The following is a 129,733-nucleotide window of genomic DNA, read 5'->3' on the forward strand; positions in this document are numbered from 1 at the left end:
CATTTCACACTATATTTATAATTATCGTTATATCTTTAAAATGAATGCTCTCCTTCAATTACTTTACAAAATTCTTCTTTTTTTTATCTTTCTTGTTTTATATTTTGTTTGTTAGGGCTGTTTTGTCCATAACTCTTTCATTTATACAGATTGGATGATTTCTTTTCGTAGTTGTGTTAAATATATATTACAAACTATTTTTATGCAGAAATTAAACGAATACACATTTCAAATCAATTGGGGCTTTCAAAAACGTTTGCAAATTGGAAGGTCAGATGTGTAGGTGAGTTGGTGTGGGAGTGAGCAGATGGGTCCTTGAACCTTGACCACCGCTGTTTTACTTTACAGGCTAATCATTTTTAACTGTCAGCTTTGTGTGTGTGGTATGTGGTGTGGTGTGTGGCATGTCTGTCTGTTGTTCTTCCTCGTGTACTTTTACATAAAATTTTATATCAAATGTCGTTCTCGTAATTTTGGAATTTCGTTTTCTTTTTTTTTTTTTGTTTCTTTTGCATACATATAAGTTTCTTATAGTTGTTTGTTTTATAATTTTTTTTTTTGTTTTGTTTTAGGGTTTTTGTTGTTTTTATTTTTTTTGTTATTATTGTTAATACCATCAACCCTCCCGCTTTATTGAACTGGGTGTCTCTGCCAGGCCTTTCACTTTGAGGCGATCGGCGGTCTTTAGAAATGCTGGCAATTGTTCTTGGGACACGTTCACCTCCCCGGCGTACATAAACTCTAGAATAGCTTGTAGGTGAATGTAGGAGACATCTTTCAGGATGATGATTGGATGTTTTGATGGGTTCTCCTACAAAAAGGATATTACTTGATTAGTTCAAAATTCAATATTAAATAACAAGACTCACCTCTAACAGCGCTTTGAAGTACGGACTGCAAGCGGAGAGCACCATTTTGTGTGCTTTGCAGGTTTGGCCTTCGCAGGCGAGTGTTACCTAGAAAGAATAATGAGAAAATTATTGAAAACTCGCTCAAATCCGTTACCGATTTTCCCCCAAAACAAATACCAGGCCTGGCCCTAGAACATTACGTAGAAATGAACACAAAGAGACGACCAGCCAGACAAAGAAGCAGGTAAAAGAAAAGCAGACAGAATTAAGAGAATGCGGTATGAGGGCCAGGTAGGTAGACAGAACCCAGTGAGTTGAGCTGGTGAGTGACCCTCGGCCGGGGCCGTTCCAAAGCCAATCGGGCCAAGTGAAGAGAGTAGCCTAAGCCCATCTCAGAATAGGTAATTAGAGGCAAACTTCCATGAATGAAATGGCAGGAAAAAGTGGAAATTTGTTTGGAACTTCCTTCCGCGAAGCCAGACTAAGATTTTTGGATGGGGGGATACTTACATCTGTGAAGCTCTTCTCATCACGCAAGTGACGGAACGAGGTCACCATATTCGTTTGAAAATCGTTCCATTTCAGAAAGAACTGTTGATCCGACGACATCATGAAGAAGCTTTTGTTGGTGGGGCGTTGCGGGACGCTCGCTCGTTTGATCCACAAATGTAGGAAAGGAGTTTTTAATTTGGACGAGTGGCCGAAAGGTTCACCGTTAGATGACTCTAATCCAGTCCACTACAACACTCTTTTGGGGCTGGGCTTCGTAGTCTGTGGGTTTTTTTTTTGGGTTCGGCTCAGTATCTTTCCCGCACTCTGAAAGAGAAATAAACAAAATTAATGCAATGACTGGCAAGCAAGCAAACAAGCAACAATCTTGGCCAGAGTTTCTACTCTAGACCAAAGTAAAGTAGGAACTAAATATACCCTTCTGAGTAAGGGTACAGGGTATAAGCACTCGGCGCATGTGCAGCCCCAATGTAATGGTAATGGAAATGGGAATTTGGAATGTGCAGAGTATTATGGGTGTGTGTGTGTGTTTGTTTGAAAATGTCAAATGTGCTGCGCCAGCACCAACAACAACAACAACAACAGCAACAAACAGCTGCCGCAAAGGTTAAGCAAAAATATCAAAGACGACGAGACTCGCTTGCGCTCTCCGCTCCGCTCAGTTGAAATGCCTTTCACTTTTCAAGGCAATTTCTGCATTTTCAGTAATTTGCTGGTTGCTGTTTCTTTTGCTTATTTGAATTTGAGTCTCATACAGTGGAGTATGAGCTCATTCATCAGAACCGAGATTTGTCTATTCCACTTGCAGCTGCTGCAATCTATTTATATCTCATCCACATCTGTAAATTACATTCATTCTGAATATCTTCAAGATGGCGGCGGATGCATTCAGGAAACTCATTCGCACTTCCATTAGGAGTAGAGGTTTTTGTTTCTCCATTTCCCGAACAGTCCCACTGTGCCTACAACATGTGTTTTCCTTTTGCGGGCCCAGGCGCTTGTTGACGCGACACACATATGCGCTACAATTGCGGACGCTTTAACCGGCTGATTGTGTGGTGTAGGCGGTAGCGGCAACAAAAAGGGTGCTGAGAGTAGAGCATTCGGAGTTCATCAGAGCTTAAAGCGTGTAGACTCTCACACTCTTTCACACAAACACACACACATCAAGCAAATACTTGGCTAAGCGCTCTCAACTTTCAACTGCCGTTATGATTTCGCAATTACATTACAACAAAGACGGCGCAGAGCAGACATCGCTGGAAATTTCAACTGCACATGTATTGGTAGCAACTATCTCGCTTCCACTTGCGCCCGGGGTTATCTTCTTTTGGCCTGGCCCGTTTAGTGCATTTTGTGGCGCGGCAGGCGGCTCGGCGGCAATAAGAGATGTTGAAAGTTGTCTAATTTCCGAACTATTGATTTTTTTTCTTCCCCCCCATCCATTAGGAAATTGCTCCCACAACAACTGCATCTCAACAGTCTTTTTTTTTTGTTTTTTTTTGCTTCTTAATAAATACCAGTTTTTGGTAAGGCAGGCGGTGAGTAAGTGAGTGAGCGACAACAACCCGAAACGAGTTCGAACGAAAGTTGCAACACTCCTCCACTATGGGCGAAAGGTCGTTTTTTTCTGGCAATAAACATTTACAAATTTACTTTCAACTTCTTGTTGTTTGTTGTTTTTTTTTTTTTATGATTGTTTTGAAAAGAAAGGGAAAGGGATCTTTGAAATACAAAAATCCAAATTCTATTCTAGCTTATCAAAAAAAGGAAAAAATACTCGTCTGTAGCTTCGAAGTAATCTTTAAAACTAAGAGTTTATGCCGGAAAATGTACATTTAGCCCATAGTGCACTGTTAAAATTTGAGCCGCCGTCGCCGCTGTGGCCGAAGCCTCTTCTGCTGTTTTTGTTATTGTATTACTCAACCCGTGTGTCGGAAAGAACTACAACAACACGGGGGAAATGGAAATGTGCGAGCCGAATGAGCCTCCTTGCCTAGACAATGGCGGCGGTGGCGGCAGCGACAACAACAAATTATAGTGCAACAAAATGCTCGGGGGTGCTTGGCGTCTTTGCTCAGCACATTTGTCGTCCGTCTTAGTTGCAGCATTTGTTTATGCAAATATTATTGTAATATTTTGTTAAAATTAGGTCGAGCTTCGCGTTACTTTTTACTTTTTTTTTTTTTTATACACGCAGCAGCAGCAGCACGCATACAGTCACGTCACTCACACATACAGCCGCCGTTCACATACACTTGTGCCTTTTTTTTTCCACACACTTTCCTAATCATTTTATTTTGTGCTGCTTGCTGCTTTTTACTCGGCGTGTACTCTGTACTTTTGCCAGTGCGTAAATCTCACTGTCTCTGTGACAGGAGTTCGCTTTATGCGCCGTGGACACGTTTCTTCTAGATCTTTTTGTTTCAATTTTAATACATACACGCTTTTTTGTCCCGCACTCGACTCACCTCTGCTTTCGCTAACGCTGCTTTCTTTTTTCTCTTTTCGATGAGTTTCTTTTGCCTTTGTGAGAGCCCCTTTTCAGCACTGCTGCCCTTCGTTATACAACACTGCAACGTTGTGCCATCTCTATTTGTAGATTCTTGGTGATGACACTTTTATATGAATGAGGGTTCTTCAAAATTAGTGTTGAAAAAGTGCCGAATGTTTGTTTTGGTGCCCAGCCGAACTATAAAATGTTGAAGGCGATTTGTTTACGTAAATTTATCAATAAAAAAGTATTAACGAAATGTCACAGATTGTATGGAGCAGCAGCTGAAGTGTCTGGTAGCTCGCGTCAAAGAGGGTGGCTTCTCGCCAGGGAACGCTACCGGAAACATGAGCACGTTTATTACAGCTCTGTTTTGGAAAGCAGGTGATTACTAGGTTCTAACTCAATTGGATAAAAATAAACATTTGATTTCCATTTTAATTAGATGGAAACCGCCGCCGTCAATTTCGGCCCCATCTGAAAGTCTTCCCGAAGACTGGATGGACGAATATGAGTTCTATCAAGGAGCCAAGGAAGGCTCCAATAAACAGGGCACGCCGGATCCGTCGATTCCTGCTTCTAAAGTTCCCTGCAATGGTTGTGGCGCACACTTGCATTGCTCCAGAGCTTCCCTCCCTGGCTACATACCCAGCGAAATTTTTCGAGGACGAACGAGGGCCGAGCTCCATACCATTACATGCCAGCGATGCCATTTTCTTCACAATTACAACATTGCCTTGGACGTGGAGGTGACTCCGGCCTCGTATGTGGAAACGATTTCCCAGATACAGGACAAATATGCCCTAGCTATTGTCATTGTGGATCTACTCGACTTTCCCAGTTCTATTTGGCCGGGCATGCAGAACGTTTTAGGAACCAAACGCCCAATTTTTCTTGTGGGAAACAAGGTGGATCTCCTCCCTCGAGACTCCAATATTTACCTGCAGCACGTTAAAGAATGCCTTCGGAATGAGTTTGTACGATACGGCGGTGGAAACGAGCTAAACATAAAAAATGTTAGTCTTATTTCCGCCAAAACTGGATACGGCATCGAAGAGTTAATCACACAGCTACAAAAGACATGGGCTTATAAGGGCGACGTCTATCTCCTGGGCTGCACAAATGTGGGAAAAAGCTCTCTCTTCAATATCTTGCTGAACTCTGACTACTGTCGCCCAGAAGCCAGTGATCTTGTTCGGCAGGCAACTACGTGTCCATGGCCAGGAACCACACTGAAACTCCTTCGATTTCCTATCCTGAGGCCATCTAACGATAGAATTTATCTGCGCTTCAAGAGACTGATGGCAGAGAGAAGTGAAAAGGCAGCAATTGAGAAACATCGGAGGGAAAAGGCTATTGATACAGGAAATCCTCTCGCCGCCCAGCCGTCAGGTGCCGTTGGACGTACCTTTGATGGTAGAAACGATGTCCACGATGCGTTTTCCATGTCCAGTGGCACGCGACCAATTACCACATTGAACGAGCATGCAGCGGAGTACAAGGAGGCAAGATGGGTGTACGACACACCTGGCGTGATGCATCCAGACCAACTCACTCCACTCCTGACAGCTGAGGAGCTGGTTCAACTACAGCCTACCAAGATGATTCGCCCCAGGGCGTTTCGTTTGCGGCCACAGATGTCCATTTTTCTTGGTGGATTGGCTCGAATGGATCTTTTGGAGTTAAGAAGCTATAAAAACCAGTTTGACTGGATTAAGGTGTTTGTATTTGCATCCGAACATCTTCCCGTGTTGATATCGGATACCCAAGAAGCGGATAATATTTATAAACGATACTTGGGCACGCCCTACCTTGGTGTCCCCACAGCTGGAGGGGATTTAGAAGCGCGTTTACATCGCTGGCCCGGATTGCAGGCTAAAGAGGATGAAATCGTCGTGGAAAGCAAGGGAAGAAGTGAAGGAAGGCTAAATTGTGATATAACGCTTAGCTCGGCAGGATGGATGGGACTGCTACTGCCCGGCCATTCGGAATGTCGTCTGCGGGTGTGGACACCTAACTCGACTGGAATTTACAAGCGTGATCCAGCTTTAATACCTTTAGCGGATCGTCTAGTCGGAAAACATATTCGAAATTCTCTAGCCTACAACACTTCTAAACCTTTTGTATTTAAAAAATAAAAGAAATCATTGTTATTGTTTGAAAACTAAACTTTTAAATTTCTATATGGCGCCAAGAAATCTATTGTTCGGTTTTCAACACTGCTGGGCAGCCAATAAAAAGTTGCCGGACCGCAAAATGGGTTTAGACAAGTCCGGCAACGCTGTCCGCGAAGTATCCACTTTTTCACGACAAAGAATTTGTGTGGCACAGAATTTATTAAATTAGTAACAATTGCAGCAACCTAAAATGCCGCTGGTCTAAGGCAGAGATTACAAGTGTTCCCAGGGTATTAGTGAAATAGCGTTGATCGCTCCCCACTCGCCTAGAAGCGAGCTGTGAAAACCACAAACTTCGGTTGCGACGCACCATTTTTTGTATGCTGTGAGGCAGGGGTCGGGCAACGGGAACAGGGAATCGGGAGAATGGAGCAGAACTCCAATAGCGCCCCTGCGGAAATCTTCGCGGAGGACTCCGGTTGCAGCAGCGGCACCGCCCGGTTTGTGGGCACGGCCCCGGATGCTGACTTCGGTATCGAAAACTGCTCGGGATCCGCCTCGGGCAGCGATACCGTCAGCGCAAACCATGAGTTCCAGACGATGAAGCCGGGACCGGGGGTAATACACAAGCTGCCGGCGGTGGCTACCAACGGACGCAGTCGCTCCGAATTGCCGCACAGCGAGTTGGTCAAGATGCTGTACTATCTGGAAGGAGAGCTGCAGGCTCGCGATGTGTGCATCGCTGCTCTGCGCAACGAACGGGTTAAACAACTTATCACCCAGCTGCGCACTAAGCGCCTCCAGCCAAATGATCCATATGCGGCCATATTCCGGGACAAGATTGCCCTGAACGGGAATCTTATCTCCAGGGAGTCATCCACACAGGCTGCCCAGGCCGAGATGGAGGTGCGTCAGATTATAGAGCAGCAAATGGAGCAGCAGTACCAGATGGTTAGCAAGCAAAGGGCTACGCACGTTCGCATGGTAAACATACTCACTGAATCGCTGGAGAACAACCAGCGAATGCTGCAAGAACTGGAGGAGGAGAAGCGAAAGCACGAGCACGATACGGCGCAGGGCGACGACATCACATATGGTCTCGAAATGGAGCGCTCCAAGTTGAAGCAGGACCTCGAGGAGGAGCGCGCCCAAGTAGCTAAGATGGAGAAGGACCTCAAAAAGCTACAAGAGACGCTGGAGTACGAGAGGAATCGACAGAAACAGATTGTGCTGCTACTGATTGCAGAGCGCAAGAAGATCTTGATGAAGTACATTGAGGAGGGTTAGTAGAAGTCCTCTAGATCCTCTAGACTCTTATATAATTTGTCCTATTTGTAGGTAAACGCTCGGAGGACTTGGCCCAGATACTTGCTGAGGAGAAACAGCGCTCGGATACCATTGCCGAGGGCTTGGAGGAGGAGAGCAAGAAGTCGCTGCGCATGGAGGAAGAGCTGGAGAAACAGACCCAAGCCATGGAGCTGGAGCGTAAGACTCTCTTGGCCAAGTTGGCCAAAGAGGAGCTAAGGTAAGTTAAGATACTTCCCAGTCTGTTTAACCACTAAACTGTATAATATTTATAGAGTTAAAGAGTTGGAACAGGAGCTCAATAATCTGCGCGGCGAGCATGAGGCTCTCAAGAAGCAACACCAGCTGGGGGCCAGCAGTTCCTCCGTGGCCGCTGCCAAGGCGCGACAGTTTAGCGGTGAGTGAGCAACAAAAAACGTGTTCCAACCGGAAACTGGCTGTTGTAATTATGGTTGCCCTCTTTATAATTTTCTATATACAAACTTTAACTCTATACTTATATTACTTTTTTTTCGAACTCCTCTTGAAGCCGAAATCTTTTGTTAGAAAAAATGTTACGCAATTGCAAGGTGATTTGTTTTTTGTTTTGTGACGTTATTCTTGTGCACACCACTGATGCACCACCCAAACGATCACGCATTCGCACGCCCACGCACCCACCAATGTATGTACATACATCTAAACCATTGGTGCACTCTGGTGCCAATGCCAGAAAGTAGAAACTTGCTACCAGTGCTGTCTCTAGCGATTCACGACCATGTCGATGCATTTACACACAACACTGGTCCCAGCAGAAGCTTAATATCCCTATTAATTGGCCAATAAACCCAAATATATTTTATTACAAAATAAAAACTGTATGATACTGTTTAAAATTATATTTTTTGTTAAAGATTATGGAGAAATCCACAAATAAATATGAAAGTTTCTTACGTTTCTGAATTATCTTCTTAGCTTCTGCAAGGGCTTTCTCACCTCGGATATCCGAAGATGGAATGCTGTAATGCCACTTATTCCACTGAATGTTAATCCCAATCATCTACGTTTTGCAGACGATGCCTGTGCCACGCCCCCTATGGTAAATATCGCCAAGATCGTGCAGCCAACCGCCACGGTAAGCAGTATGCCGGTATCAGGTCCCCAGACTGGCATTGCTCGGTCTATAGCACCAGGTCAGAACATCCGGAGTGCCGGGATAGCAACGGCGCCCACAGGCACAGCCACAGCCGTGATGGCACCACCACCACCGGCGGCTGCAATAAACCATAATAACACACCGACAAATCCAACTTCAAACAATACTACCAACGCCACCAGTGCAGCTGGAAGCTCCTCTGTGGACTCATCAGGTGTTCCCGTCACCGTTCCCACACCGGCACCACCATCACCATCACCGGCGAAGATGCAGCCCACAGCCACTATTCAGCGGGCGCCTGGCGGAAAATATGCTGCTCTAGCTGCGGCAGCAGCACTTGACCAGACGGCTGTGCCACCACATCCCCATCCTGTGCCCATAGCCGTGCCACCCGTTACAGTACCGCCGGCCGGAGCTCGCGGCGCTCCGCCTCCAATACCGACCAAGCCAATTGTTCCGCCAAAACGAGAGCCATCGCTTTCACGGCTTGGCTCCATCACGGGCAGCAGTGCCATAGTGGCAGCCACCACCACAGCGTCGACGGCCGCGGCAGGTATAGCCACAGCGGCGGCTGTGGCCACGGCGAAGCATAATTAGACACCTCTCACAATCACAACCACATAATTAACCAATATTGGCTTAGTTTAAGCGAAATACTCAAAGCGTAGTCCCTTGATGAGCGCTAGGCAACAGGATCTTCCATCTCGAACTGCCATTTAAAGTCGAACTCCATTCCTCCCAACTGCTGCCTAATTTTTGAATTGGTGGTCATTATTAATGACTCCTTAAGTAGCTATTAATTTTAGAGTCATAATTACGACGTTCTGTTATCAAGCAATAGAGGATTCATGTTTTAGGAGCTATCTGATTCAAAATTTCAAAAAACCATTATTTTAATGTCCAATTTTTAAGATATAGATGACCATTTGTGTTTTTTTTTGTACCATATAAGGTAGAATTGTTTTTATATAGTCGGTAACTTTATTTTTATTAAATTCTCTGTTGTCAGTTCGGGATTGGAAACTTTATAATCAAAAATAATTTATTGATTTCTATTATTTCTGTTGCCTAGTGTGTTTGTCGCAAAAACAAAAAATTATAAGTGAAATGAGTAGAAGAAAATATAAGTTTTGTTAAGATTTAGAATGATGGACATGCAGTGTGACCCACCCCGACGGCTCCTCATCTTAGGAAACTAGTTTTTGTTTTTTTCCCCCCAAAAACCTGTCGAATGGAACATTTTTTATAATTGCCGTTGGCGGTCCAAGGGCCAAGCCAAGAGACATGCAAGTTTAATTGTAATTCCGTACGTAGTAACCGAACATTTGTACAAGGCCGTGCGATTCTCATAATGATAAAAAAAAAAGGAAACAGAAAAAAAAACAGAATATATAGTATATATATAGACATACCCGCAGATATATATATATTCCCAATATTTGCATATATATACATAAATATGTGTTTTACCCTTGTGCTCTGTGCGTTGTTTAATAGTTCTTAGGTGCGAAGTCGTATACGTGTATAAACTTCCTTTATGTGCAGCTGAAAAGTACTTTTAGTGATTGGTTTTAACATTATTTTAAGTTTGGCTTAAGCATTCTTGATTTGCCGCCTAGCCGATTCCGGAGAATGATATCCTATAGAATTATCCACACCGTTTACACTAGTTTAGTTAGCTGGGACACCATTTGTTTGGGGGCCCAGCAGGATGGAGCTGATTTTAAACGTTGTGTTTAGCCCCCCCCTCCTTAATTACAAATGCATACTGTGAACGTCCTCCCTCCAGCTCTCCCCAGCAGCATGGATTTCCTTTTAGTCAAAGGGCAACAGCCAGTCAAGTAGCGTTGTTGGTACAATAAATAGCAAAGAGGCACAAGATATAAACAAAATGCGTATGAATAACAAGTTAGCAGTGCATTAAAATCTATAACAAATTACGATGTATTGGAAAAGCGAAAAATACAAAATAAATTACACTAAAAATGCATTCAAAATCACTCCAACGCCATTGTGTTCTCAATGATCATCGCCCTGGCCAAGTTGCGGGCACAGGCTAATCGCATGAGGTTCAGTATTTCGTCAATATTCTCCACCCGATAGTCCTTGAAAACGGTCTCTGTGTGGTGCTGTGAATAAGTAATTAAAAATTTATTTAATATTATAATATTTGCAACCTTAAGCATCCAACGTACCTCGCCAAACTTGTCTGTGTTGCGTTCAATGATGGGAACAAGTTCGGTTTCAATGTGGTGCAAAATAGCCACCGTTTCCTTCGAGAATATTTTCGGATCCTTCGACTCGAGCAGAGGCATGGAATCGATGAGTAAGGAGGGCCAGAAGCTAATTGCAATTGGTTGAAGTTAAAAGATCTTTGGACTGAAAACTCAATACTCACTATTCGGGGGTTATTTTCGACTCTAAAAGATTAACGAGCAACTCAGATGCCGACAGAAAGTCACGATTTCGGTAGAATTCGTAAAACTCAAAGTACTTTGAGAGGAAGACCAAACGCGGCGAGATGAACATGCGGCCTCCAATATTTGCAATCGTATCTGGACATAGCATGTTTCCCGTCCTGGAATAAGTCTGCAAAAATATGAATCAATAAATGGAACAAAAATTATGTTTTTATTTACAAAAATACCTTCAGTATAAAGTCAGCGATTCCCGTGACTAGCAAAACATCCTTAGATCGAATGGCCCATTCCAGAGCGTTGCCATAACGCTCCCCATCATAGGCCCTCTTTGAGAGGACTTTGCAGATATCTTGTTCCACAGTCAGGAGTCCTCGCTGCTTGGCCAGATTGATTAGTTTGTTGGCCTGTCGCTCGCTGCGAATGGAAATCCTTGGCAAGAGCAACTCGATAGCCGCCCTGCCTTCCTGCTTGCAATAATCCAAATAGTCTATTCCCAGATGCCAAAGATTCCGTGCGGACATCAAAAAGGTGCCGTACTCATAGATTATAGAGTGCCGTAATGCTGGAAGATCACTATAAAAATAATGATTATAGTTCTGATAACTTATTTTTATGAAAATTATGGCTTACACGTTGTTTTGATCGAAGTAGGCCTTGAGGATTCCAGAATTGTGGATCAAATCTAGCAAGTGCGCCGAGAACCAGTTAGTGTCGCTTATTTTTTGGGCCTCATAGATGAATAACCTAACATCGTGCTCCATCAGCTGCAGGATCATGCGACTCATGCTGTTCAATATCCGTTCGGGCCGCAGCATAGACCAGCGGTTGAGCCAATTGGTGGACGCTATCCTCAGCTCGAATGGCTTGCAGGTGGGCTTTGTGTAGAGCAGATATCCCGGTAGGTATTGGTACCAGTCTTGGCTTGCCTTGATCCCAGCATCCCATTCATCGTTGTTGCCCACCACGAGCTGAACTAGTTGCTCCAGTTCTGGCTCCGTAGCGAATACATTCGACAGGATCTTGCGTTCTGTGTCCATGTGCCAGTACTCCCACTGAGAGTTAAACTTTTGCAACGAATATCCCTCCTGGTAGATGGGCATCGACTTTAGCGCCAACTCTGCTGTTTTGAAAGCCGGTTGACTGGCCCTGCGGTTCTGGGACAGAATGGCACGGGTGATGTCTATCTCACCAAGCATGATGAGAGACCTGAGCACATTCCAGTAGTCGTCAGACTCACTGGCTTCCTCGCCCATCAGCAGCAGATCGGTGGCCCTTTCCTCCGTTTGCGGGAAATGGAAGCGCGCCCATTCCAATAGCTGGGGCACCACTAGTTGGTTTTGCTGGATGTAGAGGATTTCAAACAAATGCCACAGGCACTCTGCCGCATAAAAGACAACCATGGCCTCTGAGAAGCGCTGCAGCCGCAGATCATCCGTCTGCACCTCTGGCGACTTTTTCTCGTGCTCCAATTTCTCCAGGCAGGCTCGCACAATGCTACGGTATGCCCGTGAAATGTTGACGTACTCCACACGCGCTGCCTTCTGTCCCAGCTGCTGCAGTGTAGCGAAGGTGGCGTTCGATTCGGCAAGAAGGCTCCTCAGAACTGGCTCATCAAAGAGTGTGGTTTCGTGGGCCATGTAGATGAGCACGGGATCCTGGTTGGCGGTATCGGTTGGAACGTCTCTTGAGTTGTACTTGACATGTCGGAAAGCACTAAGGGCGATTTTAGATCCTGGGACAAATACTCCGGTCAAAGTGTTTCCACAACGCATGGCCAGGGTATCCCCGAGTTCCTAAAACAAAGAATTATTGAGTGAAGGAAGGAATAAATTTATTATTATGATACTCACAAAGGCGGGAACGTTGCTGTCAGTCATTATGGCTTCTAAATTAAACAATATAATAAAAATACACAAAAAAGAAGCGCGTTTCGCAGCCGGCTGCAACAAGTGTTGGTAACGCGCGCAAACGAAGATGCCTTTCAGTGTTGCGAAATATTTATAAAAATAATCATTTAGCTTTTTCTAACTAGTTTTAGGAGCTCATTATTTTACAAAACTTATTTTAATATACATATATATTAAAATAAGGATTTATTTGTAATCTGGTAATTATATTTTTGCAAAGTTTCTGCCATAGCTGACAATAAATAAGATATGAAAAAGTGTCCTGACAATAAAGCTAAACTTAAATATTGAATAAAAAATTTAAGTTTTTAATGTATTAAGGTTTAATTTGATAAACTTTATTACATTGTTGATTACATTAAATAATATAAGAAAGACGGGGGTAGAATATATTTAAGGCCGTTCAAGTATAATTTTAAATTTGGTGGCATAGAGGAACAGTGGAATGTGGAACATCGGTTAGTGAAAAAAGTAACTGATTAAAAGCTTTGGTTTTAAATCCTGGTAAGGATCATGGTAAAGATAAAAGTAAGAAGGCTTCATTATCACGCTAGAAGACTCTGGCTTAGATTTCTAATGACTATGCAAGATCGAGAGCTATGGAACAGCTTATAACAACTATCATAAAATTCAGGGTTAAACACTTTTAGATAATTACAATTCATTTGTTGAATTATTATTTTATTTTTTATCCTATATGACTTGTAGAATGGGAAAGATAAGAGAAAAAACTATTTCTTTCTGATATAACAATGGTAATGACTAAATCCAGTGTCTAAATGAATCATCAAAAGAGCCGTGATCAGCCAAAGCGGAAGGCTTCTAATACAGGTCAAGGAACTTAACTAAAAAGAATTTTTAAAAAAGAAACGGACTAAAAATATTTATGGAAAAAGATCGGTAACAATACCTTTTAAACTGAAAATTAAAAATGTGAAAAAACGGATTCCCAGACAAATAAAAAGAAGGATATATATTTTGACTAGGATAATTAATATTTATGTATAGCTGTTAGGTGATGATTCCTTATTTTTTCATTATGAAAAAACCTTTTTTTTGTGTTTCCCAATTTTGTACATATCCAAAAAGCTATTTTATTAAACAGACAAATGCTTTGTCATTAACATTCGGCTTTTATCTTATTTATTTCATCGGTACTTGAAATTATCAAATGGTTTATTAACGCATAGTGAAGTTACTTCTGTAGAAGCATGAAAAATGTCAGATAAGATATGACATTGAGCTTAATGGAGTATTATTTACCATTAAACTTATTTATTTATTTGCATATATGTCAATTAAAAAGCATTTACATATATTTCCAGTGGGATATATTTTATATGGGGTAACTAATTATTTAGTTTTTGTTTATTACTACTTCAAATGCATAATTGTGAAAAAGGTCAGTATATAATGGCACGAGGTAAATCTATTCTTTTGCCATCATGCATTAAAATTGTATACTGTTAAGACATTTGCGCACTTTTTGGATCAACATGTTGAAGTTTGTGGCCTTACCCTTAGCCACAATAAGTGCAGCACAAAATTATAAAGCAAAACTCACCTGCTGACACAGGAGTGTGGGGTTTCGGGAAACCCAGTCCGTCCTCGTCCGTGTACTGTTTATTATCTCACTTTTTGCCCGCTGGCCAACAATCTACACCCTAACCCTCACACCCACACCCACACAAAAGGTAAGGGAGCACGCATACTCACCAGTATGGGATACGGATACTGTTGCTTCGTCACCGCGAGCTCTTCTAGATATAAAAGCAAAGGTAACCAAAGGATGTACGCTTATTCTGTTTGGTTGAGTTCTGTGATAACGTTCGCGGCCTTTTTATACGCGGAATAAATAATCGAGTGACAGTTGGTTACATCCTTGTGAATTATACTTAAAATGTATGTACAAGAATAATATATAAAAAAAATTCTCTTATATTCGAGTCTCCTTTAAAAATTATTCCTACTTTGAGGTTTTTGTAAAATTAAAGTTCTAGGATAACTTCAGAATAAAATATTTAAAAAAATTGAGTCACAGCTTTTTCAAAATATTAACGAGTTTGAAAAAGTTTCGTTATGAAATAGGAGTTTAAAAAACAATTGGAAAAATGATATCCAAGTTGAAAAATGAAGCAATTTTTAGAAATAATATATTAAACTTTACTATACATTAGAGGTTCAATTTAATGTATTGAAGATTCTAAAAAACTTGAAAACATTTTAGAAATCTATATTTTTAAAAGGAAAAATATTTGTTAAATTTAAGATTGTGAAAAAGTTTTTGAAGCTTATAATGTTAAACAAAACTTAGTCGATAATACATTTGCCAATCTAAATTATTTATTAAGATTGTAGCTCCTTAAAATGAAATTAACTTGCAAAACAGTAAGAAAATAACTTAAACATTAAATGTTGAAAGTTGTCCAAGTCCGAAAATGTCTTAATAATTAACGTCATATTAAATCAGTGTGCATATTGAACTTTTTGCTCAAAATTGCTATATATAGCCACTTACATAAAAGCTTGAACAACCTGTTGACTGATAAGTCAATAAGTCTGCAAATTATGCTGGTGCAAAGGACTAATAAAACGCGAAAACTTTATTTATCGAAGGCTTGGGGTCGAAACGCATGTCCATTCAATCAATATTCATGAGTTGAGTGGCATCCGCCTTCCGCCGCCAGCGTAAAGTTTTTCTGGCTGAGTGTATATTATAGGACAAAGCCAACTTTCACTTGTTTTCCAAAGCCATTAAGGATACACTTTTGTTTCAATAATTTGCCAGGAGTCTGGAAAAGTTAACATTACTCTGTAATTGGAGTTATTGTCCCAACTTGTGCAATTTATAGCCTCAACTACTACTTTTAAAATTTTAAAGCTTCGAAACAACTGGACTCACTGCGATGCCTATATCTTTGCCAATAATAATTCGATTCTTGAGCGGAACACCTTAATCGATTTGTGGATCGATTCCCCACCAATCTGCATCAAAACATAGAAACCAAATATTTTTTACAATTTTCTTCAATTTTTCTGGAGGGTCCCCTTCGAAATTTAAAAAAATTCAAGTGGGGTCAATAGGACACACTGCGATGGCCATATCTTTACCAATAACCATCCGATTCTTGAGAGGAATACCTTAATCGATTTGTGGATCAATTCTCCGTCAATCTGCATCAAAATCTATAAACGAAATATTTTTAAGATTTTTCTTCATTTTTTCTGGGGGATTCGCTTCGAAATTGTTAAAAATGCATGTGGAGGTTAATAGGACCCACTGCGATGTCCACATTTTTGCCAAAAATCATCTGATTCTTGAGCGGAATACCTTGATCGATTTGTGGATCAATTCTCCGCCAATCTGCATCAAAATCTACATACAAAATATTTTTTAGATTTTTCTTCATTTTTTCTGGAGGGTCCCCTTCGAATTTGTTAAAAATGCATGTGGAGGTCAATAGGACCCACTGCGATGGCCATATCTTTGCCAATAATTATCCGATTCTTGAGCGGAATACCTTGATCGATTTTTGGATTGATTCTCCATCAATCTGCATCAAAACATAGAAACCAAATATTTTTTACAATTTTCTTCAATTTTTCTGGAGGGTCCCCTTCGAAATTTAAAAAAATTCAAGTGGGGTCAATAGGACACACTGCGATGGCCATATCTTTACCAATAACCATCCGATTCTTGAGAGGAATACCTTAATCGATTTGTGGATCAATTCTCCGTCAATCTGCATCAAAATCTATAAACGAAATATTTTTAAGATTTTTCTTCATTTTTTCTGGGGGATTCGCTTCGAAATTGTTAAAAATGCATGTGGAGGTCAATAGGACCCACTGCGATGGCCATATCTTTGCCAATAATCATCCGATTCTTCAGCGGAAAACCCCAAAAGTTTTGTAGGTAGATTCTTTGCCAATCTAATTATACGAAGTAGAATGTACTGGCTTCCTGGTTTGAAAAAGATGTTGTAACAGAGGCAGGCAGAGATGGTCGAGGTGGCAACGCCGAAAAATATCGATAGGGGTAAAGTTACAGGAGTTGGCAGCCCAGCGACAGGGGGGATCATGTACGATCGAACCGGTGTGAGGTAGGTCCGAATGGCGGCGTGAAGCTTGCGTTCTTTTCCACGTGAACCGGCGACACCGAAGGTATTCGAGGCGATATTGAGGAAAACAAAAAGACAGCAACGGTGCGAAGCGGACTCGAAGGAACACGGACCCGAGAATACAGACTCCGAATCTGGAGCACGGCGATCCGCAGCGAAGAGCGTCGGTTGGGCACAAAGCGAGACAGTTTTAGTGGCAGAGCTCGGGAATAACCCGCTTAGGTGAGTGTAGCTTGGTTAGTGAGGTTAGGTGGAAATTTTGATGGTGTTTTGCTTAGGAACTCGGCGAATATCAAGGCTGAGTGGGCGTATTGGTGTGCTCCACGGGCAGTGAAACTTGGAGTAGCTGTCTCCGTGGGCCCCAGCGAAAGCGAGGAGAAGGAGGGCGGCACGTGCCCGGCACAAGCGCGGCGGGAGCTGCGCCGCATTAGGAAGCGCGCAGGAGCAACCGAAGGAGCGAAAAGAAGGAACCAAAGAGGCGATCCCAGCGACGCAGGCGGTTTTGACCTAACCCTCGGAGAGGACTTCGGGCAACCGCGTGCTCTGAAAGAGGAGTTTCTAGAAAGAGCCGGCGCAAGTGCGCCCGAATACGGAGCATAGGAGCTGGCAGAGCTATAGAGGAGAAAGCAGACTTCGTGGTGAAATTGCCGTAGACTGTTGTTGCTGCCCGCAATCCACTCGCGTTCGGCGATTGCTCCGAAGTAGAAGGCAGATCCAGGAGCAGGCGATGACGTAGAGACTCTTTCCTTGTTAGTCTTAAGAATATCGGGAAGCATCTGGCGACCCTTAAATTTTGTACCACTCCCCTACAGGTGGCATGAGGAAAGCGCTTTCATCATCGCAACAACAGGACGAAGTGGTGAGTGAGAAAACATAGTTAAATTTCCCCGAGGTAGAATCATTCGTTGCCGTCTGCATCCTTTGGAGAATCCCAAGCTCGGGCATGATCCACGCGTTGAGTCTACAGCGGTAGTCTGAATCAGTATAAGCAAATAAGTCATCTCGTCGCTCCCAAGCTCAGGGGCCGGAACCCCGATTCCATCCCACGTCCCTCACGCGAATTTTCTCACGCGGGCGTGCAGGTTAGCGGGTGTGAAGACATCCAACCTTCTCTTTACGGGTTTTATTGCCAAATTGTTGCAATTAAGATTCTCTAATGTTTGAATATTGAAGTTTCGCTGTAATTTAGTTCCTATGCCTCAGATTTAAGAGATTTTGATTGAAGTTTTGTTGTAATTTAGTACCTATACCCTAGTTTTAAGAGATATCGAATGAAGTTTAGCAGTTAGGTTAAGATTGTAAGGTTAGGAGTTAAGGGTGGATTAGAATGTGGATTAGAAGTAATAAAATGTTTATAATGTGCTAAGAAAGTACAGCCGAGTCTGATTTGCAGCCGCCATGCCGTCACCTGATCGATCCAGGGGGCTACCTTGGACCGCTTGCGGGCCGAAAGTTTTTGAGAGAGTGGATTGGTAAGCCTGCGCTGTTCGACAGGCGAGGCACGCGTTCGATCAAATTCGAGATTCTATGATGGACAGCAGGGATCCTGTAGGGAGAGAGAGGAGTTTTAGAGGGACCCACCCACTAGCCGACGAGGTCTAGGCCGGCGACAGCGTGCACCTCCCGTCTCACCCGAATTTGTCAGTACAGGATTCTCGCGCCATGACTGTTCGTTACAGTTATAATTATTTTTAATAATTCCTCATAGATTTTCTGGCGCCCAACTTAGTGGCCATGTGGTTTAGGAGATGGCTAACAGCAACCATGTAGTGCAAAGATATTGAGTATATACTTTTTTCGGCTGGTTACAATGGCATGGCATTAACCACGACCAAAACATTCAGGATCTAAGAGTAACATCGCTTGGAATGCTACTTCGAAAGAAAGCAGAGTAGACCACGATGCTTCAGCAGCCTCACAGGCTAGGGGTAGTTTGGTGAATCCGGATTTGCGCTTTGGAATATAGGCGAGCAGAGGAATCGTCTAGCCACGCGAAACGGACACAGACGTCTTCTAGTAACGCATAGACGGGAAAGCGGGCTGAACAGGTGTTCGGAAATGCAGACTCGTTGAGTTCTGACCACGCCTTAAGAAAGCAGCGGACCCCGTCATTCCCCAAAGGAGGAGTCGGACGCTTGGAATTTATCGGCAAAAGTAGCAGGTAACCACGTCCGAAGCATTGACCTCGCAGGGCCTGGGAGTCAGCAGGACTGGCGAGGGAAGAGTAGAGGGGTTTTCTTTTTGTCGGTTCTCTTGAACGAAGTGGTTGGAACCTAGGATCAGGAAGAAGAAAAAACAGTGAGGTGGCGCATTGGCGGTGCACAGATCAGACAGAGGCATAGTTTGATTATAGTCTACAGGAATACAATTTTCGTTAGCGAAATAAGTGTTAGTTTTTCAGAATTATCGGAAATAGAGATATCATAATGAACCCAGCAGAGTCAGAGAAGGGGGCAGCGACACCCCAAAAGGTGCCAATATGCATGTTATGCAACAAAGAGATGGCAACAGGCAGGGCCAGAACCAAATGTGGGCATGAGTTCCATAAGTCATGCATAACTACTCACGCGAAAACCAAAGCTTCTTGTCCAACTTGCAAGGTTGTTTGTTTTGAGAAGCCTCAAACGGCGAGCGAAATGTCTTCGGCAGGCACAAGCCAGCAATTGCGTAGGGCGGATTCACCGGGTGCCGCAAGCCAAGGAGGTTCTCAAGCAGAGTCCCTAGGTAGTACGGCAGAAATGAGCTCAATGGTGTCTCAGTCGGTGCAAGCCATGCAGTCAACTTTGTTAGAACAACTATCAACTCAGATGGAGAGATTGTTTCAGCAAAGAGCCGAAAGGGAAGCTGAAGAAAGAGATTACCGGATGGCAGGGCGAAATGAATATCCTAGCGAACTCTCGGATAATGAGAGAAGGATTCGAGACCAAGGGGATATTCTTAGGGGCGACACGAGACAGCAAGGAGCAGCAAGCTCGACATATCGGCCCGACAAGGTAGGACATATTCTAAATAGCTGGAAGATCAGGTTTAGCGGAAGTCCAGATGGCATGACTGTAGACAACTTTATCTATCGAGTGGAGGCTCTAACCCACCAAACACTAGATAGCGACTTCTCGGCACTCTGCGGAAGTGCAAGTCTCCTATTCGATGGCAAGGCCGGGGAGTTTTATTGGCGCTTCCACAAAGCGAATAGAGGCATGAGATGGGGCGAATTGTGCGACGCTCTCAGGAACCATTTCCGCGATAGTCGGTCGGATGTGGACATACGCGAGTCTATTAGGGATAGAAAGCAACGCGAGAAGGAAGACTTCGACACGTTCTACGACGCAATAGAGCAATTAATGGACGGGCTGGGAACGCCCCTTAGCGAGACCACGATAGTGGAAGTTGTGAGGAGAAACCTGAGGCCCGAAATACGACATGAATTGCTGAATGTCACGATTCGATCGATCAGTCAATTAAGAGAAGTCTGTAAGCGTCGCGAAAGGTTCTTGCAGGAAATACGGCGCGAAAGCAGCTTTTGCAAGCCCAGCTATCCGAAGAAGTCGAACGGTGAGGGGTTTAGACGAGAGGATAGAGGTCAACATAGGAGCTATCCGGCTGCAAAAGTGGTAGCGGAAGTAAATGAGGGAATGGAATTGGAGGACGCGAGTGAGTTTTCGACCGATGAGGACTTGGACATCGAGGCGGTGGCTCTCATTTGTTGGAATTGTAGAAAGGAGGGGCACAGATATCAGGACTGTGCTGGAAAACGCAAGGTGTTTTGTTTCGGGTGCGGAGCACCTAATGTTTATAAACCGTCTTGTGCGAATTGTATAAAAAACGGGAGAGTGAACGCGCAAGACCGTCCAGCTCAGCGTGTTCAATTAGGACAGGGCAAGGACAAGTAGATCTAATAAAGGTAGCGATAAGAAAAACAGATTTAGATAGAGAAGAAAATGAAGTAATAGGAAGTAAGAAGCTGGAAGTTAATCAGAAAAGAAAATCTAGAAATACGAATAGGTTAAAATGTTATTGGCGTTCGTTGAGGAAGATCGAGACGATCAGGTATAAGGGTTCGGATAAGCGTCCGTTTGCGGAAGTCTATCTCCTAGGAGAGAAAGTCCTAGGGTTGCTGGACACAGGAGCTGCAGTCAGCTGTTTGGGAGGTAGATTGGCAGAGAGATTTATCAAGAGCGGAGCGGAGTTCGATCGCAAAGGAACATTTGTAAATACAGCCGATGGACAACAACAGCAAGTGATAGGGCAGGTGACAACCGAGATCAGATTCAAGGACCAATGTAGAAGTCAAAATCTGTACTTGGTTCCTACACTTAGGCAGGATTTGTATTTGGGCATCGACTTTTGGAACAGCTTTGAGCTTCTGCCGACAGAGTTCCAAGTTAGCGAGGTGTCAGTTTGTCACGAGTTGACGATAGCACAGCAAGCTAGGCTAAGGGAAGTAGTAGAGCAATTCCCGTCTTTTGCCAAGTTAGGTCTAGGTAAGACGCATCTAATCAGCCACAGCATCGAGGTGGGGAAGGCTAAAGCAGTAAAGCAGAGACATTTTCCCGTCTCCCCAGCGGTGGAGAGACTGTTATATGGGGAGGTTGAAAGGATGTTGAAGTTAGGAGTAATCGAGGAATCCGAGAGCGCTTGGTCGTCGCCAGTGGTGTTAGTCCAAAAGCCAGGGAAGGTTCGACTGTGTTTGGATTGCAGAAAGGTGAACAGCTTCACGCAGGGAGATGCATATCCTTTACCACAGATCGACGCGATTCTAAGCCGGCTTCCAAAGGCAGTTTACATCTCTAGTTTGGATCTAAAGGACGCCTATTGGCAGATTCCTTTGGACACCGCTTCGCGGGACAAGACAGCTTTCACAGTACCAGGCAAGCCGTTGTATCAGTTCACTGTGATGCCGTTCGGATTGTCCAACGCATCACAGACGATGACGCGGCTCATGGATAAAGTCATTCCGGCCTCTCTGCGAAACGAAGTTTTCGTCTATTTGGATGACTTATTAGTCGTTTCAGATTCCTTTGAGGCGCATATGTCAGTCCTAACGACGGTGGCTGAGCACATCCGACAGGCAGGGCTTACATTAAACGTCGAGAAAAGTCATTTCTGCGTACGATCGGTTAGGTATCTGGGTCACGTGATTGGTGAAGGAGTCATCAGAACAGACCCGGAAAAGATATCAGCCATGGTGGAATACCCAATCCCACGTACTCTGAAGGCATTGCGGAGTTTTCTGGGGATGACTGGGTGGTATAGTAAATTTATAAGCAACTATGCGGACATAGCGGCTCCACTGACAGATCTAGTGAGACCTAAGTGCAGGTTTACGATGACGCAGGCGGGGATCGAGGCGTTCACAAAGTTGAAGGAAGCAATGTGCCAAGCCCCAGTGCTACACAGTCCTGATTTTGAGAAGCCATTTTTCATCCATTGCGATGCGAGTAGTCATGGTATAGGGGGGGTGCTCGTCCAGAAAACAGAGGGAGATAAAGGAGACGAGTATCCTATAGCCTTCGTCTCAAGGAAGTTGAGCAAGGCTCAAAAAAACTACTCCGTCACGGAACAAGAGTGTCTGGCGGCGATTGTCTGCATCAACCGTTTTAGACCGTATGTCGAAGGGCATAGATTCACCGTGGTTACGGATCATGCGTCGCTGCAGTGGCTCATGTCACAGCCCGATTTAAGATCACGTCTGGGACGGTGGGCAGCCAAGTTGCAAGCTTATAAGTTCAAGTTTGAACATAGGAAAGGGAAGCTGCACGCGGTTCCGGATGCGCTATCTAGGGTTTTCGAAGGCGACGGCGAAGAGATCGAAGTGTCAGGCTTAGATGTAGACTATGAGTCTCCGTGTTTCGAGAGCAGAGATTATAGGACGTTGGCGGAGACGGTGGAAGCCAATAAGGACGTGACTCCGGATTTGAAAGTCATGGACGGAAAGGTTTTTCGGAGGGCAAAGCTGGTTCAGGAAGAGGGCTTGGTTGACCAATTCGCGTGGAAGCTATGGCTACCCAAGGAAGTGATTCCGGAAGTCTTGAAGGAGGCGCATGACAGTCCAATGGCCGCACACGGGGGTTTCAATAAAACGCTGGAGAGGATTCGGCGTATGTATTATTGGCCGAATTTGGTGGATGATGTAAGAGACTATGTCCGCAGGTGTGAGGTGTGTAAGGAAACGAAAGCACCCAACCGCGTTACGAGACCCACGATGGGCAGAGTAGGCGATTCTCAGAGATTTTTCCAGAGGATTTATGTTGATTTTCTGGGACCATACCCGAGGTCACGGTCAGGAAATGTGGGCATATTCATTGTGTTAGATCACCACACCAAGTTCGTTTTTCTGAAGGCGGTGAAGAAGTTGTCGGCTGATATAGTGGTCAAGTATATGAAGCAGGAGCTGTTCCATATGTTTGGCGTGCCGGAGACGGTAGTGTCGGACAATGGGACGCAATTCAAAGGGGAGGCGTTTAGAGGTTTGATGCGGGAGAACCGAGTAATGCAGGTCTTCACAGCGGTACATTCGCCGCAGGCGAACGCGTCAGAGCGGGTGAACAGATCCGTGATAGCAGCGATTCGGTCCTACGTGAAAACAGATCAGAAGAACTGGGATGAGCAGCTTAGCGAAATTTGTTGCGCCCTGAGGACAGCTGTTCATTCGGGAACAGGAGCTTCTCCGTACTACCTAGTTTTTGGACAGCAGTTTATGGGTTCCGGAGGCTCGTACAAGCTGTTGAGGGCATTAGGTCTGCTGGAGGATAGGAGTGTTTTGCTCTCGAGGGAGGATTCCATGGACATAGCTCGTAAGCAAGCTCAGAAGGCTTTGGAGATGCAGGGCGAAAGGAACGAGAGGCGGTACAATACACGTGCGAGGGACATTGAGTTTCAGAATGGGCAAGAGGTCTTCCGTAGGAATTTTAAGCAGAGTAACTTTGCAACTGGGTATAGTTCCAAACTCGGTCCTAAGTATGTCAAAGCTAGGATAAGAAAGAGGACCGGCAAGGCGACCTATGAGGTAGAGGATAGGCAAGGACGATTGGTTGGAGTGTACCATGCGAAGGACTTACGGCAGTGAATCCTGCCTCTGTGTTTGAGCTGTGTAGGATCCATGGCGATCCTAAGCCAGCTCTTGAGAGGGGGCTATTCTGTAACAGAGGCAGGCAGAGATGGTCGAGGTGGCAACGCCGAAAAATATCGATAGGGGTAAAGTTACAGGAGTTGGCAGCCCAGCGACAGGGGGGATCATGTACGATCGAACCGGTGTGAGGTAGGTCCGAATGGCGGCGTGAAGCTTGCGTTCTTTTCCACGTGAACCGGCGACACCGAAGGTATTCGAGGCGATATTGAGGAAAACAAAAAGACAGCAACGGTGCGAAGCGGACTCGAAGGAACACGGACCCGAGAATACAGACTCCGAATCTGGAGCACGGCGATCCGCAGCGAAGAGCGTCGGTTGGGCACAAAGCGAGACAGTTTTAGTGGCAGAGCTCGGGAATAACCCGCTTAGGTGAGTGTAGCTTGGTTAGTGAGGTTAGGTGGAAATTTTGATGGTGTTTTGCTTAGGAACTCGGCGAATATCAAGGCTGAGTGGGCGTATTGGTGTGCTCCACGGGCAGTGAAACTTGGAGTAGCTGTCTCCGTGGGCCCCAGCGAAAGCGAGGAGAAGGAGGGCGGCACGTGCCCGGCACAAGCGCGGCGGGAGCTGCGCCGCATTAGGAAGCGCGCAGGAGCAACCGAAGGAGCGAAAAGAAGGAACCAAAGAGGCGATCCCAGCGACGCAGGCGGTTTTGACCTAACCCTCGGAGAGGACTTCGGGCAACCGCGTGCTCTGAAAGAGGAGTTTCTAGAAAGAGCCGGCGCAAGTGCGCCCGAATACGGAGCATAGGAGCTGGCAGAGCTATAGAGGAGAAAGCAGACTTCGTGGTGAAATTGCCGTAGACTGTTGTTGCTGCCCGCAATCCACTCGCGTTCGGCGATTGCTCCGAAGTAGAAGGCAGATCCAGGAGCAGGCGATGACGTAGAGACTCTTTCCTTGTTAGTCTTAAGAATATCGGGAAGCATCTGGCGACCCTTAAATTTTGTACCACTCCCCTACAGGTGGCATGAGGAAAGCGCTTTCATCATCGCAACAACAGGACGAAGTGGTGAGTGAGAAAACATAGTTAAATTTCCCCGAGGTAGAATCATTCGTTGCCGTCTGCATCCTTTGGAGAATCCCAAGCTCGGGCATGATCCACGCGTTGAGTCTACAGCGGTAGTCTGAATCAGTATAAGCAAATAAGTCATCTCGTCGCTCCCAAGCTCAGGGGCCGGAACCCCGATTCCATCCCACGTCCCTCACGCGAATTTTCTCACGCGGGCGTGCAGGTTAGCGGGTGTGAAGACATCCAACCTTCTCTTTACGGGTTTTATTGCCAAATTGTTGCAATTAAGATTCTCTAATGTTTGAATATTGAAGTTTCGCTGTAATTTAGTTCCTATGCCTCAGATTTAAGAGATTTTGATTGAAGTTTTGTTGTAATTTAGTACCTATACCCTAGTTTTAAGAGATATCGAATGAAGTTTAGCAGTTAGGTTAAGATTGTAAGGTTAGGAGTTAAGGGTGGATTAGAATGTGGATTAGAAGTAATAAAATGTTTATAATGTGCTAAGAAAGTACAGCCGAGTCTGATTTGCAGCCGCCATGCCGTCACCTGATCGATCCAGGGGGCTACCTTGGACCGCTTGCGGGCCGAAAGTTTTTGAGAGAGTGGATTGGTAAGCCTGCGCTGTTCGACAGGCGAGGCACGCGTTCGATCAAATTCGAGATTCTATGATGGACAGCAGGGATCCTGTAGGGAGAGAGAGGAGTTTTAGAGGGACCCACCCACTAGCCGACGAGGTCTAGGCCGGCGACAGCGTGCACCTCCCGTCTCACCCGAATTTGTCAGTACAGGATTCTCGCGCCATGACTGTTCGTTACAATGTTCACCCAAACAGCACGTCAGTTTTACAAGTAAATCGATCACCATTATTATCAGAGTCTAGAGTCTAGACTAACTGGCTTGTCCAAAATTTAATTTGATAAAACGAAAGCTGCCCTTCATTTCCTGTTATTAAAGGTGATTATTTTTAATAAACTGAGCCAACGAAAGTTTTTTTTTGCAAAAAATTGCATCACAAACTAGTTTTACTTCGCCCACCGCCTAGTATAAATACTAATGCCTTGACTAAGAAAGCTGAACAGAAGTTACTTTTCGTCGGTAAAATGCATTTCTTTTCGGCAAGCGACTCAGCCAATATTCTTCTGCCAGTTCTATTGATAGTCCTGGCAGTTGGAGCTTGGGGTGACTCGGATTCTAAGACTCTTCCCAAGAGAAGTCTCATTCCCGATGAATCCTTTCCCTGGGCCGGAGCTAAGAGCCCGCAGTTTTTCAACGGCGGTCGTTGGAACCCAGGTTTTAACGACTGGAATGGTGGGCATAAGCCTCTAGGATATGGTCCCAGTCCTGGGGAAGTGGCCAATGCCATATCCAGTGCTAAACAGGCTGCCGTTAACGTCCTTATTGCCCAACGGCATTTGAATGTGGCTAAGGAGAATGTGTTGAATCAGCAACGTATTGCCACGGAAAAGCAAACTCAAGCCGTGATCCTTAAGCAAAAGTCTCAAGCTGCAGCCACTATCCAGCGTTCGGAGGCCATCCAGCAAAGACTGGCAGCATCCAAGGCGGCTGTGGCCCATGCTGCCGCCCACGCTGCTGCTGCAGAGATTCAACAAAATGAACGTGACGCGGTTCGACTTGGACACTTCACCCGACACTCGAATCCAGGCGCTGGACAAGCTCTCCTATCTGCTGAGCTCGTAAACCATAACCCATCTGGAGCACATTTCGGGTCGATTGGCTTCGGGCAATGGCTGGCTGGGAATGGAAAACCAATTGTGGGCTGGTACTAAACTTTTGATGACTTCTTTGCTTAACAAATCTTACTTGAATGGCCAATAAAAATCAATATCTCGATTATCAATATCACAATCTATCTAAAGTTGATAAATACTAATTGGCATACACAAAGGTCAACAGCAAATGTGGGATGATTGGAAAAGTCCAATAAAATGTTGATCACTTTGTTTGCTGACGTATTGAAAAGTCAACTGTAGGAGTATCCGGTGTACCAAGTATCATTGTTTTATTTTTCTGCTGGTGTAAAAAGGCGACGACATCCTTTGGAACCACTAATGAACTGTGGCCTCTGCGATAACTTGATAAATTATAAATGCGGCCAATTATTGGCAGACTAAAGGATTGTATGATGGACAGGGCTACAGGACTCAAATGGAATTGCGTGGGCAATTGACAAGCAAGTGATGTTTTTACAGAATTTACAGAAACTGTTTCAGTTTCATCACATTGACAATAAGTTGTTCACTGAAGGACACATTGTTCGATCCAGAAACATCCATCTTAAGAGTTAGTCTTTGTCCAATTGGTTAGTCTTTATTAAATTAAATTTCAACACGTGCTAGCCTTTTAAGATCCAAGGCATTTATCGCTAAGGATTCAAAGGATTAAAAACTAAGAAAGCCCATACCAGCATCTTAAATTCGAAATACTTTGGGAAAATGGTTTAAATTAAAAAAACATCTTCCATCTTGAGGGAGTGGTGGGCATGAAAATATTCTTGAAGGTCCATTGCTGATGGTGAACATTTCTAGCTAAAGGAAGACGAAAATTGGTTGACGTCAATAACAGTGGACAGGTTTTAATGAAAGATGGGGGTGGCGAGAAAGGAGCCGCCAAATTTGTATAGAATTTTTAAAATAATAATTACTTAATCATAAGCAGGAGAGCTTGTCTGTCAGTGATAGTAAGCCTACACTAGACTTTAAACTTGAATCAAGTAAGTTTAGTTGTTTTTGAAGGGACTTAAAAACAAGAGGAATTTAAAAAAATATAAAGTTCATTAGGCCTTAGATTATAATCAACAATATATTTAAATTAAGACTAGTTTTTATTACATAATTCGACAGCATTTAGTAAAGAATTGATGATGAGGGATATCTCTAAGGAAAGGTTTAGCTTTAAGAAATTGAAAAAAAGAAAGGAAAATTTATATTTCGGACGTGTGTAGGTCGGTTAAAGCATTTTGATAATACAACGCACACCTGTCCTGTTAAACGATTACGTTTATATTAAATTAAGACATACCTTTTGTTGGATTTCATGCGATATGGTTGTGATGGTGAGCGATAAACGAATCAAAGGCGCACGACTACAAACCATAAATTTTAATTGAAAACCAATCCCAACGCAGCACCAATTTATTACGGTTGGTAATTTAAAGGGAAACTGAATTTATGTTTGAAGACAGCTATTTATATAATTTGTGCCGGACCCATACACTATATATTTACGTTGATTGTAATTTATAAATTATTTCGTCATAACAAATCTGTAGGCTGTTATTACGTGGCAATTCTGCTTTGTAACTTTTCAGTCATGACCCGCCCAGCCAAAACCAAGGAATTAAGGCTTTTATTGTTTTGGTTGTGAACAATAGCCGCCATTTACTTCTTATTGGCCAAATTCTTCCACTAGTTACTAATGGCTTTCCGAAATTAACCGATGTTGCCTAATTGCAATTTAGGGGAAATCAATGCGGATTTGGTTGCCAAACGACGTTTATTAAAACGAGTTTTTCTTGTCTTTGTCAGCAGATAAAGTAATGGAAATGAAACAATTATTCAATTGTCTTTACTTTGCTAGAGAAAACCTACTATAACCCACAACCCACTCGCATAAAAAAAATACTTTCAGCCGAGTTCTGGCCAACACGACCCTGTGTGTGTAGTCATATGAATTTTTTCTCCAAAATTTTACATAAAATAATATAAACATAAAAAGAGAAGCTATCTGTAGCCAAAGGTGAAACGCCAATACCCTTAAAGGTTTTAAAACAAAAGTCCTCTAAAATGTTAAAGTTAAATATACATATTTATATAGTATAGAAAAAATATAAAATTCCCCAGCACCGACATATTTAAATAAACAATGTATGACACACAACCATACGACGCTAAGGGTCCACCACGCCTTTGGGACATCTGGTACCTATCTCAGAAACATGATGACATACTACCAAACCACCGGTGGACCCAAAGGGGTTGCTAATGGGTCGAGACTTCTGCACAAGTATAAATATTACCACACCCTTAAATATATATTATAGAGGAACACTTTGCTTTTTAAAATATATTTTTAGCACTAGTAGGAAAAATGTCCTATATACATTGTGTCGACGAAAGTTTCATAAATTTCAAAAGATACTAAACAAGACCTTCAAAAACTATTTATTGGAATCCTTCTGTTTAGGATCAGGTCGTTCTCCTTCTGAAATTAGCATAGTGGTGAAGATATACAACCCACCAACAGAGGAACTGGACTTAATTTCCCATCGCAGGTGCGTATGAAATAAATAAGGGCAGTCGGAGAGGGAATAGCCTGTCATGAAGGGGATATCCAATACGTGAAACTCGTGGGATAGGTCACGCATCCTTTTTCTTATGTAGACTGCTTATAATCATCGTTTAAAACATTTTCAGATTTTTGTTCCAATAGATCATCAGAATGTGGAAATCTAAGCATCTTCCGGCCAAGCCGCATCCACTTTACACTGGTTTAATATTGATCACCTTTACCTCTGTGCTCTTACATAACGTCATTGCAAAGCCAACAAATCAATCCTATGATTCTATGGAAAACTATTCAGGTCGGTTTAAAAAAAGGGTTACAAAGCAATAGAGACCTTAACAAGTGTGGTTCCTGTCACGGTCGCCATGTTTTGTTAATTGGGTGATATGTTTATTAAATATGGACTTCGAAACAATGTAGTAATTTTCTAAACTCAAATATTGTTAAAATAACCTTTTTTCGTTTAGGCGTAAAACATTTACAAAAAAGAACAGCATTTTTTGTTGGAAGTCGCTATGGACGCTCTAGTGGCAACTCTGAGTCCGGAAGTTCAGCCAATATGGGAAGCTCCAAAACAAGACGGCTCATAATCGTTCCTCGGAATGATAGATTCTTTTTAGGATCTAGATATGGAAAAAGAAATGGACCACTGTTATCCGCATACGAGCAGAGTAGCCTGATGCAAGCCCTAAGCAAAAGTTTGAAAACGGATAAGGAGACTTCCAATAATACAATCCAAACCAAATCTTTACCAATGTCTTGCATATACACTGGCATAAAATCCTACTACCTTTGCAATCGGTAAGTCACTTACTTACGATCCTATCTAGGTAAAATATAAGCTTTATTTTCCATTTATTGAAACCTAGTAATGACCAGAAGTCGGACGATAATCCTCAATCACTGAATATGATCGGAATCCACTAAAGTTATCGACATAAGGTTCCCGGCTTGTTATGGCTACTGCTCTCTGGCACTGAATAATAAAACCGAATGATATTAAAACTTTTAATGGGGCTGGAAAAAGTTTTAATATTATATAAGGTGTATACACAAAAAAAATTAAATAAATAAAAGCAGTATATATTCAGGAGAAGTTACAGAAAGCCGAAAAAAAACTCCAAAGTTAAGAAATTACCTAAGACGTCAATGGGACTATTTCCTCGTATGCATATGTATGCTCTACATAAATGTAAATAAACAAAACTGTAAAAAATAAATAAAAATATTTATCAATAAATTCTAAAGAAATTAAAATTAGTTATTTTACTTATTTTTATTTAAAGATTAGTCCAAAAAAAATAGGATTTAGCACGGTCATGAGTCATGTAAGGTATTTTGGAATCTGGCACATGGTTTTTGGGGGAAAGGACTAGGAGAGTCTTTACTAATTACTAAAATCCAAGGTGACATTGTGTTAACTTTCTCGAGGGGGTGATGGACTAGTCAGATAGTCACTTTTAATAAAGCTTATTGGATCAAGCTAATCATACCCTTCCTCTAGTCGCATTGGAGGCTATACATATATGATTCTCTGGAAGATTCTGGAAAGGGATTGAACCCTTTTGGTTAAGTATTTGTTGGTAAAAGAAGTTTGAGTAGAGTTAAGACATTTATTTATTTTGTATATTTAAAGTATCTGAAAGAGTATATGTCTTTCGTATTCTTCGAAACCTATCCTTCCTCATATACCTTGTGAGCTGACTTTAAAAGGTTCTTAGTCTCGCGACAACGGCAGACCACAAGAAGGTTAAAAGAAATTGAATAATACCCAGCCCCTATTATGGCTACGGGTAATAGGCAAAAAACAAAGCACTTCGTCTTAAAGTGCCTCCGTAAACAATTAATATACAAAAAAAACCTTCATTACCAACTTCCTGTACTTATACGCTGCATACGCTTTCCTCTCAGCTCAATTTGTTTTTAATTAATGTTGTCACAATACAGATATAGGGGATCCACCCTCATCTGAGCTGGGCCTTATTTTCAAATAAAACGGCGTGTATTGAGTGCTTTTATAATTTAATTATTTCTTTAAATATAACAAAAGTTTATGCCCTTTTTAGGGAAGTTTCTCAGCAATAAGAACATGACACCGTGAGGATACTTTGTCGTCAAATATTGACTCGTACCGCGCTGAAACTGGGATGCTTTGCTTGACTGCCTCCCCCTCCAGAAAGCACAAGCGATCGAGCAGGACTAGGTTCTCACAAAGATTCTAGAAAAAGGTAAGAAGTAGGATTATTAGATAGGAACAAAATAAGCGGGCTTACCTGCAAAGATGCCTGCAAGCAAGTTAATGCCTCTGCTAAGCGAGGTCCTTGGTTATCAGGAAACTTTTCACTTAATTGAAGGAATGCATCTTGGTGCGAGTCTATCCAATCCACGTTTAAACCACTTTCGCTAGACTCCAGTTGATATAACCTCTTTATTTCGGAGAAGGTAATTGGGTTTGACGACGAGGAAGCAGCCGTTCTAATAGGCTTTACTGTTTCCTTTGGTTGTCTAAGGACCTCCGCCAATGCTCGCATGTACATCTTGTAACCGTGATCCACGTGTTTCTTCTCGGTGTACTCCGGTCCCCAGTGAGCTTTAGTCCTTTGGCAGGCCAACCGAAGAAATGGCCTGTTCAGAATAGGTTTTTGGGACCTTGTTTCCACCGACCTCTGGAGGGCAGAACTCAAGGGAAAGTTAACAAACAAATGAGAATCGCTGGCTTCATGGCAGGAAGATTGCAGCTCTAGCTTGTGGTAGCAGCAGGGCATGATATGTAGACAGTGTACCTTCGGCAGTTCCAGAAATAATTTCATTGCAGTGACACTCAGGTCGGCACATGCATGTAATCCAATTATTGACATTTTTTCCAAGTCTTGGCAACTGTTTTTTCTCGCAAGCTCAGAAGCTTGTGATTCGATATAACCACCTGAGTCTCTGTCGATAAAATGCTGATGGTAGGCAATGGAGCTGGAAGCGGCCGGTGGCAAGTGTTGGATACACCGCTGCCTGGCCTTTTCCACCCGATCCTCCGCTGCTTCCAGGCCCACAATTAAGAAATCCGGATTCAGCTCGTGGAGGGATTGACTGAGATAGCCCAAGCCTGCTCCCAAATCAACCAATAACTGGGAGTTCCTACAATGGTCGAAGATATGCGCGGCAAGTAGATTGACTTCGTGCATTTTCTTATGGGATACCCCTTTGTTGTTTTTAGTTTTCGTGGCAACAGGTTGTCGCAACTGGCTTGAAGTTTTGGGAGTCAGTTGACTAAGCTTTTGCCGGAAGTTCATGACTAATGGCGGACAACCCTCTACATTTTGATGAACAAATGGAAATGCATTTAGATTGTCATTTGATATTTGGAGGAAATAGTTTTTAAACTCCAAAGGCATTGCTTCGATGGATGGTATGCAACTAGTGTTGGCTTCTCGATAAATCCAGGAATGTGAGTTCAGGAACTCCAATACTTCCTGAAAATAACTCTCAGCATTTGAAAACGAACTGGGTAGAGACATTTCTGAAATAAGACAAAGAGATATAGTTAGAAAATACTTAAAACTATATATTTTAAAATCCTAAAGTCCTGAAATCATAACCCACGCCCACAGTTTCGTCCTTTATATTTTGCCTAATGTTAAACAAATGATTTGAATACTTTTATTCGCTTTTTGTTGCCCAAAATAAGTAAACGACAACTTTATGGGACATGATGTAATTCTTGGAAGAGATTTTATGACCGCATGTGAAAGGACATCCGTCGGAAAGGAGGTATAATAAATCGATTATGGGAATGTACATTTTACGTGATACTTTTAGGGGGTATTTAAAAGGACCCCACGGGTCAGAGGAGGTCTTATGTTTTCGTCACGCATTAAAAATCGACTTAAATGTCACCTGTTTTAAGAGTTGAATGTTCATATTTTCTTAAGGGCAAACTCAAACTTTTAAAATGGTGACTAGTGTCTGTTGGTGACTTACGAACCGAAGAACTTTGATGCTTTTTTTAATCACCCTACTGATGTAGGCGCGCAAGTCCGACAGGGGGTGGTCACCGCCTGGAGGAGGCGGTTAAAAGGTAAGAAAGTGGGTCACATAAAAAGTCTGCGCTTCCCCTTTCTTATCTCAAAGTATCATGAAGATTCAAACGATGTTCTGACACATGCGTACGTTCGACGAAGAAACAATTTAAATACAACCTATATACACAGGTACAGAAGTTAGTCAGCATCAACAAGTAAGATGATACAGTTGGTAATAAGTTGGATTGAGCAGTTTGTCTTACTTTCTTCAGCTTTATTTTAAAAGTTATTTTGTTCTGCATGGTTATTCCTCAAACATGGCTTCAAGCATATTCCCCCGAGAGTCATAAAAACACATAGGCATTATATTATTTTTTTTGGTTTTAATATAAATAAAATAACAATTTTTAAATCTGTTTAGGGATTTTACATTAAAAGGTAAATTAGAATTTACTACAATCTAAGAGGAAATCTTCCATTTGTGACCAGTTTGCGTATCCAAATCTTCAATGGCCGGGCCCAAAATGCACTTTCCATAATGCTTCGGAGGATTTTTAAAGTATGTCTCAATCGCACACTTCAACTCGTCAACAGTAATGTTTAACAATCGAGTGCGATAATTGACGAACATTTCAGGGGAGACCTTATACAAAAAGTTATCAATGCCAATATTTCCGGGCGCTATCGGCGAGTCCAGCTGCTGCAACACTCCCAATTTGGCTTCAAACACAGCTTGCTGATTAATCTTATCCGCGTTTGAGCCCAACCACTCGTAAGTTTGCTCAAAAGCATCGAGAGTCTTGGTTGAATGGGGGTCCCGATAGCTATAAAAGCAGAAAATGCCGTCCGAATTGATCTTGGCCCCTGCTCCGTAAGCTCCATTTTGTTCGCGAACAACCGGCAATAGATATTTGGCTGAAATGAACTTGGCCAAGACACGCAATGTGGGATGGTCCTGGTGCAGATATGGGACAGCTAGGAAGGCCTTACCACAGTAGTTAACGGGTATGTTCATAAGATATTGTTGGCAGCTTGGATCGAAGAACTGAATCTTGCGTTGGACGTCTTTCTTTTCCAGGGCTGGTATTGTCTCTAAGAACTTGTTATAATGATTTAAAGCACTTGGTAGGTACGGTTCAGAGCAGTTGATGGCCACACGCATATTGCTTTTGTTGAAGATTTTTTGTCCAATCTTTTTCAGAGTCTCCTGCAGGTTCGCCATATTCAATTCTTGGGCAAATGTTTTCATGAATTCTATATGATCAACACCGGCCAGAACCGATCTCAGTTTTCCGGCGTCACTGACGAGGGAAGTTGCACCAACCATGGCATAAAGGTGTCCCGAACTAGCCACTCCAACAGATATATTGGAAATGTAGTTTTCGATGAGCATTTGCAACCGATCCGAATCGGCAAATGTGAAATTCTGTAATAACTCTTGGCACAATCCAAACATATCCGGAACATTTTTGTCGAGGGCATATGTGGTCATCATAACGGAGAGCTGATAACTCTGAGCGTCTTGAACATTTTCTACCACATTGAACTTAAAGTCGATCCCCCCGGTTTTCGAGAGTATCATTTTATCGAATTCCCGAAAATTATACTTGCTAGTGCCCATTTCGTTAATCACACTACAAAATAATGGTACAAGTGTTGTTTCTGCTTGGCTAAGGCCTGTTATATTGAATAAGCATTTAACGTATGTAATCTCATTGGTTGGAACCGTACATATTTGCGTTGACACATTTTGAACGGTCTCCACATTCAATTTTGGCCATTTGGGGGGATCGCTAACGTCTTTCAATGTTAGACACGGCAATGCATCAGTATTCTCTGCAGCTTTTTGAGACTCTTCCAGTTTTAGTCCATCGTTGTATATTTGTTTCATCGTTTCTTTGTTGAGTGCTTTAACTTTTTGTTTAAGCATCTCGGACTCGGCCACCTTAAACTTTTCTTCGTAGGATTCGTCAGGCGACATTGTCAACGTTAGCCTATGTGTATTATTTGCCAAATACTTCTTAATTTTGTCTTGGAAATACGTCTTATCGTTACGAAGATTCTTTCGCAGACTAGCTATCATTTCTGAAACGCGAAGACTGCTCACCACATCTCCATCGTGGTTCCATAGGGCAGTGGTGTTGAACAATAAAGAGTTGCCGAAATGAGGACTCTGGTGTTTCAGCGACAACTCAAGATTGTTTAGGATGCTCTCGACATGCTGGTGCTGAAAGCCTTCCTCGATCGCCTTGTGTATCGTTTGATCAAAGAGTTCTCCGAACTTTTTGAAGTCTTCGACCCTGAGGTCTTGTAATCCCACTATAAAAGAAGTATCTTTGGTGTCCGCAGAGTACCCGGTACTCTGGTTGTAGCCACCGGAGAAATTTGGTTCTATGAGACTTTTGTAAAACGCAGAGTTGGGTCCTCGAATGAGTAGCTCAGACAAGACATTGAGCTCAAAGCTCTCCTGAATATTGGTTATGTCAGACATCAACAATGCAATTGCAATTTGGTTCTGGCGGTCGTAGGCAGCTCCCATATTATCAAGCCTGCTCGAAATATGCACATTGCGAGGTTGCGTCCAGCGCGGTTGTGGCGGGATCTGGCTGTATGAGTTGTCGATGCAGGGCGTACCAGATAGATACTCTTTATCCACGAGTTCGAGCGTTTTAGAGAGATCGAAAGATCCGTAGGAAAAGATTCGGGCGTTGCTTGGATGATAGTATTTTTTATGAAACTCAACTAAATCAGTGTGTGTCAGTTTGGGTATCTCTAGTGGATTTCCGCCTGAGATGTGGCCATAGGTATGGTCGGGAAGGACGTTGTTTAACAGATTTTGGCCGAATACTTGCGAATTTTCCGAGAAGGCTCCCTTCATTTCGTTATAAACCACTCCCTTAATCACAAGCTCAGACTTGCGATCTTTGAGGTCCTTGTTTTCTAGCCTCCATCCTTCTTGCAGGAAATCCAAATACTTAAGATTAGGCCTATAAACAGAACATTAGAGATTTGTATCGCAAGAGTATTTGTTGCCCACCTGAATACGGCATCCAGATAAATTCTTTGCAGATTCCTAAAATCCACCTCGTTCATGGTGGAGAACGGATAAAGAGTATAATCTGGACCAGTCATTGCATTCATGAAAGTAGCAACCGATCGATTCAACATTTTAAAGAACGGATCGCGAACTGGATAATTTTTGGATCCGCACAGTGCTAGATGCTCCAAGATGTGGGGCAGACCAGTCGAATCAAAGGGTGTCGTTCGGAAATTAATGGAGAACACGTTGTTTGGATCGTTGCGGTGTATGTGCCACAACTCGGTTCCAGTGCCCTCATGTCGCAACGTATAGGACGTTAGCTCGAAATCGGAAACGTACTCGATGCGTTCGCACTTGAATCCGTGATATACTTTTCCTTCAGCATACTTGGAGTCCCGTTGGGGTATAACTTGTGGTGCGCTAACTTGGATATTTGACGATTTTTCAGCCTCACTTGGCGTAGCTCCGGTTGCATCCCGAAACGAGCTTGCCGACTTATTCGGTATCGCCAGACGAGGATACAAGATCCTTCTTCCACGCACCGCCAAATTGAGCCATTTGGATTTCGATATCATTTTTGTGTCTACAAATTATAAACACACGAAAAGAATTAACGAAAAAGTCTAGGTAAACATTAGGAATGCATCAGTTATCAGTTTATCACAATTGCTGCACGCGACTTGTTGGGATTACATCAGCCGGCATTTATTATAATACTTTTGTACACCAGTAATTTTTCATGTAATTCGACTGACAATGTTCCCAAGCATGCTTTATTTTATGTATATTTTAAATATAAATAATAATTCTGCTTAACCATACAACTTAATATTAAAAAATACGTACGCGAAAATATATTAAATGTGTGACAGTCCGTCAAATTAACGTCGCTTATATGCCTTTGAAACAATGGAACTGGAACATGGTTATTAGTTTTTTGATTATTCCTCTTTAAAATAATGAATGACAAATTGTTGTAAACTCTTTTACTAAAAAGAGCGATTGTTTTTTTTTAAAGCTTTTAAGAAATTAAGTGACTTATTTTCAAAACGATTTATGTTGGAACTTTTTGTAATCGGTAATCGAAATTAAGTGTTGTAAAACGTTTGCCAACGATTTTGAAATTGGCGCCCGTATTATCTACTAACATTTAATTTGATCGTGTTGACATAAAACAAGCATTTATTTAAAATTTGTATTGCATTTATTTAAAAAAGATCAAAAAGTGTACCAATATTATAAAAAAAATAATAATTTACTTGCCATTTATTATTTACTTACTTGGCAACTCTGCCATCTAATGGCATCCTTCCATTTCCGCAGCACCGAAGCTGCCATATTTTGTATTTCCCGGGAAGCTCTTCAAACTTTCATCTTAGGAATTACAAAAACAGTATATTCAAAAACAAACATGGAATTGGATGACATTTTGGCTATAAAGTCGCTGTGCGACCAGAATATCAACAAGTTGCAGAATAATCTACTCTCCTACCAACGCGAGGTGGAACAAGTGCGGAAATTTTTAACGGAGCGTTGGGAAAAGGTGGAGCGAGTGGACGGAAGACTTATCACTTTGCACGACCGCCTGCTGACCAGCCTCAGCGACGTTAATGCTTACGCCGTAAAACTGAGTCTGCAAATCAAGCTCAATCGTCCTGGTATGCTGAAGGATGACGAAAAGCACCAGGTGTTGTCAACGAGAGAGGAGGCGGCGAAGCATTCCCAGAGAAGTGCCATTGAAGACGCTGCTTCCATCGAGAAACCATACGAACAGACCTTGGACTGTGCTGTGGACTTGTCGAAAAAACATGACTTGGATGAAAGAGATCTGACCTCAAGCCCCCAAAATCACTCTGACAGCCTGGTCGTCTCCATGCATTCCAGCTGGGTGATAGGGCCGCCTGAGAACCTGCAGCCAAAGATGCCGCCAATCAAAGCCGACCCAAGACCGGCTTCTTCTGCAAAACTTCCCAAGATACCCATTAAGCCACGTGAACGAAGCCTTCTACCTCCTAGTGGCGGTAGGCAAAGGACAAGCAATGAAATTTACGAGGAAATCAGAAAGAATATGACTGATTTCCCACAAAAGAAAGTTGTAACGGCCACTGTGATGAATCGGAACATCGCAGACAATTGCTTCTTTGTGGCTAAATGGGGTCCCGATTCCAAGCCGATTCAGCAACTGCTGGAGGGCAAGGTTCCTCTTGAGGAGGTTGAACAACTGCCCGATTACGGTGACATTTTCGCTGTCTATGATTGCTCCAGTAGTTGCATTCCGCGTGTGGTCATCAACGCCGCATCCGAGGACGGCACCTACGAGGCTTATTTAATTGATTATGGCGAGCACATCCGACTCATGGGTAATGAGACTATCTTCCAGCTTCCGGAGCACATAAAGCAACTGCCGGCTGAAGCCGTCAAGTGTCATTTGACGAACGGCGACGTAAACTCGTTGTCGAAGTTTGTATACCAGGATATCGAACTAAAAATACTGGATAACAACGGTATAGATTTGGTGGTGGAACTGTTGGACAAAAATTTAAAACAAGTCGATCTCCAAAAGTCTACTAATGAACTACGTTTTCAAATCGATTCCACCAAAGATTCCACAAACGATTCAAATAATAATTTGACTTCAAAAGATGACATTAATGATTATTCTGAACATTCCTCAGAAGAATCTACAAAAGATTATACAAAAGCTTCTTCAGAACATTCCTCAAAAGATTCTATAAAAGGTTCCTCAAACAGGGACTGCTCGCAGGATTCTAGCAAAATTTTTGATAAGGAATCAAGAGTTGAGTCATTACCACAAGATCGACATTCCTCTTTTAAAGCAACCGAGGAGGAAATGGCTATTCTAAATGAAATTGAAGAGGGCACCAGTGATCCTTTGAAAGCTCTTCTAGGCTACCATCCCACTGATGAGCAGCGTATTTGCAAATTCTACGATCCAGAGCTCAACGGTTGCTTCAAAGGTGGGTCAAAATAATCAAGCAGGATAATTTTTTAAATTTAATATCTTTCTAGGCAACAGCTGTCGTTTGGTTCATGAACCGTTTGCACCACACGGTGCCACCAAGGATGTACAGGTGGCTGGAGCCCTGCCAGAAACAGAGTTTGATGCACCAGTGGCACAACAGGTTGGCAGCAAGGTGCGAATGCAGGTTACTTACATCAATAGCCCCACAGAGGTGTACGCCCAATTTATAGACGGAAACACACCTTTGGTGTGGGACAAGAATGACATTCCCGAAACCAAATGCAGCCTTAAAGATAAGCCGCACACTTTAGACATTGTGCTGGCTTTGTACTGTGATGGCTGCTACTATCGCGCCCAGATTGTTGACGAATTGGATGCCGAGTACAAAATATTCTATGTTGATTATGGCAACACAGAGTTTGTTCCGCTTCACCACTTGGCTCCCTGTCCAGATTCCGAAAGACTAAAGCCCTATCGTGCCATTAGCTGTCACATTGAGGGCGTTTATCGCTCAATGAATCATCGGATGTCCTCTGAGGGAGTTGAGTTCATGAAGAGCAAGTTGTTGAATATGGAGATGGATGTTAAGTTGGTTGCCCGACTTCCCGATGGATTCCTCGTTCGTTTTTTAAATGAATATTCTGATGTGACGCAACTCCTGATAAAGAGGGGATATGCCCATCCAGCAGAAGGACCAACCCGTCGATACGTCGAGCAGGAGATCTTGGACAACGACTATTAACCCATGCGTCGGAATATGTTTTTGTAGCGTAATTCAGTAGATTTAAGAGAAAAGTATATTATTAGATAAAATGTTAGGATTAAGACTTGTAAGAAGTTGTGTTGATCACAAAGCCATATTGACAATTTTGTTTAAAAGCTGCAAGGAGGTTATCCACTATTTTGTTTCTTACTTTTTTTTTAGAAAAGCTAGGAGGTATGTCCCCACTTTTAAGTTCAATTCGTAATTAGAAAACCTAATAAATCAACTGCATTCGGGCAGTAAGTTATTCCACATGTCACATTAAATGATAAATGATGTTCTTTGGGGCTGGTCCAATTACCTATGCGGAACAGCAAACGGCAAATGACAAACACAAAACTGTCTCGGAACTAAAACAATAATAATAATTGCCTTTAATGTGCAAAAGCAAAAAATCAAAGGACACCGTTGTGGATCCGGGCCGATGGATCCGCCAGCGGGGTGCTAATAGATTATGCCGCAACGATTAGAGAGGCAATAAATAACACCTGCCGAGGATCCCATGCGTGTTTGCTTTGTAAGCTCACATGCGGCCAATGCCGGCGACGACGACGACAGGTCCTCCATAGTTCCTGCTTTTGTCCTGGTGTTGACAATTTAAACGGTCCGGCCAAAAGGGTAATGGGCCAGGCCAGGGGTCATTCAGGGCACAGTTTGGCGGGGGATGAACCCAGGCCTCAAATGGATCATAACCGGGGATCGTTGTAATATTAGAATCACTTTTTGGAAGGTACAACACCTGGCGCATTCCTTCAGCGGGCGCCCAACCCCCGAGTATAATTAGCCTGGTTAAGTGTCAAAAGGATGGCAGACCCCCGGGACATGTGCTCGAAACATAATGATAGCTGTAATGACCATCAGGAATACATATCCACCCTGAGATTGGATTTGCTGGAATTTTACTAGACATTTACAATTTAGATGGAGTGTGTCCCAGTGTTCTTATGGATGAGTGGACGTGTGCTGGCCAAGGCAAACAAAACCCATTAAACGAAATAGTTAACTCAACTCAAATAACAAAAGACTACACCAATTTTCGATGTTGGGTCAGCGCTGGGTGCAGTGCCCACTAGATAGGGACCCCTCCAGGCTCGGGCAGTTGACCTTTTGCAGTTCGGCGATGCGTTGCCAGGTCATGTTGAAGTGGCGCACGGATCGGGCATTGGCCAGTTTGGCAATGGGTCCCAAGGTGCGATAACCATTGCTGATGAAACGTATGAATCCTTTGGCCGTGAGGTCTAGCAGGGCGGTCTTCACCTGGGCCTCCAGATCCCCGCAAGCAAATGGCCTAAAATGGGTAAGATACAAAAAGAATGAAAGAAGGAACTGGGCTACTTACTCCTTCTCCAACATTTCCAGGATATGCTCCTCTTGGATGCCATTGCAGTATTTTGGATGGTCCTGAAAAACGCGCACCATATCCATGATGTAGAGGGGCAGATGGATGTGGTAGCTGTTGAAGGGCAGCCGCATGGTGGTCGGCTCACAGTCCCGGATCGTGCTTTCGTCACACATTTTTATATATTTTTTTATGAGGAGCTTCCTATAAAGCTATATATATTACGAATTGTGGAAGTTTCAATTCTCGGATTTCCAATGACAGTCTAGGTCTTTGCTTTTTAACCCACAAGGCTTACTAGGTTGAGGGTCATTTTGGGAACTTCGGTGCTAATGTCATCCAATTAGAGGTGTCATTACCGGTTTGTCCTTTAGCGGTCTCCGATGTTTGCTCTTTAATTATTGTCCAAACATTGGAACAATTACATGTTCGGCCGACTATATTACCTGGTAATTTGTCTAATACATAAATAGCCTCTGTCCAAAGTGGACCTCCCAGTGCATTAGTCCGTTTCATGGGGTGGGAAGCTACTGCTGGATTTTCGACTGTCTATCAATGTAACTAATTCGAATCGAATCCGAAATTTTACTTTTGTTTCAGGACTTTCTTCCATAACCCTTTGATGGGTATAGTGATGGTATAGTGCCTTCTTTTTGGGTTTCAGACATGTCACTCCGACACGCAATCCCTATAGTACATATAGTCATGGATGGCATGCCCGTCAAAGGGTTAACTATGGCCCAACTTTTGCCAACAGATAATAAATTAGCGCATACATTATGAAATGTTATAAGGATGCGACTTCCGGTTGGCGGGGACAGGAAGGAAAAGGGCCAGCCTCGTGGCGCAAACTGGCAATTTGCCTCGGCGAACAGGTGACACTTTCTCAAACCCAAAATCCAAAAGGGTATGGGATGGTGATGACCCCCGGACGGGTATACCATTACTACTATATAAAGGATGGATGTGGGGGGCCTGGAGTTGTCAGAGGAATTTCAGGCGACATGCAAATTATTCGATTTGTGGAGAGTCATGCTTGATCAAATTGAAGTTAGGCCAACTTTTTGATGTCTTGATATTCTGGATTGGCCAAATCGGAAGCCACTGACAGTGCAGTTTTTATTAAGGTTACTAACGAAGAATAACTAAATAATAATCAATGAAAACAGAGTAAAAAAAAGCTATAAATTATAAATATTTAATAAGGAAACATTGAGTTTATTTTAACTCTAAAAAATGTGTTTTCCGAGGAACATTACATGGACTTATGACATAAATATAAAAATTCTATCTCTATTCGTATTTCTATTATCCTTTCCCGTAGTGTCATTAGATATCGACTGTCCACCACGCCTCTTCTGGACTATTATGGCCTCTTACCGCTAAACTTTCGACTACAAAATGTCGGTCGATAGCCATGCCTCCACCTCCACCTCCAGCTTATCCTGTCTGGGCATTCTCATTGGCCAGAGCCAGCAAAGGATATTTTTCCGCCCCGTCTCATAATAGTTGGCCAACTCAATGGGCCAAAAAAGTGTCCGGCCAGTGGATACACCCCCACCAAAAATCAAAGCGTTCCAGTAGAGCGGTGCGGACTCCGGAGCAGGTGTTTGGCGTGGGAGAGGGGGTTGTAATCTGGCTAACCAGTTATATGAAGTCCTTGTAACCGGGCAGCACAAATAAATGCCATACGGCCCCCGCCAAGTGTCATGTATTTGACGAATAATTACCGTCAACATTGCGTGATTGGTTGAATCAGCCCGCGGAGGAGGGTTGTGGCTGGCTTAGAACTAGCTCCAACTGGGGGAAGGTGGTTTATTTGTGGGGGGTTGTGTGACAAGAACCTATAATTACCCAGCCAGGCAGGTGGTCGCCAGACTTGGGACACGGGCCATAACTCAGCGCAGGATTCAGAGACAACGCGGCCTTTGGCGCGAACGGAAGTCAGGATGCATTCACCTCCGGCTCAATCGCCCATCCTGGATGTCACCGAGACATTGTCGCTGCACTCCGACCTGGACGCGGACTTCGAATCGAATAAGAAGCCAACGTTCTCTTTTCCTGCTCCGCAGAGTCTCCGGCTGCCAGGAATCGGATTCCCTGGACTGGTCAACAACAAGGGATCCGTTGTATCCTCTGCCTCTACACTTCCTGCCTTTGAATATATTGCACCACCTGGACATGCCATCCAGGCTCTGGAATTTCCGCTCATGGAGCTCAATCGGGTGGGCATGATTGGAGGTGGAATGTTTCCGGGCTTCATGCACCGCAGAGTACGTGGCGAGAAGAGACCCATTCCAGATGCCCAGAAGGATGCCAAGTACTATGAGCGTCGCAAGAGGAACAATGAAGCGGCGAAGAAGTCGAGGGATGCCCGCAAGGTTCGCGAGGATCGGATTGCTTTCCGGGCTGCCATTCTCGAGCAGGAAAACTCAATACTAAGAGCTCAAGTGATAGCCCTGCGCGATGAACTGCAGACTGTCCGACAGCTCTTGGGAGCCACGACTGCCGGCGGAATGTTGACAATGGCCAGGCAAGTTTAGAAAGCTTATGTTCACCTGGAAACTTGTATATAATAGAAGTGTGGGGGTTTTTGGTTACTAAATATCTGTAAATAAAATATTTAAAATTAAAACTGTAATGAGTAATAGTTTTTGTAAATTTGTTAGTGGTTTTTTAGGTTTTTTAAGATTCTAAGTGAGAATAACGTGATTTTAATTGAACATCTAAAATATTTAATGGATAAAAAGTGTCCTTTTCAATGAAGGAAGCACGTAAAAAATAAATATTATTCCCCAAACATAATAACAGTTTTGATGTAGAATAATAGAATGATGTAGAGAATGGATCCACAAATCGATCAAGGTATTCCGCTTAGGAATCGGATGATTTTTGGCAAAGATATGGCCACCGCAGTGGGTCCTTCTGACCTCTTCCACATTTTGAAGGGGATCCCCTGGAAAAATTAAAAAAAATCTAAAAAATATTTTGTTTCCATGTCTTGATGCAGATTGATGGGGAATCGATCCACAAATCGATCAAGTTATTCCGCTCTAAGATCAGATGGTTATTGACAAAGATATGGTCATCGCAGTGGGTCCTATTGACCTCCACATGCATTTTTAACAATTTCGAAGGGGACCCCCCAGAAAAAATGAAGAATAATCTAAAAAATATTTTGTTTATAGGTTTTGATGCAGATTGATTCAGAATCGATCCACAAATCGATCAAGGTATTCCGCTCAAGAATCGGATGGTTTTTGGCAAAGATATGGCCATCGCAGTGGGTCCTATAGACCTCCACAAGCATTTCCCAACATTTCGAAGGGGACCCCCCAGAAAAAATGAAGAAAAATCTCAAAAATATTTTGTTTATAGATTTTGCTGCAGGTTTTCTGTTTCTAGGACTGATGCAGAATCGATCCACGAATCTATCAATGTAATTCGCTCAAGAATCGTGTGATAATTGGCAAAGATATAGTCATCGCTGGAGATAATAATACTTCCATTTCGATTGACTTTATTTTTATTTGAAAAAAAGATTTTAACAAACGTTGAATGGTAATCGTAAAACAATTAACAAACTAGTGGTCCAGTGGCTGCATTTGCACCTGTCCAGTGGAGTCTAGGATGAGCAGATGCTGATCGCTTCCAGCACCACGTGCGGCGGCAATGTCAGTCACCTTGGTGCGATTATCCGTCGGCATCCCGGTGGTCACTTCTCTATCCCGATGAAAATCGTAGCTGCGTAAAGTTCCGTTGGTCAGCGCAGAGAGTTGCCAGCCGTCACTGGAGAGGATTAGGGCCTGGACCAGGTGCTGCCGCAATCCATTGCCACTTAATAGAAGCTGCTGGTCGAAGACGCGTCTTTCATAAGATCGCCGTGGTCGTTCTAGTAGCTCCAGAGCCGTATCGGGTCTGACGTCGTAGGAACATCTATCCATTGGACTCATTTGTTGGTCAAAGGAGCGCCGTTCGTTAAGTATGATGTTCTGGATGGCACAAGATTTTCCTGTCTCGGGATCGGGTTCAGCTGTGGGCGGCGGCAGACCAGCCATGGGTCTCTGGTGATTCTTTTGCAAAGGCCTTTGACGCTGATTGCAGTTGAGTATCACCACTGACCCGTTGGACAGACCCACCGCCACAAAACTCTCGTTGGAGAGGACACATAGTGAGGTAGGGAACAGGAAACGGCTCTCATTGACGGCGATCCTAGAGAAGCGCTCCGTTTTGAGGCTCCTCGTACAGCACAGCACAAAGTTCCGGTTGGTGCACACGTAGATGAGTTCGCTGCCGGTGTCGATGCTGGTGAAGCGCAGTCCCTGTAATCCCTGGCCCTGCAAAGCGTTGGACAGGGTCTGGGTCTCGTTCAGTTCCCGCAGTAGATCGTCGCTGTAGATGTTGCCCTGGAACAGCGATTTGGTCTTTTCGTAGGCACTCTGATTGCTTTTCAGTAGCCGCCTTTGTATATAGTTTCTCAAATCACAAATCCCGCTCTGGAGAAGCTTTACCCGAGCCCATGGCGAACTGAACTCATTGGTATTATTGGACGCGGATCCCTCCACCAAAGTCCACATGGTAAGCAGCCCAGAGTCATTTAACGAGGCGTACTGAAAAGGGAGTTATAGAAAAGAAAATATTAAAAATTTAGAATTACCCACCTGGACCTCCTTGTAGGCAGCCTGTAGTCCCGCAGTTGTGGCTAGTCCTCCAGTTTTATGCTGAGATCGAAAGCTTCGCACATCCACCACAGCACCCAGATCCATCGTTGTCGCTTCTGACTGTTTCTGCTGCTCCAGCATAGGTACAACCGAATGTGTGGCCGCAAAATGGGTCAGGTGACCATCCAACTTGGAGCAATAGCTGTGTGTCTCGCGTAGATCCCACATAGCGATGCTCCCATCTCGAAGTCCAGCCACCACAATGTCCGGGGCTTCGGTGGAGAAAGTTACCCGACATACTTCCGCCCAAGTGGACAGCAGGCGTAAAGGCTGGCTGGGATTCCCTAGAGACCACACCATTAACAAGCTGGCAAAGTCCTCCTTGTAAACATTGCTCTCCTTAGGGCATTCATGTACGGTGACCACCAAATGGCCAGTTTCAGAGCTGCCGAAGATCCTTCGCACGGGCAGAGCATTCAGGAGTCCAGTTTGAAGTGGAACCTGGCGAGGAGTAATTGGTGAGTTTTTACTCTTACCATTCAAGACGCGGCTCATCAATCGAGTGGCCTTGTGTAGAAAGGCATTCAGACGCTCCACATCCGTGGTTTTAGCCAATCTTTGCTGTTGTTGCTGCTGGGTTCGAGCCTGTTCCTCGCGATGAAGTTTCTCCAGTCGCGAGAGACTCATATCGTAGGTATCAGATGGGTGATTCCTTAATGTCTCATCTTCTTCCCCATCGCCACTACAACTGAGGACCAGTTGACCTCCGTAATGTGGAGGGTGTTGCGTCCAACTACTTCTACTATGGACCTCTAGCGTTTGGCATTCACCATCCATAAGGGGGGACATCGTTTGGGTAGCCGTTTGACTTGCATTCAGTTTTCCGTAGTTTTGCATAAATCCCTCGTAGCTGAGTGGCTTCATCTCGAACAGGTGGTAGTTGAGTTGGTCGAAACGCAACTTGGCCATCAGCTCGTCACCCCGACGACTGTGTACCGGATGTGACACAAACCCGGAGTAACCACCATAGTAGACGTTGGCTTCACCACTCTGCGGTTTCTCCAGTCCTACACTAGTACTGATGCCGGAATCCAGTTGCTCAGAGTTGGCCATTGAACTGGTATCGAAACTATCGAATTGGTGGCTGCTCACTGGCTTGCGGCGCATATCGTAGTGTCCGGAGTCCAGCTTTCGCTCCCGCTCCTTGTCGCGTTGGATTACCGTGATGGGATTATGGGTGGGTTCCGATTCTTCTTCTTCAGGTTCTTCTTCTTCCACGTCATCTTCAGAGGAAGATTGCTCATCCTGATCCTCTTCCTTTTCCTCTTGGCCTTCGTGATCGCTTGGATCATCTTCTTCATCCTCTTCGGGAGTGCTGGCATCTGTCTCAAAATCTGATTCATAGGATTCAAAGTCATCCGAGTAATGATCGGATTCAGAGTCCGGTTTTTTGGCCTCCTCGAACTTGACCTCAAAGGCCACAGGTTGTTTCACAGGCTGAGATTTCAGGGATTCAACTTCGTTTCTTTGTTTGGCCGATTCCCTCTTGAGTACTACCACTTCATCTGGATCTAAGGTGCGGGTAAATGTGCGGTTTCTGGGGGGAGCAGGGGGGACATTATCTATTATAGGCGGTTGTTGTGATTCCTGCTCCTGTTTAGATTGAACTCTGCGCTTTTGCGGTGGCGAGGCAACCGTTACGCTGTGGTAAGTATCCAAAACTGCATTGGGTTTGGTTTTGGATGCTTTCTTTGCCACCGAGGGTTGCGGCTTGCTGACACGCGAAGCTCCTGGGGATGGAGTTGTCCTTTTAGCAACTACAAGTTCCCGCTCCCTCTCCTTGTTTTTCCCCGTGGTTGGTGACAGCGCAGGCTTTTTGCTTGAAGTCGCTGCAATAGTGGTTTGTTTTGCTATTTTGTCTCCTTCCGTGCTACCTGGTTGCCTGACCAGCGACTTTCTGGGCTTCGGTGTGGGTGCCTTTGGCTCACTTGTTGCCGGCGATCTAGTGGCTTTCCTGGGCAATTCATTTCTAGCCTGAAATTTAAATTGGATTTTTAAAAAAGTAACGAATTTTCAAGGATTTGACAGCACTGGCTCTTGGCCTTTCGAAACACTGTCCAAATCCAAACAAAGACGGTTGTTGTTTGGCGATCGGTTCGTTTATTAATTTTAATTGAGCGTTGACACATTTAATACATTGTTAACATGTTGGTGTGCGCTTTTATTTGCGGCAAAGCTTTTGTTTGTATTATCTCAAAGACCAGAAAAGCTGGAAAAATTTAATGCAAGGTGTAAGTGCAAAGATGTACATATACATATGTGCTCTCTGTTTTTCGGCAGTGTCAGGTGCAAAATAAGTTGCAAAAGTGAAATCGGTGGCGGCATACTAATCAATTCCATAGGTAATCGTTACGATTTGGTGAATAGCTTGTTTTTGAGTGCCTTGCATGGCTTACTTTCGGTTTGCTGGTAGTTTGAGTGCCATTTCTCGACATTTTTGTTGTAAGTACAGACTGAAAAGGACTCGAATAGCTAGATTAATAAACTTAATGCGAATTTCCACGTAAAGTTAATCAATCCTGATGAGTTGTGACAATTTTTTCCTGTTTCCTCGGCAACGGTCATTCTTCTACATAGCAACAACAAACAGCAACAGCTGATTGTGTTTTGTGTTTTCCAACACCAAAACTATCGAATACAAAAAATTATCGATAAATATATTAAGGCATAACCGCTTTTCAAATTAAAGCCCTGTGATAAGGTGATACAGCTCTTTTCCAAACTATTTTTATTCTTAACTTAAATTTAGCATAATATCACAATAAATAAGATTAGATTTGAGATTGGACTAGGCAAACTGTCGCCACATTGTGCACAGAAGGCAGAACAGTAGAAGCAGCGAGCAGCTTATACTAGAATAATGGGCTCCACTTTCCTCAAAGTTCTTGTAGTACTGAGTATTGGTATAGCGATCATAGATGTGCTCCATTACCCGCTTGGCGTTATCCCGGTGCAGCTCCTGGAGGCCCAGCAGTCCATCCGTGGTGTCTCGGAAAAGGACATTGTTTCTTTTGTCGAAGATGCCAAACAGGGTGAACGGGCGAGTTTCGCTTTTGTATTTTCTGCCAAAAAGTTGATCCATGTCCCGGAGGGAATTGTAGATCTCATTGTGCCGGGTCAGAGAGCTATTATGGGTCATAAGATGGCCTCGGGTGGTCCAGTGCAGGTAACAGAACTCAAAATTCGACCTCCTTTCGATGCCTCCGTAGGGACACAGAAGCCGGAAGTCCTTGTGCTTGCCGCGTGCCACCCAATCAGAGGTAAGGTTGCCGCTCATGTATTTTTTGTACACATCCGAGCTGATGAAGGCCACTTCTGCTCCTTCCGCCAGACAGCGTAAAGCTCCTTCATCACCCTGGTAGTGCAAAGGACACTGCCTACCCTTTTTCGGATCCCAAAGGCAGGAGTTTCGGTGGAAGTACGAGTGGAGAGAGTGCACTTTTCCTGTCGCATTCACAATGGTCTCCTGAACTGATAAATGAGCAGCTCCCTCGAAGGAGGGCAAACAGGCTCTGGCACCATTGAGATCCTTGAAGCTTTGGAATTTGGCATCCTTGTGGACCAATGCAATGGTCACATATCGATCGTGCATATCCGTGGAGAATTCGTAGAGCAGTGGCACTAGATTATAATCCCTCTGTGCCTTCACGCGCATCTCTTGATCCACAAGCATCACATCAGTGCTCTTCAGTTTTGTATCGTCCAGGCACTGTTCCACATCCATGGTTCGCACACACTGAATATTGGGTTGAACGCCATACACCTGAGAGGCCTCCTGCAGCCACGAGCATTTAATGTGCTGGATGATGGAGGTGGTGCAGAAGACAATGGAGCGCGGGGGATTGCATTCGGGGAAGCTGTAGGCTGACTGAAAGGCGGTAGCCTGATCCAAGTAGTCATCGATGGCAATCACATTGTCCAAGGGTACGGTGAACACATGATATGTCTCCAACAGGCTGAGAAGTGCATGCTGCCAGCTGTCCTGCTCATCGTGACTCAGTCCGGTGACCAGTCGCTGGATCTGAGCGGCATGGGTGCGACGGGCAGCCACCACGGGCCATGGCTTGGCCACCCAGACACAGGGCTGGGTTACATTGATGGGTTGCAAGTGGCCATCTGGGCAGAGGTAGCTGTAGTCCGAGGGATTCGCCTGAGCCGATATGCCGGAGAACTGTTGAAGATCATAACCTTATTATTTATGGATCATAACATAAAAATAACTGAACCTACCCCAAAGTGACTGCGCACGTCGTCGAGTCGAGCCCAGGCCACGTTTCCTCCGCCACTGGTCAGACAATAGAGAGCACCACGTCGCCCCCAGTGCTTGTCGTTCTGATCACAGTTAAGGGGATCATAGCAAATTTGGCACAGTGAGGGGTAGCGCGCTTTAAGGATGCGATCCTGCTTGGGATCGGGAACCCAAGGACCTGCTTTGCAGCTAGGACCAAAGTATCTGGCTGAGGAAGCAATCCTGTCCTCTGTCACAGTGAGTTCTGGATTGCAGGTTTTCGTGACCAAAGTGGACTCAAAGTACTACAGGAAATTGAATCAATTAAGTAAGGGAATTCTCTTATAATGAAAAATAATAAACTTACATTGGCTAGAACCTCGGTCCAGTGGTTGCCCAGTCCATAGCCTGGATGGCACAATTGTGCTCCTCTCAGATCGTGCACGGAATGGATATCAGCATTATTGTCTACCACGGCCACTATTTCATACTCGAAATTGGACTCGTGCGAACGAAGCTCACTGGCCACCAGGATCTCCACGCTGGCCCATCTGGCCGCCACCAGGTCCTCCGAGGTTAGCACTCCGAAGTGGGCAGTACCCTTGTGGATGCGACGCACGCAATCCAGCCGGTCCACGCCGATGACGCATTCGATGTTGCTCTTGGCCTCCAGCAGGGGACAGAACTTTGGGGTTTTCCGATAACTGCCACGCGATTCCACCACACAAACCCGTACTGTAGAAGGAGGAGCAAATCAAATTAATTAATTTTTTATAAAATAATCTTCTAAAACCAGTTTTAAGTTGCGACATTCATAATGATTATTTGTGAAGTTTTTGTTTTTTCTTTGGGGCACTTTACGCGTTTGCAATTTTCGGAAAAGATTTTTATCTCTGGGAATATTTCTAAAATTAAAAATTCCCCTCAGGTGCGTCCGTTTGGGGGAAACCTGTACGTCCGTGGAGTGCATTCGCAGAATTGTCAGACAACTGTGAAGTGGAGCCAAGGCCGTTATTTTTGTTTTTGGTTTTTTGGGCAGTGGAGCACAATCTTCAAGGCCGGGACAGGTTTTCGAGCGGCTTTTTCAGGTGTGATACTATCTCCCTAGCGGGTTTTTGATTACACCTGATTGAGATGCCCAAGGTCGACTTCTCTCCTGCAGTGCATTTTGGTATTAAAATGAATAATGGCTATAAATTCAATCAATTTTATTGTTTTATCATAAAAATTGAATGGCATTAATCAAATAAAAATTGAAAAAAATATTGGTAGAGTATTTTAGTTATAGATTTTGTAGCAGAAAACCATAAGATATTCTTTCAAAAACTAACAAGCGCCAATGGGATGTATTTTTAACTTGTCTTGAGCTATACAATATACTGTTATATCACTAATTTGTATCTTATATCACTAATTAGGGATTAATTACCCTGATTTACTAGAAGTCTTCAACAGCTTATGGTAATTAATAGATAAGCTCAGCTCCACTTTCATATGCCCACTTGAAACTGAATTTATAATTGTTTTTAAATTATAATTAATACAAATTTGTCGTTTGTTGTTTTTCTTAATTTCCAGATAACATCGATCCGCCCCTTTGAAGATAATCCACTTACATTTGCCATCATCCGGCGGCTCCAGAGCCACACACTGAGTTATTGATAGGATCGAGGCGAACAGCCCCACCAAAATTAATGTAAGCCAGTGCATTCTCTGATTGCGTCAACCCGCTGCTTAATTGTCACTTGAGCTCGGCTCGAAATCCGTATGTCCGGATCGGAATAGGTTTTATTAAGAGTTTTGAGCTTGAACCTCTCGCGGCGGAAGATCGACGGCGACTAAAGCCAAGTCTCTCCGATACCAGCGAGTAAAACTCGATCCGATCCAGCGGCTGAACGAGATGGCAAGTAATCAGCGGAATAATAATCAACTACGCACAGTTGATGACTCAGGCGGGGATTTTGGATACCAATTCTCCAGATTGATTAGCACCTGTCTTAGAGGAAGGGGGCGCGCCCCTACTCTCTGGGAAACACACACCTGGAAAAGAATAACTTCTAGAATCTTTGCCGGCCTCTCCTCCTAATCTGCAGTTTATCAATCCAGCTATATATACTAACTATATGATTGACTGATTCCTTATCGGCAAACTCGGCAAACCGAACTTATCAGTTTCCATACAAACTGCAGCCGCTTGGGCAATGTCTTCAGTCGCTTCGTATAGCTCTCGGCGTTCAAATACTATATACTTTTGATCTCAGACACTCCTGGTGGGTGGATCGCGTGAATTTCACTGTTCGACAGATAATAATTAAGAATAGATTTCAATATATTTATTCGAGATTGAGAGTGCAATTTTATTGTATTTAAATGTCTCAACAGTCTAGACAAGTTAATCCGAACAAATCAAACACTTTTGCGGCTTCCTTGACTCTGAATAAGTATTCAGAGCCATTGTTCTTTTTTAGTTTCGGAACACAGCTTTATTTCTCAGCAACACCCACCTTGGCTATGTTTTTTTCGGGGATTTCTAAAATATTAATTAGTATATGATTAATGATCGGTATTGGAAAGTTTTTGCCAAAAGTAATTGCCGGTATTAAAGGTTGTCAATATTTTGTGTGTCAAGTGTGTGTTTGGCCGGTTACTGCAAACCGGTTTACAACTTCATAATATAGAGGTTTTATAGTTTATTTATACGATCGCCAATGTTATCAACTTACAACACACGCAATAATATTATGAGGGCATCTTCAATACGGCCCGAAGGCATATTTATTATGGCAGGCCCTAAAAGCCCTTATCGAAAATTAAGCAGACTTAATTTGGACAAATATTATCGCAGCTTTGGATCCGTCAGATAACTTTTGGCTTTGTGGTTCTGTGTGGCACTTATGCTTTCCTTATCTTGCCTTGAACTTTTATGCTTCCGATTACAGATTTCTATATAGTCTGGTTCGCCTTATCGGTTGTCGGGAGAGACACTTGGTTAGATTAGATATCTTTCAGCAGTTTCTGATTTACATCCACATCGCCGGCTATTTACAGACTCATTCCACCGGGCAACCACGACGACGAACGACAAAGTGCAAAAATTATGATCTTGTCTGGATAGTAGGAGCACCCACACGACACCTCAGGAGTAGTTCATGGCGATATCTAAACTGTGATACATTGTGTCATTTTCGAGCACAAGGATTAAACTGAAATAATTTACAGACTGGACCATGGTGCGACTCAATCGACGCCTGCTGCCTATCAAGGCTCACTTTTTCTTCTTTATGGCTGGTAAGTAATGGACTATAAGCTCTATTATCTAATTGAATTATAATTTCCACACTTGATAATGGATTTGGTCATAACGTGTCATAATCAATATGACACTTATCATGGGCATTATCAAACCTAATTTTGACACAAAATCTGATGAAATGTTCTGAGATTTCTGAGAAAACTTTAATTTAGACTTTCTTTAAATTATCTTTTTAATAATCTTTCAGCCATGGGTCCAATTCTACCCCAATTGGCGGTAATTGGCAAACAAATTGGTGTGCCTCCGGATGTAATGGGCTATATTATGGCCGTCCTGCCCATCCTTTATGTCCTAGCCAAGCCCCTTGTGGGTTTTCTGGCTGATTACTTTACGGTGAGAATTCAGTTACAATTTATTATAAATAGATTAATATTTGAACTCTTTTAGAGCCTTCGAAAATTCATATTTATCACACTTATCCTCATAATGACTCTGGCCTTTGCTGGCTTCTACTTCCTGCCCGGGAATGAGCATTCGATCCAGCTAGGGGACAGTAAGGACACGTGGAATGTTACATTGAAGGAGAGCCCCAAGGACTGCAGTCCCACGATAGAGTCCTCCTCATCCTTTTGCCAAGTAGCTTATTCGGCGGATTGCAATCTGGGAGAAACGTTAAGTTTCTCTGCCCTAATAGTTGCCCACGAGGACAGTCTCAATCTCAGCCAGAATCTCTTGCACGGCAATGAGAGCTACCACTTATGCCTCACCGAACCGCTAACCTGGGATTGGAGTAACTCCATCTCCGCATCTTGCCAGCTCCAGCATGTGAGTTCCTGCATCTATGGGGACAGCAAGTTCTGGCTTTTCGTGTGCTTACTTTTCATCGGAACTATTGGCTTCAATGTAACCAATTCCATATCCGATGCCTGCTGCTTTGACCTCCTGGGAGAGAAACAGGACAAGTACGGAGCTCAGCGGGTGTGGGGAACCATTGGATTTGGGGCCACTGCTATGCTGGGGGGCATCGTGGTCAATTGGTGGACCTCGGATGCGGTCAAGAACTTGACTCCAGCCTTGGTCATCATGTGCGTGTTCAGTCTGCTTGATCTGTTCAGTGTGTCCAAGCTGAAGCTGCCCAAACTGGGCGGCTCCGAGTCCATTTGGAAGGACGTGTGGCAATTGGTACGGCAGCCACCAATTGTGGTGTTCCTGTTCTTCGCGACGATGGCGGGAATCATCGATTCGTTCATCATCTACTTTATGTTCTGGCACCTGGAGCAGGTGGCCGAAGCCACTGGCTACATGCACCAAATCAAGCTGATCGAGGGACTGGTGGTGGCCGCCGAGTGTCTGGCCGGTGAAGTGCCATTCTTCTTCTACAGCGGCAAGATCATCAAGAAACTGGGATATGTCCATTGCATGAGCATGTGCTTCTTTTTCTATGCGGTGAGACTGTCGTTGATAGCTTGGATTCCCAATCCCTGGTACCTGGTGGGCGTGGAGCTCTTCTTCCAGGGCATCACCTATGCCCTTTGCTACACTTGCATTGTGGCCTACGCCTCGGCAGTGGCTCCTCCTGGCACTTCGGCTACTGTTCAAGGACTGATGGCTGGGATGGACGATGGTCTGGGATTCTCCATTGGATCCTTGGTCGGCGGATACATGTTCAATAGAATTGGTGGACGCGAGAGCTTCAAGTACTTTGCCATCGCCGCGATATGCACCTGTGTGGCTCACATCGTGGTGCGTCCTACCTCCAGGAAGCGTCAGTTCCTGCCGAATCAGGGATACCAGCAGCCTGCTGAGCAGGACATTAAGCTTCCGCCGCCTCAGGAATTGCAGGACATCCAATTGGAAAATAAGACTGTAGATTAAGTATACTCTCACTGTCGTAGTTGTTGCATATTTGTACGCTATTTTATAATAAAAAAAATTAAAAAACGAGTTGTCCAAAAGTTGAACGACACGGTTTTCACGGTGGGTTTGTTGATTATTCCATTGTTGGAGCACACACGATCTCAAGTGCTCCAGCCTCTCCAGCTGTCAATATGGTTATATAATACCCGTCCACAAAAGAATCCATTGAAAGTGAAACGGGGGCCAGGCAGATGGTACGGCTAAATTTAAATGGCGAGCCATTCCCACTCCATATATTAACGAAACTGGCCCGATCGGCTCAAGAATCGAAAGTCTGTTATGAATTCAACACTCGTCGTCCAAGTAATGGTGTCAGATTATTTGAATAAAATTTTTTTCATTGTTAATTGTTTTAATTTCAATAAAATATAATAAGCTTTGTTTCTCCTTTTATGTTATAAAAGACAAAGAGTAAACTCAGATGCTTGACCAACTTAAAGATGGATTTCTCCGAAATCATTACACAGTTTTAGATCTCCGAATTTGCAGAACTTTGTAGTCTAGTCTCTATAATTTATGCTCAAGTGTAGGCCACACTTCAGAGCTGTCCAAGTGAGTGCTTGTAAAGAATTAGATTGGCCCGGTCCAAATATTGGATGGCTATAAAAGCCACAATTCCCAATTAGAGCATCGTTTAGTTTCCAAAGATGTGGCCGGTTGGGCTGTTGCTTCTACTCCTGCCCTTGACCAGTGGCCGCCAGGTGGGAAAATGCAGTCTAATGAGGCAGCTTTATCGATACGGAGTTCCCTACAATGAGCTGCCCGACTGGATGTGCCTAGTGGAGGGCGAAAGTTCCTTCAATTCGAAGGCCATCAATCCCTCAAACGTCGACGGTTCTGTGGATTGGGGACTATTCCAGATAAACGATCGTTATTGGTGTAAGCCGGCAGATGGACGGCCCTCTACGGATCTCTGCCGCCTGCCCTGCAGACTGCTCATAAGCGACGATATCCGGTACTCAATAGCCTGTGCGAAATACATTAGAAAACAGCAAGGATTCTCAGCATGGGTGGCCTGGAACAACCGCTGCCAGGGCGTCAAGCCAAGAGTCAATCACTGCTTCAAGAGGAGATACAGAAATTCTGGCTAAACTCATTTCTGTAGTGATAGGAAGTCAAAAAAAATAAAGAAAAATTATGAATATCATAAGAAACTTACATATTGTATTCAAAAGATCGCGCCACATCTATTGATGGGTCGTCGAGTGGTTCCGTTTTGGAACTGATTCACCGATAGGTAGTTTGATATCGTTTATCGATAGGTCGGGAGTGGCACAGCTGTCTCGCTTTGTTTACAAAGACAATTTGTTTTACTCAAAGTTTATTGCTTGTTAAAAAGCCAAAGTCAAGGTAAAAAGATAAATAAAATGGCCTCAGCTTCCAGTTCAAGTGCCCGTCACCTCTTTGATGACTCGAAGAAGCGCCTATGTGCTCGAGTGGGTGTAAATGTAAACAATTTGGGTGCGTATGCCAAACATGGAAAATTGATTATTTTTCTAAGACTTCTGAGGACATATTTTAGGTTCTGTAGCCAGACAGGTTGTAAGGGGCTCCAAAACCAATGAAGTAAGTTATATGAACTGTGTTCTGCATAATTCCCACTTATAAAAATAATTTATCCGCAGATAATGCACCAAACTCTGAAAAACTTCACCCAAGTGGATGTGGTATCGGATTATAGTCATCAGAACTTGCAAAAGATGAATTTAATCCTTCAGCACGTGAATTACCAATACGAAGTGATGCACGATAGTGTCAATCACTTGGACTACCTCAAGGAGCAGGTCACAGCCATGGAAAGATGATTGGAAGAGCAAAAGCCCAGACAATAGCATCACCTCCGTTCTCTTCCTCCGTTTTAGTTACTCCAAAGCCATCTATATATATCTATAAATCCTAAAGATAGCCTCGGACAAGGTCAAGAATAGACCAAATAGTGCGAGGGTCAGCTTAAGGCCACTAGAAGAGTTGTGCCTCCCGATAAGATAAGCCCTTTTGGAGATTTCTGCATAAAAAGGCGGCCTCAGTAGATCCCTCCTCAGTCAATCACTACATTCAACATGCTGAGCTTGGAATTCGGACTGGGTGTCATCCTATTTGTGGTGTGCACGACTGGAGGTCAGAACATAACGGACGGAGGAAAGGATGGTCGCATTGTCGGCGGCTGGGAAACGCACATTAGCTACTTTCCGCACCAAGTTTCGCTTCAGTTGGGCACCCGCCATGCCTGCGGCGGTACTATCCTGTCACCCACCATTATCCTGACGGCTGCCCACTGTGTGCTTGAATATACAAAACCGCAGTATTATTTTATCAGAGCCGGTACCAGTGAGTGGGCCAGCGGTGGAAGTTATCTAAGAGTTCGCCGCATCATTCCGCATCCCAAATTCCACGAGCCCACCCGAATGAACAACGACATTGCTATGATCCAATTGCAACAACCTCTCGTCTATAGTCGGGATATTCAGCCCATATCGTTGGTCACCAAAGAAGATAAAATACAGCCAGCTGCACAACTCTTTGTCAGTGGCTGGGGATCTCTGGGAGTTTCGCAGATGCAGCCGGAGAAGCGTTTGCGTTACACAGTTGTGCAGCGCAGGGATCAGGATCAGTGCGCTCGGAACTACTTTGGAGCTGGAACCGTGACAAGCACAATGTTCTGTGCGGGAACTCAGAATGGTGGCAGAGACAGTTGTCAAGGAGATTCCGGGGGCCCACTAGTAACATCAATCGACGGCCGCATGAAAATCTTCGGTATCGTATCCTGGGGATTCGGCTGCGCCAACGCCATGTTTCCTGGAGTTTATACAAAAGTCTCCGAATATGGTGACTGGATAGCTGAGACTATGGATAAACTAGCTTAATTTTCAAATTAATAGTCCAAAGCTTTAGTTATACTTAAGTTAATACCTAGTTCCTGTGCAAGTAATAAGTCTTATGTTTAAGCTTTTTTCTCCTCTGTAAATGAACTTTCCAATAATCAATTTGCTAATTCTCAAGACCAGATGACTAACAGTATAACATAAAATGCTAATTATTGAAAAACAGTTTGTTAATTCGGATTTAATGCCAAATTACCTTGTTTATGAATGCAAAAATGTAAAAACAAGTTTGGGGATCGTCGCTGGCACAGCCGAAGCTAGTCGCTTATAAAATGCGCATCTCGGCAACCCAAAGACCAGTTTTTGGCTCTCACGAACTGCGAATACGACAAGCTGTTGGCCAAGTCTCTGTCAGTTACCACTCGCAGCTAGACTCGAAAGGCAATATAACTTAACCATGAAGCAGTTGATAGTTTTGGTAAGCTGTCTGTTGCCTCATTGCTGTAGTGGAGATTACTCAACTACGTATATATCTTCCTGATCGCGCTTCAAGGTCGTGTGCTTGGTGGCTGCTACCAGGGCGGATGTCTCCCATCTGGTCACCCCTGAGCCTAAAGTTCCAGCCAGTCCTTATGTGTTCAGCTACCAGGCAGGTCGGGCTCCTGGCCATGTGGATCGCCAGCACACCGAAGTGTCTGATGGATCGGGTGTGATCCGTGGTGCCTTCTCCTATGTGGATCCCAAGAACCAGGTTCGCACCGTTCAGTATGTGGCCGATGAGCACGGCTTCCACCCTCAGCTCAGCCACAAACTGGAGGACAGTGCCGCCGTCCAAGCAGCCAAGAAGAGGCATTTTGAAACCTACAATCGCATTGCCCAAGAGCACGCGAATCACACACCTGGCCAGGTGGTATGTATTGCTTATTTTGGCATTTAAGGTATAGCATGTATTGCATTGTTTTCCGTCCATCTATAGGCGCTTGCTAATGCTCCACACACCAGTGCTGCAGTGGCTCATGCTACCCAGAAGCACCTGAATGCTTTCGAGCGGATCGCTGCGGAGCACGCGGCCATTGGACGCCAGCAGGAGGCTCAGCGTCTGGCCCTGGCTGCCCAGTCGGAGCACAGCGACATAGACGATGGACAGTATCACCCAGAAGTGTAACACAAAACGTTCAAATGGAAATAAATCGAAATTGCTAGAAACATCTATTGGTTTTCAGTTGGCATTGGTGGCTGAGGATATATGGCTGAAATCGCTTTTTTCTAGCCCACTTATTAATAATATTAAGTGCCTAATTTGTCATCACGTTAAGCTCTAAATCAGATTGTGTTTCAAATCTATAATTAGCATAGGTTATTGTTTTTGATTGCATGTTTGCATATTTGATGGTTTTTTTTAATCAATTGAATAATTTATATTCTGTTGAGCTATAAGTATGAGATTTTTTCATAAAATAACTCATTTTTAGAATGTTAGTAATGCTTTACAGTTCGTTAGTTTGTCTCATTTATGGGATTATCCTTGTGAGTTTGATTTTAAAAGTTATACAATTACATTTATTAAAAACTGTTATTAGGTTAATTCGTTTTATGAGGATCCCTGTGAGAATCATAAAGGATTCACGGAAAAAGATGCCAACGAAGTTATGGAAAATTGGCCAGCAAACTTACTGGTGTCTAGAGTTAATCGAACCCACAAATGCCGCGTGGCCTGCATCCTTTCTTATTACATGCTGTTGGGTTACGAAGGACAAATTACCCTGGATAAATACCTGGATGCGGGTATAATCGACGAGTATGAAATAGCATCAACTCTACTCAGATGTAAATATGAGTATAAGGATGAGAAAGATATTTGCGAGTTTGGTTTTGGAATATTCCACTGCTTTAGAATGGAATTGTTATTAAAATCAGAATCCAGTCTGAAGAAATAATAATGTCTTGTTTAATTATATGTTTAGATGACTTTTAAACAAATAATGGATATTAAATATTAATATTTAAAGACACAACGATGACGAAAGCCACCAAGCGGGAAGAAAGGTGACGAGAGGCACAAGGAGGCTACTATATAGAGTACAGAGTATAATATAATTAAGCTCTGGCTCTCCGGTTTACTTTCAATATATTTTGATAAGCAATCTGAGCTCTTGCTTCACAAAAACCCGCTTTGCTCCGTTGTCTTGGATTCAGTTTTGTTCGAGCGACCGATTCTGCAACACGTTCTCTTCCGCTTTGTGATGGCTCCACTTCCGCTGTGCCTTCTGGTCTTGGCGGTGGCGATTTGTGGCGGTCACGCCTACGAGGCACCTGAGGCACGGGTGCGCGTGTTCTATCCCAAGGGATTCGAGGTCTCCATACCGGATGAGCCTGGCATTTCGCTGTTTGCCTTCCACGGCAAGGTGAACGAGGAGTTTGACGGTCTGGAGGCTGGTCGATGGGCCCGCGACATCCCCAAAGCCAAGCATGGGCGCTGGATATTCCGGGATCGGGAAACGAAGCTAAACTTGGGTGATACTTTGTACTTCTGGACGTATGTGGTGTACAATGGACTTGGTTATCGGCAGGACGATGGTGCTCATGTGGTAAATGGCTATGATCAGAATACATAGGCCTCTGCCAAAAATATTATTTATAATCAGAATGAAAAAAATAAATTAATAAGTAAACAAAAATTAATCTTTGTTTACATTTTTAAATACACGCGTAGGAAGCTTCTTTATCAACATAATGTGTCATTCCCTCCATAATCATTTTAATCAATTATACACAATCTAATTAAGACTTTCTTGTATTAATTAGGTATTATTATGAACTCAAGACCTCAATTTTTCATAAACTGGTAAACAATAATAAAAAAGAGAGACAAAAAATATGTCGGAGAAGTTAAGCCTTCTCCTCGCGGGGTCTCGGGATTTCTTTGTTCGTTCCCCTGGTGGTGTTCCATACCATGTTCTGGCTGATGCAGCGAGTCCTCGTTGCCTTTGTTGCTCATCTTTTGTCAAATTATGTTAGCAGTGAAATCCACACGTCTAGCTCGATACCAAGCAGAGATGAAAAAGGAATAGCAGGACCAGATCTAGCAACACAACGAAGCCACACCCGGCCTTAGTTCGCAAACTAAGTCCTCATCATACCAGGACTGATATATTCCTACTCGACCAATGGTCACACCTTAAAGTCTAATGTCTAACGAGAGACTGAATTACCTCCTCTCCGACAAATATATAATTTTCATATTAAAATCGAGTCAATTGATATTTAAATCAAAGGAAAGAAAATACTTTAATGCAAATTCATATTTTATGCACTCTAGGACATCGTCCTCCACCGGATTCCATTGCGGCCGTGACGTATTTAATTATTTTCGTTAGTAAAACACTTTTATCCAATGCAAATTTATGCACTTTTAAACGCTGTAATTAATCATAAATAAAACGCGAGGCATTAATGGCCAAATGGAGCGCAGGTCCTGCAATGTGATGGTCTGAAAATTGCGTAAAATGAAGCTCGCTCTCTCAAACAAACCGATATAATTTGCTTTATGCACTGGGCGTGATGCACGTACCTACATACTATGTATGTACATAAAGGATGTGCATACGTACGCACTTACCAGCGGTGGGTGGCGCCCACATACCGCACACACACCCAGACATCGGGGGCAAAAAGTTGCCAAGGATTCACAAGGCAAATTGATGAAGTTTTAGTTGCGGCAACTTTGCTACGTGATGTGTGCGTTACCAGACAGAGACGCACTGCCCATGACCACGCCCATTTTGTTGTAACCACCCCCCCACATCACCCCTTACACTAATTTTTGTCGTATTGACGTACCGAGAAAAATTCAATTTATTTTTTATTTAATTTTACATTTAAATAAATCTAAAATAGCTTAAAGATAATAGAAATATTAATTTTTAATTTTAATATTTTTTAAAATGTATTACAATCTTTGACATAATTTTTTCAAGTGTATAATGTGTCGTCCATTGTCGTGGAGCTTTCTACTCTCCTGGCCATAATAGAAATATTAATTTTTAATTTTAATATTTTTTAAAATGTATTACAATCTTTGACATAATTTTTTCAAGTGTATAATGTGTCGTCCATTGTCGTGGAGCTTTCTACTCTCCTGGCCACCAGCTCTTTGTGCCTGTTCGTTAACTTTTTCTCGCTCCTGCACTTTCTCTCTCTCTTCACCCGCACCTTCCGGCTCTGCTAACGGAGCGCTACTCTCTTCTATTTTTTTTTTTTTCATTTTTGTAAGTAACAACAAAGCAAAAGCAAATGCAATTACAACGCAACGAGCACACATTTTTTGCACTCACTGTGCGCCGAGCTGAGAGTTTTGGGAGCCACGCTAAATTGGTCTGGCAAATGCTTTTTGAGCAGCTGCAGCCACTTTCCGGCACCGGCAACCGTTCCTTCGTGGTTCGTCTGCCTGGCCCCCAGTGACCCCACGGTTCTGTCTCCCTGAGCATTGCGTAGACACCGTTAAACGCTCCATTGGCGCCTTTTCGAATTCCTCCCGGCTTTAATTTAGATTCTTTCTTTTGGGAATAGAATTTAAAAAGAAATATATTAGTCTGTAAAGAGTTATCCTTCAGTATATCCTTTTAGAACTAATTATAATTATTGAAACAAACTACTTGTTTTGTTATCTGTGATTGGCAGCCATCAATTATATCCTTCTTAGGTCATTCTTTTGCCATCAAAAGTTTTGCAAATGTGTCGCCATCTGGTGGCCATGGCTGCTCCATTATTATGCACCTAGGTCCTAGGTCCTAGGTACAGGAGATCCTCGTCCCTAAGGAAGCCTGTTACACACGTTCCGGCGCTTAATGCTCGACACGTTTCAAGCTTTGGGGCGTGCCGGGCTGTCTGTCCGCTTCGTTGGCTGCCAATACTTATGCATGTACTTCTTTTTTTTTACAGTGTTTGCTGGGGCATGGCAGTGTCATAAATATTCCTCGCCGCTGGTTTATTTCTTGCACCAACAGCGAAAACGATGACGACTACGAGAAAGCAGTTTATCAATAATGAAAAATATTCCAGAGGGGGGGGTGGGTTTACCTCCCAAGAAGGTCCATTTATTTCATTCACAGAAAAAAACGAGTCACAATAGATTTTATTTGAATACTTTATACTGCAGATGGGATGGCGCTAAAAGTGTTTTTTTATTTTCATCACTCATACGCACTGTTGTCCTTAAGATATCTTATAAAAATGGTTACTTATTTTTAAAGTAAATATATAATTTTAAAAGATTATTTCTCTAAATAATATTCATATTTATGAATATAAAATGAAAATTTATCAAAGCCCGACAAGTTTTTGGTATACGGGTCGTATACGTAATTTTTTTTCCAAGCTTTCCAAAACTCAGATTTTTAAGATCAGATACCTACAAATCCTAAAAAACGCTTTGAAATAAAACTAGTCTATGACTTTGTAAATATTTTCTGCTCAGTGTAGTTGTTGGCACTGGCGTTGCCCTGCCAAGCGGCATAAGCTGCTTGGGCTACATCTCCAAAGCACCTCGGCCTTCGATGCCATTCCGATGCAGAGTAGTCCCCAATGACAGCGGCAAGGAGCTGCTTGGAAAGTGGAAGTGGGAGTGGGAGGAGGAGGAGCGGAAAAGGATGAAGCAAGGAGCTTCAAGGAGCAGAAGCTGTTGAGCCAGCCGCTGCATTCTATGTGCATGTTTGTCGATTTGACTACGATTGCGGAAACGTATACAGTTCGTTGATCATTATCCGGTTCGTGATGCCCTCGTTTGCCGGCAACGTGATGCAGCAGCATCCCGTTGTAGAGGAGTTGAGCGGTAGCTATTGAACTTATTACTGGGTGAGGGTATCTGTATCTGGCGAATATGCATCGACAACTAAAACACATTTCACCGGGACTAGCCCCGTTGCCTAGCCCCAGGCGGACTGGTTTATGTTTTGCATTAGCGCAATAGCCTCGGCCTGGGAACGGGCACTTTGTCAATTGGGGCAGTCGGGCATTAATTTCACTAGCTACTTATGGCGCATTAAATGTCGGCTTCAAATCTATGGGCTACTAATGGCCCGCCTGGTAATTGAATTTTTCATTTTCCCATTAATGCTATTAAAGGGGAGATGGTAAATTGCATTGAAATGGCATCCATATATTTTGTTCATGGAATAACGTATTTATTTCTTTTTAGCGACACTTTAAGGATGAACGAATAGTTTCTTTATAAAATGATTTGTAAAAATGATTATTTTATTATTAAATTTATATGGGTTGTCGAAAAATCGAATTCTCAATCAATATTTGCGATACTTAAGCGAGCTTTTCAAATTCGCGATGACAGATGACAGCCTGGCAGTGGCAATCGCACAAGAAGCTGCCGCTCAAAATCAAATTAGAGCAAATGCGAAGTACTTGAAGGAAATTCGCTGCAAGCACAGGAAACCGGAAGAACGAAGAACAACCGGACGAGTGGAGGGATGGAGCGAAGAGGAGCGGAGGTGACCTACAAGCGGAGGTAAAGGTAAAATCAAATAACAAAATCTGATTGAATTGAAACTGAGGTAAGCTGCCGAGCGAACTGATTTATTGATTTTCAAGCAGCATTTTCAGCTTCGTTTTGCAAATTGAATAAAGAGAAATTTTAGGCGCCTGTGTTTCTCGTTTTCAATGATATATTTTTTGAATAGTTTTCAATGAATAATATAGGTTGTATAACATTGAATAAAGGACTCAAAAGTGAACGGAAATGGTAATTCTACATTTTTAAATTAAACTCTTAAAGGCCAAAATAAATACTCTTTAGAAAATATTAATTTTTGAATCATTTTTCTTTCAAGATTTTTAAGAAAATGTCACCCAATATGCCACAAAAGTTTTATTTTTGGATGCATTTTCCAAGCTTGGCTTGAATTTCAATGGCACTTGTCACAAAATAAGAATTTAGGTGCTTTAGGCGCATTAAACATTTTATTTACAACACATTTACGCATTTCGGGTTTTTGAGCGTGGAACTTTTTTATGTATTTCGTATTTTTGTCGTTTGTTGTTTGCGTTTGGCGTTGAGTAGCGGAAATAGTAAAAGTTTTCTAATGAGAAAAGTTTCCACACAGACAAAGAGCGAGGAAGCGCCGGCGACAGAGACAGCGGCAAAATGAGTTAGAGCGACTGGGACAGAAGAATTGAAGCAGGGGCTCAACAGTGTCCATGTTGCCGGCGAATTTAATCATTCGCCTTGACACCCTCTCGCTTTTGCTTGCCGCGTGCACCCTTTATAGCTACACCTCCTTGTCGTCCCAGTGTCCTGTGCCAGTGTGTGCACATCAAAAACTAAACACGTCAAAGTAAGCAACGGAAATGAGAAAAAAGTGCGCTTATTTATTTTTGTACTTTTCTTTTATGTCCTGAGCTCCAAGACACCTCCACCTCCTTTTCAACAGTTTTCCGTTGTCGCCTGCACTTCTATTTGACTTGAGAACGATCCTTTTGGTTCGCCCCCATTCCGCTTTCTTTCCCGTTATATTCCTTTCTCCAGAACTCTCTTCTAGTCTTCGCTTTTCACTCGCGGCGACATCAAAGCGCGTTATAATTCAAAATTATGCAGGACTTAGCAAACGTGGAAGCATTGTGGCGTTTACAAGCGGAAATAATGAAAATAAAAAATGAAAATAAATAAAGTAAAATAAAATAACCGTGACAACGGAGAATCATTTGTCTTTTGTAGGGTTTGCCATCGGGGGTGATGGTAGGGACTGACAGATGCAGACTAGGTGACAAAAAAGTCCTGTAACGGAACACGGAGATTGCAGATTTAATACGAATTTGTTGTGGCTAATGAATCCTTTCTTTCTTTGACACCTTTGTCAAGACATTCCATCATCCATTGAGATCAAATAAGTGCACTGGGAGAAATTTTTGAATAAAATGTAATATGAAATTTCCTATGTCAAGGACTTCCTATAACTATTAAACTTATTTCTCTAATTTTATGATGATACTCCTTATTGAATAACTTAAAACAAATAAATTGTAGTGCTAATTTTTCAAATCTATTTCCGATCTTGTTAAAATCACCGGATCATGTCACAATTTCTCACTACCTTCAGTTCCAGCTCTATCTCTATGGAAGATCTGAAAAAATGATTATTTAACGAGGAATTAACATGTTTTTGTTTATCATTTGTCGTGTATCTGGCCCGAATTTACAAGATTCTGTAAAACGCCCCCAACAAGCCAATTAAATCCAATCCCCCCCAAAGCAATATCAATGGGTATATAAGGAAGTCTCTAGCCGATGCCAAGCTAAAACAGCAAACATCAGACGAATTGTCCGGGGCATTTTCACCATTTTAGTGAGCCTGAGGAACGTGACAGCTCGGAAATGAAGCTATTTTGCCTTGTTTTGGTTATTTACGTTGTGGCTCTGACCCTCTTCGGGGTTGATGGACGTGGCGGGGGCACCACAAACGGATTGGAGGTGAGTTCCGGCGGTTAGTTGTGATTTATCCATGGGGTTTTAAAGGATGTCTCTTCTCTTCCTCCCAACTAGGAGCCCAAGTTCGTTGGCCTGTTCCAGCGGGTAAGTTCCTAGTGGGTTTAGTGTTGGCCAATGAATCCTAAGACTTTTAGGCCCTTAAATCCTAAATATCGAAAAGGCGCCGGAACAAATGCTTCAACTAGATTCTGAGGAGGCAGAGCATTGGCGGCGTGTTTACAGTTTAGCCTTGTTAATTCAACGTTTTGTTCGATGCCTACTTCTAGGCGCGGCGCCATGTCCCCGGAATAACCCGTCTCCAAGGAGGTCTGATGGCCAACGAACCACCGCCACCACCCAAGATTCGAGTAAGATTGGCTTTAAAAAAATAGTTTTTAATAATTTTAGATTGGAAATTCCTTATCCTTCAAATAACTTTCAAAATAATTGTTTTTATTTCACTTAAATTTATTTTCTTCATAAAGTCCCGTCGTGATGCTTTGGAGGAACTCCTGGTTGCTAATGAGCATCCACCGCCACCACCGCAATTCAGGGTAAAATAATACATAAATCACAGTGATCTCTGATGTATCATAAACCTGATTTTCACCTTCAGCAACGTCGCCAGGCTCCACCCGGTATGCCCCCACCACCGGACGGTATGCCGCCTCCACCCGATGGCATGCCACCACCACCTCAGTTCCTCCTATAAAGAAAATCTAAATATATAGCATGAAGTTGGGCGTTTGTGCATCTAAATGGGAACCACATCGAAGCTAAAATATAATCGTGTAATAAAACTCGTTTCAAGCATTCCAAAAATTTCAAAAACCAATCTGTTCAGTCATAAACCGATTAAGAGTTCTGGGAAGAGTGATTTTCCAAATCACCTGCAGCTGCCACTGCAACCGTTTGGGGGATTATAGGCCCTAATTATAGGGCAGGTAGAAACCTGTCCCTTGTCTACCTGGACATCCTATTTAAGGAGACCTAACCCGACTCCAAGGCATCAGTTTGTTATCATCAGTCGAAGACACAACAAATACCAGGATGAAAGTAGTGGCCATTCTTTTGCTCAGCACTCTCTCCGTTGCCTTGGTGGTGGCGTTTCCTGGTAACCACCTTGCAGATGCTGCTGTGCCAGCTGGTGGCTTGTATGCTGTTGCAGTGGCCCCTGCAGCAGATGCGGGATCCGCCGAATCGCCGACGTCGGAGGCAGACCAAAATACTAACAGCATTCGCAAGCCTCGTAATATTCTAAGCAAGCTCTTCCATCATGAGCCGAAGACTGTGGTGGTGCAGCCCATCATTATTGAGCGTCCAGCATACCAACCAAACTACGGATACCAGAATCCCAATATCTACTACAACCAGGGCAGGCGTATTTATTAGAGAGCCTGATGTCTTTAAGATTTAATGTATAGAAAACTTAATAAAATAAAAATTCTTGGCCTTTAAGTCGTAGATAAATGTTGTTGTTTTTCATTTTATGCAAAGTCGAATTTCTTAGCGCAAATCCCTTAAGTTGAAAACAGTTGCCGGCTTGCTGGCTACTCGGCAGCCTGGAGCATGGAGCCGAGAGCCGGGAGCCTGGAGCATGGAGCCAGTGGATTGACCTGCCACTCCCTGTGGCAACTCCCTAATGCCTAATTAGGCATGCCGGGCACGTAGGACCGATTCCCGAAAAACTTAGTGAAGGTCGCGCCTCGGTGACGATGACAACAACTGCCACAAAAGACAACGACAACGACGTTGCGGGATTTTTAAATAATTCTATACAAACGATTGTCGGATGTGCTCGAGGATGTCACAAAGTTGACTATTAAATGTCAAATAGTGATGCTTTTTAATAAAATGAGGGAATTAGGGACTAAGAAGGTAAAGTCTGAAAAAAGTTATATCTGTTAAAAGTATATTTATCATTAAGATCACAAATTCATAAACAACATATGTCCAATTATTTTTCCAATTCGTCAAAAGGATCACCAAAGGATGGTTAATTAAATAGGGCTTTTCAATGTATATCCTGTCTATATCATCCTAGAAGTGAGCCCATAGGGTCCCATGGGGGCAGCGTTGTGTGTTTGGGGAATCGACTGGAATTTAAAATACCGACCGGAACAAAACTTTCGTGTACAACAATCTCGAAGCCGTATTCCCGTAACCAGTCCGCATCGACGGTGGCTGCCTTAGTCTTTTTGGCTTTCTTCTTCACCGCATCCCCTTCCTTATCCTTTTTGTCCTTTTCCTCCTTCACGTCATCGTCACCATCCTCGTGAAGGCTTATAGTGGATTCAGTCTTGCCCGCCACTGAGGCACTAATGGTGCGGAATTCCACCGGATCATTGATAGAATTCACTCCAACAGCGGTTAGCAGGAGCGCTGCGTCTGGACGTGACTCCTTATAGACCATTCTGTCGGCCTTACTAAAAGAATTACCCACGTCCAGGCCAAAAAGAACGCTGAAGTTATGGGTTTTCTGTATTAGGCTTAGGGTCTCGCGCCTTGCAGAAAATTTCGGACAAAGGTCACAGGTCAGCCAAACAGCCTTGTCTCCGGCCAAGGAGTCTGTCAAGATCTGCAACAGCACCTCCATAGGTTGGTTGTTGAATCGGTGGGTCAGACCATCAACCATGTTGGAGCTGTGGGCCACTTCGAAGTTTTTGTGATAACCGGAGGACACACGGGGGTCGTGACCCAGGCAAACGAATTCAGTGAGATTGGTATATTTGGCCACCATCATCTCGTAAAAGTGCAGAGCAGTGAGGTGTTGCAGGCTTTGGAAACGCTTCTTCTGATCGTAGTAAGTCCAGTGGAACTCCTCGGGCGGCTCACCAAGGCAAATGGTCACCACTTTATACAGCCTGGCCATCATCCTTCCAATGAGCTTTGGCAATTGAGTGCCATCTCCATCGAAAGTATACCGGGCATGCAGTAAACTGGCGTACTCATGGAGCTAAAAAGTTGATAGATTTTTATTTCATTGATAGGACAAGTCTATAGCGAAAAAATCAAAAGAAATAATAACGCAATACCCACCTTGCTCCTCAGAATTTTGTTCAACTGGGCGCCAGACTTTGGCTTAGAAGTTAAGTAGCACGATTTCGGCATCACACCGTGCTTTCTCACCAAATTCACGAACATTTGCCAGTTGCCGCCATCGGGTATCGCGTGCTTCATCAGATGCCGGAAGTTGCGTCCGTCCAGGGGCTCACACCGTTCGAGGAGATCCGACGCGGTGCACAAAAAATAGTTGCAACGTTCCAGTTTGTGCCAAAAGACCAAATGCCCCGTGGAAAACTCAAAATCCACCGGCACCGGAAAGTTCTTGACAAATTCCAAGCGCAACAGGTCCAAGCCAGTGCATATCCATCCAGGTCCGCCGGTTGCGGCCTTCCCCGTTGCATTAACCTCGTACCATTTCTTGTCTCCGTCAAGCACCGTGCTCAATTCCGCCGCAGATCTGAGGCAGGCGTTTATCGGGTTACGGGCCGTGCATACATTTTGGGCTAGCCGGTTCCTCGGTGACCCGTAGAAGTCGAAGCGCCACTCCGATAGCTGTCGGTCCGTCAGAGGGAACAGCATTCCCGCACTTGGGCCATCGATTCCAATCGTTGACATTTGTAAAAGTTTGAAAATAGAAGCCTTTCGAATACTAAAATAATTTAGAGCCCAATGTGACCTGATGCCTGTCGTTTTAAAATGCTAGATTATCGGGGCCAAAGTTTTGGCCAATTTCCTCAGAAGTTGGATCCGAGCCAAAATTAAATTGGGCTAAAGACTATAAAAGTAAGGGGTATCGCAAATTCACAGCCAATCAAAAAATGTAGTTATTACTTATCAAGCAAATACATATACCCAAGAAAATTTCACAAACAATTTTAAACATATTTTCTTCGGGTGAATATTAGCTGAGATTTAGCCCTCGCAGTGGGTCGTATTGTGCTCCCCATGCACTTTCTACATTTTGAAGGGGATAGCCCAGGAAATTTGAGAAAAAAACTAAAAAATATTTTGTTCTCAGGTTTTGATGCAGAAAGAAGGAGAATCGATCTACAAATTGTTTAAGGTATGCCGATCAAGAATCGGGTGAATATTGGCTGAGATATAGCCCTCGCAGTGGGTCGTATTGTGCTCCCCATGAACTTTCTACATTTTGAAGGGGATAGCCCAGGAAATTTGAGAAAAAAACTAAAAAATATTTTGTTCTCAGGATTGGATGCAGAAAGATGGAGAATCGATCTACAAATCGTTTAAGGTATACCGATCAACAATCGGGTGAATATTGGCTGAGATATAGCCCTCGCAGTGGGTCGTATTGTGCTCCCCATGCACTTTCTACATTTTGAAGGGGATAGCCCAGGAATTTTGAGAAAAATTGAAAAAATATTTTGTTCTCAGGTTTTGATGTAGAAAGATGGAGAATCGATCTACAAATCGTTTAAGGTATTCCGATCAAGAATCGGGATAATATTGGCTGAGATATAGCCATCGCTGGTGGCCAAAGGGGTGGTAAAGGGGATACCCGAGAAAACTTCACAAAAAAGTTGATCAAAAGTGATCAACACAAAAAGTAAATCAATGGAGATTCGATAAAGATAGCTTGTTGATATCCTCTAACAAAAAATTTAAAAAAAATATTACAATGAGAATTTCCAATTAAAATTGAAAAGTTTATGCGTCGTTAACTTTTTCTGTTTGCATTTTCACATTAATGCAAGCACATGTAATTTTCAATTTGTTTTGTTTTGTTATCCCCTCACTTGGCGAAATTTTACGAATAATTATTATAATTGGTTAAGTAAATTATTGTCAATTTGCGAGTCCAAAGAGAGATCAAGGCCCTTTGGGTGAGAACTAATTGAATTAGCAGATATGCCATTTTTGAAAAAGACAATGAGGAATTTTACAAAAAAATGTCTTCATTTCTGAGAATAAAAAACCAAAGCGGTAATTGTATTCTAATCCGGGGACGCCCACAGCCTTCTGGCTGGTTAACTAAGCGTTAGAAATAACTTGGCCAAAAGGCGACATGGGGAATTTCCCGCTAATCAATCAGAAATCTTAAGATGCTCGCGGCGATGGTTGTGGTGGCGGGTTCTGGTCCAAATACCCAAATGACCGCAGGTTGTGCGACTTGTGAGAGATTATTACTGAGAATTACAGACACCGCCCATCTCGGGGGCTGGTTATGAAATTTGCATCCATTAGCCAACCTATCCGCTTACTGGGAACTGGGAAATTATTCGGTTTAAGCCGAGGTAAATGCTGTAATGCGCTTTATTGGAGAGCGACTATTGTACAATTACTGGATTTTAAAAGCGTATATTAGCGAAGGTGTTCTGCAGGGAAGCATGAAGGTCCTCCATGGTCTTCTTTATATCGGCATTCACTTCCTCATGGATGCGAGCGGCCATGTTTTGGGCGTCGACCTCCAGTTTCTCCCGATTGTCGAACGAATAGCGGTCGCCCATGAAGGTGCGTCCCCCAATTTTGGCAATAACCGTGTGATCTGCCAACTCAACGACAATATCTCCATTCGAGTACTCCACCTGGGCCGGCTGGCCATTGATATCCACGGTCTCCTTGGTATTTACTCCCGGACCCTTTGGCTTGAAGTTGAAAATCTGTCCATTTTCATTCAGTTCAATGCCACCATCCACGATCCGGATACTACGTCCGTTCTGTGTGATATAACTGCCCTGGCTGCCATCCCCGTAGATATAGTTGTGTCCACTGCTCTGGACAATGCTGGTGCCGGACTGTCCGTTGATGATGACGTTGTTGTTGGAATAATGCTCATTGGCGATATCCTCCTCGCTGCTCTCATCGGTGTCAGTGATGATGCTGCGACCATCGGATCCGATCAGGACGGTTTTGCCATCGGGCCTGCGAATGATCTGACCCGCTCCGTTGGACAGGAAGGTGTTGCCATTGTTTTGGATAATCCTTTGGTCACCCGATTGGACAACGTTTGCTGCTAATAGGGACTTGAAACTAATTTCAAATTCTTTGGCTTAAGTAGCATTCAAAATATTTACCCCCAGACAGAGTGGCGACGCCGGCCATCAGGCCCAGTAGGATCCAGGTTCTAGTGCTCGAGCCCATTTCGCATTGACTATTTCAATGGCAAGTGTCAGCTATTTATACGAGTGCAGTCTAATATCGGCTCATCATACACGTATATTCTATATGTGGTCGAAGCTCTCGATTCTGGAACTCTCCCAACACTCTCGGCCCGATAAGACAGGGCGGTGAGGTCAGCGGTGCAATTGCCGGGGAATTGCCAGCAACGAGTTTGTTTTGTTTACTTGCGGTTGATCGTATAGACTGAATTTACTGAAGGCCCTGAATCATCTGCTAACCAAGCGACTCCCGATCTGGGAGTCTGTGAATGTGAGCGATATTGAAATTGTTTTGTTTTACTCACGCCCGTTTGCCGCTGCAAACCGGCTAAATGGGCGTGGTAATTTGCATACAAAATATTAGAAAAATTAAACCAGCACGTGCCGTCTTTGTTTTGTCGTGGGGAACTCGGCTCAACTTCGAGAAATTCCCCATTTACAAACACAAAGCGGGGCTTCTGGCTTATCAATGAAATTCTTAAGCTTATCATTTTAGGGTTCTAACCCTGAATTTAAATCAATATAAATAAATACGCTTTCTTTTAGTAAAATCTTATATATTTATTTGAGTATATTTTAAATATTGTTACGTATATGAAAATAAAAAAGTTGTAAAGTATGACAATGACTCCAGTTGAGTCGTGAGTCTCGTAAATGTTCTTGGAAAAAATAGTTGCAAAACAAATCATTCTTAGAACCGATTTAAATTAGTAACGCCATTTTCCGCCTCCATTCGAGTGAATTATTATGTTATCGGTGGACTCGTCAGGGCCTCCGTTCCAGGCGGGCCCCCCAATTGGTCCACTATTCGAGCCAGGTCCCCAACGCCAAGGCTGGCCTCGAGCTGCGTCACCGACAAGTAAACATAATGAATAAATAAATTGTATTTATAGATATTAAGACGAACCACTTACCGCCGAGTAGAGCGCAGCAGAGCCACAGAAATAGCACCACGATATGCTGACTGAGGTGCATGGTCAAGGCGAGGAGTTGTAATGATGTGGCATTATATAGAAGCACATATTTTTATATAGTAGCTCCTATCGCTAAGTATGACTCTCTTTCTATCTGTTCTCAAAATCGTATCTCTTGGATTTGCTTCTCTCGCAGATACGTGGTGGGGTTCCATAATGTCTTGGGCTCAAGCTGCTTATATATTCTGTCGTTTCGCACTCTTTTAAAATAAGAGTTTATATCTTAAGCTAGCCATTTCAAAAAAATTAAAAAATTTAGTTTAAAATATAATAAAGATCAAGCCATAAATATACCTAATTATATATATATTTGTAATCTCTTTCTTCCCTGTTTTTTTCAGTGTTAACGCACAATAGTCAGGCAATTAAGAAGTTTCTCCATGTGGCTACGTTTCTAATTATTTTCAATTGAATTGCTTTGCTATACGTAAAAGTTTTTCCATTGCTTCTGCCATTAAACATATCGTCGAAGCCCCCACAGCCCGACTGCCACTCCCATTATCGCTCAGTGACATTACCTCTAGCCAGTGGACGCTCGACGCGGCTTGGTGTCTAACCTGGCCAACTGCATTGAGAAAAGTTAAGCTCTCGCCGAGCCAAGTTTCACAATAAAAATTAAACAGGTATTGCGTTGTTTGCTAATGACAAGTGCTGCGTTGCAGTTGCTCCGTTTGAGTGGCTGTGGATTTGGATTAGTCGAGGTGGAGTGCTTGGGTGGATTTGCCAGATAGCTCTACTAAAATAGAGCAATTGTTAAGTGGAAAATAAAATGCAATTGTAAAAAGTTAGACCATTTAACTGCTGGGGTGGTGGGTTGGCTGGTAAGTAAAGAAATGAAGTGGAGCAAAATTATTGCAGTCTGTTAACGAGCGAATGTTGCATGTTGTTCCAGACTCCGTAAATTTGTTAGAAATTTATAGATTTTATCGTTGAGATATCTGATTTAAAAGAAATATTTCATCCTGCAATTTCTTTGCTCGAACATGTTTAGTCAATTATTTATTTGAGGCTGTCATGTTCAGGTTAAGAGGCTTAATTCAATTACGAAGTGTTTCTTTGGCCTTTATTGCCTTGTCCCGTCCCTATTGTTTATTTCATTTATACATAACTGTTTTGCATTACCAAGATCGCAAATTGTATCCAAACTGTGGCAAGATAAACGACTCTTGGCCTGAAACATGGCTTATATATCTGGACCATTGATGTGGGTGTGGACTTTGTGTTCGGGGAATTCCCCAACATTTTGTTCCTCCTGGCCAAACGCAAATCTATGTATGTATGTTCCATCTATCTGCTGTTGTTGCTGCTATTGCTGCAGTGCGAATCGAATCGATTTGATTTTCCAATCAATTTAACTTTATATAAATTGCGTCTGCGATGCTAAATATAGCAACAACAATTGCACAGAGTTAGCAACACCAACAGCAACAGTTGCAGCACCAACAGCAACACCAATCGCTTCCACAAAGCCCAGCTAGAAAATGGTCAGAGAGGTATTTGCCCTCTGATTCTCTATGTTTCTCTATGTATTCCCCTATTTCCCGCTGTGTCTTTCTCAAACGATTCTCTCTGTGTGTCGCTCTTCAATGTCTCTATCAACGGCTGACTGAACAATCACAAAAAAAGTCGGTTCAATGGGCGATCGCCCAACACTACTCAAAAAAATAATTGTTACAATTGCTACTATAGTATAATAAATATATATTTTTGCAAGTCTCTTTGTTAAGAACTCTTAAACACAAATACCATAGAAACGCTGCTGTAGAATGTACGGCTCATTACTTAGTTTCAATTGATTCTAAGTGGGTTTCAGTCCCCACAAGATACAGCTTCTCTTGATGGCTATAACTAAGATATAGAGTCTCAGTGTAGAGTCAAGTCTAGGTGGCATTGCTTATTGCACGACTTTGACTGCATTTTCGCATTTGGGATATGTTTTGTGTGTGATTTTGAAATGCAGACGACGATGTTGCTACTGCTGCTGCTGCTTCTGTAGATGACTTGCGACGTGGAGCATTGTTGGAATAGTGTTGCCGATTGATTAAGGAGGAGTGAGTGGGGTAAGGTCAAGACACGAAAACAGCATTTTAGATCAATCGATAATGAGGCCGAAAATCTGAACAGTTTAAAGTACCAGATTGCCAAGCAGGTGGTCTTAATGAACGCAATTAGCCTAATAAGTAAACAACAACTTCAGGCGATGGGAACGTCAGCGGAGCAACATTAATTCAATTATTAAGACCAGATTTTATGGGTATTACCCTGGAAGACGATGAGTATTCATTAATGCTAATTGAGCAAACAGTCCATGAACAATATATACAAGTTTAAGGATATATCTATATTATGTATACACGTTCTAAAACCGACCAAACCCAATCAGACCCCAAGTGTTTTCAAATATTGAGGCGGCAAATTACATTCTGCAGAAGCAAATTTACTTACACGGTGGGGTTGCTGAGATGAAGCGGCGGCTATAAGACCATTTATATAATCACTTTGAATCAATAAACTAATAAATTAATTAGCATCTTTCATTGAAGAGTGATTTTGGCCTTAGCCACTTCTAATAAGCTGGTGAAAATTCGGTTAAATAAATTATTGTATTTGAATTTATGAATATTGTACTAAGATTAGTGTTAAAAAGTATTAAAATTTATGTATTTTTTGTTCAATTCTCTGAATGTACCAAAGAGTAGAGAATTTCTCGAAATATCCATTGACAACAGTCTGACAAAGTTATGCAATTATTTTCCATTTTGCTCAATTTTTTATACCTTTCAGGACATTTTGCACTTGGACTAATTTCAAAGAGCCATATATCAGTTGTCCCCCCTTTTCTCTACGCCCAAGTCCACCCCACTCACACACATACACATACACATAAATTCCTGTCTGTGAAAAGACACCTGTAGACTCGCCCCCATCCGCTAAGAACCCCTTTTCACGGGAAAAACCTGACAAATGTGCGTCAAGTTACTGGCAACTTATTTTCCACGGCTACGCCTCGGGTACGCCCACAGTTTGAACTGAAGTTGAGCAAAAATATTTAACTTGCTGGCAGCGGAATCTTTTATAATTAATTTGCCACTCTGCAGGGCCTTTTTTTTTACACCCGCAGCCTGCCAGCCCCCAGGATCCTTTTGCCAGGACGATGGCAGCTTCATATTTTACCCATTAGACGACGCCCGCATTTTCCTCAAATAGTTTTGGCCAGGACACGTATTTATATTCATGGGCGAAAGTTACATTTTCTTTGGAAAATGTCGGTGTCTTTAAGTTTTCTGATTGCAATTTATGGGGGTCGATGTCTGCCACAAACTTGATACTCTGCCTAATGTTTGAAAAAAATGGCAATTCTATTTGGTTTCTAGATTTCGTCAAAATTATTTCTCTCTTTCACAACCAGTTTTGGAAGCTGACAGCTTTTTTATAAGCTTTTGTTTTGACCGATAACCTCTCTGAGGTGGCGATACTCTTATTGTTTGTTATCTGAACACTTTGCTTTTGTGTGCTATTTTTCGGTTTTTGTTCGACTTAACTAAAATATTATATTTTGTTAAGATCAGTCATTGAGTTGTGCTTTCAACAATGAGACGTATCTTAGCAGGAATTTTGCTTCTGGTTGGGTCGACATGGGCCGTTGGAGACCCTACTTATAGTCAAGGTGAAAGGATAATGTTATAACTTTTAGTACCACAGAAAATATGGTCGATTTGTCTGAATTGACAGGATATCCATCTGGAGGACGAAGTCGAGAAGCTTCTGGCTGTAATCAAGGAAATCACCAACAAGTTGGACTGGTCAGTGGAAGTAATACCGGAGGACCATTCAAAACCAAAAATTATCAAGGTTACCAACAAGGTGGACTAATAAGCGGAAGTAATACTGGAGGCCCGTTCCGTGGATCAAGTATTGAAGGCTCAGTCGTAAATGAAGTTTATGGAGGATTTATATCTGGGGGTCAAAGTGGAGGACCTTTTGGTTGGAACCAAGGAAATTACCAACAAGGTGGACTCATCAGCGGAAGCAATACTGGAGGACCATTCAACAAAAAAAATTATGAAGGTTACCAACAAGGTGGACTAATAAGCGGAAGTAATAATGGAGGTCCGTTCCGTGGATCAAGTATTGAAGGTCCTGTCGTAACTGGAGCTACCGAAGGACTTATATCTGGAGGACAAAGTGGAGGACCTTTTGGTTGCAACCAAGGAAATTACCAACAAGGTGGATTAATCAGCGGAAGTAATACTGGAGGACCATTCAACAACCAACATTATCAAAAAGAAGAGTACTGAATATTAAAAGTAGTTGGACAGTTTGGTACATCTAGTTCATGATGGATTAGTCCACTGGATTAAATGCTAAATACTAATGCTTAAGGGGGTGGGTTATGTGGAGGTCAAAGTGGTAACCCATTAAACCCAGTAGGGTCCGAACAGTACTAATATCTAATAGAGACACAATTAGATTTAATAAATAAATTCAAAAGATAATTTACTTAGGCTCACCTAGAAATTCTAGGCTAAAACACATACATATCTGAAAAGCTTACTTTTCACATTAGGAGGTCTCTATTAAAGTGCACAAAAAAAAGCTTAACATATATGGACTTAGCTGTATATTTTTTTTACTCTACTTGCCACATTAAGTTGTCGTCACAAGTCATTTTAGCGCCTGCCGCAGTTTCAAAAGTACGTATGTGTGTGGGCGTTAAATGAAGCATGTGTCAGTGTCCATGGCGTTGGAAAGAGGGGGAGTGGCATCAGGTGGCAGGGTGGATGGGTGGTGGAAGTGCAAGTGCAACTGCCACAATCTTGCCGCTAGCTGGCAGTTTTGCGCGAAACGAAATGAGAAAATGAGAGCAGCACGAATCGCAAATGTTGCTGACAGCGTCACTTAGTCCGTTACCTCCATGCCACAAAGGCTCATATATATAATTTATATATATATATACATAGATATACCTGTGCATATATGCATGTGCTACATGGGAGTGAAAAAAATGCAGCAGCTTTGCAAATGCTTAAAACGCTGCAAATGAGTTTTGACAAATGGCCTGACCAGGCATATAATAATTTATTTACTATTTTAACGTTCCTGAAGCCTGACCAGGCATATAATATTTTATTTACTATTTTAACATTCTACCGAATTTTAGGTGCCTTCCCCCGGGCCCTGGGCTACTTATGTATATAGAATATATACTTTCCTAATTTCTTGGCCCAGGACGGACCAGGTTTCTGTTCATACTCAACTTTTTCAGTGGCCAATTTTTGTATTTTCGGCTGAAAGCGGTCAGCGAGCCAGGTCAAGCGCAAGGCAGAGCAAACATAAAACAGTGTAGCACTTTTTCCAGGGCCGGATCTGGAAATTGGGTCTATTTGGCATTTTTAGGCCAAAAATTAGAGACAGATTAGAGATTAGTTAGCTTCTTTTATTAGGGCTACCACTACATAACGTTTGCATCAAACATTTAACAATATTTATCTTACAAAAAATAATTTGTAAACGTTTAAGTTAGAATGTCTTTCATCATCATGTCTATTTAAAAACCTCCCAAAAAAAAAACTTAGACTGACTACAATTTTTCGCAGAAAGGAAAAGAAAAAAAAATGTTTTAGGTTTACGGAAAAAGAAAAACTTCTAAACAACAACCAGAAGCGCACCAAGAGCAACTTAAACTGGAACTGAGATGGCTAAAAGTTTTATCTGCTTTTTGTTAGCCCGAAGGGAAAGTTAAATGGTCCAGGAGTAACCTCTCATGCAGTTATGTATGTACCAGAGTGTCTGAAGGAGTGGTGTGGAGGTGCTACTGGACAGTTTTCATACCTTTATGGATTCTTTGGTGCATTTTTTGTGGGTTTCCTTGTTTTTGTCACTCGAATGGATGGCGGCAATTTTGGGTTAGTCGCCGGGCCCTTTAAACCAGCCTGATGAACGTCGACTGAGAGTACGCAGACTGGTGTGATAACTTTTCAGCATGATTTATACGATCCGGATACTTACTTGCATAACTGTGACAAAGTGCTTCATTGATTTATGGCCCAAGTGGGCGGAAGAAAAATGAAAAAAATGAAAACAATGGATATGTGTTTATAGTTTCAGGAAATCATTTTGTCAATAAAGATGTCATATGTTTAAAATTCTAAAAAAAATAAATTAACATAGAATGGAATATATATTTTTTTACCTATATTTTTTCTTCTAATCAGGGAATTGTTTCTTATCTGTAGGTACCTACTGATGTACTTACTTTGAATAGTATAAACTGTTTGTAAAGCTTAGAGTCATATAATTAGAAACCGCTTATAAAACTTTATTGATCTTTAATTTATTGTACATATATATTAAAAGTATTGTGGCCATTGGCTACAATGGGATGAGAGCCACCTTGAGAGCCATGAACATCGATTTTCTGGGAGTCCCCACGGCCAACCACATACCGCCGGTTGTAGTTGTGATGGTCGATGCCATTGTAGCGAGCTGTGGTCCAGTAGTAGAGAATATCACCCGGCTGGAGACGGTGGTTCCGGTTACGGTAAGTGAAGCGTCCATTCCGGGGAGAGACTATGTCCGCCGCCCAGGTCTGATCGCTCAGATCGTCCATTTCCTCGTTGACCTTGCCGTGGAAGGCGAATAGGGTGACACCGGGCTCCGCTGGAATGGATACTTCGAAGCCCTGGGGCGAGTTGACCTTGACTGTGGCCTCCGGGACTTGGTAGGCCATAATCCCGACCAGGGAAGTGGCGACTAGAAGCAGATAGACTAGTGACGACATGGTGGTGGTGCTATTCTAAACTGGCATCAGTGGGACTCTGGGTCGCGGCTTATGTAGCTCTTCCCCGAGAGAGCTTATCGCGTCTGGGACTGCCGGTTCTGGTTGTTTTTTTTATTATTATTTTGCTTTTGTATTTGGCCCACGGCAAACTGTGGATTTCCCGCCGGTGCATCCCTTCCCGCCACCTTGTCGAGCCGACAATTTTGTTGAAATTTTCTGCCGCGTGCCCGAAAGTATGCAATACAAATATTTGCATAGCAATATTTCTCAAGAATATGGGAGCTTTAAGCTATAACCACCGCACCACCACACCACACCACATGTGTGTGGTTTGCTTTGGGATTTTAGAGTCCTTTGTGCCACGGAGATACTTAAACATACATATGTATGTGCAGAAATGTATGCAGATGATCCGCCCGGCTTGTTGGCCACAGCAATCTTGTGGCATTGTTGCCAGTCCAGTTTTACTTTTAGCTGAAAGTACATACATAAGTTTCTGCCACAACCAGCTTGGCATCCTTCTTTGGCATTCGCGTTCCCAGACAAAGGCGAAAGATGCAGCTACTGGCAGGGGGATACCCGGGACGGGTGCTGGCTGCTAGATACTTAGACAGTCAATTGCTGTCAGTGGCACAAAGTCATGGACAAAATGCTAACTATCCTGGCTGCCACTGGGATGCAAGCTGAATTTGGCAACTTGGTAGTAAACATATACCAACTGCTTGTTCACCTTAATAGACAAACTTTGGTGGATGAGGGCCAGAATGTCTGTGAAGAAGCGCTTAGAAATGCATTAGCATTTAAGAAGGACTTTCTACAGGACTCATCACCAACTTTTTTAATCATAATTAGGCATCGTAAAGAGATTTAATTAAATTGTTTTGTTTGTTCATTTATTCGTAATATATTAATATTAAAACAATAAGCCATTTCATGGCATAATAAGTAATATAATAACCTTTTAATAACAGTAACCGATTATTCGCAAAAACCATTTAATAAAAGCCATTATGTATTATTACATGATGTTTTCTTTTTTGTCTTTTTTTTTAATAAGCAGTTGAAGTGTGATAAATTTTGCATAATTTAATTTCAATGGAAGGCCAACTGAGCTGATTTTTAAACCATTTTTCTTAATCCCACTTTTATGTCAAAATCTACTCATGAAATTGCAATTATGGACAGATGCTGGAACTGGCTTATTTCATCTGGCTTATTTGGGGCACTTAAAGCGGCTTATCTCTCAGGGTTCTTGCTTTTAACCAGATGGTAGTTAATTCCTAATTGCTCTGCGATTTGTCAACAAAATGATTCAGCTAAACAACTCGAGTCCCAGCCAACCCATCTCCACGGACAGACAATTGTCCCAGAAACAACATTAAAACACAAAAGTGCAATATCAACTTCGGCTCACAGGATCCCGCACTAGCCCCAAAAACAACAAGCGGCCAAAAAATCAAAAGGGGGTTGTCCTGGGCGGGGTGGGCAAAAAAACAAGCAAAGTCAAACCACAGCAAACCGAAACTAAATAGCTGAACATTTATACAAGCAATCTATCCGAAGCTGGCCCGCTCAATCTATTCATTCAGTCATTCGGCCATTCACTCACATGTGCACTGGAAACAATTTTAGATTTGTTAGATAGAATTTTTATTAGAAAACAAGAGGATTATACAAACAGTTTAAATCAATCTGAAGATATAACATCTATTATTTAAAAGCTAAAAAAAACATACAGGTATTAAGTAAATTGATATTCTTCTATAAGAACCCTTTCGATTTTTCTCACTGTAGACACCCACTCACTCGACGGCCATTCGTTCAGCTGTCCATCGCAATGCGGGTCGCGATGCCGGGGTCATCTATCCTCCAAATGTTTGCTGATGTTGCGCCCAAGCGGCTGGCGCTGATTTATAAGCTGCATGCCACTGACCACTTGATTGCGTATCTGTGTCCCGTTTCCGCTCTCACTTTGACCCAAACGTGTGTGTGTGTGTGAGTGTGTGTATGTGTGTAATTTATTTACGTTAACACGCGCTGGCCCAAACTATGCCACACCCATGCCAAAAAAAAAGAGATGAAGAGCAATTTTCATTTATTTTAAATGGCATAGAAAATTGCAAACTGACATTTTTCTGGCCCAAGTGCTCAGGCTACTGTTTTGGTCCTTCTTTGGCATCAGTTCCCACGGGCTTTGTGCACACAGCCGGAAATTTGTGTAGTTGTTGTATAGTTTTGGGTTAGGACTAGAATGGCAAGCCAGGTCCCAGACTGATTACCATGAAATTACATTGTTTCGCACTTAAAACATGCTGGCCAGTGTAAATGTGGGCCATGGCTTTCTGTATCACTCCGGTGCTCACACCCTTTCCGGCTTAATTAAGTGGCCTGTTTTTATCCTGTGTGTGGCAAACATTTCTTTACCATCCCTCCTCCCCAATACAGCAGAGCATTGAATTTAATTGCTTGCATTTATTGTTAATTGATTTTATTTTTAGCAGTTTAGCATGGAGAGTCCTTTTTTTGGTTTTGGGTTTTTAGTTGTTTTGTGCGGCCAGGTGCTTGGCGATTTATTCGGCCGTGATTTAATTTGTTTGGTATTTACCTAAATTGAATGAAAATTGATTTTAAGCGCTTTCGCATTTTTGTGAATCTGTCAATGAGATACGCCCCATTCGGCAAAAAAAGTTAAAGGAAATTTCATTCAGCTATTCAAGACTAATTTAATCAATGAATTAGCCAAATTCCTTACAGTTTTAAATATTTAATTTATTAAGTAATGTTTTATTTGTGGTTTATGATGTAGGTTTACTGATAGAAGAAAGCTTGAATTATGGTTTCTTTGAATATTCTGCTTTCCTATCCAATATTGGTTGTAATACAGCACTATGACGTCGAATCAATGGATTTAGCAACTGCCTTATGTTATCCTTCTCGGCAGCTTTCGACACAGTCTTTGCTTATCCATCTCAATTTCCCCATAATCAATTTTACTGTACTGTTGCAAAAGCAAACACCTTGGCACTTCCTCACCCCACACGCCCACTCATAGACACACTCACACACACACCTGTCTGGAGAGTAAGCAATAAGCCAAGCCAAGATCCATCCGAGTATACACCTGTCATGGCTCATACCCACACTAGCACGTGTACTTCCATTTTGCGAACCACAACCACTTTGCTTGTAGCGCTTGCTTTACACATAAGTTCAGTAGCACCACCCATCCATCCCACCTACTCCCAAGGAGCAGGCTCTCCTGTGCTCACATATTTAAAGAGCAAACGTTTATCTAAGTTGTACCGTTGCGGTTTCCGTCGACATTCAAATGCGGAAGCACCTGTCGCCCAGCCAAAGGATCCCGGCGCCTTCGACTACGACTCCGAAGATGCTCCACTCAGGATGCCTGCAATGGGGATGGGCTTTGGCCATGGGTGTGACAACAGGAGTGGGTGTGGAAGCTGGCTGACATCCACTTCCGATTTCACACGCATACGAACAGGGGCAGTGGCATTAAATATTGCGAGGGGAGCTTCAAGAGTTAGAATGAAAGGTATACAACAATTCATTATCTTTCTGTTATATAATTTACTAATATTTCCAATGTTTTTTTTTTTTTTAATAATATCTTTTCTAAATAAAAGTATACATTATAATTATTTTTATTAATAAACTAATTATAAAAACGGCAGAAAATCAAAAGAAACCCCTCTCGATAGCCTGGGGCAGTGTGTTGCCGGATACATGCCCCGTCGGGTATACACGACAAGTTTCTTCAGATCCTGGTGGCATACCTGGTGGCGCGGCCCTCAAGGACTTTTGCCACTTTGTAGTTGCTTTTGAATTCTCAAGTGTCTGTGTCGGCGACGTTGTCAACTTTAAATGGTTTCGCTTACACCTCCAGCATGCCATTGAACAAATTAATTACTCGACAACTTTACAACCGTTCCAATGGCAACCAACGGCAATGGAAGAGGCAGTCATCTAGCCAACCCATCCATCCACCCACCCACGCTTGCCACAAGCGGTGGAATGCCAGTCGCCCACTCCGCAGAATCGTGGTTTCCTTCTGCTTAAGCGACTGCTCATTAGAGTGCTGCATATTGTTGCCCAAGTCGCCATCGCCACTGCCATCGCAGTTGCTGTTGCCGTTGCCGTTACCGTTGCCATCACCCATTATCCTCATCATCACCGTAGTCGTAGTCGCACATCCTGCTCCTGGAAAAAGGGTGCACACGCATGTTCGATTGCTGAGCTCATTAATAATGGGGCCTTGTGCGATCCGGCCATGTATTTGGTCCAAAATGTGAGTTATGTTCGGTACTAGCTTCTGGCCAGAAAAGGGCAGCGAAAATTTCGTGTTATTATAGCGATGGTAGGATTATAAAAAGATAGGGAGCTTTTGGTTTTCAAGATCTATGATTTCCAATTACTTTCTTACTTAAAGTCAGTATTTGGATTTCTTATATAATATATTAAAGTCAGAAATCACGTTACCATCTCTGGAATTATTACAATGCAACTGACTAAATGGCCATACATTCTGTTTCTTGGCCGCTGCCTGCGTTTTTGGTTGGGCTCCCGTTCGCATAACCGGAAATTGGAAAAGTGTTGCTTTATGTGCAACATCGGAGCATCAGGACGGGGACAGGGAGGAATAGAGCCGGAGGATCTCCTCTGAATGGGAGTGCTGTGGTTGGGACTTGGTAGCTTAGTTGCTCTTCTAGCTTTATGCCGGGTACCGTCCCTACTCCTGAGGGGCTGAAGGGTTGCTAGGGAACTCTCCGGCCATTGTTCCGGTCAGAAAAACAAGAGGAGCTTGGCCAGGATATGAATGCTGCGGACTGCGTGTAGTCCTGTTCTGCGGAAAAGTGAAGTGGACAGTCCTGGAGTTATCCTGCAGAGCTGCTAATGGCCGCTGTTGAGCATGCATGTCGTAGTAGTAATAGCCCTTACCCCGTGGGCGCTTTTTTCCAGAGACTGGGAGTGGGCTTGGAAGGGAGTAATTCATTGGAATTGATTCGTCCGGAAAGACGAATTTGGTTTTTATGTAAACCCCATTTAGGCAATCCACTCGTCCGTGCTGCGGTTCATAAAATTGTTTTGCCAATTGCCGCATATTTGCCAAAAATTATAATATCAACGTTGGAGAGAACTCTGGCAGTTAACCATTGAAAGCCGGTTGGTATTATCGACTTTTGTTGTCTTTTTTTTTGTTGTAAATCCAATAAATTGCGCTTTATTTCAATTTCCAGTTTTTACCATGAGTACCATGAAAATCAGTCAAATTTATAAATACATATATCTGCGGTAAAATGCGAAACTCAAATACAAATGCCCGTCCGCTTTGAGAGGATGCTTCATTTTGTTATTTTACAAATACGTAATTTTGTTTATCGTAATTGCGGCTGCAATCGAAACCGGACTCTTGATTGGAGAGCCCAATTTGTTGCACACACAAGTCTATACAACACACTCACATGCTTCGCAAATTCGCGTATGAATGCCTCCTATGGTTGTTGCCAATTTGATATTTACGTTTTAATGAAGGCAATGTTTTTTTTTTTTTGTACTTTGTTGGAGCTGCTCGATTGGGATATTCATCACTCGATTGCATCCAAAATGAGATTTTTGGTTTTCAATTGTATTTGGGCGGATTCTGAGCGGATACCGAGAGTTAATGAGTAGCCGGCAGACCCACCCCGCAGAATGTCCGGATTTCCAATAAAGCTCAAGAGCAAACAACCAGACGGGTGGGTCAGCGGCGAAAGGGCCAAGTTAATAAAAGTTCGCGACATGCAAAGGCAACCGGAATACTATCCAATGAACATCAGATACATAATATATCAGTATATACTTTATAGTTGACTATATAGTTACTTGTGACAGGCATTTAATGAAGTTGCCTGCCAATTTCGAGTTTATCGGACGTCAAGTGTGACATGAGGATATGGTATTTAAAACGTTAAACTCCCTGAAAAGTGGTTCCTAAATATAAAATATCTTTAAATTTATTAAAAGCTTAGTAGACTTTTGACAAAAAACAAATCGAGTTACCAAATTGCCAATTAGTCCAAGTGCACACTTTTCTTGGTTGGCCGCCATCTGACAGGTGAGTTAATTAAATTTTGGTTGCACAGGCATGGCTATGTTGCATTTTGGCCAGAACTGGCTTGGATTGTCTTTTAACTCTTTGAGGTTTTTTTCACCAATTCCGTTTTTTCCTGCCCGGTTGGCTTTCCGTCTTATCCCCGGCATTTGGCTCTCGTTTGTCTCATTCCATTGCGGCTTTCCCGATCATTGGTAATTTACGCTTCACATGACCAGAGTCGGAAAAATTCCAGCTTTCTTCTTCACCTCTTTCTACCACCTCATCGACCCCCTCCCACTTGCGGCTTTCTCTGACAGCTATTTTGTTATTTTTTTCCCTGGGCTTCTGATGTTGTTGTTGATTTTAAACTTGTGCCATAGGTGGTGCTGGTGCGTGTTTGGGTCTAAGCTGCTTATCCTGCCTAGAGGAAATGCGGTTAGGACTCTTGGTCTTGGTCCTCCGTCCTGACAGTGATTGGTGCCAGTGTCAGGGATTTATATATCTTTTAAAAGCGTATTTATTTTTCCGCATTAAAGTCGCGCCCAGCGCCAACACACTGGGAGAAAAAAACTTAAAGAACAAGTCGAGTCAAGTGGGCGTTTTGATGGGAAAAGTTTTGGGGGTCAAATGCCGGATTGATCACTATTTTGGGGGCTCATCATACATCTTCACTTTTCATTTGCTCCACTCGAATCCTGGTCATTTGACACTTTCACTTTGCGAGCCATACAATTTATTTCACTCTTATCAGGCATCAAGACATATTGATTTTTGTCTTTGTTGGGCGTCGAAAAAATATTGCCAGCCGGGTGGAGCCCATAATCTCCCAGGCCCCCCACAAAAAACAAAACCAAAAAAGGTCGGATTGGTCTTCTTATGAGGGTCATATGCCTATGTCTTCTGGACGTAATCAAAGTTGATTGATTACGTGAGCTCATCGTCGTCCAGTTGGGCTGATGACACGCTCTTGAAACTTTCCCGACCAACTTATTGGAGGCTCCATCTTGCCTAATTTTTAATTATCCATTTTTTTCGATTCCTGGCACAAATTGGTTTATTTGGGTGTTTTGATGTGGGTGATGGAATATTAATTAATTTCAGCTGCTCAGGTAAATCGGCTTAGTAACCAACCAATTTTTAGGGTCTAGGAAGCAGACCCATTTGTCTAAATAGACCCGAATGTTGTATAAGCTGCTTTGTTGGTCATTTTTGGAATGGAAAGAAGATTCTTTGAGGGACTAGTACTTTCTGTAATTATTTAAGAAATAGTTTAACTTATTTTTAATTCTTCTAATTAATGAAATCACACTTGACCTTAACAATGACAATCTTACTTTTTAATCAGATGATTTTGGCGATACTCTTTCCAAACTCCAGGGTCCCCCAGCATAAACTCCACCAAAATGAACTTAAGAACAGTGGCGAGGATGTGGCAAACGAATCCTGGAGATTCGTGAAGAGTGACAAACTAATTTCATTACGAGCAGCTGGCACCGACATGGACATTCTCTATATTACCCCACCAGGCCAAGCCCAATGAAATCCGGTCATAATGCCTGTAATAATAATCAACAGCCAGCCATGAGGACGAGTCAGGACGAGGCCAGGCAGAGGACGAAAACCAAGCTGAAGCAGCAGAAGATGATAAGTAGACACGGACATGGATACGGACCTTTGGACACCGGCACGGACTCGGACACGAAGGACACTTGCAGCTTTGCGGATCTGAAGCAATTGCCATGGCAAAAATAGAACAATTTCACTAAAAATAAAAACAAAAGCCAGATAAGTGGGCCAACGGATTGGAGGGTGTATTGGAGGGCGTGGCAAGCGCTGTGTGTAATATGTGCACAAATTGAAAATAAAGTTTTGTAACAAAATGTCGCACCGGAAATGAAACTCACAGCATGAGACTTGGCTGGCAATGTCTCTCTCTCTCTCTCTATCTCCAGCTGTATCTGTCTCTGTCTGCGGGTAAATGTGTAGCGAAGCGTGTAAACTGGATATAAAAGCGGGGAGGCGAGGGGCGTGGCATTGTTTGCCACTATTGCCAGAAAGGATAGCTGGGGGGCGAAGGCGGCAGCAGGATGAAGAAAATTTCAGATTCGGATTGTGCCTTAGTCTAGGCGCAGTCTGCGCCAGTTGAGCCTTTGCCATAATAAAAGATGACATTTTATAGCAGTCATAGCCATGTTAGCAGAGTTGTGGGTGGCAATGGGCCTGCTTTGGGTGCTTTGGGCCTAAACAGAAGCAGTGGCTGAAACTGAAGGAGCCGCCACGAAAACCCGAAGATACCAGAAGCCGGAGGCAAGTCAAAGACACAGCTGCAAAAGTACATAAACCTAGAAATGTCATGTTTATTTTCATTTCATAAGGAAATTGTCTGTCTATATAGTTTTTGGTCTGCTGGCTGGATACCAACGGATGGCAGAACACCTGGAAAAACTTAACCAATAAGCAGCCAGCCAGACTACCAGGCTACCAGGCTGTAGGTCTTCCCATCTTAGGTGTCCTGTGTGTCTCGTGGATCACGTGGCCCTTGTTTTTTTACGACTACGACCATAAAATCCTGGCAAGCCCAACTATTTATGACCAGGCTGCAAATTTATGGCTCATAATTAGCATATGAAATGGTTAAGTGCACCACAAATTGCACTTCAGTGTAGTGCACATGTGGCTGAAATGGAGGACGGGTCGGCTTTGGCTTTGGCGGGTTAAATGGCCAACTTAATTGAAAGCAACTCTCTGGGGCGGGAGGAGCCTGCTTGGAATTAATAATCCTTAAACCAAAGGTGCATGAGATTGATCAAAGTTGAAAATTTTGCCACATTTTTCTTTTCCAAAGCCACGACTTTCCTCTGACTTTTCAGCCAACTCTAGCTAATGGCCCAAAGATCGGGCACAAATTATACCGATTAAATATTCAAATTTCGGTAAAACTTCTCATACGCCAGCCACTGAGTGGCAGGAGCAGCACTCACTGTTGCCAAGTTTTTTGAGCGACTGCCACAGGTTGTAGCGCCCACATATTGCCGGGAAAATATCCACTCATCTAATCGCGTCGTTAACATCATCAGCAATTTTGCACTGTCATGGCCCGAACAATGCCCAACACCAGAGTTTTTGTGGGGTTTTCGGCATCAGATTCTGGCTCTGGGTTGGGTTGGTTATTTGAGGGCCCAAATCCTGTAGCACGGCTAACCGTTTAATCATTTTGTCACGCGTTGGCTAAACAAAAAACCGCTTGAGGATGGAAAAGGATGCCCAATCGCTGTGGTGGTGCTGCTACTGGTGGGGAATTAAATTTTAGCATATGTCATAAGGGCTTAGCCATGATTTATTCACCGAAAGGCAGCCATCAAATGTCGGGCCAGACCTTGTAATAAAAAGGAATTAGGCAATCCCTCCCGGGAGAGGGGAATCCTGCGTCCGGGAGTCGGCGAAAAAAGGCAAATTCGAAACTAAACGATTCGCGGCAGCAAAGTTGAGCAGCAGATGCAACTACATCGCCAGGACATGACCATTACTCTTGCCGGGATTCGCGAAAGAAGAATCAGCTTTGGCTACGGTTTCAATATATCTTCATTTTCTGTAGAATCGACACTGGGAGAAATAGGAGTTTGGAGTTAAGAAGAAGTTGTTTAAAGATGGAGAGTTAAGAAAAACAAAGTACTACCGTTTAAGGTGGATAGTTTCTTATTACAAATACTTTAAAAATTTTGTATTTATTTTGCCTTATATTTTTTCAGTGTCGCACGACATGGCAGCGCTCAGCTGTGCACAAATTCGCTTGTGTATAAATATTTATATATTGAAATGCAATGCGAATCGATGAGCGCTGTTTTCTCCTCTTCGGGAATGGAATGGAGTTGAATTCGGAGTTGTGGCCGGAGAGCCACAGAGCTTGGAGCTTGAAGCTTGGAGCCTGGAGTCCGTACTACTAGCAGGAGCAGGGGAAAATGTAGTAGAAGGACCCGGAGCAGGAGTTGAATTTCAAACTGGAGATGCCAGGCAATGTGCCGCAATGCAATCGAGCTAGACGAAATTGAATTTGCAGCAAGTTGCTCAGGATTTGACATTCGCATCCGTATCCGCATCCGCATCCCCATCCGCATCCGCTGCTTCGGTATCCTTGCTGTGCCTTGCTCCTTTTACCATCTACATAGCTGCCTGCAGTTTGTCGTATTTGAACATGCGAAAATGCGATTTGGACTCCACTCCCCAAACATCCTGGACTTGGAAAAGTTTTCCATCGGGTTGTTGTGTTGCCTGCGATTTAGTCTTTATTTTTGTCGATTTTTTCTTTCTTTCTTTTTGGGGCCTGAGCTGTGACAAATCTTTATGCAATGTTGCATGTCCTCTGATTTGCCATGATGACATGCTGATGGAATAAGTGGGACGGGGCAGGCGGCGGGTGGGTGCCTGCAACGGCAACAGGAACTGAAAGTATGACTGTTCCTCCAGTGTATCGGGATCTCTGGATGGGGAATCTCTCTCTTTCCATATATATCTACATGTCCTGGCCATGTCGATCTACTCTGTTCGTCTGTCTGTCTCAGTGATTTGCTCACTGAAGCGTTAAGCACAAAAATTGGTAATGGCTGTGGCTGTCTCGTTTTTGGCAATCATGGCGCAGGTTTTATATCTCTACATTGGTATCTTTCTGTGGACGGTTTTCGATTTGGGTATCGATTTGGGTGTATTCTGTGTCCAGATACAAGATAGTTTAAATAGAGCAACTACACCGCACCAAAAAATATATGTACAATTAACGGAATATAATTGATATCTTGTATGAAAGTTCATACAATTTCCATTTAAGCTCGCAGCAATTTGTATGAAGTTGGGGCAAAAAACTTCAGCCTTTTTTGGGTTTCACAGTTTGATTAAGAGTTGTTGAAATTTAATTAATTTCCTTGCTCATGCCATTTGGCCACAGATTTTCGCCCAAAGCCTTTTGAGGGCCAAATCAGCTTATACATCAAAAGACACTGGAAATTAATCAGGCAGCTCCACAAAGTAACCTTTCCCCAGAATCTCCATTTGCATGCCGCCAACCCTTGCTTCATTTCACACTCCATCTATCTCACTTACTCCGGCTCTGTCTGTCTCTCTCTATTGTATCTCTAGGATCAACTAATTGCATTAATGGCTTTATAGAAATTTAGTTCGAAATTACAACATAAACACAAATAATGAAAATATCGGAATAGGTGTGCCCCGCATCCAGAGTGTACGAGTGGAAACTTTTCATTATAAATTGTGTGCCAGCTGTCAACATGCTGGTTTCCCTCGGGCCAATTGAAATGGATTTCGGGGGAGTGGGGAGTGGTAGGAGGTAGGGAGTGCAGGGCAGTGGGGGCTTATGGCAATGATAAAGAGGCGTGGCACTGCCAGTTGAAAGGCTAATTTTGCACATTTGGACTGACAACCATGAGGAGCAAATGCGTTGTGGGTTATCATTTGGTTAGTCCTTTCAGCGATGAGAGAAGTTGGGGGGCAGTGGGGCATAGTGGGCGTGGCCAGGCAGGAAGGCAGGCGGCAGGCGGCAGGCAGGCAATTTCATGGTTAAATGATTCAGAAAGAGAATTACAAAATTAGGCCTTGGCCCGGGCCCCCCCGGTTAACACAATGTAATTAACTTTTGCGCGACTGCCCTGCCTCGCCCTCTCAATATATTTGATATTTATTTTGGCCCTCTGGGTGCACTTTGGTCACTTTGTTTCACCCGCTGCTGACAACTTTCCCTCGAAACGACTAAAAAAGTGAGTGAGAGCGAGATAGTGGCCGAGTGAAAGAGATGCCAGCCACCGGATGTGGAGCGTCCCTCCTCAGCCCTTATTTAAGCAGCTTTCGAAAGCAATTTGAAACAAATTTTATTGCCAAAGTTTTTCGAGCACATGGAAAATTGTTCAAGTGCCACCGCAAACAAAAAATAAAAAAATATATAAAAAGTTAGCAACCAAGATGCCGCTCTGATCCACAATTAGTCTGACACAAAAGTGTGTTAACTGCTCTTGGATTGGAAATAAAATGAGACGAATTTGCGTAGAAATTGTCTTTGATTTCGATGGAGTGTGGGGGGTAGAAAATATTTTTTAATTTGAAACTACCCGAATAGTAGTTTCATTTCCATTTAAAGTAAAGGCCGTTTAAAGCGACAAAGCAGCGGCCAGGAAAAGCCAGGCCAAAGAGAGGACCCGTAAGTCCGAAGGGCTCGTTGCGCTTCATGACCAACTTCAATGGCTGGCGTACAGTGCGTATGCGTAATAAACAAAACAACTGCAGTAACAATCGCCTTATGTGTGTGTGTGAGTGGGCTTTATTTAAATTTACAACCCAGGCAGCATTCGGGACTGCTCAGCTTTCCTACGCACACTGGCCATGCTTACAACACCAACACCACCACCACCCCTGATACTCTGAGCAATACCCGAAAATCACCCGAAAGCCACCCACTCCCTGGACGCACATTGTGCTCAGTGTTTGGCGTTTGCCTCTGTTGAATAATAAATTGTATTTTGCGGCATTTAAAAGCAATTTTTTAACATTTTTCAATCTCAATGGCAATGCCTGAAACGGCAAGCACGCACACCATCATAAATATCCACAAGCACAGGCGCACACAGTCCCTGGCACTGGCACTGGCACATTCATATCCCTATGATTACACTTGAAGAAGTCATTAAAGGGATGTCTTAAAAACATATAAAATATTTATATTATTTACATGTATGTCTGATTATTATTTAATTGCTATTTCGAGTATATTATTAATATTACCAACACTTTCTCGAAGTGTATGCATACATAAACGTGGATGGGAACAAGAGGAGCATTGCCAGAGCCCGTTGTGGCACAGTTTTGTCTACCAATTTTGCAGCGAATTGTCCTGGGGATCTCCGAAGCCAAGGCTGTCAAATCGTAGCAACACCAGCCACCTCTCCACGCACCAAGATGGATAGAGATAGATGGTGAGTGAGGGAAAGAGATGGCATCCCAAAGAGGGGGGCAATTTTTGGCTTAGACTTAGTGCTGTGGAGAATTTTCGGACTGACTCCCTGTGCATTTAGTTAAGCTTCAAGTGAAGACAGCAACGATTCGGCAGTGAAACAAATTGCAGCATTTAAGTCCCAATCCCATCCCCCTATCCTCCCCTATCTCTTACCATTTTCATGTCTTTCTCTTGAAATTGTGAAACATCCAGGAGAGTGGGGAAAACTAGTAGAAAATGTTCGTCCTGGTGTGTGCCGTAGACTGTGCTCGGCTGGCAAACAGTTTGCGTAAAGTTTGATTATGTGTGTAAGCCGGTCAGTATTTTCCATTTCAAGTTGCCACACTTTGCATGTGTGTGGCTAAATGCCGGCGGCAGTAATGTTGTTCACTGCAACAGCTGGCACAATTATTAGGAACGAATTTCTTGTCGATCTCAACAGGCTTGTGGAATTCGTTCTGCCCCTCTAGTGTATGAAATACAAATAAGTTTTCCTGCTCCCAACCAAAACCATAGAAATCAATTTCGTAATTTTGAAAATCTATAATATGGAGCAAGTGCTATCGCGTCGTCGTAAAACGAAGAACAAGGGTGCCAATCGGTGAGTAGATGGATATGATAGCTTATCAGAATATTAAAAAGGGAATAAATATGCTAAGGAGATTGTGCAAAATATTGCCAGATCTAAAGTGCAAGAGCCTAGCTGGCTTTGGCCGTCAACTAAAGGATCAAATGTCCTTTATAATTCCTTCCTCCGGTTTCTTTAAGGACTCTATGCGATTTATGAAGCGCTGCACTAAGCCGAATCGTCAGGAATTTAGACGCACCTGCATGGCCATCGCCGTGGGATTCTTCATTATGGGTACAATTGGGTTTTTGGTTAAACTGATGCATATACCAATTACCAATATAATAATGGGTTGAGACAGTAATCTGAATGTAAATAAAGCTGCCATTAGAGACTGTTCTTCTCTGAGAATTGTGTTTGTTTAAAAGTTCACCCTCTTGGCAAGGAATCGGTAAGTATTCTCATTCATCCATCCCTGTGGTCTTTTCCATTTTATTCAACTAGAAGAAACTTGTTGACCAATCAGTTGACGTGGCTTTTATCAGCGAAGTTGCAACAATAGCCAGGGGAGAGGACCTCAGGTCCTTGCCGCATCAGTATCCATCGGTTGCATGCGCAATGTCACATGTGTCTCCATTTGCCGCTGTTATGTTTTATTGATGAGTCTCGCAAACCAAAATTGATGATGCCTGAATGTCCTTGTAGAGTCTTCGGGGCGCCTTGTTGTTCCCGCTGTTGCCGCCGGCGAAAGGCGAAAATTTATTCAAAACTTCGAGGCAGTTGCATTTTAACAGTTTGTGCAACAGGCGTCAGAGACATCATTGCATGGGGAGTGTCCCCGCCGGCAATCGTGATCCAAGTCGTGAAGTTTTAAGAAAATAAAAGGGCAGAATATATTTCCAGACTCCCCATTTGTTAAATATAAATTTTTACTCTTGCAGTTAAGTGGCAGTTTATGTTATAAGATATATAATATATTGAAACTATCGGATTTAGATAGGCTTATGGAGATTTTATTATTAAATCGAATTATATAATTTCAATTCAAATTTGTTCTGTTTATTAAGAAATTTAAAAGTTACTTTAATAGGCTATTTTCAAATCACATAAGACCTAAACTTTCGTATCATCAACGCTATGAATAATTTATGGGAATCATCTGATAACTTTTTGAACTTTTTCCTATCATCGCATTCTTAAAAATCAGTGGAAGTATTTGGACAAGCGTTGGCTTTGGGGATCGCATAGTCGGTACTCCAGCTTTGTGGAAGAATGTTGGGTTCGAGATTTTCGATTCTGGCGATATGCTTCATTTTGAGTGTGCAATGGATTGGTCCTGTGGCTTTCAAAGTCTGCAAGACCCATGACAACAAAGTAGGTAGATGTAAGCCTCCTTTCGATTGTCCGGCTCTTAAACCTATTGTAGAAAAAATTATAAAAAAGATTCCCCTAACCTACAAGGAGATAAATCTGAAAGAATCAGTTATCATATGCGTTAAGGTAAGTAAAACGACAGATACACTTTAAGAATCAAAGTCTAAATTAAAGTCGCCATAGGGAAAAACCTTTTGCTGTGAAGAACCTCTTAATTCAGAAGGAATAAACTTGCTGGAGATAAATGATCATATATGCGGTAAATTCCTTGATTTTAGGGTTCATAATGGTAACGAAATTAGACCGGGATCGAGGCCATGGATGGCCTTACTCGAGTACGACATACAGCCCGACATAAATTTTAGGTCACGGTTCCGATGTGGCGGCACTCTGATTACTTCGAGTAAGTTATACAGCACATTGAAATTTTTCCAGATTACTTATTTTTTTTTTACAGAATTTGTTATGACGGCTGCGCACTGTGTTAAAGAAAATGGAAAAACTGGAAAAAAGAAAATAAAAGAAAATATAAAACTGTAAGTAATCGACTCATAAAACAAAACAGAGCTAAAAATCAGATTACTTTTTATTCTAGGGTATCAGTCCGTTTGGGAGAACATGACCTTAGCCGGAACCCAGACTGTTGGTTATTTGGCAATAAAAAAAAATGTCTGGATGAACCGCTGGACGTTCCAGTTGAAGCGCCGATCGTCCATGAGGAATTTGACCCTGATACTTTATTAAACGACATTGCACTGATCCCGCTGAAAGAACCAGTCCAATTCACCAAATGGATTCGACCCATATGCCTGCCGCTCTTAATAGACCTCCAATTGGAGATTCAATCGACCACCGAATCGATGGAGGTAGTCGGATGGGGCTCAACAGAACAAAATGATTTTGCAAACGTCCCCAAAAAGGCATTCTTGCAACAGCTTCAACTTAACCAATGCGACAAGCAGAACATATACAATAACACAATACAATACAATAACAAACAAATCTGCGTCAGCGCCGATGAAAGCGATAGCTGCGCGGGTGACTCTGGAGGACCACTGGCCTTAGCGACCTCATACAAAGGCACACAGCGCATCGTCCAGGTGGGAATCGTTAGCTACGGAATAGGGAAATGTGGCCAACAGCCGTATGCGTTTTATACTAATGTGGCTGAACTTATGGCTTGGATAACCAAAACCATTGTAACAAAAGAATAAGAGAGACTAGTTTCCGTGGAATATGGGACATGTGTACATTGACTTATACAGGAGTTGATCCTGATTAAGGAGATGACACCTTCTCGGTTTTTCTCACTTTTGACCAAAATTTTAATGCGCTCTGCAAGGGCATAACAATAATAGGAATACAAAATAAATCGAAATAGAGCATTCAACATGGTACTTAATATATCACGTATACGCCTGGCTGGCTGCTCCTAGTTCTCTTCTTGATGCATTTTAATTAAAAGTGAAGTGCGGCCATTAATTTGCAACTACAAATTACACTCAATAAAACATGTCTGCCACACTGATTTTTCGGCACAAGCCAGGCGGCCAAAAGGGAAAACGAGAGACAGAGAGGGGCATGAGAAAGAGAAGGAGAATGAGAAAGAGAAAGGGAGAGAGGTAAGTGGATGTGTGCTAGAAAGAGATTGGCAATCAATTTGCACTTTGACTACAATTACTGATTTTCGACACTTCAAAGGATTTTATAAATTGCCATTTGCTCTCAGCCACAACAAAAAAGTAAAACGTTGCTTCTCTGACTTTGGCAATTTGTTTTGGCCTTTTCTCACACACACACACACACCCATACACACTAACACCATACTATAGTAACACATACAAGGACATGGTTACATGTGTTTTTTGTTCTTCTCCTGATTGCGCCTACCATGTACAACTTTAATTAACTCAGTGTGCGACTCCTGTGGCCAAAATGGCAAGCAGCCGAAAAGCCAGGACTCCCAAAAGTGGTAGTTTCTGGCGCCAAAGGATGTCCAAAAATGAAGGGATTTTTTTTTTGGTTTGGTTGCTTTTAAGATGGCAGGGTGCAAATTAGGATTCGGATGAATGGAAAAGCTAATGAGCGACAAACGAATCAGGCTAGACAAGGTGGAAAAACTGAACCTCTATAAGAGGTTGGCCATAAGACCAAAAAAATAACAATTTTCACCAAACAGTCATGTGTAAGACTGAAGCTGATTGCGTTTGTCACGTCGGCGAAATAAAAATTGCTCTGCGACCCAAAAAGTGACGGCTAAGTGGGAAATATTTTTTTTTAGCCAAAAGAAAACCAATACCGCGAGTCGTGAATTCGTTGTTTCTGTGGCGAACGCTTCTGGTATTCTTCTTCCGCCTCCTGCTGTCAGAGTTTGTGTGATTTTTGTCCTTTTTTTTTGCATCTGCGCCAAAAAACCCGGCAACCGTAGCGGAATTGCAGTAAAATCGTAATCGATGAACTCGGCAACCTCTTTGGGAATGCGCACACACACACGAACACATACAGAACCAGACATATAGGCCTCATCCGTCCAACATTGCGTATACGTAACGCGCGCCAGCAACCGATTGTCGCAGTTGCGGACTATTTGCATAATTTAGCGATTGAATTTTATGCTCAAAAGCAAAACGCAGCAGCATCTGCTTTCCGCGACTCATTCTCCGGACACTCCGTGGAGGGTGCGTGGCGTGTGAAGTTTTATCCATTTTGCTTTTCATTTATTAATTATATAATTTTTGCTGCATTTGGTCGTGGCCAGAAGCTTCCGTATGCATCGGCATTGGCATCGGCATCATTATTAAGCCGATGATGAAGATCATTCTTGCCGGGACATGGACAATAATTGCATGCAACATAATTAAAGCCATTAAAGCACTTAAGCTGCCGGAAAACCCACGACATGCCATATGCCAAAAGGGGTCTGCCCATGGTGGTCCATGGTCCAGGGTGGGGCTACAGGTTTGTATACGCATACATATAGAGCAGTGTGGAGTGGCCCCTGGTCGAGTCATGTTTGCATATGCATAATTATGACGAAAACACATTTAAATGCATTTAATCGGGCGCACGACCAGGCGGCCAAGAGCTGGGGACACAGCCTTTGGTCGAGTATAGTGGTTTTGGGCAGGTGGGTTCCTGGCCATGGCTCACTGGAAAGGCTTTTAACGTTTATTGGTTTTTATTAAATATTCCGTGCCCATGTCCTGAACGTTCGCATATTAAATCCACAGGAAGAGATTCATCAATTTATGGGTCTCCATTCAAAAGGCATATTTAAGTTTAGAATTTAAAAAAGTAAAATTAAAACTTTCCAATAAAATGTATCAATTGGGCCACAATAGCACTTTCTTTATCAATTAAATTTTCATAAATTGGATGACTTTCGTTTTCAATTTGTTTCTTAAATGAAATATTTCAAATATATCGAATCCTGCCAATAAACAAAACTACATTGGAGCAATAAGTAAAATATAAAGGACTCTTTTCCCATTGCTGAAAAATACGAATTTCAATTGGCCACAGAACTGAAAGTTTTTGGCTGTTTGTTGATGGCCAACATCGAGAAATCATCGAGGGATGTATATTCCAAAGAGATTGTTCTGTGGAATATTTACTGATTCGCCTACTGCCAAATCATGTATGCAATTTAAACGAAATTATTTATGTGCGAAGATTTTTCAAATATTTATTGCCGACTAACAAAAGTTTACATACAGACCCACATACACATGGCATGCTATTTGTATATGTTGTGTCCTGTTTTTGTTTGGATCGGCCGACCAGGCCAGCCAGAAATTTAATTAAATCTCTGTGAGGCATTTCAATTTCATTTTCTATTTACACTTTGTGACAATTTTTACGCGTCAACTTCTCTGGTGTATATTTTTTGTTTCTGTTCTGTTCTATTGTTAGTTTTTTTCTTCCTTTTTTCCAGCTTCAGAGTCCTTGGACGTATAGGGAGTGTGGAGTGTGGATTTTCCATAAATGTTGCATGAGGCGCACTTCCCGTTTCCTGTGAGCGCATTTCGCTTTCATGACAAACCAAAAAAGGACAAAAGAAATAAATAAACAAAAACCGAACAAAAAATAAAGGCCAAGTAAGGAAGTGAAGATTTTTGGGTGGCTAAGCAGGAAGCTCAAACTTTGAAGTTGCCGGATGTACAGAGCCGTTGTTTTTTTTGTTGATTTTGTTGTTTGACCCCAAACCGAAACAATTGTGACAAAAAAAAAAAGAGGACAAAATGGTATACATGTGTGTGTTTGCATGGTAGGACAAATAGTTGACCCATTATCCTGGGAGAGCAATCATTTGTCCGATTTCGACACACAAGGTGGCAAGCAGATGCGGCGGTTTCAATTACCCGCACTTCCATTTACTGTCACCTCGCACTCTCAACTCAAATATTTATAAAGTATATTAATATGTGGCAGGAACTGCACGGCACTGCACGGTACGGTGAGGCATGGCACCTAGGCGGCAAAAGACAAAGAGCCAAGGCGAAGGAAAGAAAAATACAATTATAATTATTTATTATGCGACAGTTTCCACTCTGGCTTCGTCCTTTGTTGCACTCTCTGCAAACGAAAGCGAAACGAAACTGTCGCGAGAGTTGGCCATAAATCATTTATGCAACACACTCATGTAGATACCCACACACACTCACACACACACAAAGTGGCATAAATCAACTTATACTCACGCACACCTACACAGACAAACCCAGGACACTCACGTGGCTGCAGCACTTACTGGGATGCCGAGACGTGCCTGCAGTCATATGCAGAACTTGGAGAGGAGCAGAGCAGAGCAGAAAGAAGAGTTCCTTTTTTCCGCTTTTCCCCAAAGTAAAAGCGCAGCAGAAAAACTGAAAAACTTACGCGCTTCGCTTCGCCGCCTTCCCAGTTTGGTTTTGGTTTTTCTTTTCGGGATGCATGTCAGTGCCTTGTGTGTCTTTTGATAAGCGCACTCGAAGCAACAGAAACAGTTGCGAGGACATGGGGAATACGAAGTAGAAGTTTTCCACGCTTCTCCTGCTCAGCTTTTCCTCGCTCTCTTCTCTACGTATTTTTTCTTTCGAGCTTCACGTCAAGCACATTATTGGCAGTTGCTGAAGTATGCGGCACAGTGTAAGTTTGCTCGTTGAATTTAATTTCAGGCATGTGTGCCAGGCGGTAAGAGGTCAGGGGTTCGGAGTTCGGAGCTAGGGGTTTGGAATGTATGTGATTAGATTGCTTTTTGCCCAGGAGCTTCGAGTGGCAACTTTAAGCAACAAATGCTGGTGATAGGAAGGGCAAGATATAAAATGGAAACTACAATTACTTTTTATGGGAAAAAATAAACCAAACTTGTAAGTTTTTAGGGCATACTACAATATAAATGCAAAAGCTGATCAAAATTTAGGAATTATTTTGAAATAAAATATATACAAATGAATATTATAATCTGGCATTATCATGGCTTTATCTTTATTCCTTAAAAGTTTATTGTTTTCATTATTTAACGTGTTTTGCCATCAGTTTATTGCCCTGAAGGTAAACATGTTCTCATTTTGGACGAAAAACGTTCTTCTTATGTTTATCCGAACTTCCGTCGATTTACAAAATTATAATTGCACACCCTCCACTCAAGTCAGAGGCGTTGGCATGGAGGCTGGGGCTGTCGTTTTTTGGACTAGGAGAGCGGTAGGGCAAGTGGTGCATGCCACGTTTACAATGCACTTCCGCCCCATTGTTGTTTTGCATGCTGACATGGTGCAGGCACCGCTGCTGGCGAGGCAGCCAGACATATTACTCATACGCCGTGTTGTCGCTGCCGGTGTGGGAGTGTGCGTGTTGACAATCATGTATTCCCCTTTATTTTTTTGTCGGTTTTTCTTGCTTTATTTTTTCACTTTTTTTCGTTTTTTTGCCGCGCTGTTGCCACTAATGTGCCACGCCCCACGGCAAGCGCGTAAAGTTGAGCTGACAATCGAAAGCCGAAGGAGAGGCGACGGGCGAGGTGGCAGAGCGAGCCAGTCAAGTGAGTGGGCGTTGCAAGCTTTTCTTCATATCCCTCTATCCTACCCTGCCCCACGCAAATAACAATGGCAGTGGCATCAACAGCAGCTGCAACAATGCAACATGACAACTTCCGTTGCATTCGCCTGCTGGCGGCACAAAGGAAAGCGACAAAAAGTTGCACGCCAACAAACACTCTTACATACACACACACACAGGCAATGGAAAACTGTAACGGAATCGCATTGTAAGGGGAAAATGTTTTTTCCTGCATGGGAAAACAACAACAACAACAGAGAACACCAACCCATACGCCCAGAAATCGTAGGCACCCATGAGAAATGCATTCTGGACTTTGGGACTTATGGGGCCTCGCATACCTGATATTGAGTAAATTAATTACGCCATATAGTTACACACATAGTACATACAATTTATATTTGGAATGTGTTTACCTGCTGGGTCGGCCAATGCAATTAATTCGATTCCAGGCGAATCAGTTTGATTTGATTCAAGCGCCCCGGCGGTTCGCCTCTTGCAATTTCATTTAATTATGCAAATCAGCCCACAAATGCACCGAGCTTATTAATTACTGTATTTCGATGTGTTTTTTTTTAGTTGCATCGATAATTAAAATTTATTGGCTACGATGACACGGTGGTGCTTTCATAATCGATAACATCATATCCATCCTCTTCGTCATCTTTTTGTTGCAGTTCCACCTCATCCCATCCTAGGGCCAGTTCTGCGGTCTCTATATCTTCGAAATTATCAATCGGATGATTGGCTAGCGCGGCACAAAGGATTAATTTAAAGGCATAAGCACAGGATTCTTCCGGAGCACTTTCCATGCATTTTAGAATTGAAACAGAAGCTTCTTCAGTGGCATTCATTAATTGCAGATCCATTTTGCCCTCATTATCGAGCCATTTCTTGGGCTGTTTTTCCAATTGACACTTAATATTACATTTAAACTTAAGATCGACATTTTCGTTGAAGACATTTTTTAGGTTTTCAAAACTCTCAAAGTTTAAGTATTCTTCGTCTGAAATATTATTTGTTCTTAGGCACTCGTCAAAATCTTCGAAGCTTTCGTCAAAAAAGTCAAAAGGATGACGGGACTATAAAAAATACATTTTTCTTTAAGATTACTATATACAAATCTTTTCAATCACCTCAACCAAACTGATCAAAGCCAAGATCAGAGCCGCCAACACCCCAACACTATTAGTCTTCATCGTAGAAAACAAACTAAACGGTTTGAAAATAATTTCCCACTTTATAATCAAATTATATACTGAATAGTTGTTTAACCAGTTTTGCATTACTCATTTATTTTTTAGTTGTTGTTTCGATACTTTTCTCTGTCTCTCTTCCTATATAATTTGGTTCTATACGTTCCGTCAGGCAAACGATCATCTTGAATATGTATTCACACTTTTCCAGCTTCCCGTCGTGAGTTTGTTTGCAAAATAGTAGAGCCTGGCGATTTTTATCCGTCAGGTGATCAACTTTATTAATCTTTTCCACATCCATATAGCCTTTGGAGTCCAAAATATTTTCCTTTTCGGCCAGGCAATGGTAGAAACATTTGTGGTTTCCCAGCACACTATCCTCCATATTTTCAGAGCTGTTCTTCTGAACCATTATCTTCAGGTCTGCCTGAGTTATGTTATTGGAGGCCAGACACTCATCCACCCAGACACCATTCTTCGGAATGGCTAGACTCTGTTTAAAAATTGTTTAATAAGAATGTATTCCACAACTAAAACACTATAAAGACTATTATCACCTGGGCCACGTTGATCAACGAGAAGATCAAAACAGCAACACCGATAGGTCTGTTAATATGCATTGTCTGGAAGCAACTAAACGGCTGCTGGAGCTTTCCCACATTTAACAACAATTTAATTCAACTTGCTTAACCAGTTCTGGCTTGATTCTGTATTTGATTTTAATTAGCTATGGTAGTTATTTCCTCTTCGTCATCTAGGGGCAAAAGTTCTTCCAAGCAAACGACCATTTTATAAGCGTATTCACACCCATCCTCCTCGTCGTCGTGTTGTTTTTTGCAACTATAGAGAGCCTCCCTCTTATGATCGTCCAAGGATTCGATTTCATCCAGTTTCTCCACGTCCAAGTAACCCCCGGAGTCTAGAATGTCTCCCCTCTCGGCCACACAATGGAAGAAGCACTTGTATTTTCTCTCGACGGGCTCGTCATCGTCTTCTTCAGAGGAAGATCTATTAATTTTTTCCGCAAACTCGACCAGGCTAATGTTGTTCGTGGTTAGGCATCCAGTTATTAAATTATCATAGTCCACTGGAGCGGGGTGACCCTAAGAATAGGACGCATATTAGACCTTTAAAAGGCATAGAACGATTATTTAGCTTACCTGGCATAAAACCACCAGCGTACACGTTATAAATATAGCTAGAAACTTTAGCATTTTGGTACAACTCTTAGAATCTTTTTCAATATAAAAATGGACATGAATGACGCCTTTCCGTAAACTCCCACTAGTAAACTGTTCGCCAACTCAAAGTCATTCTGAATTATATAGTAACTGGATTGCCGGGTAATTTATTAGCTGGCACCTTATCTTTGTTTAGATGGGTTTGTAATTACATTCAATTGGATGTACGATCTCTCGTGCATTTAATTGGCTTCCTAAAGCTATTCGCCAGTCGGAACTGTAACGAAATCGGTTGCAATGATTGATTTAATTAAAATAAAACAATGAAACTCGTTGGTTTGTTTTAGGCACATTTGTAAGGCCAAAACACTAAGATCTGGGGAAACGACTAGAGGCGCAGAAGTACGCAGTGAAATTCACATAACATTTCCTGTCAACATATTTTGCAACACTATTGCTGCAAAAATGAAGCGACAACTGCAGCGGCAGAAGCAACACGAAAGCGACAAATTGCGCTGACAGGACGGGGGAGAGTGGAGGCTAGTTCAGGACAAGGCTTTTAGCCTGGTTTGGGGAATGGAATTTCTAACTGTATGCACCGACCCCATGCAACTCCAGACAACAAATGAAAATTCCAAGAATATTCACATTCGCAGTGAGTTTTTGGCTTTTGCGGTAGGGACTTTGTTATTTTTTTCCTCTCCTTTTTTTTATTTTATATATTTTTTTCCTATGCCAACCGCTTGTCGCGTTGTTTACTTTGGTTATTTACGGGCTGGATACATTTTTTTTTGCCACGCTTTTTCCTTTCTGCATACTTTGGCCGGTTGCCAAAAAGGAAATATGTGTTGTGGAAATTACAAATTTTTATGGCCATGGCTAGGTGCTAAACTGTGTCCTTTCGGCCGACCCGGCCTGTCGTGTTCAGTCCAGTCCTTCCCTGTCCTGTCCTATTCCGTCCTGTCAAGTTCAGCTGCATAATTGCGATGCCATTTCTCAGCCCATCAATTTTTGATGTTTAACGGAAAATTTTCCGCACATTTCCATGTTTTTTCTCCCTTGTACAATTTTGGGGAAAATTTGATTATGTTTTTGGAGGGGGATGCACTCCAACGCTTAATTAGGCCCATGAAAATCACATATCAAAATGTTTTACGCTCATTTAGTCGGTTGCATTATTTACGAATTGAAAATTCTCTAATTTGTTTTGCATATAAACTGGCTGGTCTTCAAACTATACCCCACAGACAATTGAATCGAAATAAAATATTTTGCGAAATTGAAACTTATATTGAAATAAATGTTGTGTTTTCGTAATTTATGATTTTAGATTTTTGAGTTCCTCCACTATTACAATTAACATTACCAATTTGCCAAATGAGGGAAGAGAAATTCTGGGAAATTGAGTTTTGAATTACGTTGTGCAGTTCAAATTTCAGGAAATATAATGGCCATCGGAGAAAAGCTTGTAAAATAAATTTTGCTTAGTCAAGCTTCAATGAAGGTTAGAAAAAGGAGAGGAGAGACTCTCACTATCCTCTGACAGCTACTACCATTTATTAAATATGTCAGGGGCGAAGTTTCTTCTAGAAGAACTCATCCCTTTTCCAGCTGTTGCCTTTGCCACCTTTTGGGGGAAAAGTTTCCATAAGATCAAGGAGGGAAAATATGTGTAAAAGTTTTTTGCTGCTTTGCGTAATAAAAATAAATAGTGAGTGACTTCAATATGCATGTCACGTATTTTGCATGCACTTTGATGCCACAGGCGACACCCCACAAAAAAATGAAAATACAAAAATACAGACACTCCCCTACATTGTTGGCACGTGTAGAATGTCTCGAAAAATGCGAAATATGCGTATGTCAGTCGGGGGATCAAAGGGATTTACCTTGGCTCCTGCCAGGGGGTCCTTGGACTCTCTGAAAGGGAGCTTCCCCATGAGACAATGAAACAAATTAATGGCCGAAATCCTGGCTACTGCATAACTAGAATGACCAGGTTGCAGCTTCATTTTGGGGACAATAGGACCTCCAAGGAGCTTACATTTATCAATTAGTATCAAATGGAAGGCAAGGATAAGGATGCAGTCTCCTGCCAAGTTCATGGCAATAACTGCTACGTCCTAGCCACTGGGGTGTGAAACTCCTCGCCAAAGACAAACAAAACCGTCAGGACGAGAGCGATAGGAGGCAAAATGGGCGGCTTACATTCTTGGAAACCGGCAAGTGGTAAGTGGCAAGTGGGTGGTGCCAGAATAGGAAGATGCCAGTATGGCAACTGCATCTTTGGCTGAAGGCAAAACCAAATAGAAAGCGGAGCAGAGCAAGGCAAACCCACTTCCCAGTTGGTAATTACAAAATTTTTAATTAAATGTTAAGCGTGGAATAAACGACTTTAAGCGCTCATAACTGTACAAAGGCACGCTGGAAAGCTTTAATTTCATCAAAAGAATACGACTTGGCGTGGCTCACAGATCAGAACGAAGAACTCAAGAAGCGAAAGGAAAATCTATGCCACCCTTGAAAGTACTTACGGCTCTCGTGATTTCAACTAATTTAGAAATATATTGTTTCGAGATTTTGATTTCTTTTCAGGTTTTGATGCAGAATAATGGAAAATCGATCTACAAATCGTTTAAGGTATTCCGATCAAGGATCGGATGGAAATTGGCTGAGGTATGGACATCGCAGTGGGTCATATTGATCTCCCCATGCACTTTCCACATTTTGAAGGGGATAGCCCAGGATATTTGAGAAAAATCGAAAAAATATTATGTTCTCAGGTTTTGATGCAGTATGATGGAGAATCGGTCTACAAATCGATTAAGGTATTCCGATCAAGGATCCGATGGAAATTGGCTGAGGTATGGCCATCGCAGTGGGTCATATTGAGCTCCCCATGCACTTTCCACATTTTGAAGGGGATAATCCAGAAAATTTGAGAAAAAATCGAAAAAATATTTTTTTCTCAGGTTTTGATGCAGTATGATGAAGAATCGGTCTACAAATCGATTAAGGTATTCCGATCAAGGATCGGATGGAAATTGGCTGAGGTATGGCCATCGCGGTGGGTCATATTGAGCTCCCCATGGACTTTCCACATTTTGGAAATTTGAGCATTTGGAGCCACATTTGGCCCAGGAAATTTGAGAAACATTCTTCTTGGGAATAATTATTTTGTATGTATTTTTATATGTATGCAATTAAAAACCAAAATATTATATGTTCCAGTTAGAAAACCCTTACATCCAAATCCTTTTCAAAAATTGGTGCCAAAAGTGTTGAAATAAAAATGAGGTCTTTTTCTTTTTGGCCACTAACTGGAAGGCTTAAAGTTTTGGGGCTTAGTGTGAGCTCGTGTGCGAATAGTTCTGGTAGTTTTGTATTTGCAGGACTGGGAGGAAAATAACGACGTAGTGGTAAAAGAGAGACAGAGGGAGAAAGCTTTACGTTAACTAAAAATAAACCGAGTGTTAAACGTGGCTTACACACTGGCCATTTTTATTACCAGCCTGGTCCGTCAGCCGTGAATAATCGCATTAGTTGTGAAATTAAAAATTACAAAATAGAATGGATAAATCCGCCCACGGCTCGCTGGTTGGCTATCTGGCTTGAGGTAAGCCTTTTGTTAGGCCAAAGCCAGAACTATTAACTGTCCTCACTCCAGACATTTTTTTTGGGCTGCCCGACATAAAATTCGATTAAGATGTCCCTTTTTTTATGTCGTTTGTGTGCTTGTTTCCCAGGACTTACTGCTAATTGAATTGCCGAGCCGAAAGAGAATTAGTTAAGCCCGTTCTGAAGGTTAATGTGCTGGAAGTTGCCCCCAAACTATTCGAGGGGTCAAAAGGTGTGTCCGGAAATTTTTTTAGGGGGCATGGAGGTTCTGATTAGTCTTAACTTGGCTTATACGAATATAGGATTTATGGGCAGTGTGAGGTTTCTTTTATACTTCAAGGCAGTCAATTAAATGTTTATATTTGTTCGCTTTTAGCTTCTTAAAGACTTATTTTTGTAATGAATATTTTATTGGGAATCCTTTGACAAGTGCATCCCGACCAAAAGGACATTATGCCTTTTCTTCCGACAAGTTCTTCAAATTTAAATCAAATCGCATGGCAACTGGAGCTGCAAACATAACAACCAGTGAGAAAAAATATAAAACTCGAGAAAAGGAAAAATGAAATCAATTTCTTTTGTATGACATTTGAAAGGTTTCCAATGATTTTCAATTGTTGTTGCATTTACAATTCACCAAAAACCGAAGCTAAGACTGCTTATATATATGTATATACGTTTTCTTCGCCCCTGATATTATATATATATGGGTATATATAGGAGTATATTGACTTTGTCCGTATGAGCTTCATAATCCGATTTTCGTGTTAAATGATTCTCTTTCTTGGCTTTTGTGCCCTGCCCTCTCGGCTTCAACTTTGACTTCACGGCGTTGACGGGTTCAATAAACATTCTCACAGGTAACTGCTTGTATTATGTATTAAATTCAAACGGTTAACCTCTTTGAGTGCAATTGTCTGCTTGGTAAGTACAGGACAGAGGCGAAAAAAAAAAATAATATAATATGCCTTGCAGGGCTGGACTATATGAAATGTCAAGTGCTTGTAATTATTCAAAACCCATTTGGGGGACTTCCTTTATTAATTTATTGGAATGTCCCCCCTAAATATTTTATATATAAGCCCCTGGATGGTTTGAAAAAGAATAACAAGAGTGCACTAGACGGCGACTCATTACTTGAGTGCTAAAATGGGTGGCTGAGTTCAGGCAGCCTTTTTGTGGAAATTTTTGAGTGCGCTTTCTGTAGTTTTTAACTTGAAACAACAACAGTGAGTCAAGCCCTTCTCATGGTCCCCTCGTCTTTTATTTTTTTTTTTTTACTTTTTTCTCCTTGATGGTGCAGCAGTTGCAGGTGCATGTTGCCATGTTGGCATGTTGCTGCCCCGTTTTGTTTTGTTATGTTTGCTGCAAAGTGCGCACTGAGCGTCATTGATGCTGACGTTGATGTCGTTGATGTTTCTGTTGCTGTTGCTTTAGTTCTTGTTGTTTTGGTTGTTGTCGTCAAGCTGCCACTTGTCACATGGCAACAGTTTAGTTCTTCGCAAACACACACACCCATATACAGTGTGGCACATACACACACACACACACTCACTTGAGAGCAAGTGCTGGCTCAAGTTGCACTCTTACATGCTGCAAACGGAAATCAACGCCAAGCGCCCAGTCGCCGGGCCAAATGAATAGAGAAGCCACCCAGTCCTCCATTAAGGCCCCCTTTTTTCTTTCTCCAAAGAACCCCCCTGGTCTGCGCCCATGCTTGTCTGGTGGCAGGCAAAGGTCGCCGTTTATGCTGAAGACTGACGTTTTACAGATCAGAGAGGCGAGAGTTTTGAAATTTCAATTAATTTTGCAAATGTCATAATTAATTAGAAAAGTATGAAAAATTAAATGATACTAAGATGGAAAGTGTATCTTGTAATATTTGTTAAATATTAATATCTAAACAGCTCTACTTTTAAGGGAGACTTGTGGAAAATTTTTAAGAAGGCATAGTTTGCCATAAAAATTAAAAATAGGCTATAAAAATATTTATATTTGCAACATATTTTTGAGCTTTTAAATGACGCATAGAGTATACAAAAAGTGTTAGATATATTTATTTTTGTAACCCATTGCATTGTTTTTTTGCCATGCCACTTTTCGTTGCTTTCTGGCTGGCTGCCCCGACTCACTTGACTTGTTCATGTCGAAAGGTCATTGGAACAGTTCACTTACCAGCCATACTAGTCTTCCTGCAAACTGGTGCATGCCACATGATATGTGTATGTGTAGTAGTGTGTGTTTTCAAATAAAATTGGTCACTTTCGCAGTCCATGCCGAAGATCCTGGGCCAATTTTGAATGCAGGCAAGCCGCAAGCCGTCCGGCAAACTGTGTGTGCATTCTTAATAATTTTGTTATTTCGTCTTTGGAACAACATCTGGAACCTAAGTCCTACAAATTGTGTTCGTAATTTGTGTGGGAATATTAGGGAAAAATCCCAGAAAGGAGCAACACAGTAAATTGGTAAAAACAATTTGTCTTCACTTAGCCCTCCGTTTGGCTTGTAAACATTTATTCATTTTTGCTTTTATATAAAATATTTTTGTGTTGGTTGGGCTTTTGTCTTTTGTGCTGCGGGGCGATTGCAGTTTAATGCTTTAAGAGGCAAAAGGCAAGAGCAAGATGGATTCGCATAATGGAATTGCATCAAAAGGATTTTTTGGCCGCCCCCGAGCTGTGACTACGCCCCGTGTCCACTCGAAGCTGGCACAATATTTGTGTACATGTGTGCATTGTTGCAAAAGTTGTAAAAATAACCTGATGCTGATGCTGTTGCTGATGCACATGGAAAATATTTAGTTTCGATACGTTGCCTTTGGGCCAAACTCATTTATATGCAAATTTTTAGTCAAGACGAGTTGGTCTGGCAAGTGTTCAAATTACTTGCTGTGGATGCATAAAATTTAATAACTACCAGGCAAGTATTTAGACAGTATCTTTGAAGTGGCAAGCTGTTCAAGGCTTCTATATTTTGTGGTGGGGTATGTGTGCCCCACAATAAGCTAGAGAATACAATGAAAACTCGGCGTATGCACTTTGTGAAATTATGCATAAATACTTGATGATGGACGATGGGGCGAGTGTTGACCCCAGGAGTCGGTACAAGGACTCTTGAGTTGAACCTCTTGCCCAGGGGCGAGAAATAGAGTTCCTTGCCTTTGGCATGAAAAGTGTGTGAAAAGAATTTTAAATGTGGGCAATTACTCAAAAGGTTTCTCCTCAACCTCTAAGCCACCCAACCATCCAGACACCCAGTTACCCAATCTCACACATATTCACCTTTTTCAGTTGACCAGATTTATGTGGCATGTTTTTTTTGTGTGTGCCAGCAGATTCCAGAAACTTTTGACCAACAGCCTGGGCTGACAACTCTGGCATCTCTGGATATTCCAGCTAATGTCCTCAATCCGTTGACACTTGAAGCTCTTGTCTCTGCAGCTCCATACGATGCTCCCATTCTCGTGTCTGCCGCTTCATGACAAATGTTTTTGTTTACCCCAACATAATTCTTTTGTGATTGATGTGCTTCGGTCTTTGGCCTCCCCGCCGTCTGTCCTTCTGTCGGTCTCACCGGTCTGCATTCAGGATTCAGGATCTCTACAATTTTTCTCCTTTTCTGTGTGTTTGCATAGGCAGCCTGTCGCTCACACAACCAGTTCACATTTTTGTCACCTCGTCCTTATGAGACTCATAATAATTCGCCAGCCAGGACCCTGAATGATGTTTGAAGCTCACTTTTATCTCAGCTGGTCATGTATGTATAGGCAACTTATTTATGTGAAGGTGGTACGCTTGTTTTATCCGGTAGCCAGTAGTCAGGGTAGGGGTTCCATAAACAATTCCAGATATGAACTAAAAACTATTTGAAATGTGTCCCTCGTTTTTCTGTCCTACTTTTAAAATTGAAATTGCAGCCGGAACTGTCAAAGAATTCTCACAATACACCCATCAAATCCGAGTGACTTCGGTAGAACTTGTGCCCCGGCAGGCTAAATGGTAATTTAAAAATTTTTGGCCATCAAAATATTCCAAATGGAATCTAAAATCAGTTAAGTTTTCGACAGTTGGTGACAATTTTTGGGTTCAACTTTATTGAAATATTATTTTCATATTAAATTTTGTGTTTGATCTCATAAGTTGTAAGGAGTTTAGTGAACTCAAGTCCCTCGGTACGGTCTATATTCCTTTGGTAATTATTAAACTTGAATTTAAAATCAAAGGGTTAAACAGATCTATTGGAGGGGGCTGGGAAAAGCGTGGGAGCTGGTTTTCGCGTAAATTGACGGCACATTTCCGTGGCAATCTACGGATCCCTTAGCTTCGCCCTTCTAAGCTGTTAAAACAACTGACAACCGCAGAAGTAGTGCGACTTTTACTGCGCTGCTGGCTTCCGCTTTTCCTCGCTTCCAGCCCTTTTCCTTCACTTTTCCCCTTTTCTATGCCCCCGCAGCACTTTTCCTCCCAGCACCCCCGTGCGCAACTTTTTCGCTTCCGGCGACAGCCGCCAGTCGACAGTTGTTGAAAAGTCGGCAACGTCATCCTCATCGGTGTACTGTAAAAAAATGTTGTTTATCACTTACAGAATAATCTGATTCTTAAAATGATGATTTTTAAAATATTTTATTTTTCTCTTATTTATATTTGATAGATTTTGAGAATTCTATTTGATTTACTTGGTTTAATGGTCCTATAATAATTGTATTATTAAATTATTAAGGCATGATTAAGGAAGTGAATTAAATTATGTAGCAAGTTTAAGACTCTGTCTTTCCGTACAGGCCAACGTTTTTTCTCAGTGCACTTAGTTTCTTCTACTTTTTGGGTCCTGTTGTTGATGTGCATTTGGCACTTGTTGTAATTGCTCCGGTTTCAGCTTCCAAGCTTCCCAGTTTCCCAGCTTCCAGTTTCCCAACCAGCCATCTAAGACAAAGGGTGAAAACGAGGCGTCGAGTCATTGAATGAGTGTTTCGGTTGCAATGAGCCGACTTAAATTCCGTTTTGGCCAGTACGCTGTAAAATTTATTACAGAATTCCATTAACTTGGACTGCGGGCATTGTTCGCCGCCACAAAACTATGCAAATAAGCTGGGAATTTATAATGTAATGCTCGGCGATGAGCACCGCCCTCTGCACTTTGCTTTTTGGATTTTTCTCCGGCGGTTGGGTGGTCGGATGGATGGACGGTGGTGGTGCATTGTAAGTAGTTGGCTGTGATGCAGTGGTTATGGTCAAGTTGCCATAACCGCACATCAGCGAGCTAGTTAGCTGCTTGTTCTGGCCTAATTTTTGTTCTTACCGCTTAAAAGCTTTTCGACAATTACAATACCAAAAACAGATCCAATCTTCAAATAGCATGGGATTTTAGGCTTTAAAAAGAAAGTTTTTCTGCCACTTTTTTCGATGCAACTTAAATGGGGTTTTCCGTTGAAACGTTGAACTGTTTTCTTTTAAAATGAAGTGCAATTTATGCGAAGCAACAAAATGCAAATAATTTCAACGAAAATTTTTATTTTCGACCATAAAAAGCGTTAACTCATTGAGAGGCGGGTTAAACGGCTGTAAGCAGCAAGTGTCAGCCCGGCGATTACGGCGGGTGAGAGGGGGAGCTCCTGCCGGAGCTGGAGAGTGGGTAGGAGAAGATGTGGCTCAATTTATGCATCACCAACAGCTACGGCAACTGCAGGAACAACAACGTAAAAAAAAATACAACAAAAACACTGAAAAAAATAACTGCATGCAAACATATATTTATATGCTATGCGCCCTCCAGCTGTGCCTGTCTTTTTCACTTCCGTTTCCCTTCACTCTCCCACCACCCCTCTGGAGTTGGTTGGCCCTTGTCGCCCTTTCTCTTTCTTTCCGGCTGTTTGCCATCTCTTTCTGATGCTGTGAATGCATGGCATGCATAAATTCGTAACTTGACCGCTTTTAAGTTGCATAAATTCTCGAATCCAAAGTGTCAACAGCACAAAATGCTGTTGTTGATTGTTGTTCCTGCCGCTCTCTTGTTGTTGTTCTTGTTGTTGTTCGTCCTGCTCCTGTTCTCCAGTTGGCCATTGCGTTGATGATAAGCTTTACGCGTTGGTCCTTCATTGTTGTATCAGTGTAAGTGTTTGTCTGTGTCTGTTTCACTGTGTCTGTGCCTGTGTGTGTGTGTGTGTGTGAAAGAAAGATGGCCGCTTTGATCCGTGTTGATTTCAGAGGCCACACCACCACTGCAGCATCGCAAAAGGCGGCAAATAAAAAAAGGACGAAAGGGAATTGTGTGGATTATGCGACAACTGCAGCGGCCAGCGTTCAAGTGTCAACAGTCCGCGGCCCCCAAGGGTGGGGGCTTGGCGAAGGGCGTAGCCAGCGGACAATGGCCATCGTTTTTTTTTGTTTATACTACACCCTCCCTACCCACAAAGCTAGTCTGCGTTTAGTTGTTGACTCGTTGACGGCTGGTGCTTCACCTTTTTTGCGCCATCACAGCCGGTCAGCCCTTCTCCCTAGCCCTGCCTGCTCCTGCCCAGATCGTTAGCCTTGAATGCCGGCCCGGATGGGAAGGGGGTGAGCTCTCCACCTTCGATCCTTTGACAGGTGAGAAACATTTTTCTGCCAATTGCCATCAAAGTTCATGCGCTCTGTTAACAATTCAAATTACTTACAATCGAATAAGCTGAGACTGAGGCCTCAAAGGCACTAAGTGAGGCTTAAGGTAAGGATAGCTTAAAAAAGGTTGGGATAGTAGACTTATAAGTGTTTAGAGATTAGTGTAGAGACAGCATAAATTGATGCCTCGGAATTCGAGTTTATTTTGGACAAAAGACGAGCTTAACTGGAAAAAAGTTGTCGCTGCTTACTCAAGTGCAACAGTCGCCAATACAGAAGCAGTTGCACAAACACAAAAACACAAGCAACTTGGCCCAGACTCCTTTTTGTTCTTGCTTTTTTTTGTTAGCCTGCTCATCTGCTGGAGCGCATTTTAATTTGATACCTTCGTTTGGATCCGTCGTGCCACGCAACTCAAACAAAAGGAGCTGCCGCGCGAATCGCACCTGCTGCAGGTAACTCCGATTCCCAGTCGGAGACTCCAAAAAAGCTGGCAAAACTTCGCTTTTAAGTTGCTTAAAAAGTTATCACAGTGCTTAAGCTGTCCGCCAAACTCCCCGGCACCAACCCTTTCCGTTAGCGACTCCTTCCAGCCCTCTCCAGTATCCTTGGCAGCTGCAGTTGAGTGCAAATGAGTCCCGGACACAGAGCATCAAAATTTTCTGTCGCTGACTTGCAGCTGCTTTTTATTGCACTCGCCTTCCACTCCTGGCCAAAAAGTCCTTTTGTCTTACTTTCTTTCGCTCGCTTTGCCAGCATTTATTTATTTTTTATTTTTATACCCTTGCAGAGGGTATTATAATTTTGGTCAAAAGTGTGCAACGCAGTGAAGGAGACATCTCCGACCCTATAAAGTATATATATTCTTGATCAGGATCACCTCCTGAGTCGATATGAGCATGTCCGTCTGTCCGTCTGTCCGTCTGTCCGTCTGTCCGTCTGTCCGTCTGTCCGTCTGTCTGTCTGTCTGTCTGTCTGTCTGTCTGTCTGTTTCTACGCAAACTAGTCTCTCAGTTTTAAAGCTATCGAGTTGAAACTTTGCACACATCCTTCTTTCCTTTGCAGGCAGTACATAAGTCGGAACGGCCGGGATCGGCCGACTATATCCTATAGCTGCCATATAACTGATTGATCGGAAATGCTATAACTTTGGTGTTTTTTAAGTTAGAGGGTTAAGACTTTCCACACATGTTATATTTGACCAAAGTATCTTGTGTACAAAATTTTATAAGGATCGGCCGACTATATCCTATAGCTGTCATAGAACGATCGGAATTGGCATAACTTTGGTGTTTTTTAAGTTAGAAAGATGGGATTTGGTACAGATTCTATTTTGGACAAAAGAATTTGATTTGTCAAATTTCATGAGGATCGGCCGACTATATGCGATCCGCTATATATCTAATAATATAAGATGGGTGGCGCCACCTAGCGGACTGCGACTTAACTGCAAGGGTATTTAAACTTCGGCTCCGCCCGAAGTTAGCTTTCCTTTCTTGTTATTTCACTTTTAGAGTTCTCTTGTTGCTGCAACTTTTGGTTTACTTTCTGTTATTGCGTAATTGTTGATAAGTTTCAAAACTTTTGAATGCCCTGCAAAGCTGAGTTCTCGTCCAAAGGCGAAACATTTCCGAAATCAAATATTTTCCAAGTCAAATCAATCATAGAGACAGAGTATTCCTACAGCGACTCTTGTCATATTCTTGAGTTTGCCATTGTTTTTGAGTTTTTCTTTAGCCTGCTTGCTTTAAACTTTTGTAATATTATTAAAGTCCACTTTCCCAACAAAAGTCCTTTGTCCCCCATTCGCAGTCAAAGATTAGCAAATGTCATTATTGGCCATCCTCCGAATGCCATCAATAAGGCGCAGAATCATGAAAAAAATGTTGCAAAAAATTGGATTAAAATTTTTATTATTATTTGGGATAAAAATGAGGGAGTAGTTCTTGAAGAAATATTAAATAGCTTATGTAAGTTGATGGCGATTCCGTAGTCCTTTAAATTTGTACTTTTTCTGTGGTTTTTTTTCATCTTTCAATCGAAAGTACCCTCTTGACAAACTCACATTTACTCAAAGTGCTCCTTTGGCGCAATTTCATCACAATTTGGGTCAATTACACGCACTTGTCCAATTGAATATGCATGTGTTGAAGTGTGTGTGTGTATGTTAGGCAGCCTTCGGAGGTCCTGAATTTCTTTGATGGCTTGCCCTTTGCACTCTCACCGACTGTGAGAGTGTTTCTTTCCCCAACAAGTTCCTGTTGTTGTTTGTTGTTTTCGCTTTTCGCTTCTCGAGCGTCAGCTTGAAATTAGCATATAAGTATAGCATACATTCGTGCGTTCAATCAACTTAATGAGCCGCTCCATTGAGCTTTTGCTTTGTGTGCTTGTTTCGGGATTATGACAGAGTGGCCACGCTAAGAGAGCAATAAATCCTGTCAGCCACTGGCTAAGAGAGCGAGCACTCAATAAATCACAAATACATATGCGCCGAAAAATGGGCTTGCTTGAATAATGTGTACGTATATGCGGGGTGGCCCGCATTTATGTCTAGTTTAACCAACAATATTACAAAATAAACCAACGGAAATCAACATTAAGTGCAACTTGAAAAGGCACGACAAAAAATGAACAAAAAAATCACACACACAGGATAACAAAACGTAACTGCAGCGAGTGCGAATAATTACTATGGCCATATAACTGCATTGGCAGGCTAGCCGGCAAAAAAAAACCTCCAACCCCAACCCCGATGCGAAATAAAAAATTGGGTGGGAAAAAAATTGCCCGAAATCGAAATAAAAAAAAACAATAACGAATGTCCTTCTGCGGGGCGGCTGCGGTAAATGCTGACAGTGTCCTGCATCCGGGTGTTTTGCAGCTGGATTGGGTCGTTCGGTTTGGCGTGCTGTGAAGCCCCAATGATCGATGTCGTATTGTCAGTTTCATAAAAATTCAAACAGCTCCGGCGTGGCCTGGCCAGCTCAGCTGCATCAGCATCAGGACTCAGGACTCAGGGCTCTGCAGCTCGGCAACGACTCGACCAGGACATTCTGCCACTGCCACTGCCAGTTCTGCCAGTGCCCCCAACTGGGCGGAAAATGCTTTTGTCAAAAGGCTTAAACTGCCAGCCGCGAAACGGGCAGCCCTTTGACCTCGCCGTTGGTTCCACTTTCTTGCTTTATTGTTTGCCATTGATGCCATACACAAAAAAACGAAAAAGACAACGAAATGAAAAAGAAACGATACGAAGTGCTGTAAAATGCAATAAATTAAACAATATCTGCGCCAAATTGCTGCCGCATTCGATAGAGGTGCAAGTTGTTGTATATTCGTTTGGGATTTTTCCCGTTGATGCTTTTGGCATTTAACAATTTTTATACGGCCCCGCACTTCTTGCTTGCTTCTTTTTTATCTTTTTCCCCTTCTTTTTTTGTATATATTTTTTTCTTAAATTTTTTTGCGGTTTTGTGGTATGGACCTGCCACGCCTTCTCTTCTTACCCAATACTGTTCAATACTGGCCAATAAGTTCTGGTCAGCCATTGCTCATACGCAGTGTGACCAGCGGGGAAGGGAATGCAGCAGCAGGACATGTCGACGGGACATGACTAACAGCCGCAGGACCTGGGCCAACCGCAAGGCGAAGCCATTTAATTCAATCAAAGACTGTTCTGCAACAAAGACACGACAAGACAATGCGTTTCGCAAATGGCATTCGTGGCAATCGATGGACCCAGAGGAGAATTCCAGAAAAGTTTCAAATTGATGAGCAGTTGGAAGGCAAACTTTTATAGTTTTTACAATTACATTTTTCAATATTTAAAGGAATATTATTCGCTTCTCTGAAAAGGAAATATTTTAAATATTTATATGAGATATTTAAAGTGTTAAATGTATAATCTTTTGAGATAAACTCTCCAATTTAAATACAAAAATCCCCAACATCTGATATAATTGCTTGAGTGTAGCACTCTTGCTAACTTAATTGCAATCGCATGTGCGCAGCAACATGTGACAGCAGCAACCTGCAACACATATACAATCACACAAAGGGGATAACATCAGTGTCAGCCATGGCCATAACATGTGTGTGGGGTCTTTGGCCAGCCGAGGCCCGATGGGTATTTATTGGAGCTGTCAGTTTAGCATTGAGAGCAAAGATTTCATAATGCTGTCAATGCAATTAATGGCTTAATATCGCTAAAATACACGTAAGCACCTTAATTTAACTTAATTTACTTCGCATTCTAACATTAGTTTCAACTTCAAACTTAGATTCTATAGGAATTAACATTAATTGAATAGACAGCCACTGGACACAAATATGTCGGCATTTATTGAGATGTAATGCTCACTGACCCCACTTGAGTTGTTATAATCCTTCCGTTTAATCCTTTTGCCACGCTCTGACACGCTTACAATTCGCTCGAAAGTCACAAGCTAATCCCAAGCCATCACAATGGAGATTTCTATATGGCCTTTGACCTCTTTCATTCTCTTTTTTTCCCGCTTATTCTATAGCGTCGAGTCCCTTTCGCTCGCCTGTCTATTTTACGCGCCCTTTTCGCGACACTTTCTGACCCGCATACTCCCTGGCAGCTCAAGTTTTCATTTCTTTTTCATTTTCCCCTTTTATATCATTTTTTTGGCATTTTAATTCCCGCAAAACAATTTAATTAAGCGGTGCGCTTTTTATATAAGCTTGATGGCTTTGTTTGAGACGTTCTTATGGGGATTCCTGCTTACACTCAAAATTAAAAAAATATAATTAAATGGTAATAAATATTATATTTAAAAACAAAATCCTCATAATCCCCATAAAATATAATCATTTGACCCTAAATTTGATTATTTTTCCTCCAGCCTGTAAATGATTTGATTTTATAACATTTCGTTTCAAGTTTTATGTTCACTCTCCCCCAAAAAGACATTTAAAGTTTTACGTTTGGCTGTATTTTTTCCAACTTTGCGCCATAAAGCCATAAAAGCGAGAGACCAAAGAACAACTACATACAACAATCACACAGTTTTGGGTTCTGCGTGCTCGGCATGTATTTTTGGCTTACTTTGTGATTTGTATAAATACAGGAAACGGAAATGACAGTCACGACACGGAAATGGCACGCCATTTAATTTCCATGCACTGCGGCCGTGACTCTTCCTATCTCTGTCTGCCTCACCCACGAACAACCTTATCTCTGTCTTTTTCGGCTATTCGTATATAAGGAGAATAAAAATCAACAAAATTGTAAGTTCACGAGATCCAAACACGATATTATTATTTGCTTTTTGGCGCCTACACTTACAGACTAATTTTGGGCGTATTTGGACAACGTGGCTTATGAGTAATTAGTAATATTAATAATCAAAGAAATTACTTTCATGCGTATGGTTTTAACAGCTATTTATGCAATTTTTGTTTTTAATGCTGCCCAGGACAGCTATTTATTATTTTGCATTTTATAATTAATCTATTTAAATAATTTAAATTTCTTTGTTTTGTTTTTTTGCGGTTGTGGCCTAAGTTATTAGGACTCTAAGCCATAATAGTATCACTTATTAGTTCGTAATTGGATGCATTATTATAAAATTTAATAATAATTGCCATGAATAAATGGGGTTTCATTTGAAGATGGCTTTTTTCACATTTGTTGTTGGTAATCAATTAATAAATGAATTTATTTGCCAAGCTTAATTGCTTGGCTACTCCGCAAAACACAAAACAAAGGATCAATAAGCGCCATTTAATGGTTTTGCTTTTTTTTTGTATAATTGTTTACGATTCATGAAATATTTATTAAAACATTGTTTATTCTGATGCATTGTTATTATCATCCATCGGCCTTAATTGTATCTCTGTCTCTCGAGTCTCGGGTCAATATTTAAATTGATTGTAGAATACTTATCAGCCAGACTGTTTAGGTGTGGGGCTTGTAATGAGAACTCATTTAAATTTACGAAAAAAATTGTGTAAGAAGCTAACAAAGCGAAGGTTTAAGCTGATATCATGATATGCAAATTGCTGGCACAAAGTCGAAGAATTGAAGTTGGGAAATGAGACGAAACATCAAAGGCAAAAGCTCAAAAGGAGACAATAGACCCAGTCCAGGCCACTATATATCCATGGAGTCTTCGTTTCGGGGAGTTTTTGTTTTTATTTTTTCGAGTTTTTGTTTTTTGCTTTTTGATTTGGTGGCCTCATTTAATTTAGACAGCTTTTGTTACAACAGTCAACATTTTATTTGCACGTTTCGTTTTACGGTTTTTGTCACTTGCCGTCATTTGATATTTCTCAAACTCCACTCGGAAAGCGCCAACAGGACCGCCCCTGCCCCCGCTTTGCTTTTTTGCACCGCCTTGGCTTTTGTTTGCTTTAATTAAAAGTTAAGTAGGTGCGAGCAACAATGCCGGAACGATCTTGGGGAGCTTGTGCGTGTTTCACGGCGGTAGGGGCTAGATGGATGGATGGCGGGATGGTTGGATGGCGGGATGGCTGGATGCTGATAGTGATGCAAAAAAGCGACCCAAACGCTGTAGATGAAGTTGTCAACTTTTTCCACCTCTTAACGCAAATGGACCCCCGTCACCCCATTTACCCCTTTTGCGCCTCTGTCTCAATTTCAACTATTTTACAAAACTCGGGAAAGGGGAATTTTTGCAATTAATAAAGTTTTTTAGCCTCAATTTTGTATATAATTGTTGCTGGTTTGTTGTGTATTCTTCTGTTTGTGTAGTTGCAATTAGTTTTCTGTAGTTTTCTGCGCTGCTTTGATGCCTTTTAGGCACTCAAAATTCCGAAATGAATGGACAAAGCATTGATGCTGTGACCGGGTTGGGTGGTGATGCCTCCACCTTTTGGGTGGTTAAGTGGTTTCTCTGCAAGGTAAGGGGAAGCTTGGGTTGGGTTTTTGTGGACAGGTAGAGGTGCCCTGCCTGGTTGATTGTTGTTGGCTGACTTAAGTGCCAACTTCAAGCAACATTTTTGTGTTATTTTTCCCAGGCAGAAGCTGGAAACTCTGCTGGTGGTGGCGCTGCTGCTGCTTGGGCCAACTCTGTGTAATTAACGTGAAAATTGAATTGAAAATGCTCAAAAGAAGGAAAATTCAAAGCGGAAAACTTCTCCCAGGGGACGTGAGAAAACTGTGAAGAACCATTTACAAAAAAACAGTAAAGAGTAATGTAATGATTTGCAGATAATTATTTTAAAATCAAAAAACTTGTAAATATTTCTTTTTTGGTTAGATTTCTTGTTTATCATGATTCTGTTTGTCCTGAAACTCATTTTATTAACTGATTCTGCCATCAAATTGTTTATAAGAATAATCTGTCCCATTTAACCCCCGGAATTTGCCGTATCAGAGCCGCATAACAGATGTTACCTCAATGGCCACATATTCCATGCGAGATTAACCGTCGACGATGTCAGCCGCAAACTGAATGTCGTTAAAAACTGAAAAAAAAGAACCACTGTGATGCAGAAGCAGCAGCAGTAGCAGTAGCAGCAGTGGCAGCAGTGGCAGCAGCAAACCACCGGACAGCAGCTCCTGCAAAACAAAAACAGCAGCATCAGTTTCACCAGCTGCAGCTGGAGTGGCACCTCCAAACCGCCAACAAAAGCACCAACAAAAATGCATCGGGGGCGGACTGGGGGATAGAGACAGGAAGTAGGCAATAGAGAGAGACGGAGTCCGCCCCGCTCGCCTGTCTGAGGTTGGAATTTTCAACGGTGTTTGGTGCGGTCCAATTTTCTGCGGTCTTTCAGGGATTGATGAAAGGAGCTTGCAATCAGGGTGGTCCACGGCAGCAGGGCAGCAGGGGGTAGAGTTATTTAAACAAATGCCGGCATGTCTATAATTTTAAACATTTTTCACTATTTTTGTTGGTGTTGTTGTGTCGAGTTTCTTTGGTCCTCTTTGCGTGCTTTAAATGGCTTTTTGCTGCCCCATTGGCATTGGCAGGACTACGCGGTGGTGCTCAGCTCTGTTTTTTTTCCAGTTTGTGTGCAAATAAAATGGAATTGCAACTGCAACCCGCCACTCCTGCCACTCGCTTACACCCCTACCACTACCACTTCACCAATGACCGCAAATTGAGTGTTAATAAAGTCATGTTAATAACTTAACCGAAAGAGAGTAGAAAAAGCATTTTGGGTGGATCCTTCCGGAGGGCTGTTTTCCGCTGTTACTTGGAAAATTAGCAAAGAATTGCCCTGAAAATTCATTACATCTGCCATCTCTGCAGCATCCATGCATATGGCAGGCATTTCGAAACAGATGCGGGCGGAAGGAGGTGGCCAAGGGTGGTGGGGTAGGGCAAGGGTGTGCCAAGGATATGGGTAGAGTGGGAAGTTTTCGGAGTCGTCTGCAGCTCGATTTCTAACACCAAACTTCCGTTTTGGCTTGGCGCCAGGCCGCAACAAAAGTTCCCCATCTGACTGACGACTGCCTGGCAGGCTGGTAGGCAGCCAAAACAAGGCCCGGACCACCCTCTGACTGTAGCTTCCAGCTCCAGTTCCAGCTCTTAACCCACTCTTTTCCAACTAAATTCAATTCGTTGCCATGGCGGCAGGAGCGAGCCTCAAAATTGCATTGCAATTCATTCCCAGTCGGGTCGCAGCTCCTCTTCCGCTCTTTTTGCCTGTGACAAAAATATAACAAAAATAGACGAAGCCAAGAAAAAGAGAAAGGGGCAACGAGAAAGGAGAAAGGGGAGAGGGTCTCAACAAAAAAATTGCTGCTTTCTTTTTTGTCCTTCGGCTCTCAAACAATGCAAGCCCGGCAACAAAACAGCAAACAATTTGAGGCATTCAAATGTGCAACCAGCCAAAAGGCCAGAAGACGAGCGCCAGCAAACGAAAATGTGTGAAAGTTACAGTTTCATTATGCAGTTAAAAAAATAAATAACAATATGTTTCTAATTTTTTCAGTTCAATTTAAGGTATTATTTTAAGGTAAGAGGAGATAAGACTGAAACAGTCAAACTAATCATAAGGCTTTGTGTTAAAGTCTGCGAGAGCTTAATGGGAGATGTTTGGTTTATTTATTTAAATGGTTATTGCAAAACTATTTATAATTATATCTTAAAGTTTTTCTATTCATAATTGTTTTAAAATTAAAAAAACTATATTTAATATTCCGAAAAAAAGTTTTGAAATATTATTATAATGGACTAGCTCTCACAGTCATTAGTAAAGGTTCTATATCCTTTTATTGTATTTAAATTAGTTCCATTTATATTATATTTCTTTAAGGAACTTCTTTAATTTTCGTGTAGACTACTGCAGCTTGTGCTAGTTTGTGCAGTTTGAGTGCGAAAAAGTTTGCATACCGAAACAGTAAAAGGCATTTATTCCAGCGTGAATCCGTTTGCCCAGCCAGGCAGCCTTTCCTCCTTCTTCGTTGGATGAAATTCTAGGTAGTGTATAGTACTGGGTACTGGGTATGCAGGCTACTGTAAGTGCAGTCAATTGCCTATGTGGGTCAGCATTGCATTTGAGCTTAATGAGCATAAATTATGCACAGCCCGGCATCAGGCGCATTTAAGGCTGCAGCACAAGAAGCAGCAGCAGCAGCAGTAGCTGCAGTAGTTGCTGCGCGGCAACAACTTTGCTGCAACTTTCGCTTGTCGCATCAACTCATAAAATTTATGGCGTCTGCATGTATTTTAAATTCTAATAAAATGTAGCAAAAGTTGAGAGGGTGAGCTGAGAATTTTTGGTGGAGGAGTAGAATGTGGCTGGGACTGCCGAAAAATAAAAGCAAATGGCTTTCGGAGGAAAGGCAACTTTTTGCTTGCCTTTTAAAAGTAACTTTTAACACACAGATACTCACGCACACATAGACACACTCACACACACACAGACACACTCACCTTTTGGCAGTTGCAAGAACTGCTGAGTAAATGTGTTTGCAATATGAAGAAGTTATTCCACATCCACTTCCATTTCCCCTTTTCTCTCAACAAAAATTTCTCTGGAAAAGTTTACGAATTTTCCTGCCACCAAAAGCAACAACATTTAGTCGTAAATTATAATCAAAAAGGTGCCAGAAGTCTGTATGTAGGTGCAGGAGGTGTGTGGTATGTCCAGGTGTGTGTGTACAATGTGTGTATGTCGGTATGTACATAGGTGAGTGTGAAAAAGTATGTAAAATAAATAAACAAACCGCTGCTTGCATTTTAAAGGCTTGCAAAGTGATTTAGCCTGGCTGGCTCTGGGTCTTCAGTTGCAGTTGATTGGCCCAAAACTATTTTACACCCAAAGGATCACACTTGAAATTGCATTCTCCTGTGTGAGCTTGTTGGTTTTCATATGATTATTTCTCTGGTAATTAAATGGGTAAGCTTGCCAAAGATTGAAAGTGAAAAAAATCTTTAAATAATTATTTAAAAATATTTAATATAAACTGATAGCTTTTAAAGTTAGTCCTGTATGCTTTGAGAACATTCTTTCAAAACCATGTTTAGTGGCATGTATATCTCTTCTCTATAAAACATTTTTTTTAAATGTCATTTCAGCTCGTGTCGTCGCATCTTGTCTGGTTTTCCAATTCAATTTATTTGTTGTCTTTGAGCTGAAGAGCTTTTTAGAGACGCCACTTTTTACCTGGTCGCCTCTTTCGGGCTAGCGACAATTTGTGTTACTGTAAATTTAATGGCTAAGAGAGTTGGAAGATTGGGCTAACAACCACATAGTGTCTGTTGGCAACCGCTCCGCCCCACCCCATCCACCCAACTGGCTCCGGTTTTTGGTTTCACACTGACTTATACATGTATGCAGCCAGCTTAAAACTCAGTTGAGTGCGAGACCAAAGTGCAAGGATACACTACATATAGGTATATATAGTGTGTGTGTGCACCTGGATCGGTGAGTGCAACGTTAACTTTGCCCACGACAAAGTGACATATTAGCGTAGTCAACTTTACAAAGCAGACGCACACACAGGTGAAGTTAACACTCGACTGGCTGCCAGCCTCGCAGCACTTTGGGGTTATTTTTGTTATTTGCCAAAAACTTTGCCTCCTCCAAATTGTAGGCATGTGCACAACTCCTGAAGCAATTTAGTTTTCGTAGCTGATGCTTGGAATTTTTACTAAGACGAAATCAAGAAGCAATTAGAGGTTTCTCACCAACTTTTCGTTTAAATTTTAAGGCTTTTAAGTAGGTATTACGTAAATTTAAAAATGGTTTCCCCCATTGGCTTGGCAATCACTCGATGTCATGAAAATGAAAATAACGCAACATAATTAAATATAAATTAAAACTAAAATTTAAATGCAATCATATAAACGTCAATGTAATCATTTCGATTTACCAAATCGACCGCTGTGGTCTGACATCTGGTTGGTAAATATTATATATGTTTTTAAACAAAAAATCCTTTTCTATCTGGCCATGCGTGATCCTGTCAGATGCAATTTGCAAATGATGCGCAATTTATTAATTATCTATGAAGCCCTTTTTAATAAACCGAATTACAAACGTGCACAAACGGCAAATTCGATAAAATTCATAAATGTTTTGTTTATTAGTTTATATGCTGGTGCACAAAAAGTTGTAATTTGTATTGCACGCAGGATTGCTTTTTGGGGAAATCCAGTGGTTTGATGAACAAAACATTCAATCAACATAATGAAAATGTGAAAAAAATCATATATGTACATATATGTAGTAGGCATTTTCCAGTTCTACCAATTAGCCACTTGATACGAGCCCACAAATAAATGCGGTCGAAACTTTATCACTCACTGTACACAGCGGCGGGATGTGGCGGCTCAATTAGGGCTTAGGCATTCAATATTTTAATTAGTTCACAAAGTATTTGAAAAACTTAAATAAACAATAATGAAAACCGATAGCCAATCTATTTTTCATATCTAATTATGTCGGCATGTCCATGCGAATCATTCAGATGACAAAAAATTCAAAATGGAAATAGAATTAGAATGTTTAATTTTAATTCGCATACGTGTTTCTTGACAAATCACCGGCCAACTCCATTTCATAATCATTGCCGAAACGTTGAGTTGTAAAAAATGCCAAATAAATTAAGTGCCTACCCGCATAAGTTGGTAGTTTTTGTACCTTTTTCTGGAAATCTGAAGCTCACGCTCCATCTTTCTTTCTTTTATGAGGGAAATTTTTGGGTCTGACGGGTAACGCGCCTAATGCGCATTGAATAAAGTACTAAAAAAATAATTTGCAACCTCTGGGGGGCCCATGGCATAAAGCAAGGTGAACGTCCAAAAGGGAAATCAGTGCGACAGCCGGAGGGGAGGTAGAAGCTACCCGCCGTCTTGTCGCTGTTCAAAATTTTTATGTTTATTGCGTATACGCACCGTGTTCGAGAGTGAGTGAGAGTGTACGTGGGCTTTTCCCCTTTTTATATACACTTCCGGTTGCCGGTTCTCGGTTACCAGGCCTCGTGTTTAATGTTGTTTTGACGCCGCCATATTAACCGGAGGCGGGAATCCGGCTGGATCCGGTGAAAGGCAGGAAATGTGCGTCGCCAGGTACTTTCTATGTAAATGGATACACGCATTTGTTACCATATTCCTATCCCCTCCCTCACACTGGCTCTCCGTTTGCCGGTTAAACCCTTTTTTGTTTGCCGGTTTCCGTATCCAAAATATTTATGGCCCCGGGGCATATGCTCGGATCCCGCAATTTATTTAACCTTCAAATGTGTTGTTCTTTCCACACACCATCCGCTCAGAGCCCACCCACTCTGAGGAATTTGTGGCAAAGGTGCCGCCTTATGTTTACCTAAAATTTGCCTAGATTTGTTGGTTATTATAGGCCAACATTTTAGGGTAACCAGTGGCACTTCGATTCCGTTTCTTGAATGGGGGATTGCTTGAGAAAATTTGAAAGCAAACAAATCATTGGCAGAACTCTTTGGTATTTAATTCCTTTTAAAGATTTTAGGAATATGTATGATTCTGAAAGTTCAGAGTTCACTTTATAGACGGTTTATTTACATGAACCTCCAGCCACTGCCACTGCCACAGCCACGGCACAAATATTCTTTATTTTCTTCGTCACTTTTATTTACGATATAAATTGCACAAAATGGTCACGCGACTGACCAAACAATAAAAGCGCCGGCATTAATCTTCTCGAAGCCCTCGTGTTACTCCGAAATGGGGGCAGAAGCGAATGAAAACCGAAAAATGGCGGGAGGGATGAGGATGTGGATGGGGGTTGATGCACCCTTCTTTTTGTTGCCAATTTCCGGATGCAATGCTGCGAATTTCCGTCTGGAAACTTCACAACGATGGCGACGAAATTGCTTAAATGTAAATAAATCAGTGGTAAGAAAATGTTGGTGCGGTCAGGACGCCCATTCGCATCCTCGTATGTACGCATCCTCATCCGGCAGGTCCTTGTCCGCTGGGTTGTAAGTGTTGGCTTATAAATCAGGCGACTGCAGTGACAGACAACGGACAGTGAACAGCGGACAGCGGACACAGTGCATCGCTGCATTAATGGCGGCTTAAGTGTCCAGTAAAGTTTTCTGTTGCATCTCCGGGTCCTTCGGCGAAAGGACTTGCTTAATTGCCGGGCATTTTCGTTTAATTTTCGCCCAACTCAGCCGTTAAGTTTTATTAGCTTCCCCGGCGGGGCATAAATCAAACCAGTTGTAGACCAAAAGTCGTTTGTCATTCGGAACAATCAATTAAAAGCAAATGTCGCATAAATACATGAATTCTTTTGTGACGAAACGATTCATCATTCAACATCACGGAGCCAAGAACAAGCGAATGCAAAACCAAATAAAAAAGGACTCTTTGTGTGGAAACTTTTAATTTAGGTAATAAAAATCAAAAACTACCAAAAACAAAATAAAAAGTGGAGTTTGATGTATTTGATTGCAACAAAAAGAGATTGCATTGCAATGAACACTAACTTCCTATCATATAAAAAAACCTCTTGACGAGGTAAAGTACCGGTGACGAACCTGCATGCGAAACCCAAAATATCTGATATCAATTTTAGTGACGATAATATGCTATATAGGTGTACAAAATTGCATATAAAAAATATTCTTGTTCGGCACGTGACTGATTTGTTTTTTGTTTTTCTTGCACGTGCCGAACAAGAATATTTTTTATATGCAATTTTGTACACCTATATAGCATATTATCGTCACTAAAATTGATATCAGATATTTTGGGTTTCGCATGCAGGTTCGTCACCGGTACTTTACCTCGTCAAGAGGTTTTTTTATATGATATCAGTTGTTTTTTTGTATATATTGATCTTCAATTATTTAAAACAGAACGCATAATATATAGAATATATATATATGGAAGTAACCTCTGGACAGGCGATTCACACAGTTAGCAATACTTTAATTGTAAGGATAAACATCAAAACTCTTTTTTTTTTAACTCTATAGATTTTGAAATTCAAGAAGGTGGAAAATTTAAAAACCTTTCCAAAGACGTAAAGAATTTTTCGATAGCTTCAGTGGCTCTGAAGTTATACGTATTTTTAATTTACAAAGGTTTTGGAATTTGGTTAGTTTAAAAATTTTAATTAAAAATTTGCCCAAAAATGTATTTAAGATCCAACATTTTTTCGTAGTTGTGGGAAACCAATTTTTTTTAACAAATTAACAGATGAGAGGCCTATCCTTATGAGAGTTCCACTATATAATAAATTATAAAAAAAAAACAAAAAAGGAAAGCTAACTTCAAGCGGAGCCGAAGTTGAAATACCCTTGCAGTTAAGCAGAAGCTTATATTATTATTATATATATCGGATCCTATATAGTTGTCCGATCCTTATGAGAATTTCACCATCAACAAAATTTCTAATAAAAATATTGGAAACACCCCAAGCATCTTTAAAAATAGAAAGGTTGTGCCATTTCCGATCGTTCAGTTATATGGCAGGTATAGGATATAGTTGGCCGATTCTTATGAACATAGGATTAGATTGCCCAAAACGGAAACCATAAAAAGTCCCATCATTCTAGCTTCAAAAACAACAAAGTTAAGCCAATTATCCTAATAAAATTTTGCAAATCGGATAAGATTGCCCAAAATGCAATCTGTACTAAGTTCCTTCCTTCTAACTTATAACAAAAAAAAAATTTATGGCATATCCGATCAATCATATAATAAACATGTATTATATCTAAAAAAAATGCGCAAAGATAAAAAATTAAAAAAAAATGGAAATTACGTTTTTCCAGTTTTTCTAGTTAAACCAATTGTTGAATGTAACAATTTATTTTGGGTGTGCGATATAAAATAATAAATATTAGAAAAGTATTGGCGGAGTAGGTTTGCCTGGTTTTTTTTTTAGCTTTTAATCCATGATTTGGCCCAAAACGG

At 42.2% G+C, this 129,733-nt stretch overlaps 29 protein-coding genes across 45 annotated transcripts; 16 read left to right on the forward strand and 13 right to left on the reverse strand.

Moving 5' to 3' along the window:
* Positions 1 to 541: 541 nt before the first annotated feature.
* LOC6495130 (longitudinals lacking protein-like) lies at positions 542 to 3,963 on the reverse strand. Of its 4 annotated transcripts, none has more exons than XM_001958953.4 (4): positions 3,833 to 3,963; positions 1,362 to 1,667; positions 870 to 956; positions 542 to 811 (listed from the first exon to the last, which is right to left on the reverse strand). In XM_001958953.4, exons 2-4 carry the CDS (start codon positions 1,461 to 1,463, stop codon positions 617 to 619), a joined length of 384 nt encoding a protein of 127 aa, XP_001958989.1. In that variant the 5' UTR covers positions 1,464 to 1,667; positions 3,833 to 3,963; the 3' UTR covers positions 542 to 616. The 4 variants fall into 4 exon arrangements, with proteins under 4 accessions (XP_001958989.1, XP_032306843.1, XP_044571804.1 ...); XM_032450952.2 differs by having other exon boundaries at positions 3,805 to 3,878; XM_044715869.1 differs by lacking the exon at positions 3,833 to 3,963 and adding an exon at positions 3,531 to 3,777.
* A 47-nt stretch (positions 3,964 to 4,010) lies between these two features.
* LOC6495503 (nitric oxide-associated protein 1) lies at positions 4,011 to 6,024 on the forward strand. The gene is made up of 2 exons (XM_001958954.4): positions 4,011 to 4,239; positions 4,301 to 6,024. Exons 1-2 carry the CDS (start codon positions 4,061 to 4,063, stop codon positions 5,991 to 5,993), a joined length of 1,872 nt encoding a protein of 623 aa, XP_001958990.2. The 5' UTR covers positions 4,011 to 4,060; the 3' UTR covers positions 5,994 to 6,024.
* Positions 6,025 to 6,087: 63 nt separating this feature from the next.
* Positions 6,088 to 10,412, forward strand: LOC6495504 (CTTNBP2 N-terminal-like protein). 2 transcript variants are annotated; one of them, XM_014907854.3, is made up of 5 exons: positions 6,089 to 7,254; positions 7,311 to 7,497; positions 7,553 to 7,674; positions 7,807 to 7,846; positions 8,330 to 8,543. In XM_014907854.3, exons 1-4 carry the CDS (start codon positions 6,399 to 6,401, stop codon positions 7,821 to 7,823), a joined length of 1,182 nt encoding a protein of 393 aa, XP_014763340.1. In that variant the 5' UTR covers positions 6,089 to 6,398; the 3' UTR covers positions 7,824 to 7,846; positions 8,330 to 8,543. The 2 variants fall into 2 exon arrangements, with proteins under 2 accessions (XP_001958991.1, XP_014763340.1); XM_001958955.4 differs by lacking the exon at positions 7,807 to 7,846 and having other exon boundaries at positions 6,088 to 7,254; positions 8,330 to 10,412.
* On the reverse strand, positions 10,333 to 12,824 carry LOC6495129 (nuclear pore complex protein Nup75). The gene is made up of 6 exons (XM_001958956.4): positions 12,683 to 12,824; positions 11,463 to 12,625; positions 11,060 to 11,405; positions 10,811 to 11,001; positions 10,608 to 10,755; positions 10,333 to 10,541 (listed from the first exon to the last, which is right to left on the reverse strand). The coding sequence occupies exons 1-6, from the start codon at positions 12,707 to 12,709 to the stop codon at positions 10,410 to 10,412; spliced, it is 2,007 nt and encodes a 668-aa protein (XP_001958992.1). The 5' UTR covers positions 12,710 to 12,824; the 3' UTR covers positions 10,333 to 10,409.
* Positions 12,825 to 29,431: 16,607 nt separating this feature from the next.
* On the forward strand, positions 29,432 to 30,552 carry LOC123257294 (RYamide neuropeptides). The gene is made up of 3 exons (XM_044715871.1): positions 29,432 to 29,598; positions 29,768 to 30,101; positions 30,170 to 30,552. The coding sequence occupies exons 1-3, from the start codon at positions 29,457 to 29,459 to the stop codon at positions 30,225 to 30,227; spliced, it is 534 nt and encodes a 177-aa protein (XP_044571806.1). The 5' UTR covers positions 29,432 to 29,456; the 3' UTR covers positions 30,228 to 30,552.
* An 810-nt stretch (positions 30,553 to 31,362) lies between these two features.
* On the reverse strand, positions 31,363 to 32,476 carry LOC123257205 (protein RRNAD1-like). Its single transcript, XM_044715285.1, has 2 exons — positions 31,574 to 32,476; positions 31,363 to 31,518 (listed from the first exon to the last, which is right to left on the reverse strand). Exons 1-2 carry the CDS (start codon positions 32,474 to 32,476, stop codon positions 31,363 to 31,365), a joined length of 1,059 nt encoding a protein of 352 aa, XP_044571220.1.
* A 1,200-nt stretch (positions 32,477 to 33,676) lies between these two features.
* On the reverse strand, positions 33,677 to 37,276 carry LOC6495127 (presequence protease, mitochondrial). Of its 3 annotated transcripts, none has more exons than XM_014907679.3 (3): positions 37,200 to 37,276; positions 36,351 to 36,936; positions 33,677 to 36,300 (listed from the first exon to the last, which is right to left on the reverse strand). In XM_014907679.3, exons 2-3 carry the CDS (start codon positions 36,926 to 36,928, stop codon positions 33,774 to 33,776), a joined length of 3,105 nt encoding a protein of 1,034 aa, XP_014763165.1. In that variant the 5' UTR covers positions 36,929 to 36,936; positions 37,200 to 37,276; the 3' UTR covers positions 33,677 to 33,773. The 3 variants fall into 3 exon arrangements, with proteins under 3 accessions (XP_014763165.1, XP_032306369.1, XP_001958995.1); XM_032450478.2 differs by having other exon boundaries at positions 37,196 to 37,207; XM_001958959.4 differs by lacking the exon at positions 37,200 to 37,276 and having other exon boundaries at positions 36,351 to 37,102.
* A 357-nt stretch (positions 37,277 to 37,633) lies between these two features.
* LOC6495506 lies at positions 37,634 to 40,365 on the forward strand. Its single transcript, XM_001958960.3, has 2 exons — positions 37,634 to 39,331; positions 39,384 to 40,365. The coding sequence occupies exons 1-2, from the start codon at positions 37,654 to 37,656 to the stop codon at positions 40,076 to 40,078; spliced, it is 2,373 nt and encodes a 790-aa protein (XP_001958996.3). The 5' UTR covers positions 37,634 to 37,653; the 3' UTR covers positions 40,079 to 40,365.
* Positions 40,366 to 40,981: 616 nt separating this feature from the next.
* LOC6495126 lies at positions 40,982 to 41,714 on the reverse strand. The gene is made up of 2 exons (XM_001958961.4): positions 41,439 to 41,714; positions 40,982 to 41,387 (listed from the first exon to the last, which is right to left on the reverse strand). Exons 1-2 carry the CDS (start codon positions 41,612 to 41,614, stop codon positions 41,147 to 41,149), a joined length of 417 nt encoding a protein of 138 aa, XP_001958997.1. The 5' UTR covers positions 41,615 to 41,714; the 3' UTR covers positions 40,982 to 41,146.
* Positions 41,715 to 43,325: 1,611 nt separating this feature from the next.
* On the forward strand, positions 43,326 to 44,073 carry LOC6495507. The gene has a single exon (XM_001958962.2). The coding sequence runs from the start codon at positions 43,388 to 43,390 to the stop codon at positions 43,979 to 43,981; it is 594 nt and encodes a 197-aa protein (XP_001958998.1). The 5' UTR covers positions 43,326 to 43,387; the 3' UTR covers positions 43,982 to 44,073.
* Positions 44,074 to 44,944: 871 nt separating this feature from the next.
* LOC6495125 (cytoplasmic dynein 2 intermediate chain 1) lies at positions 44,945 to 48,667 on the reverse strand. Its single transcript, XM_001958963.3, has 3 exons — positions 48,556 to 48,667; positions 46,100 to 48,133; positions 44,945 to 46,048 (listed from the first exon to the last, which is right to left on the reverse strand). Exons 1-3 carry the CDS (start codon positions 48,592 to 48,594, stop codon positions 45,023 to 45,025), a joined length of 3,099 nt encoding a protein of 1,032 aa, XP_001958999.1. The 5' UTR covers positions 48,595 to 48,667; the 3' UTR covers positions 44,945 to 45,022.
* LOC6495508 (major facilitator superfamily domain-containing protein 6) lies at positions 48,194 to 55,584 on the forward strand. 3 transcript variants are annotated; one of them, XM_014907856.3, is made up of 4 exons: positions 48,194 to 48,390; positions 53,436 to 53,675; positions 53,888 to 54,033; positions 54,088 to 55,584. In XM_014907856.3, exons 2-4 carry the CDS (start codon positions 53,615 to 53,617, stop codon positions 55,513 to 55,515), a joined length of 1,635 nt encoding a protein of 544 aa, XP_014763342.1. In that variant the 5' UTR covers positions 48,194 to 48,390; positions 53,436 to 53,614; the 3' UTR covers positions 55,516 to 55,584. The 3 variants fall into 3 exon arrangements, with proteins under 3 accessions (XP_014763342.1, XP_014763343.1, XP_001959001.1); XM_014907857.3 differs by lacking the exon at positions 48,194 to 48,390 and adding an exon at positions 51,966 to 52,083; XM_001958965.4 differs by lacking the exon at positions 48,194 to 48,390 and adding an exon at positions 52,564 to 52,657.
* On the reverse strand, positions 48,857 to 52,246 carry LOC6495124 (transferrin). Its single transcript, XM_001958964.4, has 4 exons — positions 52,004 to 52,246; positions 50,755 to 51,122; positions 50,390 to 50,692; positions 48,857 to 50,330 (listed from the first exon to the last, which is right to left on the reverse strand). Exons 1-4 carry the CDS (start codon positions 52,095 to 52,097, stop codon positions 48,948 to 48,950), a joined length of 2,148 nt encoding a protein of 715 aa, XP_001959000.1. The 5' UTR covers positions 52,098 to 52,246; the 3' UTR covers positions 48,857 to 48,947.
* Positions 55,585 to 55,709: 125 nt separating the features above from the next.
* On the forward strand, positions 55,710 to 56,707 carry LOC6495509 (lysozyme P). Its single transcript, XM_001958966.3, has 2 exons — positions 55,710 to 56,109; positions 56,184 to 56,707. Exon 2 carries the CDS (start codon positions 56,205 to 56,207, stop codon positions 56,646 to 56,648), a length of 444 nt encoding a protein of 147 aa, XP_001959002.1. The 5' UTR covers positions 55,710 to 56,109; positions 56,184 to 56,204; the 3' UTR covers positions 56,649 to 56,707.
* Positions 56,708 to 56,788: 81 nt separating this feature from the next.
* Positions 56,789 to 58,561, forward strand: LOC6495510. Its single transcript, XM_001958967.4, has 3 exons — positions 56,789 to 57,018; positions 57,080 to 57,123; positions 57,183 to 58,561. Exons 1-3 carry the CDS (start codon positions 56,925 to 56,927, stop codon positions 57,360 to 57,362), a joined length of 318 nt encoding a protein of 105 aa, XP_001959003.1. The 5' UTR covers positions 56,789 to 56,924; the 3' UTR covers positions 57,363 to 58,561.
* Positions 57,618 to 58,602, forward strand: LOC6495511 (trypsin 3A1). Its single transcript, XM_001958968.4, has one exon. The coding sequence runs from the start codon at positions 57,618 to 57,620 to the stop codon at positions 58,419 to 58,421; it is 804 nt and encodes a 267-aa protein (XP_001959004.1). The 3' UTR covers positions 58,422 to 58,602.
* Positions 58,603 to 58,701: 99 nt separating this feature from the next.
* Positions 58,702 to 59,585, forward strand: LOC6495512 (cuticle protein 8). Its single transcript, XM_001958969.4, has 3 exons — positions 58,702 to 58,857; positions 58,933 to 59,289; positions 59,356 to 59,585. The coding sequence occupies exons 1-3, from the start codon at positions 58,837 to 58,839 to the stop codon at positions 59,542 to 59,544; spliced, it is 567 nt and encodes a 188-aa protein (XP_001959005.1). The 5' UTR covers positions 58,702 to 58,836; the 3' UTR covers positions 59,545 to 59,585.
* A 929-nt stretch (positions 59,586 to 60,514) lies between these two features.
* LOC6495513 (gram-negative bacteria-binding protein 3) lies at positions 60,515 to 61,085 on the forward strand. The gene has a single exon (XM_001958971.4). It carries the CDS (start codon positions 60,623 to 60,625, stop codon positions 60,992 to 60,994), a length of 372 nt encoding a protein of 123 aa, XP_001959007.1. The 5' UTR covers positions 60,515 to 60,622; the 3' UTR covers positions 60,995 to 61,085.
* A 5,581-nt stretch (positions 61,086 to 66,666) lies between these two features.
* Positions 66,667 to 67,686, forward strand: LOC6495514 (vasodilator-stimulated phosphoprotein). Of its 2 annotated transcripts, XM_001958972.4 has the most exons (5): positions 66,669 to 66,858; positions 66,931 to 66,960; positions 67,143 to 67,223; positions 67,341 to 67,409; positions 67,472 to 67,686. In XM_001958972.4, exons 1-5 carry the CDS (start codon positions 66,763 to 66,765, stop codon positions 67,565 to 67,567), a joined length of 372 nt encoding a protein of 123 aa, XP_001959008.1. In that variant the 5' UTR covers positions 66,669 to 66,762; the 3' UTR covers positions 67,568 to 67,686. The 2 variants fall into 2 exon arrangements, with proteins under 2 accessions (XP_032306967.1, XP_001959008.1); XM_032451076.2 differs by lacking the exon at positions 66,931 to 66,960 and having other exon boundaries at positions 66,667 to 66,858.
* Positions 67,687 to 67,830: 144 nt separating this feature from the next.
* On the forward strand, positions 67,831 to 68,325 carry LOC6495515. The gene has a single exon (XM_001958973.4). It carries the CDS (start codon positions 67,906 to 67,908, stop codon positions 68,245 to 68,247), a length of 342 nt encoding a protein of 113 aa, XP_001959009.1. The 5' UTR covers positions 67,831 to 67,905; the 3' UTR covers positions 68,248 to 68,325.
* A 413-nt stretch (positions 68,326 to 68,738) lies between these two features.
* LOC6495123 (bleomycin hydrolase) lies at positions 68,739 to 70,564 on the reverse strand. Its single transcript, XM_001958974.4, has 2 exons — positions 69,895 to 70,564; positions 68,739 to 69,811 (listed from the first exon to the last, which is right to left on the reverse strand). The coding sequence occupies exons 1-2, from the start codon at positions 70,474 to 70,476 to the stop codon at positions 68,891 to 68,893; spliced, it is 1,503 nt and encodes a 500-aa protein (XP_001959010.2). The 5' UTR covers positions 70,477 to 70,564; the 3' UTR covers positions 68,739 to 68,890.
* Positions 70,565 to 72,117: 1,553 nt separating this feature from the next.
* Positions 72,118 to 73,170, reverse strand: LOC6495122. Of its 2 annotated transcripts, none has more exons than XM_001958975.3 (2): positions 72,897 to 73,170; positions 72,118 to 72,835 (listed from the first exon to the last, which is right to left on the reverse strand). In XM_001958975.3, exons 1-2 carry the CDS (start codon positions 72,961 to 72,963, stop codon positions 72,171 to 72,173), a joined length of 732 nt encoding a protein of 243 aa, XP_001959011.1. In that variant the 5' UTR covers positions 72,964 to 73,170; the 3' UTR covers positions 72,118 to 72,170. The 2 variants fall into 2 exon arrangements, with proteins under 2 accessions (XP_001959011.1, XP_014763164.1); XM_014907678.3 differs by having other exon boundaries at positions 72,118 to 72,832; positions 72,897 to 73,017.
* A 350-nt stretch (positions 73,171 to 73,520) lies between these two features.
* Positions 73,521 to 74,054, reverse strand: LOC6495121. The gene is made up of 2 exons (XM_001958976.4): positions 73,895 to 74,054; positions 73,521 to 73,824 (listed from the first exon to the last, which is right to left on the reverse strand). The coding sequence occupies exons 1-2, from the start codon at positions 73,953 to 73,955 to the stop codon at positions 73,688 to 73,690; spliced, it is 198 nt and encodes a 65-aa protein (XP_001959012.1). The 5' UTR covers positions 73,956 to 74,054; the 3' UTR covers positions 73,521 to 73,687.
* A 3,413-nt stretch (positions 74,055 to 77,467) lies between these two features.
* Positions 77,468 to 78,560, forward strand: LOC26515019 (uncharacterized transmembrane protein DDB_G0289901). 2 transcript variants are annotated; one of them, XM_032451344.2, is made up of 3 exons: positions 77,468 to 77,621; positions 77,687 to 77,806; positions 78,023 to 78,560. In XM_032451344.2, exons 1-3 carry the CDS (start codon positions 77,546 to 77,548, stop codon positions 78,250 to 78,252), a joined length of 426 nt encoding a protein of 141 aa, XP_032307235.1. In that variant the 5' UTR covers positions 77,468 to 77,545; the 3' UTR covers positions 78,253 to 78,560. The 2 variants fall into 2 exon arrangements, with proteins under 2 accessions (XP_032307235.1, XP_014764074.1); XM_014908588.3 differs by having other exon boundaries at positions 77,469 to 77,621; positions 77,687 to 78,560.
* A 1,692-nt stretch (positions 78,561 to 80,252) lies between these two features.
* On the reverse strand, positions 80,253 to 80,766 carry LOC6495120 (gram-negative bacteria-binding protein 3). The gene has a single exon (XM_001958977.4). The coding sequence runs from the start codon at positions 80,733 to 80,735 to the stop codon at positions 80,289 to 80,291; it is 447 nt and encodes a 148-aa protein (XP_001959013.1). The 5' UTR covers positions 80,736 to 80,766; the 3' UTR covers positions 80,253 to 80,288.
* A 13,480-nt stretch (positions 80,767 to 94,246) lies between these two features.
* Positions 94,247 to 94,799, forward strand: LOC6495516 (protein transport protein Sec61 subunit gamma). Of its 2 annotated transcripts, none has more exons than XM_014907859.3 (2): positions 94,247 to 94,421; positions 94,483 to 94,799. In XM_014907859.3, the coding sequence occupies exons 1-2, from the start codon at positions 94,369 to 94,371 to the stop codon at positions 94,742 to 94,744; spliced, it is 315 nt and encodes a 104-aa protein (XP_014763345.1). In that variant the 5' UTR covers positions 94,247 to 94,368; the 3' UTR covers positions 94,745 to 94,799. The 2 variants fall into 2 exon arrangements, with proteins under 2 accessions (XP_014763345.1, XP_001959014.1); XM_001958978.4 differs by having other exon boundaries at positions 94,282 to 94,421; positions 94,480 to 94,799.
* Positions 94,800 to 94,924: 125 nt separating this feature from the next.
* LOC6502554 (serine protease grass-like) lies at positions 94,925 to 96,994 on the forward strand. Its single transcript, XM_044715872.1, has 4 exons — positions 94,925 to 95,888; positions 95,946 to 96,165; positions 96,220 to 96,298; positions 96,358 to 96,994. The coding sequence occupies exons 1-4, from the start codon at positions 95,661 to 95,663 to the stop codon at positions 96,974 to 96,976; spliced, it is 1,146 nt and encodes a 381-aa protein (XP_044571807.1). The 5' UTR covers positions 94,925 to 95,660; the 3' UTR covers positions 96,977 to 96,994.
* On the reverse strand, positions 96,141 to 103,660 carry LOC6495119 (general odorant-binding protein 57b). Of its 5 annotated transcripts, none has more exons than XM_044715873.1 (4): positions 103,552 to 103,660; positions 102,935 to 103,487; positions 102,215 to 102,880; positions 96,141 to 96,264 (listed from the first exon to the last, which is right to left on the reverse strand). In XM_044715873.1, exons 2-3 carry the CDS (start codon positions 103,082 to 103,084, stop codon positions 102,404 to 102,406), a joined length of 627 nt encoding a protein of 208 aa, XP_044571808.1. In that variant the 5' UTR covers positions 103,085 to 103,487; positions 103,552 to 103,660; the 3' UTR covers positions 96,141 to 96,264; positions 102,215 to 102,403. The 5 variants fall into 5 exon arrangements, with proteins under 5 accessions (XP_044571808.1, XP_001959016.1, XP_032307237.1 ...); XM_032451346.2 differs by lacking the exon at positions 96,141 to 96,264 and adding an exon at positions 99,077 to 99,790; XM_001958980.4 differs by lacking the exon at positions 102,935 to 103,487 and having other exon boundaries at positions 103,552 to 103,614.
* A 10-nt stretch (positions 103,661 to 103,670) lies between these two features.
* Positions 103,671 to 104,313, reverse strand: LOC26515339 (general odorant-binding protein 57c). Its single transcript, XM_014908635.3, has 2 exons — positions 104,155 to 104,313; positions 103,671 to 104,097 (listed from the first exon to the last, which is right to left on the reverse strand). Exons 1-2 carry the CDS (start codon positions 104,206 to 104,208, stop codon positions 103,714 to 103,716), a joined length of 438 nt encoding a protein of 145 aa, XP_014764121.1. The 5' UTR covers positions 104,209 to 104,313; the 3' UTR covers positions 103,671 to 103,713.
* Between the last annotated feature and the right edge of the window lie 25,420 nt (positions 104,314 to 129,733).

This window comes from Drosophila ananassae, chromosome 3L (genome assembly GCF_017639315.1).
Source record: "Drosophila ananassae strain 14024-0371.13 chromosome 3L, ASM1763931v2, whole genome shotgun sequence".
In the NCBI taxonomy this organism is placed as follows: Eukaryota; Metazoa; Arthropoda; class Insecta; order Diptera; family Drosophilidae; genus Drosophila; species Drosophila ananassae.

Bases quoted from the DNA above. Each gene is read 5' to 3' on its own strand.
- LOC6495130 (XM_001958953.4), bottom strand. From the start codon at position 1,463: ATGATGTCGTCGGATCAACAGTTCTTTCTGAAATGGAACGATTTTCAA. The intron at 957-1,361 runs GTAAGTATCCCC...TATTCTTTCTAG, and splicing joins ATGAGAAGAGCTTCACAGAT to GTAACACTCGCCTGCGAAGG. The intron at 812-869 runs GTGAGTCTTGTT...TCCTTTTTGTAG, and splicing joins ACTTCAAAGCGCTGTTAGAG to GAGAACCCATCAAAACATCC.
- LOC6495503 (XM_001958954.4), top strand. From the start codon at position 4,061: ATGTTGAAGGCGATTTGTTTACGTAAATTTATCAATAAAAAAGTATTA. The intron at 4,240-4,300 runs GTGATTACTAGG...CATTTTAATTAG, and splicing joins AGCTCTGTTTTGGAAAGCAG to ATGGAAACCGCCGCCGTCAA.
- LOC6495504 (XM_001958955.4), top strand. From the start codon at position 6,399: ATGGAGCAGAACTCCAATAGCGCCCCTGCGGAAATCTTCGCGGAGGAC. The intron at 7,498-7,552 runs GTAAGTTAAGAT...TAATATTTATAG, and splicing joins TTGGCCAAAGAGGAGCTAAG to AGTTAAAGAGTTGGAACAGG. The intron at 7,675-8,329 runs GTGAGTGAGCAA...TACGTTTTGCAG, and splicing joins CAAGGCGCGACAGTTTAGCG to ACGATGCCTGTGCCACGCCC.
- LOC6495129 (XM_001958956.4), bottom strand. From the start codon at position 12,709: ATGACTGACAGCAACGTTCCCGCCTTT. The intron at 11,406-11,462 runs GTAAGCCATAAT...TTATTTTTATAG, and splicing joins TACTTCGATCAAAACAACGT to TGATCTTCCAGCATTACGGC. The intron at 10,756-10,810 runs GTGAGTATTGAG...AATTGCAATTAG, and splicing joins TCGAAAATAACCCCCGAATA to CTTCTGGCCCTCCTTACTCA.
- LOC123257294 (XM_044715871.1), top strand. From the start codon at position 29,457: ATGTGGAAATCTAAGCATCTTCCGGCCAAGCCGCATCCACTTTACACT. The intron at 29,599-29,767 runs GTCGGTTTAAAA...TTTTTCGTTTAG, and splicing joins TTCTATGGAAAACTATTCAG to GCGTAAAACATTTACAAAAA. The intron at 30,102-30,169 runs GTAAGTCACTTA...ATTGAAACCTAG, and splicing joins TCCTACTACCTTTGCAATCG to TAATGACCAGAAGTCGGACG.
- LOC123257205 (XM_044715285.1), bottom strand. From the start codon at position 32,476: ATGCACGAAGTCAATCTACTTGCCGCGCATATCTTCGACCATTGTAGG. The intron at 31,519-31,573 runs GTAAGCCCGCTT...ACCTTTTTCTAG, and splicing joins GCTTGCAGGCATCTTTGCAG to AATCTTTGTGAGAACCTAGT.
- LOC6495127 (XM_014907679.3), bottom strand. From the start codon at position 36,928: ATGATATCGAAATCCAAATGGCTCAATTTGGCGGTGCGTGGAAGAAGG. The intron at 36,301-36,350 runs GTGGGCAACAAA...TTCTGTTTATAG, and splicing joins TATCTGGATGCCGTATTCAG to GCCTAATCTTAAGTATTTGG.
- LOC6495506 (XM_001958960.3), top strand. From the start codon at position 37,654: ATGGCATCCTTCCATTTCCGCAGCACCGAAGCTGCCATATTTTGTATT. The intron at 39,332-39,383 runs GTGGGTCAAAAT...ATATCTTTCTAG, and splicing joins GCTCAACGGTTGCTTCAAAG to GCAACAGCTGTCGTTTGGTT.
- LOC6495126 (XM_001958961.4), bottom strand. From the start codon at position 41,614: ATGTGTGACGAAAGCACGATCCGGGACTGTGAGCCGACCACCATGCGG. The intron at 41,388-41,438 runs GTAAGTAGCCCA...TACCCATTTTAG, and splicing joins CTGGAAATGTTGGAGAAGGA to GCCATTTGCTTGCGGGGATC.
- LOC6495507 (XM_001958962.2), top strand. From the start codon at position 43,388: ATGCATTCACCTCCGGCTCAATCGCCCATCCTGGATGTCACCGAGACA.
- LOC6495125 (XM_001958963.3), bottom strand. From the start codon at position 48,594: ATGTCGAGAAATGGCACTCAAACTACCAGCAAACCGAAA. The intron at 48,134-48,555 runs GTAAGCCATGCA...TTTAAATTTCAG, and splicing joins AAACTACCAGCAAACCGAAA to GCTAGAAATGAATTGCCCAG. The intron at 46,049-46,099 runs GTGGGTAATTCT...CTCCCTTTTCAG, and splicing joins CTGCCTACAAGGAGGTCCAG to TACGCCTCGTTAAATGACTC.
- LOC6495124 (XM_001958964.4), bottom strand. From the start codon at position 52,097: ATGCACTGGCTTACATTAATTTTGGTGGGGCTGTTCGCCTCGATCCTA. The intron at 51,123-52,003 runs GTAAGTGGATTA...CTCCTTCTACAG, and splicing joins GCCGCCGGATGATGGCAAAT to TACGGGTTTGTGTGGTGGAA. The intron at 50,693-50,754 runs GTAAGTTTATTA...AATTTCCTGTAG, and splicing joins GGACCGAGGTTCTAGCCAAT to TACTTTGAGTCCACTTTGGT.
- LOC6495508 (XM_014907856.3), top strand. From the start codon at position 53,615: ATGGTGCGACTCAATCGACGCCTGCTGCCTATCAAGGCTCACTTTTTC. The intron at 53,676-53,887 runs GTAAGTAATGGA...ATAATCTTTCAG, and splicing joins CTTTTTCTTCTTTATGGCTG to CCATGGGTCCAATTCTACCC. The intron at 54,034-54,087 runs GTGAGAATTCAG...GAACTCTTTTAG, and splicing joins TTCTGGCTGATTACTTTACG to AGCCTTCGAAAATTCATATT.
- LOC6495509 (XM_001958966.3), top strand. From the start codon at position 56,205: ATGTGGCCGGTTGGGCTGTTGCTTCTACTCCTGCCCTTGACCAGTGGC.
- LOC6495510 (XM_001958967.4), top strand. From the start codon at position 56,925: ATGGCCTCAGCTTCCAGTTCAAGTGCCCGTCACCTCTTTGATGACTCG. The intron at 57,019-57,079 runs GTGCGTATGCCA...GACATATTTTAG, and splicing joins TGTAAATGTAAACAATTTGG to GTTCTGTAGCCAGACAGGTT. The intron at 57,124-57,182 runs GTAAGTTATATG...ATTTATCCGCAG, and splicing joins GGGGCTCCAAAACCAATGAA to ATAATGCACCAAACTCTGAA.
- LOC6495511 (XM_001958968.4), top strand. From the start codon at position 57,618: ATGCTGAGCTTGGAATTCGGACTGGGTGTCATCCTATTTGTGGTGTGC.
- LOC6495512 (XM_001958969.4), top strand. From the start codon at position 58,837: ATGAAGCAGTTGATAGTTTTG. The intron at 58,858-58,932 runs GTAAGCTGTCTG...TCGCGCTTCAAG, and splicing joins TGAAGCAGTTGATAGTTTTG to GTCGTGTGCTTGGTGGCTGC. The intron at 59,290-59,355 runs GTATGTATTGCT...GTCCATCTATAG, and splicing joins ATCACACACCTGGCCAGGTG to GCGCTTGCTAATGCTCCACA.
- LOC6495513 (XM_001958971.4), top strand. From the start codon at position 60,623: ATGGCTCCACTTCCGCTGTGCCTTCTGGTCTTGGCGGTGGCGATTTGT.
- LOC6495514 (XM_001958972.4), top strand. From the start codon at position 66,763: ATGAAGCTATTTTGCCTTGTTTTGGTTATTTACGTTGTGGCTCTGACC. The intron at 66,859-66,930 runs GTGAGTTCCGGC...CCTCCCAACTAG, and splicing joins GCACCACAAACGGATTGGAG to GAGCCCAAGTTCGTTGGCCT. The intron at 66,961-67,142 runs GTAAGTTCCTAG...GCCTACTTCTAG, and splicing joins TCGTTGGCCTGTTCCAGCGG to GCGCGGCGCCATGTCCCCGG.
- LOC6495515 (XM_001958973.4), top strand. From the start codon at position 67,906: ATGAAAGTAGTGGCCATTCTTTTGCTCAGCACTCTCTCCGTTGCCTTG.
- LOC6495123 (XM_001958974.4), bottom strand. From the start codon at position 70,476: ATGTCAACGATTGGAATCGATGGCCCAAGTGCGGGAATGCTGTTCCCT. The intron at 69,812-69,894 runs GTGGGTATTGCG...TCAACTTTTTAG, and splicing joins ACAAAATTCTGAGGAGCAAG to CTCCATGAGTACGCCAGTTT.
- LOC6495122 (XM_001958975.3), bottom strand. From the start codon at position 72,963: ATGGGCTCGAGCACTAGAACCTGGATCCTACTGGGCCTGATGGCCGGC. The intron at 72,836-72,896 runs GTAAATATTTTG...AGTCCCTATTAG, and splicing joins CGTCGCCACTCTGTCTGGGG to CAGCAAACGTTGTCCAATCG.
- LOC6495121 (XM_001958976.4), bottom strand. From the start codon at position 73,955: ATGCACCTCAGTCAGCATATCGTGGTGCTATTTCTGTGGCTCTGCTGC. The intron at 73,825-73,894 runs GTAAGTGGTTCG...TCGGTGACGCAG, and splicing joins CTGCTGCGCTCTACTCGGCG to CTCGAGGCCAGCCTTGGCGT.
- LOC26515019 (XM_014908588.3), top strand. From the start codon at position 77,546: ATGAGACGTATCTTAGCAGGAATTTTGCTTCTGGTTGGGTCGACATGG. The intron at 77,622-77,686 runs GTGAAAGGATAA...CTGAATTGACAG, and splicing joins AGACCCTACTTATAGTCAAG to GATATCCATCTGGAGGACGA.
- LOC6495120 (XM_001958977.4), bottom strand. From the start codon at position 80,735: ATGTCGTCACTAGTCTATCTGCTTCTAGTCGCCACTTCCCTGGTCGGG.
- LOC6495516 (XM_001958978.4), top strand. From the start codon at position 94,369: ATGGAGCAAGTGCTATCGCGTCGTCGTAAAACGAAGAACAAGGGTGCC. The intron at 94,422-94,479 runs GTGAGTAGATGG...AAATATGCTAAG, and splicing joins AAGAACAAGGGTGCCAATCG to GAGATTGTGCAAAATATTGC.
- LOC6502554 (XM_044715872.1), top strand. From the start codon at position 95,661: ATGTTGGGTTCGAGATTTTCGATTCTGGCGATATGCTTCATTTTGAGT. The intron at 95,889-95,945 runs GTAAGTAAAACG...AAGTCGCCATAG, and splicing joins CAGTTATCATATGCGTTAAG to GGAAAAACCTTTTGCTGTGA. The intron at 96,299-96,357 runs GTAAGTAATCGA...TTTTTATTCTAG, and splicing joins ATAAAAGAAAATATAAAACT to GGTATCAGTCCGTTTGGGAG.
- LOC6495119 (XM_044715873.1), bottom strand. From the start codon at position 103,084: ATGCAAAACTGGTTAAACAACTATTCAGTATATAATTTGATTATAAAG. The intron at 102,881-102,934 runs GTGATTGAAAAG...TATTTTTTATAG, and splicing joins CTTTGATCAGTTTGGTTGAG to TCCCGTCATCCTTTTGACTT.
- LOC26515339 (XM_014908635.3), bottom strand. From the start codon at position 104,208: ATGCTAAAGTTTCTAGCTATATTTATAACGTGTACGCTGGTGGTTTTA. The intron at 104,098-104,154 runs GTAAGCTAAATA...TCCTATTCTTAG, and splicing joins CGCTGGTGGTTTTATGCCAG to GGTCACCCCGCTCCAGTGGA.